The sequence below is a fragment of the Cuculus canorus genome, chromosome 2 (genome assembly GCF_017976375.1).
Source record: "Cuculus canorus isolate bCucCan1 chromosome 2, bCucCan1.pri, whole genome shotgun sequence".
Taxonomy (NCBI): Eukaryota; Metazoa; Chordata; class Aves; order Cuculiformes; family Cuculidae; genus Cuculus; species Cuculus canorus.
The window spans coordinates 61333451-61477629 of record NC_071402.1 but is presented as its reverse complement, the minus strand read 5'-3'; positions in this window follow the sequence as shown (position 1 = coordinate 61477629).

Sequence of the window (144179 nt, the reverse complement as noted above, 5' to 3'; positions counted from 1 at the left end):
TGTTAATGGTTTTCATTTTATGGGAACATTTCCCAGGTTGTTAGCTGAAAAACTCAAGGACTTACACGTTTAATGTTCTAAATAAAGGCTAAAATATATGTTACTCTATGACCTCTTAGGGCACTAATATAATTTCCATTGCTTTTTTCATTGCTAGTGACATCTGTTTTCTTACTGCAACCTACTCCTTGAGCTACCTCCTTGCTGTCCTGAATAGCTGATTGTTATGTTGCATACAGAAGTAAGAAGCTACTAAAAAGGAGTCAAAATGACATTTTGAGAAGTTTGGGACATTGCTGGATGGAAAGTTAGTCTGGTGTTTTACATCTGAGTCACAGATATAGTAGGGTTTGTCAGGTGTTTATCTTTGGGTCTTTCAAGAGTAGTTTTTAAGCGTTATTTTAATTAAAACTGATGCAACAAAATTTCATATGGTATCAGAATTCCATAAGTGAATCTCATCCTCTTTTTTTTTTTTTCTTGAAACTTCTAATTTGTATCACTGTTATGATACAATTTCCCCAAACATTATAAGTTTATAAGTGGATTTAACTGCACTGTTAGAGCTGTGGTTATAAATCCAGTCAATGCCCATACTATGCAGTGATTAACTAGTTCCTGCAACTACATAGATCTCTACTGATAGCTATAACCCGCAAGGTGAGGTGATTGCTCATAACTACTGAGCAGATATTCCATACATCATTGCATGTAAACATCAATCCTTTTCAAGGTCAAGACTATATTTCTCAAAGGCAGGCATTGCTGCAGTTCACAAAGGCAATAATATAAGCATGTTTTAATTCTTGAACAGTTTTGTTTCTGTTAGAATTTCTTAGACTGAGAGAGAAGCATTTTAATCATGCTAGCCAGCAGAAAACAATATGTGGCATAGCTGCAGGATACATAAACTTCTGTGTTCATCTTCTCTTAATATTCTGAGTTTTCCTCGGCAGAAAGCTATATTGATGCTGTTACATGTACAGATGGTCTTGATGATCTCAATGGTCTTTTCCAACCTAGTGATTCTATAATATTTGATGGGACATGCAAACATGGTTGCCCCTTCCATCCACTTTCCTTCTTTGGGGTTAATCTTCTATTTCAAATGTAAGTGAAATATCTGTCTTGCTCTATGTATCACTTATTTTTTTTTTTTTTTCTGGTCAAATTATACTGCAAAATGCATAAATGCAGTCATGTTGTAAATGTTTTTCTGATATCAGATGCAAGGTCAGGGATTTTTTTTTTTAATTCTACTGGCAATATAAGTGTCTCTCTGTGTGTGGATAAGGTCCTTTTGGGGCTATTTCTTTGCTCCTACTGAGACTTCTTCATTATTACATGAGCTACTGTCATATCCATCCTTACCAGGAAGGAAAACTGACTTTGTAAATGAGAATGTATCCGAATGCAAGTTCAGTTTACAGTGTTGCCCAAAGAAATTTTGTGCGGTTTTGGGTGAAGGAAACATTATTTGTGTTCTCTGTAAAGCGGCAGTTTATATTTTTATCTCAGAGGTTTTGAGGGAGAACAAATCCATTAATATATGTAAGAAGCTCAGAAACTGCACAAGAATGATAAAAATCTAGACAAATTAAAAAAACTCTTTGGAATGAAAGAAATCGGATAGTTTCAGGATTTGTCCATTCTTTCCTCTCTGTGCTTTTCTTTTTCTAATTCTCTGTTGTTTAGATACATTCTGTAATATAATATTAAGCAGAAAAACATGTAAACCAAAACCAAATAATTTATTCATAGTCTTGAAATAGTGTAGCCAGACCACCTTTAAGAGAGATTTCTTTAAGAGAGATTTTTTTTCACATTCAAAGAAGGTATTGTTTTCTACCCAAGATCACATAATGCACTCTTAGATGCACAAGGAGTTTTCCTAGAATGTACAAGAAAAGCCATTTATTATTTTGACTTAAAATCAATTTAAACACAGTCCCTTTTGGAACATTAGTATTTGTCAGACCATTTTTATGTCCCTAGTGATCTTAATGGAGAAACTCTTAAAACTCTCTAGGTCTTTGTTCATCTTCATTTGCAGGTGATAATTTTTTATATAGGAAGAATGCTATCCTTTTAAAATTATTCTCCATAACTCATGAATTGACCTTGGCAGAGGAAAAGAGTACTCTTTAACGGAGAATTTCAGAGGTAGATAATGTTGTAGAGGCACATTAACAACACATTTTCACAAATAACGTATCTAGAATCCAGTAAGCTCAGCAGTTGTTTATAGAGATATAATTAATACTAAAAAAAAAATACCTTGTTCTTATTTAATCTTATTTAATGTGTCCAGTTAATATTAACATAATTTTGATTTGGAGGTGTATTTAGATGCACGGTTACAATTGTGCATGTGGATCTATTCTGGCAATTTTTAGTACATCTGTAGATGATGTGTGAAAAATTTAACATAAACCATGTGCTAATTATGTAATGGCTTAATGTAAACCCTGCAAAATTCAAAGGAAGCATTCTTTGGAAGGATGTTGATGAAGTGCTAAATGACCGACTTAAACCAAAAATGTTGAAGACTAACATCTGTCTTCCCTATTCATGTGTGCATGTAGGTGTCAGCCTGCACATACCTTGGCGTGTTGACAGAACACACTCTGAAGAGCTTTTGCATGGTGCTAGTGCATGCAAAGGAAAAATGGGATGCTTAGCGCAGTGTGATATTGATATGTGTTGCAAGCCTCACCACCACAACAGTCAGCTCTCCATAACATTTCAGATGATTCCAATATTATATATTCCAATATATATATTTGGAATCATTCAGATGATTCCAAAATTTAATTTTTAGGTGTTTTGATATACAATATAAATAGCAAATTTTCACCTTTGTGAACATTCACCATTAGTTATTAACATCTTTCTGGCTCTGTACATGCAAAATATTTTGCAACATGCTATATATTGCAGCTGTATGGAAGCAAAAATATCCTTGAGAATACAATCATCATTTTGACAGTACCAAATTATTTTTAATATTTTCTCAGTGTCATATCTTTTCATCTTAATCTATCACCAGACTTGATGCATACAATAAGGCATCTGTTTTGCTGTTTGCAGATGTTTTGTGAATTTTGGACATAAATCTGTAAATAAATGTGTATCTTCTCTTGAACTTTGGGTTTAACGTAAATGTGCAAGAATAAGTCACTCTGGTCTTTCTTGACTTGCAACAACTAACAGATTTTTATAACCATAAAGTAGGAAATTTCTCTTGCTGTATAGGAAATCTCTGGAAGCTAAGATCAGATCATCTGTCTAAGTTCATTTTCCCCTTAACAGCCAATTAGAAATGTCAGAGTAAATAATTTTAGCCTAACATAATCTGTATACAACTGTTAGCTCTAAGAGTGATGTAGTTTGGATGAATTTATTCGTTTTCTTCTAGCAAAATGGCTGTGAGAATTGTATGTAAATAATAAATGGAAGAGCTGGCTGCAGCATGGAAGGTAATTGATCTTAAGAGCAGGAAAAAAGAACCCATGTTTTTAATTTGGAGAGAAGAAGAAATGATCAACGCAAAAATACATTCATCTTTATTTCGAACTATACACTTCTGTGTAAGTGAGAGAACAGAGTAAAAAGAAAGAAATAGCTCATAATGAAAATAAATTTCACTTCATCATAACATGATAGTCCCTGTTCTGTGGTCCTCTGAGAAGAATACTGTGCTTGTACCTTCTGAGACATGCACCACCAGCTAAATGCGTTAAACAGCATCTTTGAGAATCTCTTGGTTGTATTGAAACAAGGGACTAGGAGGAGGCTGATTTTGGCAAAGAGCTGTGTATTGCACATTGGGTATGAAAAAAAAGAGGAGGCAATTGTTGGCATGTCTAAAACCTTTTCGTCTTTTACTGGAGTTACTATTGTTAGAATGATGAGGTAGAGCTGGTAGAATGGTAAATTAGAATAAGCAGGATTCATAAAGCGATTCCTTCAGTTCACAGAAATGCCTTAATCTTGCTATTTTGCATTTTATTACAATATTCTACTCTGTTGCTTTGATCTAGGAAAAACTATTTTAGTACTCAAAGTTTTACAGTTTTTTTGATGAAAATGTCTTAATGTCAGCATGTAGAATAGGGTGATTTTATTAATGTTATGTTATGGTGACTTATGTAGTTGTGCAAATTGATATATTTAGTTGGATTAAATTAATGAAAATGTTTTGAATTAAAATCTGCATGTCATTTAAATTATCATTGGTTAAATTTTCGTGTCCATCTAGAGCAAGTCTTTTATAATCCAGTAATCAAGTTTTTATAATCCAGTAACAAAATGGAGAGCCTCAGTGGTAACTGCTGTCACTCACTAAGCTGACTTAGAATTGCCCAAAGAGGCACCATCTTACTTGTTATCCTCCCTAGTTTCATTGTTTCTTCGAACAGAAACACTCTTTTCCCAGTACGACTGTTGACGTTCAGTAACATCTAAAATTACTAGGCCTGAGGATGTTCGAACTGCTCTCCATTTTCTTTTCAACTTAATAGTTTAATTTTCTCCTCTTTCTTTTCCTGCAGTTTTCAAATTGTATTAAAAACAGTCTAGAACTACTGTCAACAGTAAAAATGTTTTGGTAAGTCATATTTACAGCTTCAGTTGACCTTACTGCATTTACTTTCATCTTCCTCCTTTCCTCCAGAGTCAACTGTAGAGTTCTGCTTTGACCGGGTTTTAGAAACGTGGTGTTGAGGCTCTGATGGCTTTAGGCAGAAACACACCGAGGATCCTGTGTGGGATAGTAGATTAATTAACACCCAGTGAATTATATAAGAGTAGTTTATAAATTAAATAACTAAATTAACATAGCCTACAGGTTAGCTGCAGTGTTTGTCATTCGTAATATTTTAACTAGTTTTAGAACTTGCCCAGTGAGCACGAGTGGAATGGGATTGATGCAATGCATACTGTAGATGCTTAATTTTACAAAAAATACTTAAGAAATATTTGGAAAGCACTTTCTTGAAATATTGGTCTTTGAAAACAAAGAAATACTGCTTTCATGAATATTTATATTAGCAGAATCAGTGCTAAATTATTGATGGAAATAAAATATAAAAGTTACAAACAGTATAACTGAAATATGCGACTAAATAGTCACAAAATATTTTCCTACTCTATGAAAAGTCTTTAATTTGAATACTACTGCAGAGACCATAAACCAAGTATACCCCAAAGTGCATGGCATGCGATCACATTAAAACTTAAGGAGAAACTGGAAATTCTGACCAAGGTAATAGAATCATAGAATAGTTTGGTTTGGAAGGGACTGTAAAGATCGTCTAGTTTCAACCGCCCTGCGATGGGCAGACACACATTCCAACAGATCAGGCTGCCCAAAGCCCCATCCAACCTGGCCTTGAACACCTCCAGGGATGGGGCAGCCACAACTTCCCGGGTTGTGAATGTTGCTCTGGTTTTGCTCAGCCTCCTTTTAAGAGACGGAGATAGACGGGAGTTCAGGAGGAAAAAGTTCCTGTACTAATTTCCATCTAGTAATGTACGAAGCGAAGTATATAGCTTTGATGATACCAGAATTCTAACTGATTATAAACTGGCATGGAATCCTACACTACAGACATATGGCAGAATAGCTATAGATGAAAGCACGTTTCAATATTCTGAAAGTAAAAATGATTTTTAGGGCTTATGATTACTTTAAGGAAATCTATCACAAGCGTCTAAAATGTAGCGTTAACTCTGACGTGGCAAAAGAATAACTGAAGTGGTAAAGATCTTGAATTTTTAACAAATATTGACGTGTTTAATTTAACTGTCTAATAACAACCTGGGTTTAATTAAGGCATTTTGATGTGAGAAATCTGAGATTACTTTGAAATCAATTCTTAAATGAATTGGCTTCCTTTTTTAATGACATTTGACATGAGAGAGGTGGAGAAGTGTTTTCCTTGCCTGCTAACTCTACCTGACATGCACAACTCCACCTACACTCCTCTGGTGAGAAAGTGACTGAGACTGAGAATATAGTTCAAGAAATTCCCAGAAGCCATCAAGCCTAAGCCATATGGTCTCTCACAGTTTGATTTTCTAAAAGTGTGTTATTTTCTTACCAGTGGCTGGATGTGGAATGTGAACTGGTTCTCTGACCTATCCTGATACTTCAGAATATCTTTTCTGTTGATGATGCAGACTCCCATTCGGACTTTTGGAGGCCACAGCTCTGCACTCCGTGTTATTGCCCATCACTGTTATCTTCACCAAAATGATTCAGCAACTTTTTCCAAGAGTATTGCCAAGATGCAGGTGGCTTTTTTTTTTTTAATATAAACTCTATAATAACTTGTATAACTAGGCATATGCAATAATTGTCGCTGATATAATAACTGTATTATTCCTCACTAGTACAATAACTGTAGAAACCCACATCAGAGAATTAGTAAATTATACATGAGAAACATATCAAATTATCTGCATGTGACCAGAATATTTTCCACAATAACACATCTCTTGACTCAGCCAAGCACCTTATAAAATATTGTTGTAGTTTCTTTTCTAAAACATTGAATTCTGGCTTGTAATTTGGCATTTGCCTCTTCATTTGCTTTTGCCTCACCTTTGTTCCTAGTAGGAAGTCATTAAGCATGCATGTTGCAATGCGGTGTGAGGGGGTGTTTCAAATTCTGATCTACACATATGGTTGTAGGCTCATTCAATACTCTTTTGTTTATTAGGTGTGTTGGATGCTAATAGGTTAAAACATAAATCACTATTGACCTGATTTTGCATTGTGAGGATAAGAGATGTTTGCGAATCAGTTGGCCAGTACAGAGATTATTTTAAAGTCTGGTGCTTGCTTATTTTTAATCTCTTCTGTAGATTGGTAGCTGAAATCCAAAAGGTTGAACCAGGTTATGAAGAGATGTAGCAAAATATAGAATTTATTTTCAATGAAACTTAAAACAAAATGTTGATTAAAAACCCCCAAACCTCATCACAAAGAAAGTTCATTAGGAGGATTTTGTGGGAGCGGTATGGCAGGGGGCTTAAAACACTGGATTTTGTCATTATCTCTTCCTCCTTGTAAGCTCTCTAATACTTCCCAATCCCTGCCACTGAGTGACCTTTGCTTAGAGAGTTGGATGGCATCCTTTGACAGAACCTTACTGTTAGAACACAGGAATGACAGCTGAAAAATCACCCATATATCAGTAAAAAGAAAAAGGGGGAGCATGAGGGAGAAGAAACTGGATGCTTCTTTTTTTCTTCTCCTCTTTTGCTTTCTTTCAGATGTCAACTTGAAAATAAGTATTTAGTTGTGTAAAATATAAAGACAGAAAACATAGACCTAATTTTTAAAATTAAAGAATTTTTAAGACCAAATCTGATCTTGGCATATTTTCAGATAGACTTTCCCCACTATTCTGTAAATCTTTGCCAAATACATGTGGACAGCGCAGAGACAGTGACATGTGGTTTAGTCTTAAAACTAGGAAGAATTCTTATTTAAGACTTGAATTTTCTTTTTTTTTCAACTTAAGAACCTTGATTTCAAAAGAAGGCAGCAGTGGTTTTCCCTTCCATGAAGTCTGTTGCTGAGTTTTTCTGAAAACTGAGTGGCTATAGGGGGGACTACATACTTGTTTTTTTCAAAGGGTTGGAAGAAGGTGCATAGCTTCAATGAATTTCAGTGACAAGTAGACATTTAATTTCTTTCATTATTTTTAAAATTCTCCTTTAGGACTTCAAGTATTTTAACTTTATTTCTTGGTCTTAACTTTTATGAGGCTTTAGAAATATTTTTTCCAGACAATTTTATGTGGTTATTTAAACAAAACTTTTCACAGCCAATTGAATAATCTCAGTGTAGGTTTCTAATAAGGAATAGATTTTGCTATGTAGAACCAGCAAAACAGAAGGAAGAGTAAGTATATCTTGGCTGTTGCTGATCATACATCATGTTTTGTATAGCGTTTGCTTAGCATTTTAATTTTTATCACCACAAAACTGAAAAGCAAAGGAAAAATATATCTGATGGTGCTCATAGTGTCAGTTCTACCTACTTCTCAGTATAATATCTTGTGGATGTGAAGTTCACTAACCCTTAGATAAGCTTTTGGGAAAATTGGATTAAGGAACATATACAGAATATATCTATCATATGCATAGACATATTTATGCATATGAATGCTAACAAGTTGGATATATTAATTAAATTGTTATACAGCTCCTAAATTTACAAATCTGCGTTGTTAAGTGGGCGGACATAGCTGAATGTTGGAACATACTGTAGTTAAGACTTTGATCTATAAGTGAAAGCACTGTTTCTTAAAAAAATAATAGTTAATGATTTCAACTGGTTTCTTTTCAATAACAGTGGCTTAGAGAAAGAGTAGAATGCAACTATCATCACTTTGAAAATTAGTATGAAGTGACTGAGATAAATATCAGATGTTTGAAGTGAGATTTAACTCCTTAAAATATAAGGGAAAACTAATCTACATAAAAAACTGCATGGAGCATTCTCAATAATGCGTTCTGCCAATATTGTGGTACATTATAGGAGTACTTTTTGTTGATGAGAGAGATTGTATCCAATTTCTGCCCCAACACCAATTCAGGCAAATAGTACCTTGCATGTTCTCACTCCAAGTAAACACAGAGAGTACGTGGTCATTTAGTGTTATCCATCTGAGAAGATCTATTCATCTAACCTTCCTCTATAACAACACCTGGCAACTCTTATATGTCCATTTAAGAGAACAACTCATCCTCTTGGATGATAATCTTGCCCCATTGATTAGCAAAAAGATAGTAAATGACTGACTGACACCCTTGATTAGGTTGCTTAAAAACAAGGGAAAATGATTTTACCCTTAGAACTAGTGGGAGTTGCATAAATTAAAATAACCCCTGAAGCTACTCCATCTTAAACCAGAGTTCAGGGTATTACAATTCCAAAACACAGCAGAGAAGTCAGGGTTAGTTGTTTCCTAATGCTGTCTGATGGAAACAAGGTTATTAGAGTTTGAAATCTATTTTCTATGAGTAAACATTGTCCTACTGGGAAAATACACACTTTATATTCTTGTAATGAAGGCTTTTGCCATTTTAGCAAAATAGCCAACTAGTCAGAATTTACAGAAGATACCAATCTAGGAATAAGAGGATGTTTAGAAACGAGAACTGAGACTGAAGCAGTAAGATAATTCTGTAGTTGTCCCTCCTGGAAACTGTTACAGGTGATGGGGACACTCATAACCATCTCTGGAATTAAAAATGGACTGGGTATAGGTGCAGAAATATCAGCTTCTTTCCCTCTTGGGAACTCGATTTAACTTTAAGTCCTTATTAAACACAGCATTTTTTTCTCTCTAACTTTTTCATTTAAAGGAAACATCTTGTAGGAGTCTGGCAGAAGATAGAACGAAATTGAAATGTAGACTCTGGAAAATATCTCTAAAAGTGCTAAGCAACTGCAAAAGTACTCTGACCATGAATCTAGGTGTGTTTCAGACAAATTAGGTAACTAGATTTTTATTTTATTTTCATTAACAAATGATTACTAATTTTAACCAAAGATTTCTACCTGTATTCTTATGCTAGATTTTAATTCATATGTATAAGTCTACAAGGAGCAATGTGATTGCACAGACTTCATTAGTATTCATAAGATAATTTATGTTGAATGAGACAAAATGGGGTCAAGTTACATCAGGTTGCTTGGTGCTCTGTTCAGTTGAATGCTAAATATCTCCAAGGATGGAAATAACACCACTGCTCTGGGCTCCTGTTCAGTGTTTTAGCACCCTCACAGTTAAAAACATTTACCTGAAACCTGACTGGAATTTTCCATGTTTCAGCTTATATGTGTTGCCTCTCATTCTGTTACTACCTGCCTCTGAGAAGAGTCTGGCTCCATCTGTCTTTGCGTATGTTTTCCATTAGGATACATTCGAAGAGGGAAGTAAGATACACACACACCTCACCCCAGACCCAAAGCAGTCTCTTTTTCAGACTGAACAACCCCAGCTCTGTCAGTCCCACGTTCCAATATGTCAACTACTCTCCTCCATTCAGTATCATATCTGAATGAGGGTACTTTTCTTGATCGTGGAAGACATGGTTTTGTTAAGGACTACAATTTAGCTTAGTATCATTCTAAGAAAGTAAAAGCCTCCAGATATCTTGTCTTTTCTCTAGGTGTGGCAGACTTTGATTTTGCTTCAAGGCTTCAGTCTGGAAAGAATGACACTGACTCTCAGTAAAGTCATTTGATTAAAGTGGAAGCTACATGATGCGATTAGACTAAGATTCAGGTGAAAGATTTATAGAAATATGCAATAAAAATGTTATTATTTCGATAAAGAAAGTATGAATGGAAGTGTTTGGGTGTGAAAGCACCAAGGGAAGCGGTGAAAGAAGAGGTAAAAGAATTATATGTATTGATGGTATCTAGGTTAGTATTTAATAAAATCATATCTACATTTAGTTTGGGGAAATAAAAGACTAAACCAAAGGGTAGGCTATAGGTAGCAGGGAAGGTACAAAGGGTGAATATGTGTTATTTAATGAATCATAAAGGTGGCATAAGATTAAAAGTTTGCAGTCACTTCAAAGTCATAAACTGTATAAAAGCCAGCATGTTGCCAGTCCATGAGGGACCCAGAAGACACACTAAGAATTCAGTGGCTGTTGATGTTCCTTGATCTCCGTGTTTACCACAAGTCATCTTGCACGGACTACTAGCATATGTCCATCTTCATTCTTCTGAGCATTTGGCTATGAAAGAAGAGTGTGTGGGTGAAATATTTCTTAAAATTAAAACATCTTCTCATCCCATATGGTCTTGCATTGAACTATGGTATGCTAGTTTCACTTTACACATTTCAATATTATTCACTGCACACTTAAAAGATAAAGCAAAAGCTAACAGTAGTAGCACCTGGAAAAGTTTACCTGTATTTTTCTCTTTGAGATTGAAAGAGGAGGAAGAAAGGTATCTATTGGACAGACAGATGTCATCTCTACTGTGCAAGGCTGGAAGAGGCTCAGATACGTAATGATACGTAAAAAGAATACAGTAGCAACTGTATGTAGGGACTTAAAAGCTTTCATAGTAAGCCTTTTCTTTATTTAAACTCTCCAAGTTTGGCACAATGTCCAAAGACAATATAAAAATACACTAAACCAACCTATTGGTTTCAAAAATTTTGGCAATATCAAAGAGCCAGAACCTGTTGTTACAGCTGAACGAGGGAAAATACACACCCCCAACTACTTAATTTTGATGTTGTTGTCATTTCTGTTAAACATGGCCACATGCATTTATGAAAAGAAATCTACATGGTGAGAGAATTGGATATATTATTCGTTGCAAGTATTTCATTTGGCTTTCCCATTTGATGAAGATTTTTTGTCCTTTGAAATAATTTTTAGCTCATATCTTGAGAAACAAGAAACAGGAGAAACAGGAGAGAGTGTATATATATGGATATAAGGAAGAATTACTTCACCTTGAGAGTGGTGAGGCACTGGAACTGGTTGCCCAGGGAAGTTGTTGATGCCCCATCCCTGGAGGTGTTCAAGGCCAGGTTGGATGGGGCCTTGAGCAGCAAGATCTAGTGGGATGTCCCTGCATATCGCAGGGGGGTTGGAACTAGATAATCTTTAAGGTCCCTTCCAAACCAAACTATTCTATCATTCTGTGATTCTGTGATAGAGACTCTGAAATAAAGATGTGGATGATGTTTTTTTTCCCGGTTCCTTACCATCCCACAGTAGAATTTAAAGTATAGTTAGAATTTATTGTTGCCCTTAGTCTAGACAATACATCTTCAACAACTGTGAAGAGCCTACTCTCCTTCAGCTCTTAGATCTAGTATGTCACATTGGTTTTAATACATATTACTTTTGGAGTTCATGTAGTTCTGTGTTAAATAGGGAAAGAAGTGATGCACCAAATTTTTTCCTTCTACATTTAGCTCTTTGGTGGTTGCTGCTCTGTTTACCTTCCTGCTGTTCTATAATACTTAGCACTCAATTAATATCCCATCTGCTCTGCTTCTGCAGTCCTTAAGATATACAACAGGGAAAAAAGGGAGTAACCCTAGGAATCCAGAAAATGAGCTTTCTGCTATGGAAAGGAACTGAATGTTGTTGAAACTAGAAGTGAAGGCCTTGTGGAAACAATCAGCAAATCTGTAAAACCTAGCAATCTCTTCAGAAATGGGCAAGGTATTCTTGCACTTAGGACTGCGCTTGTTCATTTTGGTCAGCAATAAATATATTTTGCTGTTCTTACCATGTGTTTTGTCTTACTCCATAAATACCTTTACTGATATTCATTCACTGAAGAATTACAAAATAAAATAAGACATGAACAATTGTCTGTATGTAGTTATGAGTAGAATCATAGAATCATACAATGACTAGGTTGGAAGGGACCCACTGGGTCATCGAGTCCAACCATTCCTAACACTCCCTAAACCATGCCCCTCAGCGGCTCATCCACCAGTCCCTTAAACACCTCCAGGGAAGTTGACTCAACCACCTCCCTGGGCCTAATAGAATCATAGAATGACTAGTTTCATAGAATGACTAGTATTCCTAGTGGTTCCTGAGTATTCCTGGTGGTTCCTGAGCTAACCAAAATAAAGTGTTGAGGAACTTAAAAGAGAGTTTGGTTTATTTTATTGGTTGTGGTTTTGTTTGTTTGGGTTTTTTTTGTGTTTGTCTGTAATAACCCTATTTAGAAACTAACAAAATCCTAAGCTTGCAACTGGTTCCCCAAGGACTGCATATTCTAGCTTATTTAGCAGCTATGTTACTTGCCTGTCTTAAAGTAAGCAATACAACAGACCAATCATCTGTAATCTTTGTTTTGAAAGGCTATCACCTTAACAAAAACTCCTGCTGTGCTTCTAGGACATGCAGATGCAATAATTTTCAAGTAGGTTTTTGCACCTGGCTAGTTGTCACTGTTGGCAAAAGAATGTGAGTGAAGACTACTCCTATGCATTTCTTTTGCTGCTTTTTTTTTTTTTTTTTCTATTCTTACCACATACAAACTAACAGCAAACAAGCCCTGATAAATATCATTATTCAATATAGTCAATGACTGTTGATGAATGTGTGGAAAACTTGCCCCCACAACTTCTTTAGAGAGTTTCTTCTCTTTTTCTAACATGCAACGCTTACTTCTACTCTGTATCAAGGGGTAATATCTTTTATCTTTGAATGCTTCTGAATCCCTTGGTGTTCACAATGATGATCTATTAAAAACATCTGATGAACATTTAATTTCATTACACTTGATTTTTAGGTACGGGTAAAACAGGTTATCTTGCCAACAGTTTTAAGTCAGAGCATTTAATTTCAAACCCCCTTGAGCAGTTTCCTTCAATGTTTCCAAAAGCACAGTTTTATTGTTGAAAGAATAAATCTGACATTTTTGGATGAAGTTGTAAATGTGTTCCAACGAAACGTTCTCTAAAAAAACCCAACCAGTTGTAAAGTACATCAAAACATCTGCTTCTACACTTTAAAATTATAGTAAAACAACTGTGGATCCTTGCCCACTCTTCTGGTCAGTTTGGTAAGAATCATGACCAAATAGAGAGTTCACAGATGGAAGCAGGAAACTTTGAGTTAAATTACATGTGACTGACACAACTGGCAATAGGTGATAAAAATTTTCTGGTATAGTGCAATAAAAGGAGGAAAACAAGCCTATCCTGAGAATAAGGAAACATTACCTGTACTATTGCTTTTAAAAGAAAATTGACTTTGTTGCATTAAGCCCAGGATCTAATAGTTGTGATATTTCTTTAATAAGAGTTTTCCTTCAAACTCTCTGGTAAACAAAGTTGGAGAGTTCAAGTTAGTGCATCTGAATGAAGCATCAAGTTAGAGTAACTGAATCCTATGCTCATATTGCTTAAAATATGTTTTGTTTTGTTTTGTTTTGTTTTGTTTTTTGTTTCTGACTGACAATCTCCTCTTAGCTGTTGACCTGAGGTGGGTCTATTTTTTGTTGCAATGACGATTCTCAAAAAATACCTGTGGCCCTTCCAAGCTGAGTTGTATGATTCTGAAAATATCTTTAAAAAAAGTTTTATCATGAGGAAAAAAGTAGAGTTAACTTTAAAATAAAAGAATAAGTAGGAAAACCGAAAAGGTTTATAAATAACTTCGCCTGTCTCCTGTGTCTCGAAATATCTGTGAGGTTCAATATCTTTTGTGTTGCAGCAAAAGCCTGTGTGTTCTTATGGTGTGTAGCCCACCAGGAAGGACCTGGTTGTGTGTTTCTTGTTCTCAGAAATGTCTTAAGTCTCTTTACTGTGCTGAGGGTTTTGCCCATCCTTAGTGTCATTCTCTGCCTCTTCCCATCTTGAACTCTGTGCGTCTCATGTCAATCTAAAAAGCTTTTATCCCTCAGCATACTCTCTAGAGCAGAAGTAATCTGCTCCTCTTTCCAGAGGATTCTCTGTGACCCTATCATCCCTGTTTTGAGTGGATATTTCAAGCTTAGAAACAAAACAGATGCTGTCTGTCCATTGTATTGATTCTTCACTGATGTTTCTATACTTTAAAGACAGATGTCTTAATTAAATTTTACTCTTCTTCCATATGTAGGAAGCCTTAATTTGCCTTTGTAGCATTTGCTAGAATGCATAGGATGCAGCTCACTATATATCATGAGTGTATTAAAAGATCTTCAAATGTCACAAGAGTTGCAGAGGAAAGCCTTGACATTAAGTGAAGTATCACAATACAGCTGGCCTTACTCCTAGAACTATATAGCATTGCTTGAACTGTTCCACCCTGTTTCTTCTCTTTTACCCTATGTATGTCTAAGGTTTCTTTTTCAACAGGCCACAGAAGGTTCTCCCTCTCTCAGCGGGTAGGTGAATATGTGTTTTGTTACAAGGAATGGGGCAGTAGGAAAAGCATATATTTGAAAAATGCCCATTCATTTTAACAACCTGTTGTGGCTGTTACTGACTGGGCAGAGGAATTCAGATGATCCCAGTAGACAGTTTTGGACTCAGATCAAATTTCTGCACCTGATGTTTGCTATAAAACCACAACTTCATTTTAACTATAGATGCACGAATGAGTGTCTGTAATAGTGATGCATATGTAATAACAATTAAGTGGTTTGAATTGAGATTTAATGCAGTTGAGGGTTTTAACCTTGCATCACAGATGGTTTTTAAAGGGTCTAGGGTAATGGTGCTTGTAAAAGCTTCTGGACAATAATGGACACACTGGGCAAGAATATAACTAGCTGTAGGAAAGTAATGTAATTCCATCTCCAGCCTTGCTGCTGTATTTGCTTAAATGAATATTTTTTGCCAAATACTTTAACTGTTGGCAACTGAAATCAAGTAGATTCTGGGGAATCCTGTACTGCATCAAAAAATGAATATTTAAAGTCAGTAGGAAGTAGTCTTGCAAGGTTAAAAAAAAGTAGATTGCTATAGGGTTAGCCTCTGTTTAATATTATTTGCTCGATTTAATATTTTGATTGCTTCTGTATAATCAGTTCTTGAATAACCATAGCACAGTGTTCTGTTAGGATTCCTTTTAGTTGGCACTAGTTTTCATGCCATAATATAATTGATAGGCTTCTGTGTCAGAAATTGCCAGGCAGCCAAATAAACAATATGTCCTTCTGTCTGTTTAGGACTAGTATAATGTTCATAAATATTGATCCCCTGTGCCAGCTAAAGCAGTAGTGAGGATAATACCAAATGAACCAAAAGCTGCTTTGACATGTCTCATCTATTACCCAAAGAATTGTAAAGTTAGTAACATGTTGACCTTGTTGTGACACACTAAATATTACTGCTGCTCGTGCTGCTTAATATATTCTAATGGCTGTTCTTCATGGGAAAAAGAAAAAAGATAATATTTAGCTTGTCCACCAATGGTTTATTTTTTATTTATTTCCTCCCTCAAGGCAATTTAAATGTGACTACTCAGAAATAAGGCATCAAAGTCCTCTTAACAGAGGATGGCAAAATCTTGTTTTTTGTCCAAAATTTTCTATTATGAAGAATCTGGCACCTTTTGGTTTGTCACTTCACATTTTACCCCCTTTCCTCCCTCCACTTATTTCCAGAATTAGGTGAACCCTTCACCTATGATAGTGTTCTAGGCTTAGTGTGGAAGACCGTCAGAAATAATGCAATGCAAATCATCATCTGAGTTTACTGTTCTCTCTCAAAATATCTCCTACTAAGGAAACCCTCATTTTCATTGAAATTCTATTCAGTTGAGGAGAGTTTATTCTATGCTAATTATGAATTATAAATATTCAAGCTGGAGATAATAATATAGACTAACTGATTACAAGTGAAGAAGATTAAAAGATTCTCCATGAAATAAACACATTTAAAAATTAAAATATATCACCATCTGTTTTTTTTTGCTGTGCCAAAAGAACATCTAATAAAACCAGTAAAATGTAATTTTGTATATTTTTTTTAAAACATAAAGTACCTTCAAGAATATAAGTAGATTAATAAGCTGGTAATGGACATTATTCTCAACTCATTGCATTGATGGTATTTGATTTTGGTTCTTGCTTTAATGCTGAGTGGTGCAAAGAATCTTTAATTATGCCTTCGCTGGTAAAGAAAAGAACGGTCTTGCTGACTAGCATTCTTCCAGCTGTTGCCTGGGCACGGTTCTTGTGAAGGCTATTTCCAGTGAAAACTGGGCTGCGGCTATTGTTTGATACTTTGAATGGAAGACAATGCAGCCATGTTGGTATAAACTGAGCTGTGCTGCTTGATTCCTAAGACAAGAAGACTCCCTGACCCGTTACATTTAGTAGTGTAGCAATAACCTTTGTGCGGTACAAGATTTTCTCTACAAGCCTTTTTAAAAAGTTCTTGGAAGCAACTGGTAAAGTAAATATCTTTCTTTGAATCTTTTTTACTTAAACACTTAAAAGATTCAAGCAAAAAGATGATGTAGCACTGCTAAGACATTATTCAGATTTTAAAAGCTTTGTTACTTTGAACTATATTTTTTTGCTTTTAAACTTGACTTTTTTTGCTTTTAAACTTCAGGTTAATTTTACAAAAATATCCAAAGCCAATTTTATAAAAATTTCCTAATTTGATTCTTTAAGACTCTTAATTCTCTGCAGTTACTAATATTATTTTCCATAACCTCATGCATACTCATCGGTATCAAAAAACACCTCCAGTGCCAATATACAATAATGCGTATGTGTCAGGCTGTACAAACTGAGTTCTGATAAGACCAAAACCAGTGAGATGGATAACATAAATCAAAGTCTGGGCTCAGACTACAAAACTATTCATGAAATTTTTTTCCTTTTTAACTTAGTATTTGCACTGCGACATGAACTGTTACTATTTTTAGTGGTGGCTGACTTCTCACACAAACAGCATCTTTTGAACTGGCCAAGGTCATAAACCATCACTAAAATGAAAGATCAATGAAAGTTCAGAAAACTGTTTCTGGAGCTGCACAACTTGTAACGGTGTTTCTTGTCAATACTATTAATAAAAAAATGCAGAGCCAAGCTGGCACACAGCATTACCTTCAAATTGGAAATAACTAAAGTCTGAGAATATATATCATCTCCTCTGCAGTTTGCTTGACTTGCAAGTAAAGATTGTTCTCCTACAATTACTGAACTAGCATCTAATAAATGGAACATGTTAAAATCTTCCTATCTTGTCGGCGTGCTATTAGGTGTTTTAATTCTGCTTTTTGCTTTCTCTTCCAATCTCTGATATATTTTCAACAGTGTGTTTTCAGCTGAATGTGTTTGCATAGATTTGAGTTACTAGAACTAGGTTTGAATTATAAGAATATAGTGTCTGGAGTCTAGCCTCAAGTAGATCTGAAAGAATAGCAGGGATATGGCCATTATTGAGGTCAGAATTTTATCTGACTTGTTTAATACCTTTATACACAGAAGCACATTTAGTTCTGAGGTTCAGATTTTTTAAAAATTACTTAGACTTGCATAGAGAGAAATGGTGTTGGAACAGGGCTGTTACACAATTGCTTGAGATAAAACATAGATCTCACAGCTACATGGATGTAGGCTTAAATCCTGAATATGTACTGCGTGAATGTTTTGTTACATTTTGTTAATATCTATCAATACGGCTTTCTGTTGTGAAAGTTATTGTGATAGTTGCTGGGATCAAACACGTTTTGCACAATCTTTGTATGAATGTACTGTCAGGTAAAGTGTTATCTAGTCAATGAAGTAAAGTCTATTACTTTTAAACAGGAGTTTTATTTGTGACTTTGGGTTAAAATTAATGAGATGTTCTGGCTAGTTATTTTTCTCAACTAATGCACCTCTAAAAATCAGTAATACTTCAGTTGAACCAATAAGACACTTCTAGAAAACTTTCTAGGAAGGTGATTTCCTTTATAACTCTTCTGCCTTTATCTCAGCAGTTCCATATTGATTATTCTGTTATAACTTAGCAAAGAAACATGTAATAGCAGAAGCAAGTGACTGTCTTCTGCAGCACTGATGAACAAACATGTCTTCACATGCTCAAGGCAATTCTATCCCCTGACTGCTCTCATAGTAATGCTAAGATTGTAATAGAACAGAGCAGAACTACCTAAAAGGGATTACATTAAATGAAATTATTTAGAATACCCTTAAGGCTTTACCAGCATTTTGAGAAAGACAAATCTCAAAGGTGTTCTGAACAGTAGTGGTCAGGTTATTTTTCTTCTGTAATAAAATTTCATTTATCTATCATGTAATTCATATGTAATGCAAGTTTGTGTAGAAAATTCTGGCAAATTCTGGCAAATTCTGGCACGCTCTTCTGGCAAATCTTCAGGAATATAGCAAATGGTAAATGATTTCTTTTTGAGTTGATGTTACCCAATGATATCTGTGTACTAATGGTATCAGTAGCACAGGAGTTGGAAGTCATCTTTTCAGAGAATAAAACCATATTCTCTGCTTAGATCAAAATATGCTTTCAAAAGATATTCTGTTTCTCCCCTGCTTTTCCAAACATACTTTGTTTTAAAGATGAATGATGTATTTATTTCACTCTAGAGTCAGAGGAAGCCAAGTTCAATAACTTAGTACAATGGCACACATGCTCTCTACACTGTGACCCCCTCTTAACTAGGTTTTTACTTCAGTGAGACATATATTTTTAATAATTCTGAGAAAGGGTTTCCACATTTAGAGCTCTAAATTGAAAGACATTTTTGTTCCAGTTGCTAGATTACTAGATTAAAAAGCAAATAGAACACTTTTTATGGGATTTAGCCATTTGATTTTCACAGTTCTAAATACAGACACAGGCATCTATGCTTCAGCTGAAACATCTGAAACAACTGGTTCCTTTCATAGTGACAAGAGGTGAGATAGTAAGAAGTTCAGAAAGTTTCATTTTCAAACAAGAAAACTGTATTTGACATACCTCAAAGAATTTCATAGTCTGTTGAAAGCCTGCTGAAAATAAGGTACCAGTCCTTGTATCTTATTTAATTTTCAGTGTGAGGAGTTATATTGCTGTTTAGCTAAATTGTACTTTACTGAATTATTCTTTCCCTCAAGCATAGCAATGAATTTCCAAGTATTGTTAAATGCTTGATCCTTTTTTTATAGAGCATTGTCCGACAGTGATGGATGTTATAGTCTTGGCATTATATTTCAGTTTCTATTAATAGTATTAAAGAGTTGGCATTTCTCAGGATAAAAGGTGCTGAATAGGTAGTATTTCTTTAGCCATAGTCCTAGTAGGATGGTTTCACTTGATTTTAATTCTAATGATATCACAATAACTAACTTTCTGTTGGCATAAAGTCAACACTTCTTTTGCTAATTGCAGGGCTGTTGATTTCTATAAGTTGTTAAATATAAAAACGTTTTTATCGTTCAGGTGAGTTGATAGATACCTTCTTGCACCACCTACAGAAGCCCAAGTAAAAATCTCTTGTTTCAGCCTATGAAAAAACGTAAAAGTGTGTGTGTGTGCATGAAGGGAAAGTAAACTTTACTCAATATCAGCATGCATTTGTCACTCCTTAAATATTGGGCTTTGACATTGACAGTGTCACTAAAACTAGGAAAAATATCCCTATTAGACACTGACCTCACTCATTTCAAAACCTGTATTCAAACTCATTTTTTTCCCTATCAATATGTGAGTTAACAGTGTAAGGGAATCTGCAGAGGAACACTCCCATCAGCCAGGCATGAGATAAGGGAAGGAGTGTGATAGAGGGAATGGAGATAAGAATATCCCACTGTTGCCTCCTCACATCCCCAGAAGTCACCTGTAAAATTGGGGTCTCGGAGCCTGGGAGTAGAGGTGATAAAGAAGGAGAAAGGAGGTAGTAACACCTAAGTAGGAACAGAAGCGAGTAAGAACTGAGGCAATGCATGAGAACATGAGAAACATGGGAGAGCAGATGTAGTTGGGAGTATGAGAGCGTCAGAAGGCGGCTGCAGTCCCTTATCTCAGCCTCACTGATTAACTTCTGGGGCAGAAGTTGGCCACACGCACCCATTTCACTTGGCCTAGGAAAGGGTATGGGCTGCCTGGGAAAAACAATAATCATCTTCCCAGCTTTGAGATGAAAGGATTTAAAACTTCTGGATGGGAGTAGGAACAGAAAGGTTTGGCTTTGCTTGCTAGGAGGTTTGATAGATCAGGCTACATCTTATCAGCAATAGCAGCTTTTTGACTTGTGTACTGAGGAAAGAGCCTCTCCAAAGAAACTGGCTTGAGCCACTTGAAACTGCCACTTGAGCATTTTCTTTGTAGATTCCCAGCAGTTCTGAAAATCCACAGATTATGAAAACTGGCAATACAAAACATAAATTTAAAATATTTTAAAGGCTGTAATAATTTATTTTCTTCTACTTTCTCTTACAGTGCAATGACACTGCATTAAATCTCATTTTAATGTCCTGGAATTCAAGATGTATTTGTCAGCACTATTTGTTTCTTTTTATTGTGTGTACACCATATGTTTTAGAAATACCTTGTTTGGAAATATGGGGGATTTGCAGGTATAAAAACTTACTTTATTACTTCTACTTCTTAAAAAAAAGAATGATAACAAATCAGAGCAACTTATGAGTGTATATGTAGCAGAGCAGGAGAGGGAATGCACTTGCTATAGTAAACTAATAGAAGGTGAAAGACCTCTTTGCTAGTTCAAGGGTATTAAGTCAAGCTAGAGCAATATTGTTTCTTTACCAAGCTCATGTGATGTGACTTCTAGCTATACAAATGGGTATCTGAATGTAAAATACAAGTATTTAAGGAACAATATTTCCACATACATACTCATTTGTGTGCAAAGGCACAATAATTTTATAGGAAGTTTTGTATGTAGTTGGCAGAACCCAGATGTATATACATCTCCATTCCCGTGTCCTACGACTGACTGATATTTCTCTCCTACAAAATGCTTTTCATCTGCTGGTTTTATACAGGCTTTCTTATTCAAGCCATCTGTGTATAAATTTATTTTTGTCAGATCCTATTTTGGTGAAAGTAGTACCTACAACTTCAGAAATATGGGTGGTTTTTTTTTTCATTTTTTGAAAGAACAAAGCCAAAATAAGTAGGTATTAACTACGTGGGTGAAATTGTGTGTAAGCTTTGGCTGTGCAACATATTCAGTCCCTTCTCTAACCAGCAAAAGGCAGTTTCATGTAACTATTGTGGCAAGAGTACTTTGAAAACTATCTATGCTCTCACAAGATGGAGCGGTGGTAACTGCTAACAGGAAGAAGGCATAACATATTGGGTATTTCTCTCCTATGAAACTATACACAGAAAGAAAATGCATTTCTTTGTCTTTAGAGAAGATTAAGTATGATGATAATTGACAGGTTAATATATACTGAAGATATTTAAGATGAAATGCACCCAGCTGCAAGGATTCAGTTCTCGATGTTAGTAAAAGTGTGTACAGCATTTGGTACAAATATTAATATCTGTATGCTTGTTCTTTTACACGTGTTTAGTATGTAAATAAGTATATTTTTCCTATTAGCAGGACACCTAAGAAACAACAGGAATCAGCGATACTTGGGGTCGTATATGAGGACATGAGAAGCATGGGGAATCAAGGAGGATGGGTGTGTTTGGGAGCAGGAGAGCTTCAATTTCTGTAGTGGGGTAGTTGGAGGAATTTTACAAGCAAGTAAGAGTTGCAGAACTGTGTCCATATCTTAGTCCTGTTTGTACAGCGTAATGTCGTAGAGCTGTCTGAAAGATAACCAGAAAGATGCACGAAAAAGCATTAAAAAGAAATATTTTGACATAGTTTGGAAAAATGTCTGTCACTCCAATTTGGGAGCTGTAGAAATATGACCACCATGTTGCAGAATCTAAAAAGATATACAGCTGAAAGGATACAAGAGCACGGTTTTCATTGCCGCAACTGTTCTGCAAAACCAGATTATGTTACTTTGTCATGTACTTGGTAATGACAAAACCAGCCCCATGTTAGTAAGTTAGACTGATGTCAGAAATCCTGTTTACAAAGCAGATACTCTGTAATGTGGAAGTTCAAGTCCTACGTATAATCAAGGATTTGCTAATTATTCTGGTGAGCGGTGCTTTCCTGCATGCCCTTATCTATCTTCTGTTTTGAAGATGGGAAACTGGTGTGCCATTACTTCTTGTAGCTACTTTCAGCAGATCTCACCTTTACACCCTGCAGCTTGGCCAAGTGGTCTATGCCACTTTACTTAATAAGAGGAGAGAAACAGGTTTGCAAAAGTCACTGTGGCTCTGTGCTGGGTTACAGAGTAAGTGATAGAGTATAATTTTGTCCCAAATTCAGAATTTGTAGTTATTAGATTATAGACAATAGTGTGCCTTTTCCTGAGGAAAAGGTTAGTGAGACAGATACGACTTACATGCCTGATTTGAAGTCCTTTTTTTCTTTATACCAGAGGAATGATTCATTACCGTGTAAAAATTTCTCCCTTACTGCTGCTGAAGTGGAAAAGCTTCATACAGTGGCAAACGTGTAGACATAGTGCTCAGTAATATGTAGCAGGCAGAGACCAACAATGCTTTGTGTGTGTTGGCTCCAAGTGGCTATGACAAGGATATATCCCAAGATTTGCTTAATTGTGCTCCTGCTACCACTTGGCAGTAGAATTGCAGAAGAGGGAGTGTAACAGCTACCATGATGAACGGCTGCCATGATATTGGTGCTTGGTTCACTTTTAGTTTCTCAGAGATGTTTTCTTGCATTTGTGGCACCTAGGCTGTTTCTTCAGCTGTATGCTTGTCAGTGAATAATATAGGGCAAAAGATATATGAAGAAAAGATGGCCAAATGACACTGCTGTGAAGCTGCTGAACAAATTGTGTTGTCATTTACTTGGATGTATGTGAATGCATACACACATAGCCTTCCTATATGCTTTCAGATATAATCCTCTTATCATAGAGCTTAAGTACTTCTGCATATACATCAGACTATTATGGTTGCAGTGTCCCTACAGAAGCATTACTATTCTGCCTTTGCACATGGAGGTAGTCTCACTTTCCAGAATGACTGTTTTGGTGGTCTAGGGTGTATATATATATATATATGTATATATATATAGTCCAACTGAGCAGGGGGATGAAAACATAACTGTCTGCATCCCACCTGAGTGATGCACCTTTGTATCTCAATCATTCTAGTATATAAGCCGAAGAGCTGAAATATTCCTACTGACTATATTTTATTGCTTTCTATGGATTTTCAAGATAAGAAGAATAGGTCAATGTTAAAAATAGTAACAAAAATGGATAACATGTGCATGACTTGATTTTGCCAACTGCCTCAGGTGTCGCAGCCTTTACAACATCCTTATGAGGCCTTTCAGCACTTGTTACACTTCTGAGTTTTGCACTGTAGGCATGTTGTGACCTACCCACCACTGTTTATTGTGCTGCAGGATGTCTATTATTTTATACCAGCACCATTTAGCAGAAATCTGTTCAAGAGACAGCCCAAAGGTGTCAGCTGGCAGCCTTCAGCATGCTTCCCAAGAGCCTATATTTGCTGTCAAACTCGACACCTCAAATAGATCATGCTGGTCAGCATCTGTTCCTAGCTCCTTGGTTCAGCTGAATGGTTGCACAGAGCAGGATGTCTCTTTTCCAACACTGAGGACTAAAATTACTACTGTTGCTATCTGTTCATCTCCATTTACATGCTTCTTTAAGATGACATCCCGTATTCCTGCTTTAAGAAAAGAGCTTCAAGACTTCTTGACAAAGATCCCTAGTTTCTCGTTACATGGCATGAGGTGCTTAGGAGTGTGTATATGCCTGTCTGGGAGCCGGTGTGTATGTTTGAAGGCGTGTGTAGTTCGACTCCTCCTCAGAATAGAGGGAGGAATATGGGTCAGAAGGTGCAGTGTGTCATTCAGTGGGGCTTACTTGTACCCCCAACAGGCTGTTTCTGTCTGAACTGAGAGATTTAGGCAGGAAAATTAGTTTACCTTGGTTCAAATCCTCAACAAAGACTTCAGGCAAACTTCTCCATCCTGAGTGTTTGTCAGATAAGGAGTGATCTCTAACAGCTGACTTGAAGGGAACTACGTGGAGCACCAATAGGGAAGCCACATAGGAAAAGCACTGTATCCAGACTCTCCCCGTTGCACAACCTTCTGTGGAGGAAGATGTTTAGAAGGTGGTCCCAGGTAGCTATGTGCATACGTTGTCCCTGAGGTATGTATGTGCTAAGTACAATAAACAGTCATTTCGGTCACCTCCAAACCTACTGAACTTGATTGCATTCCAGGATATTTTGTCCAGTATCAAATTAAGATACCGAGTGGCAAATATGTGAGACACTGGTAGAGTGCTTCAATAAGTCAGTTGCTGTCTTTGAGTGGGAGGCCCACATAAAATGGATTTGGGTCAACTGCTAACGCTGGTCTCTATCGCTTGCAATATCAGATATTGAGAGTAGTATTTTTATGTGAAAACCAGAGGATGCATTGATGCAGGAATAAACTACATCTGTCCTTTCCAAATTCTGTTTTCTTTGTTCAGTGCGGAGCGGTGCAAACAGGACTCTGTCAAGGTACCTCAGAGACCCACTAAAGACCAGGTATTGGATGAGTAGCTGGTGACTGGACAGACACCTTAATTTGAAAGAAGCTGCTGGGAAAAATGTATGAAGGTATGATAGACACAGGCAGGAGGACTAATGATCCACTTAATTCCAGAATCAAGTTTTTTTAGGGATCTCTCACTTCTACTACAATGATATAGATATATTTTTGTCCAAATGCTGTCTTTTTCTTTCCTCAAGTGCTGCAAATATGGTAATTTTATTTGTGCCTTGAAGCTGCTCTGAATCTTTCTACCAAGGCTTCTCCAGTATAAGAATGTAAACCTGAGGATTTCAACTTGAAGTCTGGTTGTAGAAGCCATTTGTTGCTTCCCATATCTTGTTCTGACAATTATTGTTCTAGTCTTGTAGTAAGCTCTTCCCCTCTCAAATTAAGTATGTGCAATATTAAATTGAAACAAAGTCAAATTTATTTCCTTAGTGGTTTGAGACTACATGCTTTTTTCACCCCTGGTGTTCTTCATTGGTGTTTTTTTTTTTCAGAAATTAGAACAGCATGAAAGATAAACAGGGCGAAAATGCTATTCTAATTTCTGAAAAAAAAAACCAGAGCAGAATGAGAGGAGCTGCCACAGGGGAATATGAGTCTCGGTTATCCCCTGACAGTGGCATTTGTTCACTTGGCTGGTTGGTCCCCCCTTGGATAGGGTTCTGCCAATAAGTAGTGCACCATTTATACTCACACGTACATTGTAGTTTGATAACTGAACCCTCAATAACTATCACTAGTAATTGTGCACATACATTGCATAGGAGAAATAGAAACATTTCCATGTTAATGTAACCAGTTATTATTTTTAGAAAAAATCACTAGAGCTGTAGAAATTTGATGCTAAATTGACAGTTGAGATCTATAATAGCATGCACCTGTGAACAACAGCTTGACCAAAGAGACAAGCAAAGATGCATTGCAACAATTCAGATAGCTCAATGTCATATGTTTTAAAACAGGAGGACAAGACAAGCTCACATCTGGAAGTGATACATTAGGAATTTTTGAAAAAAAGATTATGTTCAGTCATAGCACAGCAAATGAAATGTCTAGTAGAAAGAAGCAGGCGTACAAAAATGCATTGAAGGGATATGTAGACTAAGCTAGCTGATCGTTTTTAAGGAAAACTCAGAAATATATAATGCATCACTGGCCAGGCACTGTGTGGCAAATCTATTTTCTGACTAGGATTGTTACCTGGTATTCTTAAGCTGAAACAGCTGAGCCCAAAGTCATGATTTTTTTCTTATGTGGTCTTATAGACAGAAATATGTCACTCACTCTTACTCTTGTCCGTCATTACCTTTTCTAGTTGGAGTTTTGATAATCTTAAAAGCATGCAAAGTAAGGGCTTTGAGGAATTGCTTCAGATTTTCCCAGTGACTTGGGTTTATAAAGCCTTGTTCCTGAGTGCACTAAGAAGTCACTGTCTTAAACTGCCTGTTTCATTCCTATGCTTCACCAGAAACAAGAAACTAGGTTCCAACCAATTTGTCTGATTTAATGAAAATTTATAATGTGCAAAGATGTGTCTGAACTCGGAGATACCTCATCTCTTATTTGATTTTAATGTAACAATGTGAATAAAGTGATTGGAGTTTAGCTCTGTATTAGGTAATGAACTCTAGTATCGATCTGAAGGTAACAGATACAGGTTGTAACACTGGAAGTTGCTTATAACACACAGCTGTAAATACACACAGTTTGGATATGTGCTGAGACTTGTGAACAGCACATTTGTGAACTTGCCTTCTGAGTACTCTGAAAACCACGGTGCACATATGGAATCTGTAAGTTTTCGTTCCTTGATCTATGCTCCAACCTACCTTCAGCATATCGCAGTGTACCTAAAACATAGATTTTAAAATTAAGAAATGGTAGCATACACTTACGTCAATTAACTATGATCTTGCTCTGGCTGAAAGTCACATAGAATAGGTACTGCAGAACCAAGTGATAGATGAAGGCAACAAATTGATATGTTTAATACTTCAGCAGAGAGTGTTTTGATTGTTAGTTTCTTAGGAGATTGGTTAATGGCTTGTTTATCTTCTATGTAATTTGTTACTAAATAAGCTTTTTAAACCATAATTCTGGAATGGAGCCAGTCTGAATCTGATCCATGTTGACAGCATAAAGCCTACTTCAGTTATGCATTAACGCCTAGCCTTGTTTGCTGTGCTTTAATGGAACTGTGTAGAATGGCTTGGATCAAATCCAGATAGGAACAAATTTTACCAAGAGTTGTTGAGGCTTTTTCTGGAATTTCTAACAGCTTGTAATGGGGAAAGGGCTGGGAAACTGGAACTTGGCTACAGTTTTACCCATACTGACTAATTAGCACAATTAAGATAATTACTCTGCGTGCATGTAATGATACTAATAGGAGTTTTGTGGATCTGCTAGGAGAGCAGGCTTTCTAAGTTAGGCATAGGAAAACCTTATCTCCCTTTCAGTTTCAAGACTATTGATTAAGGCTCCTTCCAGCCAGGCAGTCTGGCCTGGATCCAAGGAGCTCAAACAGTTATGGTAAGGCTGTGGTTTGACTATAAAGTGCATTAATTGGGCTTTAAGTCTCATCTCATCAGCTTAAAAAGAAAACCATGACTGTATGATGCAAAGTGCTGAAAAACTGCTAAGCTTGCTGTGATGCTTTATATTTGCTAAAAATACTTAGATAAGCTAACTATGCACTGAAGGCTGTACAATGGATCTGCTATAATTTTTCTTTGCTGCTCTGTTTTTATAATAAATCATAATGGTTGGACTCGATGACCCAGTGGGTCCCTTCCAACCTAGTGATTCTATGATTCTATAATTTTTTTTGTAGATGACAGGGGAAAGCATGAAAGTTTCATGAACTATAGGATGGGGTAGAGCAGCCATATCAGACAGGCAGTTTTATGCCTGTGCTAAACCCAGATGGGATTGATACTCCTGGTTGGTCTGGTGTCAGTGAGGATAGGACTGTCATCTGTGCGTCGCTGTACCTGACTTGCACATCACATGCAAGAAGGGCTAGCAGCCACCAATAGAATTTCAGCTCTAATACATCTTCATGCTTAGGAGGGTCCAGAATTTCTAGGATATATCTTCAGTTAGTTGACCGTTATACAAAATGGATGTAGAAATAGGTTTTGTAAAAACCTCTGCCTTTTGCACGGAGGAACGCTTAAGGCAGCCAAACAGCAGCTGAAGTGCTCAACACCCAGCTTCAATGTCTTGTTCCTTTTAGCTTGCTCTTTCTCGCTGCCACACAGTTTTGAGTTAACTGCAAAGACACAAGAAAAGTGAAATTGGAGAGATTCTCACAGCATGTTAGTGCTTACTGGCACTTACTGGCATATAAGATATAGTAAAAAAAATGTTTGACCTCTAACAAATTTGGTGTTTAAAAGGTTGATGGTAATACCATCAAAACTGATTTAAGAACTTATGATATTTTATTAACTCTGTAGCGTCCTTGGTGTGATGGCAGTTTGGCAGCAGTAATCAGCGTTTTGAAGCAGCCTTTCTGACTAATCCAAGCCATGCTGTGGAGCATGAGGATGGAGATAACTAGGCTTGTTTGCACAGACTTGTATCCCTACTGGTGTAGCCGCATTTATCTCAAACTTCATAGCCCCGCTGAAGCAATGCTGCTTACAAGAACTGCAGCTGCTGAGGCTGAGACTATGCCGCTTTCAAGATGCAAATCAGTGTTGGGATACTCTGGAACAGGAATATACCATCTTGTGCAGTGCTTTTCTGGGTTTGTTAATGTTCTTTGCATGGGGCAAATGTGATCACAAACATCCTTGGCCTAAGCAAAATTTTTTAGATTGGCCATCTGGATACATACTCTTGCACATCAGCATTAATAATTTCTGACTAACCAATTTACTTAAAATTTTCTGTTATTTGCTGTACAGAGACCTCGTTGTCCTGTGGATTTTATACTCACGTCCTTACCTCCTCAGCTACTGTGAGACTTCAGTTTGCAAACCAAGGTAAATACACATAATTCTAGAGGGTACCAGATGTTGTCTTATGGCAGCACACCCCCATCCGAACAAAGCAGGATACAGCAACACTGTACTTAATTTTTCACTATGTTGTTTGAAGTCTTGTATTATAGTATATTCTTATTTGAGTACACAGAGTAGAGGCTGCTATGTAATCGAAGACAACTAGGCATCAGTCATTTCAAACCCCAAAAGCTCAATAATCCTTGCAATTTGTTTTTCTATTCTGTAGCTAATGGCTATATAAAAGTGCTTTTTCCAGCTATCACTGGCACAATTCCCCAAAAAACCAGGTAATTTGGATGATGCTTTCAAAGAACAATGACTTAAAAGCACAGTTAAATATTTTTTATTTTTACTTCCAAGTATACAATTTTCTACATTTTTTTCCATAGATTTTTTTTTCTGTCTCTATAATCACTTTAAAAGCTGTGTGTCAGAGGGACAAAATTATAATGATTTTTTATGAGGGTTTTATACACTTTAGATCAGAAACCCAAAAGCAAATAAAATAGTTGCCTTGTAATTTCTCTGACTGCATGCTGTCTCACAAAATTTGATAGCCATGGGAATGGAGAAAACAACAATAACAATCTTAAAACATTGTAAGCAACTTTTTTTTTTATTTTAAGGACATCTCAGTCAGCTGGCAACACTTAGAGTGCGCAGCTAGGCGTGAGAAGTGAAACTAGATAGTTTAACTTAGATAGTGAAACTAAATAGTGAAACTTTTTTTTCTGTGGAAGATTGGCTACTGTACTCAGTTTCCCCCCTCTTCTTTTATTCGTCTGTCTTCATGTTGTGGACAGGGCAAGGGAGTGGGGCACACGCAGCGGGAAAGGCTGTTGATGTCTGGGGTTGTCGTGTTCTTCCCAGAGCTAGTAGTGACTAGATGAAACTCTTGGAGGTCTGCATCTAGCTCCTGCTCTGTTTTATGCTTTCTCATGTTTCCTCTAAAGCTAATGAGTGTAAAGACACCTGGAAAAGGGTTATAAGCAGCTTCGTTTTTCAAAGTATACTACTTTCTTCCACTCTTATGCCATGACAAGATCCTCTTTGTTTGTATCATCTAAATGTTGTCAAATATTTTCTATGAAAGTGTACTATTAGTGGGACAAAGAAGGAAACATGGATATATTGAACAGAGCATTCATAATCAAAGTTTACAGTGACGTATGTGAAATCCCACGTTGGTCTCATTTGGCATGTTTCTAGTTTCTTTTTTATCATGGTCAGTACAGTGACCACAGGAGAAGCAGTACCGAGAACTGAGCGATCTGTTCATTGCAAGGGGTGAATATTTACAGAACAGGGCTGTGACATACTGGTACAGTCATACAGAAAGTATCTTATACTGCGCCTTATTAATGCTATTTATTAGTCTATGGAGATAGTGACTTGATTCCTTAGTTGGCTCTTAGAAAGCATGCAAATGTTACAGACAATTTTTATCTCATTCATTTGTCTCTGTCCAGTTTAGATCTGTAAATTTTTCACTGTAATAAGATTATTAAAATAACATTTTTTTTTATTTGCCAGGATCCATAATGCATGGCTGGGATGAAGAAACTGGGAGATAGGCAAAAACATGATTAGATTGTTACGCTGTTTGCAGATATTTCAAAATTATCTATTTAGGTGGAGATACAAGTTGCCAAGCTTATTACAATTGGTCTGTGAAATCGTGTGGTATTTGGTGCTAGTCATAGTTGGACAGACTGTCAAGCACTTTGCTGGGAAGTCATTATAATTTTCCTCTTTCTTTACTTCATTTTCCAGTGCTCTGTTCTAGCCTGTAGTGTCAATTTTGGAATCATTTTTTTTGAGAGTTTTTTGAATTGCAGACACAGGGTATCAGTCTAATCTCTAGAATTTCATAAATATGCCTTACTAACAAATGCCAGTCTTTACTGAAAAGAATTGGTTGGCTCTTTACGTAATATCCTTTGCATAAAACCCCTCCCTATGAGTAGCTGTTTCACAAGAAGAATTTGAAGTCTTTAATAATGTAACAAGCAGGGAAATATTTTCTGGGAGTTACAGCATAGCCAGAAACACACTCCTTCAAGCAGTGAACACTTTATGCTGAGAAGCTTTCCAAAGTTGTCCATGTCTTTTCCTTGTACCGAGATCAGAAACCCCCTTGCTTCTGTTTCTAAAGTATAAGTAAATATGGAGCTGTTTACTACTCTCAGGTAACTCTTAACTACAATCAGAGCTGTATGATACTTAAGGCTTTAAATTGGATGTAAAAATGTGGTTTCCTGCCCCAGGTTTGTTCAACATTATGAGGTTTCCTGTTAAAAAGGCAACACAACATGGAGCCTAAGAGCTATTTGGGGAGAGAAGCTCAAATGCATAAATGAGCTTATGCAAATAGCATTTTTCAAGAGAACCAAGTTGTTTGGCACTGTTTGATAGGACTTCTGTATTCCTTGACTTGCTCAAATGTGAAGGAAAAAACAAACAAACAATTAAAACATGTGGAATTTGGAAAAAATCTAACCTCCTAAACACCTCCATTTTGGTAATCTTTGCAAAATCATTTTGATATAAGGCCTCCTCCCACATGGACTTCACTATTTATGTTACAAGAAATATTGCAATCTCAAGTTCTCTCTAGAATTCTTTTTATTCTAAACAAAGTAGATACATTCTGGGCCATCCATTTGTCTAACTTCTAAATCTGATTATAGCAAAGCTAATTAAAGCTTCTCTCTTTTGGGGTTTTCTGCTTGCTTCATTAAAAAGATGTTGAGCAAGAGTCTGGGCTTCAAAGCTTTACCCTATTACTGCATCTAAATGTCATTAAATTATGTAAAGCCATTTAAAAAACTGGCGAGGAATGAGCTGAATCATTTTGTGCGTGCACATTTTTCTGCAGACTCGTAGCAGTGTAAGGACTGCTTATATACAATCATTTATTTTGTTGTCTTTATGATCAGGGTATATCATAATAATATGAAATCTGCACAAATATATTTTCTTTTGGGGGACACCCTCTCCGCCCCCATATTTCAGTTTGGTAAGCAGTGAAAAGCTCAAAACCAGAAAATGAATGAAGTCATATGTTGGGGTCTAGGACAACTCTCTGCAGTCAATTTTCCATGACCAGCTTTCCACAGTCAGCTCTCCACGGGACAACTCTACATATCCTGCTTTCTGCAGGGACAACTACACAGGGAGCTCCAGGCACCTGGTAGCAAGTGGTATGGCAAATGTCACTGGTCTTTCTTCCCCAGCTCATCCTGAGCTTCACAAAGCCCTTGAACAGCAGGGACTCTTGGCAGGCACTCAGACCTCCCCTTGTAGAGTCGTCCCTGCACAAAGTAGGCCATGCAGAGATGTCCCATGAAGAGCTGGCCTTCATGGAGAGTTGGCCACAGACTTCTCCCTTTCCTGACATGCTGACCAAGGGCATCTTCCTGTAGAATTACTACTTCTTTTCTGTTCTTTTTCTTGGATTTCTTTTAGGCCTAATACTTCCCACGTCTCCTCTCATGTTGGAGGATTATAATGAAATAGTTCCAATCCATATTGCAAACATATTTTTCCTCGCTGTGAAATTTACTGGTCAGTGCAAGAAAGAATAGTACAAAGAGATTGCTATTAGGTGGAAATTAAAGATATTATGCAGTACACCAGATAAACACAAAGCCTGGGCAAGATTTGTTCATTTTAGAAATGGACTTAACACCACGAAATTTTATCAAGTTCAACTTCTGTGGCATCTGACATAAGGCTACTCACCAAGGTTTTAATCAGAGCAAGGTAGAAATCTCTTTGAAAGGAAGGTGAGTGGAGCACTGAGTTTGGAAAGTTTTCTATCTTTTCCTCTCTTTTCTACCTTTTCCTTTCTATCTATTCTCCCCTTCCTTTCTATAATTAATGCTTGACAATTTCCCTCTACTCTTTTCTTTTGTGCAGGTGTTCATGCACTTTAAATTCCTTCTTTTTTCTCATTTGTTTCTGGAGTAGGGGAAAGAAAGAGTCTGTTTTTCCTGCTGGAAGACACAGTGACATTCCCTATTGATTTGTAAATAATTCTGGCTAGTTTTAGTGTTAATAAGTACCAAAGAATGTATGCCATGCAACACAAAATGCTCTAGCTGTGGACCTAAAATGAGATAAAATCTAGCTCTTGCCTCTTCAGTAACAAGTGTTGAGCTGGTTTTGATTATCTGGGCAACACCTTTGTTCTTAAAAGAATATTTAGAACAGATCCTTAATTAAAAAAGTATTTTTCATGAATGCTGAAGCTTTTTTCATGTGAACAAAGCAGAAAATTGGGATTTTTTGAATTATATTTTACAACTTTAAAGAGAAGTGATGAACATTCCAGCTCTTAGACCAACACTGGATCTTCCGAAGATACTTTGAATCTGTTACTGAATCTAATATTTGCTAGTCCCAGAATTATGGTTGTTTCCATTATTTTAAAAAAAATGTCAGGATATCTGAACAACAATTTTGCACCAGAGTGCAAAACCCTCACATGTAATCAGAAAAGAACAAGGACAGTTACTAGAGGGAGAATATTGCACACAACAGATCTGTGGTCTCTTGCTCTTGATCCTTGAAGGTTGAACACTATCCAAAAACAAGCCTGGGATCTGAATTTCGTGATTCTCCTCAACCTACTGTCTCCATGTGTCCCATGGAGCATGCCTTTTAGGAGTTAACTGAACATGGCATGGCCTATGTGCTAATATTCCTCTTATCCGCTCTGTCCATCTTGCTTTTCTCTAAGGGACTTTAACTGTGACTCAGGTGAATTTAAGAGGAATTGCACTGGAATTGTATTTAGTTTTGTACTTTGCTCTTCGCTCTTCTGTTTCAGACTTAGGGAGTTAATGTGCCCCAAAATTTGTCTGTCCTTTCCAAATACGTTACCTAAATTAAAAACCCAAACAAACACATAATACTACTTCTACTTGCAAATCTTTCTTGCAGAAACAACTTATATTTAGCTGGATTAATTTGTAATACTTATTTTGCTTTGAGTCTTTATAGGTTTAGAAGGAAGTGAGTGGATACTTTTGTTCCATTTGTTGTAATAGCTATGTTAGGACACTGGACCAGTGATTGAACAGTGTAAACTCAGCGTTCATTCCGGGAACAACCCCTCCCCATCAGCTACCCACATGAGAGCTGCTACTTCCAGCAATCCAGCAGAATAGCCTGCCCCAGACTCCTTCCTGGGCTTCCCTTGCTCTGGGGACGACCTCTCTGCCTTGATCTAGCACTCGGCTGCAGAATGTACTGTCTCTGCTGCTCATTCTTGCCAACTGAATATCCTTAAGATGAAAAACACATCTGGTATTTACTATTGTTTAGAACAAATATACCTGAAGTGCTATTAATATGTTGTCATATGTGCCAGATTTAAAAAATTCTGTCCTATCCCTAAGGGATATTTTGAATATCAGACATTCGAAAAAAACTATGGAGTTTAATTGCTGAATGGCTTTGTCAAAGGTAGTGATAGAGGTCTTTTAAAATATAATCCTGGAACAGGCTTCCCAGGGAAGCGGTCATGGTTCCAAACCTGACAATATTCAAGAAGCATTTGGACAAGACCCTTAGACACATGGTGTGAATGTTGAGGTTGTCCTGTGCTGGGACAGGAGATGGACTCTATCACCCTTGTGGGTCCCTTCCAGCTCAGGTCATTCTATGATTCTATCTTCAAATAAAGAACTTGAGAAAGAAACTGCATTGATCCCCTTCCTCTGTAACATACCTGATAGTAGTTTCTCGTTTATAACATGGAAATTATTTGACTCTGAGTAAGCTCCTCTTTGCATTGCTTGTAAGTTCTAATGTCCTGATCCCAGCTCACTATTCATCAGATCAAACCAACAACTAGCAGTGTGTATCTTTACATGACTTATTTTGTTCAACTAAACATGTGTATACTGATGTTCAAAGTTTGTACATGGGACAGATTTGCATATCGGTATGCATTATTATGTAGATCCATAACCGTCGAGGAATTTTAGAAAGAAACTCAAATGTTACAGGTAAGACATTACAACACAGTTTTATTGTCATTAAAATCAATATTTTATCATAAAGATTAAGTGATATCTGGTTTGATTTACTTGCATTTACATTGTTTTTACCTCTTTTATTTTAGAAACATTCTCTTCTATTGACATTCATAATAAACTAATAAATTTAGAGCCTACATATAATAAAACTGTAGTTTTTACAGGGCAGTAATTTGAAACTGCTGATGGTAACAGGTGATGGCACTTAACACATGAAAGAGAATGCACCGTAGGATAAGTGTGACAGAACTTGAATGCGCAATGATGTGTGGAGGAAAATGGTTCCTTTGGAGAACAGCTCACAAAACAGAATGACCTAAATGATGGCAATAAACAAAAGGCAAATGGGATAAATATAACTCCCTAAAATCTCTGCTTTGTTATCACAGTTTTTGTTGCTGACCTTGCTTTCAGTCTAAACTGTTCTCATGGGTCTTATACTTTGCTTGAAGGTGAATTGCTGTGAACAGAAGAAATATGTGAAGTATAAGTAGTTCTGAGGCAGAGAAAAAAAGGAAAGCACACAAAACACGTAAGATCTGTGGCAGTCAAGTGTCTATTTTCTTCAGTAGTGTGTATGGAAAAAAAAGACCCACGTGAACCTGTTTGTATTTTGTGCAGAGGCTGACTTTGTCGTTCATAAAAACCATGATCTGTAGTTCTCATGAGCTGCTTTCGACCCAAAGACTGTGACACCCTGTCTTTGAATATCCAAATTCAATGTATAGTACCTCTAGTGAAGATACTCTGAGAACCGCTCTCTGGAAAGAAAAAATGTTTGAGCAGTTCCATATGAATGAAAACAAAGGATAAGTGTCTGACTAGGAGAAAATGTTGGTAACAGTATTAGAATAATAGCGGTATTGATTATAATAAATGAAGAAGTTGAACAGCTTTCATGACCTTGATGCTCTGTCACTAGAGGGTGTGTTGGCATTGCTTCTTGACTACTACACCTGCCCAGGTCTGCTTACAAACAGGTAAGCATCCCTGGCATCTACACTGGAGTATTTGCAGAAAAACGATATGGCTTCTTGCCTCTATAGTTTTCTTCCAGAGAAAACCCCCAAGGCATATGGAATGTTTGTCTTTATGCTGGTTGAAGTATCTAACCAGAGACAGAGACTGAATGGGAAGCTACCGTACGTCATCCCATAATGTATGTCCTGTAAAAGATCTCTCTGTAATGTGGGCACAGATGTGGGTGTTGGGGTGGATTCTGCTTTTGGGATCTGAGTCTAGGAAGCCTTTTTCCATTCACCAGGGACTTCACCTGACTGCCATGACTTTTCAAATATCATAGAGAGTGGCTTGGTGACTCTCAGATCAGAACTCTCAGATGCAGCTCATCTGGGATAATATCCCTGAAAATCTGCCTGAGTTGTTGGGTTGTAACAAATATAGATCTTTTCCAGAGTAAATGCTGTCATTGCAGAGTTGTATTTTTACCATATCAATTTAGTTTGAAATATTTGCTGCCTGATTTCTTAACCTTGTCCTCAGAACCGTGATTTGGCTTCTTGATTAGAAAGCAGCATTAGAATGAAAGTAAATACAGGCTTGACAGCTACTGGCCTATAAAAAATTAGCCTTGACATTGTAACAGCATCAACGATTACAGAAAGCCATGCAATATATATACAGTAACCTAATACTATACAAAAATTTTTGCTTTAATCTCTTAAGGAGTAGAGGCAGGATTTTAGTATAGTTCCAAATAAATTTATGGTTTGTGGTGAAAACAAAAGGATACTTTATGTTACTGTAAAGGAGTCTATATTACTTGTCATGTTTTCTAAATTAATCATTTATTGGAAATCAGAAAAGAACCATGCAGGTAAAGTTGAAATTTTCCTAACTGACCTCAGATTTCACGTGATATATTCTACTTATGTGTTGGTGAAAACATCTGTGTAATGCTTATTGAAAAAGTGACAGAGAATTAGTACTAGAACCTTAGGAAGTAAAAACTGTAATAAGTTTCCTTTAGATCGGTCATTACAGATACTGTTTTCACTTGAGAGTGAATACTTTGTGCATCCAGTCAGTTGATATAAAGAGTCAGGGATCCATTCAACTCACTTGTATATCATAATGAGATACTTCAGTATTGTTTGTGAGACATAAAGAAACCTGGGATAACTTAGAGAGAGATAACAAATAGATGAGAGATGTAAGGTTTAGAGATGAAAACAATAGAAACTTGTATGGCATGAAGGTTGAAAGTGTAGGAAAGCAGAGTGGGCAGATAAGTTTTTATGCTTCTATTAACATAAAACTCACATTTAAAATATAAATTTCTGTGCATTTGGTGTGTTGTTAAAAAAGCATTTTTCACAATATCATAGAATCATAGAATAGTTTAGGTTGGAAGGGACCTTAAAGATCATTTACTTCCAACACCCTGCGATGGGCCAGGACACATCCCACCAGACCAGGCTGCCCAAAGCCCCATCCAGCCTGGTCTTGAACATCTCCAGGGATGGGGCATCAACAGCTTCCCTGGGGAACGTGTTCCAGTTCCTCTCCACTCTCATTCTGAAGAAATTCTTCCCTATGTCTAGACTGAATCTGCCCCTCTCCAGTTTACAGCCATTGCCCCTAGTCCTTTCACTACAAGCCTTTGTAAGCAGTCCCTCCCATCTTTGTTGTAGGCCCCCTTCCGGTACTGGAAGGTTGCTATAAGGTCTCCCCAAATCCTTCTCTTCTCCAGGCTGAACAACCCCAACTTTCTCGGCCTTTCCACCCACTGAAGCTTTTGACTGACAATTTAGTCAGTATTGGCATCACTGAGAGGACATACTGAATCGCTGTGTCTGCAGATCAGAGAGTAATTTTTTATTACTGAGGAAAGAGTATGGGAGACGGAGAGAGGGTTAGGCCCAAGATTCAGACAAAGGGGAAAGTAAATTATTGTGCTAAGAATGGATCAGGTACCAAAATACATGCTAGCCAGTAGTCCTGAGCCTTTCTCAACATACTGAGCCTAAACAAAACTTCTCTTAAAGGGGGAGAAAAAAATCAAACATTTTTTTGCCAGTCTAGCACCTGGAAGCTCAAATGTAGGAAGAAACTGTGTTTGGAATATTTATGATCCAAACAAAGTAAAAAATATGGAAGAAAACTCAGATGAGATCCTGTTTTTCTTCAATGTCTATTTCAGTCGTTTCTCTTCAGGAGGAATTTTAGGTTACAGTTTTCCTAAGCTCAATTTGTCTTGGCCACGCAGTCTCACTATGGCAAATCATAACTTTTAATATTAATGTTTTCTGTACTACTTCTGTCTGGGAAATCTGTTTAACAAGCTTGAATAAATAAAATGGTTGAGCAATCAGGTATTTATGTACGTGATGTAGGTTAACGCACAGTGACTGAGTCACAGGCGGTTTGACCAACTTGAACAAGATTAACAGCCACTGGGTTACACAGAAAGAGAACTCAAGATTTCCAGTTTTATGAGTGCATTGTTTAAATCGGTCATGGGATTACTAAGAATTTATGACAGATGGTTTTATTTTCTTATTGCTGTGGTTGTTTACTGAAAAAAAGAGTTTTCTATGCAGAACTATAAATCTCTGCTTGAAATACTGTGTTTTTCAGGTAGGAAAAGCACAAATCTGTAAAAACCTTTATACTAATAAGCCTCAACCCTTAAAATAAGGCATCACTGTAATTTAAAACATTGCTCAAGCCTTCATATCCCAAATGATGCTATGTGTTTGGTTCCCATGGTTACAGTGAAAGAAGTGCTTGTGTAGCATCCAGCTTAGAGCAAGGTGAACTCCGGGAAGAGGCAAAAAGGGAATCATAGTGTCAGAAAGATCCAGGCTGTAACATCCCTGATTACTCTCAGGTTTTTAATACCTGGAGACCTTCTAACAGTACTGTTTCTTCATGGTAATGAACTAATTAATAGGTAGTGTGATAATGATAAATATTAAGATGCCTCTTGTGACAGAGGACAGTTGACTTAACAAAAGGGTTCTTAAGTCAACTGTCCTATTGGGAATACCTTGCCATTTTCTATGATTCCAGATACATGGAATAGTTTTCACAGATTAGTCACTGTATAACTTCACTGTTTCGCTTAACATACCAGACTGATGCCACTGTAAGTAAAATGAAAATTTAACTGCAAAGCACGAACAGAGCTTTCTAACTGCATCTCTGTTTCTTTTCTAGGACAAAATTTATAGAACAAAGTGAAAGCAGACAATGAGTTACACTGCTAAAAATACAAAATAGATGGATGAATATTAAGTCAAATGACCAGTGGCTTCTTTTTATTGACAGCTGAACACTGGTATGAAAGGGCATCAGAGGAAGAGGTTGAGTTCACCAAGATAGTGATGACTGGGATGTTCTGAGAGCACAGCTGATGTAGCTGAGCTTGACCTTACCAAACACGAAAACAAACTTACCTTAAACGAACTCAGACACCTTCCCCTACCATTTCAATATGTGTAGAAAAGATTCCCCTGGCTCAGAAGTAGTAGTACACCTAAGAGGACAGGTGCTTGATAGCCCCACCCTCTTTAAAATATAAGGTTTTGCTTTGCCTTAACCCACATTCTAAAAATTATGCTAAGAAGTCTGCAGAGCCCTGGGAACATGGCCCTGATGCAAACTTTCCCCCAGGACAGGTCGCTTTGCATCTTGCCCTTGTCCTGAACAACTGCTTCCCAGCCCCACTGCACCTGTAGATCTAGCCTTTTCTCTACCTTAAGAGTAACCACAAGCTTTGTATGGGAAAAAATGTATTTGGAGCTCACGCTAGTCTTTAGCAGCCTCTTGCCAGGACTGCTGCAGCTGGAGATCCCAGCTTTATCTTGTTGTCTGTTGTAATTCTATCAGTAATATTTCTATTAAACCCCTCAAAGCCCCTGAAAAGACCAAATTATTTACTTGTTTTGTTGGGTCTTAAACATTTCCTGAGTGCAGAACTGTCTGTACCTGCGGGGCTTTTCTGTGGCTCTTGGTTAACAACGAGAGGGAGATGTGTAGGAGGAGGCACTGGTCCCCCCGAGTCCCAATTTCAGAACCTTCTTGAAGGAGATTCTGAACATGTCCCAATTCAAGAACTTTCACGGCAAGATCCCTGCCTCCCACACATGCTAAGGGGGGCATGGCCTTGCCCTTTAAATAAAGCCTGACAAGAAGGCACAGTGTGCACACCCACCACCTCATGACACCAGCCTGAAGAAGTGCTGCTGGACAACTATTGGACTATATGTTCCTGAAGAATTTTTGCTGGAGGAGTTGCTGCTGGATAGACAACGCTTTTCTGAGGAACCACTATGCCCTGCTGGAGTGGTGACTATTGTTCTTTTTCCCCCACAACTTTTTTCTCTCTTTCTTACTTATCTTATTGTACCTTCTTTTTTTTTCTTGGCACTAAGATTTGTATTGGATTAAACCTAAGTTGCGTTGTAGTTTGTTTAGTGACCTTGGCTGTGTCCAAGGCATCAGATTGTGATCTGAACAGATGAGTGTCTTTTTTTGTAACTTTGAGAAGTTACAATGTGGAGTGCACCTGAGTATCAGTTTTGGGAGTTTGGCTGTGTCCAGAATAAATACTGCATTTGAATTTGCTCTGGAAGATTTGTTGGTCTCCAATTTACTGCACAGATATCAAAAGACTCTTCTTCGACTGTTCAGGTTGTAGTGGGCCTGAACACTACTGGTGTCAGGAGTGGGCCCCAGCAGCCCCCAAACACTTCCTTGCTGCAAAATTTCTCCCAGCCCATATTTACCAATGTTTGTCTTAAAAATCTAAGTATTTTTCACTTTCTTTAAAGTTTTATTTTTACAGCATGATCTTCTTATTTTGATAGTAATCTTTTAAAAAATCACATAGGCGGAGTTACTTTTATGGTGAAATCACTAGGGTAGTCCTTCTAAACATGCAGATAACCATTATCTTGCAAATTCAATTTTTCTGTGTAAAAATATTGTATATTTAAAGTTAAGTCATCTGTAACATTGAATATCAGTATTGTGGGTTATGAAACTGAAGTTTTCATCTTTTCAGTTGCAGCAGTATTATCTTCATGGCTTTTCAATCTGGCACTACATTTAGCTAGTATCAAAGTACTTTACTTCCCCCTCCCCTCCTGCCTTTGACAAATATCACAGAATTTTCATATCTGCTTTCAAGATGAAAAGACTCCAATTTTTACAGTTTGGCATTTCCATTACAATTTCTTCATCTGCACTGGCCTGTTATTTTAACTTTACTTCTGATTTTTTCCTAGTATACGATCCAGGGATTTGACATAATGAAGATTACTTAGACTATATATGCTGTAACCTTAAATACTTTCTAAACTGTTGAGAGGAGAGAAGAGGGGATTAAGTTTGGATTTTTTTAAGGGAAGTAGCCCAAATATCAGTAGTACAGTATTGTCTTTAACTCATTTTGGTAAATATTTTTATGTACAATTCATTCATTAACAGATATTCCCACACATATTAACAGATATTCACACATGAGAGAGCTTTCATTATCCATATGTGATGTGTCAAACTGTTTCTTTTATGAATCCACCTCTAGTACCATCATAAGAGAGGAAGAAGCTGGTGCTAAAATTAGAATAAACCAAATAGTGAACTTTTGAGAATGATACAGACTTCATCCAAATGCAGCTTTAATACATAATAGTTGCAAATTTTATGTTGAATTCGGTCGTGTTCCCAGTAGCTCAGTGTAAGGGACTGTTTCTGAGTGCTCACCACACGACTACATTTTTCATAGTAAACACATCTGGACCAGATCCCTTTTAGAAGGCAGAAAAAAATTAATTCCACTCCAAGTGGAAGACTTCAGTGAATGCAGTCATGAGATGGATGTGCAGCACCTGTCTTCCTAGCAGGCATGTGGTTAGGGCATGTTTAGTAAGAAAAGTGGAAAAAGTTCCTCTAAAATTGGGGTTTTCCTTCATGTCAGTGCTCACCAGTTCCCAGGAGTTTATGTCTGGGACCACAAAGGCATTTGGTAGCTGTGTGTTATTTCAGTTACTGATATTTGTAGGCTGACAACAAAATACGTACACAACCAAATATGCAACTGCACCAGCGAGTCCCCTTAAATCCCCAATGATTTTTGAGTTAGTAAATTATGCAAGCCTATTTCTGAAACAAAAATTATATATGAAAGAAAAAAAAAACCTCAGGTTTTCATTCCTACTGACAGTTAATCCTACAGTGCTTTCAAGTTGCAGCTGTTTTCATTGTTTTCCTATTATGATTAAAATCTCATATTTCTAGACCCAAATGCATAACAAAAAATCTAGGCCCAGAAAAGCAAGTGAAAACGCAATTTCCGAGAGGTGTGATTATGTATTTCATCTCACATAGTTTTCTGAGACTTGGCTTTTGTTGTTATCTTTGTATGTTGGCATTTTAATATATTTCAAACAAGCGAGCATTCATGCATAAACTCATGCTATAAGATTTAAAAATAAAACATTATCAAAGGACTACAGTATTAGTGAATTGAGGATTGTGTGGAACTGTCCCATTCCCAAAAACTAGGTGAAGTAAGATTGATAGCTTCTTCCCCAGTTATGATTAATGTGTAGTACTTTAGTTCTGTATTCATGAGCAAAATAGCATGTTGAAAGGGGCAGTCTTTGTTTCTTCTATCTATTTTTATAATTTGAGGTTTCTTTCTTTTCCCTAAACAGTCAGGTGACAGAAGGTATAATTTAAGAGATCTCCAGTAGCAGGGTGAATGGTATGACAGAAGATCAGCTGAAGCTTGTTCTGACAAACTGACCACACCAGGACAAGAAAAACCCTGCTCTTTACAGTTAGTTTTTTACCTCTGGCCCAAATTTGTGGAACATGAACAGAACATGTGGAACATGAACAGAAGCCAGGTGCCTCTCAGTTGATAATAGTGGTTATGGAAAATGGGCATGAAATGCCACAAAACTTGCTTCAAGCTCTGAAAGTCAAAAGGGATTGCTACCTAGCTGATAGGTAGATACAAGCAGGATATCTATACTACTCATTGTTGCAGGAAAAACTACTTCGGCTTGGAATTCAACATGATTTTGCTGATTATTGCTAGTTGATATAACTTTTCATCGCTGATTCAGGTTATAAGAGAAAGACAATGACAATCAAACACCTTTGGGAAGAAACTCGGTCTTTCCCCACTCCAGCTCAATTTCATTCCAACACCTCTCCTTCCCTGTCACAGTCTCACTGCCCTTTTTGGTGGTCATTACACTTGGTGCCTCCCAATCCCTTTAGTGAGGCAGCATGGGAGGTTGAGGAATGTGTGTAACATTTTCTCTCTATTGCTTTTCTGCCCTTCTCACTGTTTTTTCCCTGCCCTGAGCCCTTCACTCCGTGCCCCACGAGACAACGATTTGAGTTGAGATTGCTGCATCGTTTGGTCTGATTTTCATAGCCAGTACCTTTGCAAAAACTTGTTCTGCCAGATGCTTGCCTTTCTGTCTAGTTGCACTGAGGTCATAGATGTAATATTCCCCAGCGAGTCAACATTTGCACCGAAGGTGTTCAAGTGAATTACTAATTCTTCTTTTCTCTCTCCAACAGAAGTTCAGCTGTTTGAAAAGCTGGTTATTCAGGTACAGGCAGCAATGGATGAAATTATTACCTATTGCTGCGAGACTGGGTAGAAACAATATGTGGTGAAAGCAGCACCATTTTCCAGAGGGACAAATGGCACACAGTACTGTACAGAAACCTTAGTAATTCTAAATATATTTTAATTACATGCCTTTGATTAAACAAATGGAGGGGGTGAAAGGAACAAGAATCAGTGAGAGATAAGAAAACCAAGCTAATTAAATCATCAAATAATATTTCTAGTCGTTCCTAAAGGCAATGTTGATAATAAGCTAATTATACTTGTAGTACAAATGTGTGAATGTAGCTCTCTAAATATAAGGTGATAACAGGTGATAATGACAGAAACCTTTATTGGTTTTGATACAGAACTCATTGGCATTACTAAAAGACTTCCACTGACTGATGGGAGCTTGTTTAATGTGTAGTGGGTGCTAAAGTATTTTGAAGTCTGGAGAAGACCTGGCGTTCTATTTTAGTTTATTGCAAAAAGAGAAATCTTTCCTGTTCATGTTTTTTACAATATATCTCTAAGGCAAATGAGAGGAAACAACACAAAATCCTAAGCCCAGTGTCAGGGCATAGTCTTATGGTGAGCTGCTTTAATCTGTAAAATTTTCCCTTGCTATGTTCCACTCTCTTTTCAGCTGTGCAGGTGCAGCTATGTGTGGACTCTACTGTAAACAGGATCACTGATACCATCCTGGGTTGAAGAAAACCTCACAGCTCTCTCTGGAGCAAACCTGTGTGGTATATCCTGAGTTTGTTCCATACTCTGGAGGCATCTAGTTTATGCTGTGTAATGAAGAGTTCTATTTACTTTCTTGCAGCTTAAGTGAAAACCTGGGCCTGTTGTTATGGTGAGAAATTTGTCAGTGATGTTTTCATCTAAGATGTGTATCCTTACAACAGTGTGATTGTAAAGATCTACGATATGCTTGTAAAGATCTAAACTATAGAATAATTTAATATTTAGCTGAATAGCACTGTGTGGAAATTTTTAAAAAGTAAATACTTTAACCTCATCCCCTTAGTGCTGGCATCTCAAAAACTTGTCTTTGTTGTGATGGAGGCACTAATGGGAAAGATAGTTTAAAAATATTCATTGTATCATTACACTTCAATATGAGTGTTGGAAAGAATGCCTTTCTAAGCCTTCTCTTTGGTAAACGTCCCTGGGTGGAGTGAGCTAAAGCAGGATGAGAGTTTCTGTTCTATGGGTCGTAAATAGATACATAAAAAAAACTATTTACACTGAAATATTCCAAGACCTTTTCCTCCAAAATGAAGTTAACTTGCTAGGCTTGGTCTTCGGAGCAAGGAGACTAGCATTAATATCACAAAACTTCTGAACATCTTTTTGGTAGCAAAAAGAAGCAAGAGTACCAATGATTTCTTTTCCCTCATTGAGAATAAAAAAGGTAAAAACATATGAATAGAAGCCCACACAATAGAGATTGCTTTCTATCTAATATAGGATACTTTGCTGTACTTAACGTACAGAAAGCACATGAAAAAATTAAATGCAGAAACAATAAAATACATTGTATGTTGTTAAATATCCTGCTTAACATACAGAGTATGTTGTCATAGTGAGTCAAACACTGCAATTCATTGTGCTACAGAGGAGCTACAAAAAACCTTGATGAAGCAAGATTTCTGTGTCTTCTTTAGAAAAGTACAGTTATGATAGAATATACTAATTCTTATTCAGGTGAAAAGTATCAAAGCTTTACTCTAATTTATATGAACCTGAAGACTGTATAACTAATCTATATAACTTGAAGACTGTCAGCAATCTATCTTTAGCAGCTAGGAGCTCAGCATTGTTGGCGAGTCTTGTTTGGGAACTAGAAATGAACAGCACACGTGCTGGAGTAACTCCGTGCTGCCACGCCCGAGCTCCTCTAAACCTGGAGTTTTCTTGCCTTGTGTGCTCTGGAGACCAGGTAAAGCATTTTTCAATAGTACTGCTTCCCTGTCAGGATTCTGACTTGTGTATTTATTTTCAGTTTCCAGAAATTGCATTGGAGCATCTGGTTCAGCTGCCTGACGGCCAAAGCTGGCTGTCACTTTAAAAAAAATGCTGGCATAAATACGGGTGGCATTTGATAAGCTGTTCACAGGCTGAAGAGTGGAAAAAGTATAGACACAGTGCAACAACCTCAGACATTCATTCTAGCTGAGGATCAAAATGTAATTTGTAAAAAAAGATCTCAAAAACTTGATGGTTAGAAAACTTATGAACTTGTCTCTCTGGAAATTTCCAACATGTCTTGGTTTTGAGTAGCAACTGTTTGTAGCATTTTCAGCCTTTCTTTGATTAGATTCCAGGAAGAGTTCTGTGACACCAGGTGGCTATGTTTTGCTATAGCTCCACTGAGGGGAAAATAGTATTAGTCCTTTGACCTTTTATTCTCATTTATCTGACTCATTTATTTTATATGATGCTACTTGATTCAAGAACCCTTAAAAGTATAGATAAACTTGAGCTAGGGAAAAAAACTTTATGTAGTGAAAGTTGGACATTTTGAAGTGTCAGTCTTAAGCGTCAACAAACTAAGATTTGCCATTTTAGGACGCTGAATGAAAATTTGATAATATCTCATGGCTTTGATGTTTGGTCTTACAAGTTTACAAATGAAAGGGACCAAAAAGATATGATCTTACATTCAAAGATCCTCTCTGAGAAGATAGGATACCATGATACATTATTACATAAGGAACTGGCAGAAATCTCTTACACTTTGAGACCTTAAAATGGTGCGTGCCTTTCACTCCATCAGTTATGCTTCAAGGCCCAAAAGGCAGAAACACAAGGATGATGGTCACAAGCAGAGGTGTGTAAGATTACAGTTGTCGGTGGCCTTGGTAGGAGCACTACAAGGTTATACAAGTCCTTCTTTACCACATATGTCTCCAAGCATGGCTACAGAAGCATTTCTACATCTCCATAGCAGTAAGTACTTGGTACTAGCAGATTTCAGTTGCTGTGGAACAGCTACAGCGATTTAAGGGACTGAAAATGTAGAGGGTTGTAAAAGGATGTCAAATCTGATGGCTTTAATTGGTAGAAAGGAGAGGTTAACTGTACTGAGATTCTGATTGTTCTTCTATTCCTGCTAAAGTGGAGCCCAGCTGTTTCTGCTGGGGCTGTTGTGCACCACACACTGTCACAAATTATGAGAACATGCGGTAGAAGACCCGAATCTTCAGACAATATTCAGGGCTGTGTGGCTGTTGACTGCTGTAGAGTCTTGGGTGCTTTTTGGTTTGCTCTATAAGTGTATCAGCTTAAACTCTCTGTAGCCCACTAATTTGTCACAGACACAGAACTTAAGACTCTTGGTGTTATAAAACAGCCTTTTTTTTTTCCCCTCAAAACTGATGACTGTGCATGTCTGTACACAACAGCCTACGTTTAGTGTGGGGGCTGTTGCTGGGATTGTATGTAAACAGGAATATTTCCTAATGTACTTCTGAAAGCCAGGAAGGACATGATGCTTTCTGCCTGCTCAAATGCCTGCTTATATACAGGCAATGAAGGAATATCTTAATTCAGCAAAACATTGCTTTTTTCTAAGCTGTTAAATTAATAGCACTGCCTAATTAATAAGCTCATCTTGACTTCCCACAGCCACTGTACATTCCCATGAATGATTGCATTTTCACTGATTGTCTTCACTTTGGATTTCACATTTTAACCTTCTTTTACATCTAGTGCTCTTTATTGTTTAGTTTACAGATTAGATTGGAAAATTAAAGTGTTGTATCAAGTCAAAACAATTTCGGTAAGGTTGAAGATTATTGCCTTTTTCACTAAATTGCTAGTAATCCTCCCTAGTTTTATTTAGTTCATGGCATGAGAAATGCAAGGAAGAGGAAGACAGTGCTACTTGCTATGAAGTATTTAGAGTATCAATAGCTTTTAGCAAAACGCACCTTGCAAAACATCTGTCATCACTGAGGTCATTACAAAGCTGTTAATTAACATCAGATGATGATGAAATGTTTCATTGGTTTTGACTCTGAGCAAAAACTTTCCAGATTTTGAAATAAAACCAGAACATTTGTCTTTATTTTAAATAGAATTAGCATCATAGTCTCAAATTTTTATTTCTATATGCATTGCTCTCATTGTTGAATAGAAATCTGATTAAATTATGTTTTTTCTAACATTCAACTTATCTTTTCTGTTATAGTTTGTGGATAAATACTTCTAGTCAACCTTAAAAATAGTTTTTTTTCTCCTCCTGTTCATAAAGTATAAAAGACCATAGGGTTGTAGCTCTGTTTTGCATTTAGCAAGTGTTGGATTTTTCTAATGCATACAATCAAACCTAATTTCCTTGCAGAAATGTGACCTTATGTCATGGTTTTAACCCCAGCCAGCAACTAGGACCATGTAGCTTCTCTCTCACTGCCTTCCTTAGCACACCTCTCAGTGGAATGGGGAGGAAATAGAGGAAGAAAAGGAAAATTGTGGTCTGACATAAAGTCAGTTTAATATGTCAATGAAGGAAGAGAGACTATAAGGATAATAATAGTAATAACAACAACAATAGTAATAATACAATATACAGAGCAGGTGATGTGCAAGGAATTGTTCCCTGTCTGATGACAGCAATGAACTGTCCCTGAGCAATGAACCCTAGTCAACTTCTGTTTACATATTGAGCATGACATTATATGGTATCAAATAACTATTTGGCCAGCTTGCATCAACTGCCAGGCTGTGCTCCCTCCCAGCTTTTCGTATAACTGCTCACTAGCAGAACGTGGAAAACTGAAAAAGTCACTGATTTCTTAGCAACAACTAAAAACCCCAGTGTACTATCAACATTCTTCCTGTACTAAGTCTACACATAGCAGCTGCTAGGAAGAAAATGAACTCTATTCCGGCTAAAACCAGGACACATTACTACAACTGAAGAACATATCATTGTAGAGTGGATGGGAAGCATCTCAGTGTAGATCAACTTATTGGTTTTCAGGAGATACTTTATTTAAAGTTTGGAAAGAAATAAGATTTTATATATTTGTGAAAATGTCTTAGAATATGCAGACATATGTCTTTTCTGTCGTAGACAATGTTCTCCCTTGAATGAGTCTCAGCCTGGATATGAAGGTACGTAATTACTTTTAAGGCAGATGATTGTTAGTGGGTAAAGATGTCAGCAAGTTTGCACCACAATTAAGACCTAAATTATTTTCTTGCTACAGAATAAAGTACTGTGATAATGAAGAGTATTTGATACTTGTTTGCCTGTTTTAGCTATGACACATTCATAGGGGAAAAGTCAGTATGGTCCTAGACTCCATTTGAAATATTGATTCATTCAGGGACATAAATTTTCGCCTTCAAATTTTATAAACCAAAATTGTAGTGCTGGAAAAGTTTGGAGAAGATTTTTCCCAAAGCCATGTTTTTTTGAACTTCAGTGGCTGAACCCTGTCTTTGCCTGTACTGACTAGAGTGGGTGTCCTGCTCCAGCAATTTATCACGGTAGGATGCATAGAGGAAATAAGTAATGTAGCTTTTTCTTAGAATAGGTTCTACAGAATGCTGTTACACTTCCGGGGAGGGGGCATCCACAGCTTCCCTGGGCAACCTGTTCCAGTGTTTTACCACCCTTGTTGTGAAGGAATTCTTCATAATGTCTGGTCTGAATCTTCACCTTTCCAATTTGTAGCCAGGTGAGGCTGACAGGTCGGTAGTCCCCAGGGTGCTCATAGCCTTCTCACCTTCTGGTTTCTGTGAGTTGGAGTTGTCAGAAGGCAGAAAATAGCTGAACTTCATCATGGCATTACATATCTGTAAGAAAAAAAACTTTATTTCCTCCAATCACAGGGCACTTGAAACAAGTGCCCTTCAGGGAAAGGATCTGGAAGTAACAGGCTCAGTGTAAATTATTATAGAATGAACTCTGGGACAAATAGCTGGGACTTTTCAGTGGCTTCATATATGTAGTCTGTGTGGACATAAATATATAAAGACCGAATTCTTTACTTGTATTTTTTGTATCTTAGTGTCTAAGTGCAGAGCTGCATGTGTCTGAGGGTTCACACAGAAGTTATTCTGGCAAGGGTCTGTTGAAATGCCAGTGACCCTGCAGCTCCCAGCCCCAGTTCAAGAACGTTCCCAAAGGAGCTTCTGTGCATGCCCAATTTGAGAACTTTCACAGCAAGATCATGCTTCACAGACTAATATAGAGCATGGACTTGCCTTATAAATAGTGCCTGCCAAGAAGGGATGGAGCATGCTCCCGTTAAGCCATGGAACTGGCCTGAAGAAGTGCTGCTGCTCAGCTGGTGTGAATAACTACTCTTGGACCATGTGTTCCTGAAGAATTGCTGCTGGACAAGTTGCTGCCAGATGGACCGGGTTTCCTGAGGAACCACTACGTCCCATTGGAGTAGTGGTAGTTTTTTGTTTTCCCTGCTACTTCTCTCTCTCTCTTTCTATAACTTATCTTTCCACACCTTCTTTTTTTCTTGGCACTATGATGTATTGGATTGAATTCCTCTCTTGTGAGACCTCATCTGGTGTATTGTGTCCAGTTCTGGAATCCTCAGCATAAGAAGGAAATGGAGCTGTTGGAATGGGTCCAGAGGACGCTACAAAGACGATCAGAGGGCTGGAACACATCCAATGTGAGGACAGGCTAAGAGAGTTGGGGTTGTTCAGCCTGGAGAAGGGTCAGAGGAGATCTTATAGGGACCTTCCAGTACCTGAAGGGGACTTACAAGAAAGCTGGGGAGGGATAGTTCAAAAAGGCTTATAGTGATAGGCCTAGGGGCAATGGCTATAAAATGGAGAGGGGCAGATTTAGACTAGACATAAGGAGGAATTTCTTCCCTATGAGAGTGGTGAGGGAGTGGTGAGGCACTGGCACAGGTTACCCAGGGAAGATGTGGATGCCCCATCCCTGGAGGTGTTCAAGGCCAGGTTAGATTGGGCCTCGAGCAGCCTGTTCTAGTGGGAGGTGTCCCTGCCCATGGGAAGAGGGTTGGAACTAGATGATCTTCAAGGTCTCTTCCAACCCAAACTATTCCACGATTCTATGAATCTGAGTTGTGTTGTACTTCGTTTAGTGACCTTGGCTGTATCCAAGGTATCAGACTGTGATCTGAACAGGCTAGGATCCGTAGAGATGTTGCGACTCTGAGGGCACCCTCCTATATGTTTTGTGATTTTGGCTGTGTCCAAAAGAAATACTGCATTTGAATTTAGCCTGGGAGTTTGTCAGTTTCCAATTTGATATGCAGATATCAAAAGAACACTTTTTACCCTCTCATTTTGAGTGTGATGTCTGGGATGAGCCCTAACACTTCTCCTGTCAGGAGTGGGCAGTAACAGTGGCTTTACATGCATTAGGAAACTTGAGAGGAATCATTGATATGTTTTTCCTGCCTTTTGAGTATTACCTTATGTAACATATTTTCTGTCATCCCACTTCAAAATCCTTCCTACGAAGGCTTTTAATTTTAGGTTATTGCTGTATTTCGTCTTCCAGCTTTTAGATCAGACTATGGTGATGTTTTTACAGGTCTTTCCTCTTTTGTTATTTCCTTTCACTGTGTTTTTCTGATTTTTGTTGTTTCTCTGTCTGCTGAAGAGAGTGGCTCATTTAGTGTTACATTTAATGACACTTTTTACTAGCTCTATCGTAGTTCCTGGAAATCGGGTAGCATATATATAATCAAGTCATGCTCTAGCCACTGCTTTCTGGTACTTTCAAGGTAAAATGAAAATTCTATTTGTGATTCATCGGAGTAATTATAGCATTTGCCAGAGTACATGTGGGCAGGTAAGTATATGTGCACTTTAGATAATTTGGTCAATAGTGAGCAACTTAGGCTCACTAAAAGCAAGTCTGGCACGTTGGATAAATGGTACACACTGATGAGGCAGGCTAGCTATGGCTCTCTTGCTGCCTTCTGCAGTGTCCTGCCTTAGGCAGCTACAGAATTCTGTGCCTAGGGCTTTGACAGCATTCTAATACTCATAACAAGACTCCATAAAAGATAGCTATTCATTTCTGAAACAACTTGTAGGGTTTCTCTAAGCTTTGCTCCACAGTGCTTGGTTTTTTTGTATTCCAATCTTTTAGGCTTTTCCCCTGAAACAGAGCTTCCTGATGTGAAAGAGAGAAAAAGGGAGCCTTGATAGATAGAGCTACTGTGAGCAGTGGGAAACCTCCATTCAGATCTTCTCTCTGTGTGAGTCAGAGCAAAATTTCCTTGAGCTGCTCTGGTGCAAAGCTGGATATCCAACATTACGAGGTGGTTCTCTAACACAAAAAGTAAAAGACTACTTCACTGCTTCTCAACTCAAGATAATGATCACTTTCTCACAATTAAAATATTTTAGCTTCTGTAAACAGGATTTTCTGTTATTTGCTGATCATCTGAAATTTTTGTATGATGGTTCAAGGCAAGTTGTTATCACATACTGAACTGGAAATAAAAATCAGAATTCTTTGCTATATGACTTAAACAATTGGTGTCAATCACAGCTTCTTTCTGCATTCCCAGCCTTTGAAATGGAAATTACATTTGCAGAAAGAGCTCAGACATCAGTCACTGTACATTTTTTCCTCCAAATTTGGATGTCACTATTTACAAATCTGCTGCACTTTCTGGAAATGTCATAAAGAGATAATTTTTCTGAATGGATCCCTTAACATATTGGCTATTTTGTATATGTTAGATACAGTGCTTCACCTCACTCTGCATGTCAGTGTATAAATTTGTACATTTTGTATGTTACAAAGTGGATGGAACTGACCACATGTGAAATTACACTCTGGGCCCATTTGAAAATTGGACATTAATTAATTACATTAATTCATTAGATATTCTCCAACTCCTTAGATAGGCTGAGCATGTTTGCAAGTTACAGACATCAGCAAGATCTCATCAGGAAATGCTGGACCGGCTCTCAGGGCATTGCAGTTTTGTTCTTTCCTTCACAGACTTATTCAAATATTAAGGCCTTTGGCCTGGTATAAAACATGCCACTTTTCCACAAAAAACCCCAAACAAACAGAAACCAAACTAAAAAAACCCTAACATTTGTGACAAGTTAATTCTTTAAGCAAAGGATTTAAAATTTATTAGCACTGATTTACATTACCCTAACTGATTTACATTTACCTAAGAAATAAAAAAGCGATATCAAATAATAATATTCCATGAAAATGACTAATTACATGATTAAAGATTTGAAAATGAGGAGTGATCTTTCTTCAAAAAATGATTCCAAAATAATTCCATTTCATTCCAGACTTTTTGCACTGATTTTAACTTTTGACAGCTGGGTTAAATAGCATTGAAATGTTTTTTTTTCTTAAAAGTAATATAATTTAAAAGAAATGTAGAACTGCTGTAACACTTATGATTACAATTTCCTTTCTCCCCTCCCACCTTAATAAGAAGAGGAGATATCTGGTGTTTATTGTTTTTTATTTTTATTATTTTCAGATTTTTAGATTAAGCGACTGGCAATATAGAGGATATATATGTTTTGAATATACATGGCAAAGTGGTAGTTCTGTTTTGAGTCTCTAATCGTGTAACATGATTTTTTTTAAACGTGTCTTGAGTTGTTGCTCTCTCTATGTATATTAACATCTATTCAGGCAGTCTCACTGAACTATATTCTCTTTGGGTGTGTAACCATATCTTATCTCCACATCACCCACTTGGTTTTGGTGGCACAAATGGGAAAAAGATAGAGAGAGGAAAAGGCAGCTACACAGCTATACCAATATATCTTCATTACATGCCTGATTTGGGGTGCAGAACTAGCAATACAACAGAACTATGAAGTAATTTGTTCATACATTTTGTAAGTCACATGTGTGTTAAACTGATTTGCAGTTTCAATTTTGATGGGCACATCCATTTGTAAATGCAGGGAAGAGGCATACAATTCAAAACAGGTTCTCCCTTTAGTCTATTCTGTTTTACTTTGTTGCTGTGCGTCAGCAGAGCAATTTGATTTTGATCTTCTGATTACACCTACCTTGATAGCCCAAAATGTCAAATGACATATGAATAGCTACATAATATTTTTATTTTGTACTTCTAACTACCATTAACATAACACAAAACTGAAAAGTAATATAAGGTAAACCTATTTTTATATATACAGGCTTTCGCATATCTCATAATACTACATTTAAATATTCTGTGATGAACCAATTTAATTTTCAAAATATGCAAATTATAGCAGGAGGCTTTTTTTAACATTTTAAATGGTCTTTGTCTAATAAAATGAGTCATTTTGCACTTATCAAATTCAGAAATAAAATCGCATGCAGCTATTCCCGTTTTTCTAAATGGGAAGAGGAATAATATTTCTTTTATTGCCTGTCAGTTCAGAATTACTTTAGGTGCACTGTGGGTGGACTGTGCTCCTATACTTCCTTTTCAGTATAGCATCCAGAAATCAATCAGGGTCTAAAACTCATCCTTTTCATTAGTGTGGGTCTGACTGATGATTCAAAAGAGTAATACAAGTATAACCTATGATTTTTCTTCAAGCAAAGTGATATTTCATTCCAATTAGTGTCTCAGTTCTACTTGAAGTGGAGCGTGTCACCTTGTTTTGGACCTGGTCCTTGCAAACTTATTGGTAACTAGGCATCGATATATTGAGTATTAATGCACCGAGTGTGAGGCCTCTCAAAAGGATTTTCTTTCTTCTCTGTGACCTTGTGTTTTTAAAAAATTATAAAGTGTAGAGATGAACTTTGGTCTTCTAAAATATAAGATGTTCCTTAAGTGAAAAAAATAAACCTAAATTTCTAATATACTGTATGCCCATGATATTCAGATAACTGTTTTCACTGGCACCAAATTCAGCTCCAAGCTGTTATTTATTATTAGAGCTTCTTAGGACCTATGCTCTAGAACAAAATAATGTATAGAATATGATCCTGAAAAACATATGTCTGTGTAGGCTGCCTTGAAGTCTACTACCATTGATGCTGGAAGGTGAGTAAAGCTTTAATACTTGGTGTGAAGTCCATTCTTCTGAGATTATATGATGAAATACCGAGACTGCTGACTTATATTTCACATAGCAGAACAGGATATAATTCTGTGAATACCTAACATCTCTTTACAGTCAAGAATTGAGATGGATTTAGGAGTATTTCAGAAGTGGCTGTAATTCTGATGAATAAACTCTTGTTGAACCTCAGACACAATACAGGGAACAGACGAAGGGTAACAGTTCTTAGCTGAAAGAGGAGAGATTTAGATCAGATATTAGGAAGAATTTTCTTACTGCGAGTGTGGCGAGGCACTGGAATGGGTTGCCCAGAACAGTAGTGAATGCCCCATCTCTGGAGGTGTTCAAGGTCATGTTGGACGGAGCTTTGAGCTACCTGGTCTACTGGAAGATGTCCCCACCCATGACAGAGGGGTTGGAACTAGATGATCTTTAATCCCTTCTAATCCAAACCATTCTATGACTCTACGAAATATTCAAATGTTATTTTATGTTTTTATTTTAAAACACACCCTAGCTTAAAATACGGTGTATAGAAGTTAACATAATAGGACAAAAAATAGAAATGTTCCTGAGAGTTATTTTGAGGATAAACAGATTCCAAGATGTGGCCGAAACTCGCATAGGTGTACCTTGGCAGTCTTCAAATGAGATAATTTGTTACTGCTAGTGCTATGAAGCATTGCAGTCTATGGAAGCCATTCTGAACAAAGCCTCTTGGCAAATTTTGCTGGCTTTGTGAAACACAAACTGACTTTCCGAATAGATATGCAGTTAATATACCTCCACATTAACTAAAATTATAGCTTTGCAATAAAATATGGATGTAACACGAGGATAATCAAACACAGCTCCAGTACATATATTAGTCAGGCCTTACAGACTTGTGTAATTAAATAACATTTTTCATTAGGAAAAAAGATACAATACTGAGAAATTCAGTGAGATTTAAATAATTCCTGCTGTAGGCATACATTTCAGTTTATCAATAAAGGGCTCTTTAAAATAGGTCTTCAGTAAAAGAGGATAACTAAAATCACAGGTTGTAAACTCCTTTTTCTCAGGACTAACTGGTTCAGTAAATGGAAAGATGATTTTGAAGGTCTGTAGTGATACAGTAATAAGGAATACTTGTCACCATATCTTGGGTACTGACTGTGAATATGGAAGTATGGCTAATACTCAACAATTTTGCTGAGTACTACAGTTTAGATTTTCCAACAATAGATTCTTCTATAAGTGCTTGTTGCATTATCTCTTCCTCCAATAAAAGAACTGCTCTAGTTATCACGTAAAAGCCCTGTCTTTTAGAGTTAGAATGGTAATTACTGAAGAATTGTGGAAAGGTAAATGTAAAAATTCTTAGAGAGATTTCATCTCTGTTTATGCTTTCTGAGAAGAAATCATGCAATTTTCAACAAGAGCTGAAGAACCTGAATGTTTTTCAATAAGTTTTGAGAATGAACCTGTCCTGTACCCTCTGTTTGCACCCTCCCTGGTTAAGAGTTATGTTGCCACAGATTTTCTTTATATTTGGTCTGATCTATTTCATTCATTCCTCAGTGAGATATGTGGTGAAGAATTAAGAAATTTTATTTATTTGCTTATGACAGAAAATGAAGGAAAGAAAGAAAAACATTGAAATAATTTTGCTGGTCTGCCTGTTCTTTGAAAAAACATGTTTCAGTTCCCTCGTTGCAGATACCTAACTAACTATCCTGGCCCTGTCTGAAACATCTAAATGCAATTAATTAATCTTTTGTCTCTCCATCTGCAAGTGAATGTATGCCCTCTAACTTATGCAGGATGCTTTTATATAGTGGCAGATGAAATATCAGTAGCGGATACTAAGGATTTTGATTTTTGAATAAAAGAAACAGCCTTCTGTTCAGCTAAATACTGAGCTACACAGAAACACAAAAGGAGCCTTGTTATGTGACTTTTCACACTGAAAACACAAAATGTTTTGATTTATTTTTTATATACCATCAACACTTTATATTGTTAGCTTTCAGGGTGTCTGCATTTGCACCTTCATTCTCTATTGAGTGGCTGCTGATGCAGTTTGCAGTTTAATGGTCAGTGATCTTGAAGTGGCCAGAGGCATACTTAATCTTTCTACAGGGCTCCTTACCAAGAATATGAGTGTTGTTACGGCTTAATGATCTAAGGATTTAGATGAGGCTAAGTCTTGTTTTACACACTTGAAAATGTTGTTAGTTTGGTGGGGGTTGCGTAATTTTATTTTTTTTTCTGAACCAGTTGACTTTATAAAGGTTATTACCTCATATCTTGGTTATAGTGGAAACCGGAATATATTTCTAAGTGTAGAAATGCTTGATCTCATGGTAGAACTGTTATCAGTGGTAATGTGGTAAACAATTTTGTCTAATTTGTCCTACAGAATGTATTCCTGAATATTGGGGCAGGTGTTATAAGCTTATAGTCTGCTACTTGTCTGCTTTGAGGTTATGTGCAATGATACGATTTTTGTAGAGAGGGAGCTCCTGGTGATTGAGCTGATTTAAAGATGTGTGTAATATTGCACTGAGTATTTTGTGTAGATATATTTAAGAATATATTTGATGTAAGTGTACTTTGCGGAATCAATCCTCCAAGCCCCCAGCACCTTGCAGAGTTAAGTCACTGGCAAAGTGAGGCACCGCAGCAATCCTATGAAGATAATCCACTTCAGACCACTATCACATCTAGTATCATTCCTCTTTCCTGATCCACCCCCTGCCAAATAGCTCCTCTCAACCATACCATGAGCACATGTCATCATGTCTATTTAGCTGCCACTCAAGAACAGCAACAGCAAAAAATCATTGTGTTTCTAAAACTGAAAAAGTACTGATTTTTAACAGTTCTTATGTAATGCAAGGATCTTTCTTAAAAACAAGAGTAAATAAAGGCCTTTAACACCACCCCCCCGGCCCTCCTTTTTGCATATACTATCTGATATTGCTCTGAAATGTATGTTATTTTCTACACTTATTAAGAATACTTAGAATGCAACAAAAAAGTAGTGATTTTAAAAATGTCTAAAGAGACATATAAGGACAACTAACTGATACTGTACCCTCTCCAGGTTATGAAACCGAGGCAAAACAATAAACAACCTCAGCCCCAAAGGAGGTTGTTTCAGAAAATACCCATAAATTGCTAAAACTGGTGCTTTAAACAGAACAGGTCTTGCAAACTTTATTCTCAAGACACTCAAATTAGATTAATTTAGAACATATTCGCTATAAACCTAACAAACTACTATCTCTGAAATTGGTTTAGCAGACAGTTCAGTTTTAGAGTAAGGAGAATTAAGCTGTTTTTAGTGGGTTTTGTAGGTACAATAAGTATGAAAAAATGGAATAGCATCTAATGAAAAACCAACTTTCGTCATGGCAAAACAGTAAGTATATGACTAAATTCTCGCTGATTAAATACTGAGAATTTTATTATAAGATAATCTGCAAAACAATCTGTCCAACTGTTCAAGGCAGAGTTCAACAAGAGAATATGTGTAGAACCTCATTGCTCAGAAGGAATTCAACCTCAGTGGAAGTTAGACAGAACTTAAAATGAGAAGATTGCTGCTGATGGATGTTTTCCATTTATCGTGTTTTATCTCAGCTTTCAGAACCTATTCTCTTTTATTGACTTTGGGATGCTGCAGCAATGGAAGAGTAATTATTCTTCTTATTTTACTTAGGAAAGAAGATATTATGTGTTTGGTTTATGTTCCACATGTAGTGTTAGCTGACTCATTACACCCTCCAAAGATGATAATGGTTGACGTTAAAACATTCGACAATGGAAATTTTTTCTTCTAAGCCTAGTAATCACACAGTACTAGAAGTTAGCTTTTGGCACATACAATTCTTAATGTTGATCTCTTCTGATTTGCAAGTCTTTTTCAACAAAAACACAACTGATGTCAAGGGGTATTATCATCTGCTTTTCTGCTAAAGTAATGAAGTGATGGTGATAACCCAAAAAGAAAACAAACATAGTCTTTCAAAACAGTATTTCTAGCATTAATGCTTAGGTACTGAACTGTTGAACTGCTGATACCTAGATCTCATTTTCATAAGCATTAATTTCTTTGGTCTTTGTAGCTGATACCTAGCAACTATGCCTTACACTGACTTTTTGATATGCTTCCTGTGCTTCTCATAACCACGGGCAAAATGTGACAATCTTTCTTTTATTAAAAAAAAAAAAAAGTTTTTTCTGTTTATAAGATGCAAAAATGAAAATGCAAGTAATGTAGTAATCTTAATTTTTATGTAAGAATGAATTACGCAGTCTAATGACAATCACTGAAGTCTTCTCCTTTGCTACCTGTGTACCTAAGGTGGTCATTCTATTTGCCTATCAAATAATTTCTTGGTCATAGATTCTTATGACTTTTCTGGGTTTATTTTGAAAATAGTCAAGTAAAGAAATGCAAGGCAACACCAGTTTTCTCATCAGGTCCCATGAACTTATGCACTTTCAGGCTCCTTAGATGGTCTTGCACCTGATCTTTTCCTACAGTGGGCATTCTTACATCTCCCACTCCCTGACTTTGCCTTTGTGCTTGGGCAGTGTGGCTAGAAGACTTCCTGGTGAAGAGAGGCAAAAAAGTTGCTGAATACCTCAACCTTCTCCGTGTAAGCAGGCCTCCTGCTTCCTTCTGGAGAGGGCCCACGTTTTCCCTAGTCTTCCTTTTATCACCAGCACTTTTTTCACGTGCATGTCTTTGTTGCGCTTGTTTGTTATTACTTCACTCAGAGACATTTTGGTGCCTGTCTTCAATATCAATAGGTAATTAATTGCATATCTGGAGAGTCATTGGCTTGGAGATCTTTTCTTCTCCAGACTTTGTGACTTACCAGGGCTAGTGCCATACTTAAGATTGAGTCCTTTGGTCACATTTCCTGGTGTAACTTTTGCTGCCATTTTAAGTAGACATGCAATCCTCAGAGAAAAAAAAAGTCTTCAGGCAATAGTCTGCAAGGACCAGAACAAAGCATCCTCAAATTATATGTTTAAATGTTATTACAGGGGTTAATTCTGACACGTTCTGTTGTGCTTAAGTCATCAAAAAGTTACCAGGAAGACCAGTTTCTGCATCTGACACCTTCTTAAGTGGACATTGAGATGTTCATTCTTTATCTTTGAAAGAACTGTAACTTTAACATTTAAAAAATGGCTGTAAAAAAGTGGAGAGAGAAATTCAGTTTGTTTCTAGGAAGCAAAAGAAAGTCTTTATGTTTTAACATAACTTTTAAGCATTTGAAAATGCTGAATCTTCAAGTCGCAAGATCATTCTAAAAATCTCAAGTTATTCGTTACAGTAATATGCATTCTGACTTTAACCTCTTAAGCTATACTCCCTTACTAATTTGAAGTGGTTTTTTAGTTATGAAGGCAGAGACTGTAGAAATTAATGAAGCTTGATGTTCTTATAGAGTTACTTAACTCCTGGTAGACTGGGTCTCAGAAGAAGTAATGCAGTGGAATGATTACATTTTCATTGCCTTCATTTCATGATTTTATACAAGTATCTTGTATGTATAGCAACTTTAACTGCAGTGGATTAATTCCTTTCTTTCTTTTCTGTTTCTATTGGAGTGAGCTCGTTCTGTGTCACAGGTGACTACATATAGATATTGTGGGGCAAATGCAATGAAGTCTTGCTGAAGGTCAGCTGAAACACATAGGTCAAAGTCTGACCTAATCTAGTTGTGTTAAATGTACATTATTCACATTCTTGCCACTCTTTGCATACTGCACAAGTTTTAATTGTAGCTTCTACTCCTGTGAGTGTTTTTGGCATGGCAAATAAGTGATGAAATTAAAAAATGGACGCTGTAGTATCTGAAATAATACAGCAATTAGCCAGCTGCAATCAGGAATTATGGCATATGTCCAAATAATGCTATGCATACCAAGTCTCAATGTTTAATTTATACATCAGAAATGGTATCCTTGTTACAAAGTTTGACACTTAATCACTTGTACAACCACAGTACAAAATTCAAGCTGAGTTTCTAAGATGCGTACAGTTTTTTTATCAGGGAAGGATATGGCTGTCTGGGAAGCCTGCAGTTTTAAGGCTGCACCCAATAATTAGATACCTAATCTATACCTAATTGTAGAATGTTTTTGTGAGTTAATGGTGGATTCTGCTGGGAAAATAAGGAGAACATATGTTTTGATGCATTGTTTTGTTTATCCTAGGTCGGGTGCACCAAAAAGCACATTTTTCTCCACTGAATCAAATAAATGATAAAGAAAGTAACCATTTATTGAAGTGAGCATGCACTTCTCTTGGGTTCCTGTTTTTATATGAACATGAGTTGTTGACATCTAGGAGGTACAATCATGATGGTAAAAAATGTGGATGGAGATCGTACAATACAGATGGTATATTGACCCATATATTTTGTTAACCCAACAACACAGTTACTAATTCTGAGGACCAACAACTATTACAATTCAGTTTCTTTTGTACCCTTATTCAGAAGGAAATAGAATACATTACCTCACAGAGCATAATCAGAATTTCCTCATAAACTCCTGAAGATGAGGATATTAATGAAAAGTATTGCTATATATCTGCTCAGTTTTTATACTTAATGGCTTATTGTTTATAATCATGAGAGACTGGAAAAAATGGACAAGATGGAGCCTATCTTGACCAAGCATAACTTGTCAATATCGTGGTATTCTGTGCAAGTTCAAGTGTTGAACAGTGTGGAGCTCACTGGTGCAAGAGCAGAGGATATTACCTGTTTTTTTTCCAGAGCGCAAGGACCTTTTCTGTTTACAATTGATTCACAGTCTTTGAAACATGACAAAGAAGTAGGTTTAGCTGAGAGAGTAAAGGGAAACTTACCTCAGTCTCCCACTCCTCTGCCAGACCAGTGCTACTTGTCTCCATCTCCTGAGTCAAATTGCATTGGAAACAATACAAGACAGGGAAAGACAAATCTGGCAGACTCAACGTGGCAGCATGTTTGGGAGAAATCACTGAGAAGAAAAGATGGTGTTCAGCTTTTCCTATTTTAATGAGTGACAGACTGCATTGTTCTTTGCTTCATAACAATGGGTCTAAGTCCTAACCCTTTAACCAGTAAAAAAACACATATTGAATGTAGGTTAGATTTAGAGTGTGAAAGAATAGAATAGTTCTAGTTGGAAGGGACAGACAACAATCACCTATTCCAACTGATAACTTCAGGGCTGACCAAAAGTTAAGCTATATTATTAAGAGTGTTGTCCAAATGCCTCTTCAATGCTGACAGGCTTGGGGCGCTGACTGCCTCTCTAGGAAGCCAGTTCCAGTGTTTGACCACACTCTCGCTAAAGAAATGCTTCTTAGTGGCCGGTCCAAACCTCCCCTGGCTCAGCTTCAAACCATTCCTACGTGTCTGTTGCCGGTTTCCAAGGAGAAGAGATCAGCACCTCCCTCTACTTCCTTCCTCAGGAAGCTGTAGAGAGCAATGAGGTTGTCCCTAAGTATTAAGGGAAATATGTTCTAGAAAATAGAAGTAAATAACCAAAGATAAATCCTTCTTAAGGACTGGAGACCCAGAGCTATTATCAATTTATTAAATCCACATAGAGTTTCTTTGTTACAACCTTTTCACTTTGGCTACTTAAAAGGAAATTGTGTCTTGGAAAGTTCAGAAGCTATTCTACATTTTAGATTAGACTAATATTATAGATAATCCTGACTTAGAATCATAGAATCATAGAATCACCAGGTTGGAAGGACCCACTGGGTCATTGAGTCCAACCATTCCTAACACTCCATAAACCAAGACCCCCAGCACCTCGTCCACCTGTCCCTTAAACACCTCCAGGAAAGGTGACTCAACTACATCCCTGGGCAGCCTTTTCCAGTGCCCGACAACCCTTTCCATGGAAATTTTTTTCCTGATGTCCAGCCTGAACCTCCCCTGGTGGAGCTTCAGGCCATTCCCTCTTGTCCTGTCCCCTGTCACTTGGGAGAAAAGGCCAGCTCCCTCCTCTCCACAACCTCTTTTCAGGTAGTTGTAGAGAGCAATAAGGTCTCCCCTCAGCCTTCTCTTCTCCAGGCTAAACAACCCCAGCTCTCTCAGCCGCTCCTCGTAAGACTTGGTCTCCAATCCCCTCACCAGCTTCGTTGCTCTTCTCTGGACACGCTCCAGAGCCTCAACATCCTTCTTGTGGTGAGGGGCCCAGAACTGAACACAGTACTCAAGGTGCGGTCTCACCAGTGCCGAATACAGAGGAAGAATAACCTCCCTGGACCTGCTGGTCACACCATTTCTGATACAAGTCAAGATGGCATTGGTCTTCTTGGCCACCTGGGCACACTGCTGGCTCATGTTCAGTCGACTGTCAACCAACACTCCCAGGTCCTTCTCCTCCAGGCAGCTCACCAGCCACTTTTCCCCCACTCTGTAGCACTGCATAGGGTTGTTGTGCCCCAGGTGCAGGACCCAGCATTTGGCCTTGTTAAACCTCATGCCATTGGCCTCAGCCCAGCAGTCCAGCCTGTTCAGATCCCTTTGAAGAGCTTCTCTTCCCTCCACCAGATCCACACTTCCACCCAGCTTAGTGTCATCTGCAAACTTGCTAAGGGTGCACTGAATGCCTTCATCCAGGTCATTGATAAAGACATTGAACAGGGCTGGACCCAGTACCGAGCCCTGAGGAACCCCACTTGTGACTGCCTCCAGCTGGAGTTAACTCCATTGACCACCACTCTCTGGGCCCGGCCATCCAACCAGTTTTCAACCCAGGAGAGTGTGCGCCTGTCCAGGCCAGAGGCTGACAGTTTCTGAAGCAGAATGCTGTGAGAAACTGTGTCAAAGGCTTTACTGAAGTCCAAGAAGACTACATCCACAGCCTTTCCCCCATCCAGTAGTCGAGTCACTTTGTCATAGAAGGCGATCAGGTTAGTGTGGCAAGATCTGCCTTTCGTGAACCCGTGTTGACCGGGGTTAATCACCCAGTTCTCTTGCATGTGCTTCATGATAGCACTCAAGATCACCTGTTCCATGACTTTCCCTGGCACTGAGGTGAGACTGACAGGCCTGTAGTTCCCTGGATCCTCCCTGCAACCCTTCTTGTAGATGGGCACAACATCAGCCAGCCTCCAGTCCAGTGGAACTTCCCCAGTCAGCCAGGACCACTGGAAGATGATGGAAAGGGGTTTGAAAAGGACATCCGCCATCTCCTTCAATACTCTTGGGTGGATCCCATCCGGCCCCATAGACTTGTGGGTGTCTAGCTGGGCAAGACTTAAAACATCACACAGCACTATGTGAAAAAGTTTCAGGAGAAGTTTTTGTAACAACAGGTCATTCTTTGGATTATTTTCAACAAAAACTGAGGAGTCCAATTTAAAGTACTGTGATCTGAATTCACCCTTGATGAAAATGAGTTGGCTTCAAAGGAATTGCAGCAGGGAACAACCTGTTCCAGAATGCATTTTTATTTTAAATATGTAATAGGCTGACGTAGTTCCATGGCTGCAGAGGACCGCTACTGCATGGAGAATAGGAATTAAATTGGTTATTAACAAAGCTAACCCTGTGGGTGGAGAACTAGCAAAGGTGCAAGTATTTCAGTAGTGACTAGTCTTATCACTTAACTTGAAAATCACACAGGCTAACACTTTGCAAAGACAATTATTATTCAAGAAGAATACACATAAAAAAGATTGTTCTAAAAAACTTACATGCGTATTTGAACAGAGATGACAGCAGCTTCTCTTATTTTCAAAACCTCATCTGTGAGTGAATTTCAAGGCTGCATACAGCAAATTTACTGACACTTCTGCCTATCTTGTATTAAGTCATACTGAGACTAAAGCAAAGCTTAGGTTTCAGGCTTTTGAAAAACAAATAGTCTTTGTAGACAAGGATTATGTTATCCAAGGATAATAAATCAGATTTAGCACAATTCAGTGGCCCAAACAAGAAAATTTCAAGTAAAACAATACTGAAGAAGAGCTCACATTTTGCTAAAGCTATGGTATTGTTATGATAGAATGTCAGACTGGATCTTCAGTCTTGATTCAAATGTTTGGGAAACAAATTCACATCAAAAATTTGGACCACATATAACCAACCAGCTATCTAAAATCTTTTGAATTTTCTGTTTGAAACTTGAGGTACCTTTAAATTATGTATATTTAATTTAATTCTGTCTTGTTTTCCTTCCATAATGTATTATGTCTGATTTTGCTTAGGAAATCATAAAAAATATTGAAAAAAGAGAAGCTATTCTAACATTTCAATCCTTGTTAAAAACAAGATACTGAAAATGTCAACAGAGGCCAGATTCCTATAAGCTATTCAGCTCATTAAGTTTGAAGGGGTAGAAGTCCCTTCAGATGTTTCTCTGAATTAACTCTTGAAGCCTTTTGAGATTCACTGATAATTACTTATCCTTGGCTTGGATACAGAAAACTGTTAAGTAAAAGCCCTAAGTTACATGGAACTGGTAGGGAAAGGAGAGCTTGTCAGCCTCAGGTGATGACTCAGGACTGAGATTCACATTCCTAAGTAGGCGCAGTGCCTCAGACTTCTGCAAGGTGAGAGATGATCTAGAGTTCATTCCACTCTTAGTCTTATTTCCCCTTTCAGTTGAACACTTTAAATATTTTTTTTTCTAGTAGTTATGCTCTGTCCCTTTTCTGTGTTAGTTGTTGGGATTCTAGGTAGTTGGAGATGGATGAATAAAGGTCATTTGAATCTAGAAATGTAAGTACATCCAATAATCTCTTTCACCGATTCTTGAAAAAAAATTATCTTTTCCTCTCTTTTTCTGCAGAAATATAAAACCCCTCAGGAATGAGGAATGATGAACTAGTTTTGCAGGAAAGACCAGTCTCCACGTATGTTTTATGTTGATACTTTTCTTGGATCCGAGGGAAGATACAGACTTCATTCATGCAGCGTGCTTGATCTTACTACTGCCCCATGTTGCAATCTTGTTTGCTACTAGAGTGTTAGAGTCACTTCACCATTGTTCCCCTTTCCTTTCCCTTTTCTTCTTGATGATCTTGAAGGTCTTTTCCAACTGATATAGTTCTGTGATTTAGGTGCTCTTGCTGCTGACAGTGATTGTCATTTCTTGCTCTGCCTGGCTCAGCGAGGTGAGCTGCTATTGTCAAGGCGGATGCAACAGAGAAGCTGATGCTGGCAGCCACTGCTGCCAAATGCCTTCTGTGCCATTGGCCGGGGGTCTAGACAGCAGTGGCAGCCCCTTTCTCCTGGCTTGGCTTCTCAGGCAGTGTCCTCTAGGGAACTGGCAGCCAGGAGCATCCTGTGGGCTTTGGTCCAGCTCTTGTGTCGCCAGCTGGCCTGTGCTGTGCCAGTCTAGCAAATTATTTGGTGCCAACAGTAGTGGAATTTACTCCCCAGAGGAACAGTTGTGGCATTTCACAGGAATCAGTTGCATTAAGATGTCAAACTGCAATATTCTACCTGTAGGTTGTATTTTCCTAATGTAATGGAGATCGAATCATCATTTTGAATAGCATTGGGGGCCATTCTGAATTAGATTGAGTTGCTTTATTAAAAAGCTTTTCTTGCCTGTTGTAAGAAACTCCAGCTATGAAGAAAAACTGCTATTTAGTATTCACATGTTGATGGTAATCAGCATCATGGGATTGCTTTAAGCAATAGTTTTCTCATTAGCCAGGTGTAAATGCACTTTGTCAAAAGTATCTATGCTAAACTTTCTAAATCATTCACTCTCAAGTTAATTGTTTATTTGTGAAGCCCTTGAATATATTTCACAATTCTTTTTTATTGTATACCTCTTCACAGAGCTAAAATGTGATGTTGCAGTTCCTTAATTTTTATTCAGTAACATTCCATGACACATTTCTAGTGCATTTGTGTTATGTATTATTATTAATAAATGAAAAAAATAAAATAATAAAATAATAAAATTAACTGTTTAGTAATGAAATTATTGTAAAATAATAAAAAATTAATTGTTCTTAATAGAGAAAGATAAAACTTCTAGTCCTGTCAAGACAAACTGTGTAATTAATATATGTTCTTTATAAGTTCACTGTGTTCAAAATAGGTTTTCAGGCATGTGATTTTGATTTTATGGTTGCTAATAACATCAGTAAACAGTTTGAGTGGGGGTAGTGTTTCCACTCTGAATGATGGGATTTATGCATAGAAACTGCAGAGAAAAAAGACTCACTCAATTATTCATGTCATGCATTAGGTGATACAAAACAAATCTGTCCTTGTTTTTTTCTTCCTTTGAATGTGTAGTTACATTTTCCCTTTTGCTGAAGTTTATGCTGGATTGACAGGAAAAAAAGGCCTGTTCCAGGGCAAAAAAAAACAGCAATATAACTTTCACCTTTCTACTACAGCAGGGAAAGGGGAAAATATATTTCCTAGTTTGCCACAATGCACTTGACCCAAATATTTTCAGACAACCTGACAGAAATGGCCATTCTACAATCTAATACATATATTAGGGGCAGAGGTAGGCTATATTTATTATCTGAGTATTTTTGTCAGATTCTGGCCTTAAAGATAAAATGTTTCTCTGTCCAGTAGTGCTAATAATAAGTCAGTGCATTTTGTCTTACCATGAGAAGGACAACAACATTCAGGAAGCAGAACAAAAAAGTGATTCCAAATGCATTCCAAAAATAGTTGAATCCCTTGTTTTCCAGTTCAAGTGTGCATTTAAAATAACCCATTAGATCTTGTTTAAGATCTCAAATGGCTATAGCATTTTTATTATCCTGATTCAGTGCAGCTGCCAACAGACCTTCAAATGAATTTTGCTGACTTAAAAACCACGCTTTTAACAGAATGTTGTCTTTTAATCTGTCATGAAAAGTAGATATGTTTAATACGTTTTGGTTCTTATACTTTATTCTAGTTGAGAATTTAATAGAAGCTTTAATTCCAAACAATTTAGCTACTCAATAAGTTGAGATACTCAAATTTCAAGCAAACTGGCCGGAATTTTCATTTTTCCCTCTAGGCCTCTGAGGGCTCATGCCTAAGTAAAAGACACATGGTAAAATAGCAATGGAATTTCTAATGCACAGGAATCAGTGTGAAATTCCTTATTTGATTATCAGTTGAAAAGAAAAAAAAAAGGACATTGGTTCTGGAATCAATTTTTAGAGGTGGAGACTTAGAAGAGTAGAAGTTCGCAATCTAGTTTTAAACTAGAAATTTAGGCCTGTGTTTTAAAGATTTCTGCTTTGATTTTTTTGGGTTTTTTTTTTTTTGCATATTTAAACCAGTTGTCTGTGCAGAAAGGGTCAAACCAGTGGATGCTCCAAAAGGAACTGGATGTTTTGATTCAGGAACAAAGAAGCTCGTTAAAGGTATTGTTAGAGCTAGATTTCTCCATTTTTTTATAGTGTTAGCAATGTGATACTCTGCTACTACAACATTGATTCTAAAGCAGAACTGGAGCCTGCTTCACGTAGAGGAGAGCGTGTGGGAAACAGATGTGTGCCTCATGCTCACATCCTCCTGAACATACCCTAAAGCTTAGCTGTAGTGATTAAAAACGGGTTTTGATCTTTCTCTGTGTGAGAGGAACTTATCTCAGCTGTTGTCCAAGGTTCAGACAGGAGCAGTCACAGGGGAGAGAAAAGAAAGGGTAACTGTGTATTAAAACAAAATACTACACTTATTACAATAATCATCTTGGTTAATAATGATTTGACTGTTTGGGGTTAATAATATTGATGTAAGAATTACGCATTTCTTAAGGAGGGGATCTGCAAATAGATTTTAAGATTTTGCAAAATTTGGAGGAAAATTTTAAAATCAATAGTTTTGATACATTTTTCCTCCATTAGGTTTTCATTGTTTTCTCATAAAGATTTGAGCATCTAGAATTGATAAGAAAGCACATAGGACTATAAACAATGTTATTTGCACTTTGCAATAGATCAAAATTTATTCTCTTGTAATGTTTTAAGAGTTTGAAGGAAGGACAAGAGTGGTATGTGCAGGGGACAGTTTTAGGGGAAATTGTTAAAGATACCTAAAAGCAAATTTGCAATTAATAATAACACACAGCTTTGTGTTGTACTTGGAAATGCATTTTGTTGAAAATGAGATTACTGGTAGGTATGCTGACATCCCTGTGGAATAATTTCTCAGTAGGAAAAAATAAAGATGGAACAAAAAAGTCGCATAAGGAGAGAGACTACAGGACAGGTTTTCTCAATCAGTGATGAAAACTTCCTTTTTTTTTTAGTGTTCTCTTGAATTTTAAGCAGGCAAAAAGAACGATAAATATCACATATGGTAGAGTTCATGTAGAGGTAGTTCTGATGTCACTCTTAGTAAAAGATTGTATTTTGGGCTTTGGTTTTATAGCAAGAGCAAGGAGGAAAACATGTGATGAGGCTACAGTAAGTCTTTCCATTTTAAAGATCAAAATATAGTGCCAACGGTCAAACTGAATAGCAAAAGAAAACTGTTTTCTGAATTAGTGACAGCTATTAAAATATAAGCCAAAATGTTCATCAAAATATTTAATATTTAGTTTATTTTGTTTATTACTATTATTAAAGATTTGGGAAGCCATTTTTTTTTTTTTAATTTTTGCTTTTACATAACTTGAAGGAATATGAAGAAGCTACTTATGGGAGGCTTTATTTTAACTTTACTGGGTATTGGCATGTGGATACTGTTTTTCTCTTTTTCTATTTGACTGGCAGCAAGGAAATTATCTGGATGGAATTCATATTAAGTGTCCCCTAGGAGATATATAAAAGGACCTTTCATATACTGTCACTGTTTAGACATTTCAGGAGATAAGCAAGGGAGTGAAAGCAGATATTTTCTGTAAAGACTACACACAGTATTTTAAGCAGTTGTAAGATTTGGGATTAGCCCTAGAGCAAGACTATAGATACACTAAACTTCCTTCTAACCTCAGTTTATTCATTTACTAAGACATTAGTTTAGAGTACCAACACATATTCGCAAGATTTATCAGCTTACTGAAAGAAATTTGTTACTGTAATATAATGAATGATTTTTTTAACTTTTTCAAATAGTTAATATGCAATACATATTCCTCACCTTTGTTTTGAGATAGATAATTTTCAATTTAAGGATGAGGTTACATTTTAAAACAATCGTATCTTGATTTTACTTCAGTACAAGTGCATTTGAATAGGAAATGCGTATATAATGGTTTGATCCAGGAGAAGCAGATCTCGATGACATTTCTCAGTGATATTTTCTGCACTTAGTGCAACACAAAACACACTGAAATTTTGCATATGTTTGGTAATTTACCAGCCTTCTTATCATTCCACAATTTGTTCAAACTTTAGCTCAGATACTTAAAAAAAATTTTGTAGAATAAGGCAATGATCCATCTAATCATATTTCTTGCATTGTCTATGTTACACTTCCCTACTTCTTTGTTTGGATTTTAAATTATAACTTAGAATATAAATTAAATTTATTACATCATATACAATGATATAACATGAACATGCTAGAAAGAGAGTGGTAATACTGACTTAAGTAAAATTGTTGTCATAGTTCTACTTTGTTAGAGGTAATTGATTAAGTACAAAACAGGGTTGCAAAATACACTTCATATGCACAAATATTCCTCTAACTGATATAGTACTACTCCTTTACATATCTGTTGTTAGCTGTGAATCTCAAAATTTTCCTTACTTTTACTGCTTTATTTCCTTTTCTGTCTTATGCTGTCTTTCTGTGGTAATATTCATAATATTGCATCGATGGTGCTGGTGAAAATTAATTTTAAAATTATGATGCCTGAATGACAGACATTAAGAGCACAGATTTTGTCAACTAGAATTGCTTGGATGACTGACATAATATTGCTTTCTACTGACAGATGAAGTGAAAGACACTGAAATTCAATATCGGTATTTGCAAGAAAGAAGTTTTACTGGTGACATTTAGACCTTTGAAAGTACATTCATAACACAGTGAAATGATTATTCAAGCTGTGAGTGGGATATAAATGTGAAATGGCAGCAATTTCTTGCTGTTAGAATTATTGTAGCTGCATTTGGGGACATAATATGCACACAGAGTACATGAACTAAGGCCACAGTGCAATTTTGGAATTGAGAAGTCTATATCCTAAACCAGCGGTGGTGGATTGACCTTGGCTTGTTGCCAGATACTAACCCAGCCTCTCTCTCACTCCCACTCCTCAACAGAACAGAAGGAGAAAATAAGATGGAAAATCTTGTGGGTTGAGATAAAGACAAGATATTCAATGACAGTTACAGTAACAGGCAAAATAGGCTCGACTTGGGGAAAACTAATTTGTTGTCAATTAAAACAGAATGGTACCAAATAAAAATTATTATGAAAAAACACCTCCACTCTTCTATCCTTTTCCCAGGCTCAAATTCACTCCTGCATTGCCACCCTCCTGAAGTGGCGCAGGGGGAAGGGGGATAGGTGTTGTGTTCAGCCTCTTAACAGCTCTTCTTTACCACTACTCACAGTTTTCCCTGCTTCATGATGAGATCCCTTCCAGTCTTTTATGAACCGCTCCAGTGTGGGTCCTTCTCACAGGCTTCAGGATAAATGTGCGTGGTGTCACCATAGGCTGCAGGGTAGCCTGGGGGTCACCTCACAGAGGCCACCCTGCAGCTCCCCACCGGCAGCTGGGCACATGCACCTGCTACATTTCACTCCACCCTTCTTTGAAACACATATTATGAGTTGCTATTAAAATATAAATTCATCACACACTTTTCACAAAATGCACTTGCATCATCAACAAAAATTCCCCATATCAAAGCCAAAATAACATAATCACAACACTGACAAAAATGGACAGTTAGTTATCATTCTTGTACCACCAAATGGATAAACTTGTGGATTCACAGTGTACTTTGCTTGTTGATCTCTGATTTAAGCTAACGACTAAATAAGACTAAGAAATATAGTAGGAGATGTTATGGAAAGAGTAACAAATGGGGCCATGTAAATGCACCGACAGGAACAGCCATTCTATCTGTACTCTTTGATGTACTTTATGAAGCCGATAACTAAGTCAAATTTCATTTCCCTAGAGTATCCTTGCCGCCTTGTTAGTGTGTTAATGATTTCCTATGTCTTAGCATAACGGCAGGCTCTTTGGAAGTAGTGAATTTAAAGTATGGGCATGCTGTAATATTTTAATAGCTTCATATCAACGAATACCAAGCATTTGTCTACCAAGAGCAAAGTGCTGATAGATATGAAATAGTCTTCAGATGATGTTCAGAGAGTCTTATTTACTTCTTAGCTCAAGTAAAAGAGACAGTTGATATGAGTTATGTTTAGGTTTGAATCAGTGTTTGTACCTTACTCTTATCTTTCCACTTTGGGATCATGTACCAGACAGGATACAACAAAGCTCCTGCAGGCAACCAGAGAGCTTTGGGATGTTTCAAAGTGTATTAGGGCTTGTTCTTACTGAGAACTATTCAACATGTATGAAAATTTATCAATATTTTTGAGGTATTCTTCAGAAAAATAAAAATACCATAGGTGATCTTTAAGTGATCTCTAGACCAATATTTCTAGTACAAACAAACCTAGAATAATGTTTTATTTTGAAACAGGTTTAACTAGGCTGTCTCATGCAGCATTCACCATCATTTCATTGGAGAACTGCAAACCACATCTCTTTCTTGGCCAGCCTGGTATTTTAATTTCACAATGCAATTTCCGTGAGTTCTGTATTCTCTTGAAATCTCTGGAATCTCAAGGTTAAAGGGGACTAAAAAGATCACAGGTAGAATTAGCTACCTGATAGAAGTACTTTTTTTAGCTCAAGTAATTTAAGGAATCACTGAAATCAAGTAGGTGGCCAAACAGAAAGGATTGTAATCGCATATAGATAAGATAGGTCATGCTGAGATTAAAGCTGACAGAGGCTACTAGACATTTCCAATATTTTTACTACTAGTATTCCACTTGCTCGGTAGCTTACTGTGAAGCAGTCATGTAAAATATAACACACATCTCTTATTTGAATAGAGAATCATTAATAATAGGGGTTATATGCAGAAAGGTAGTAAAAAATGGCTTTTGTATGCTGTAAGAAACTGATAGAACTATAAGACAATCTTAAGTATGTATTGCATAACAATTTAGCATAGCAAAGGAACAGTCAGGAGACTTTATGGCAGCAACAGTTTCACAGACTGTGGGTCACCTTCATTAACAGAAATTCATGGAGCTGCTGTGTGCGTTCCCTTCCTGACAACTTTCCACTTCAGCAGGCATGAGACCTTGCACTGATTACACCTTTTATTCATGAACACGTCAGCTTTCTCCAGAGGTACAGGCATTTTCCTGCACAATTTAGGGGGATGGTGATTGTTGGCTGGTTCAAGCCTTACATCCTTCATTATATTCCGTTAATACTTTTAATTGATCCAAGACTCATGTTCCTTAAATAAAGGAAAAGTAAATCTTGTTTTCTTATCTTACAAACCAGATGAAAAAAACAAATACAAAATCACACTTACTGAAACCAGGTATAAGAACACATGTATAAAACATAATTTCAACATGATTGATGACCATGAGAGTATATTTTCCTTGCAGGGACTGAAACAAACCATAGGACTGGGATTCAAAGTGTTTTCTTTTACTATTTTATTTTTCGTTTTTAATATTAACAGTATTTGTAGTTCTTTCTATTAGCTGAACAACAAAAGCTGTAAGCCAGGTAAACCCACTGCTGTAAATGTATCATTTTTAAGATACTCATGAAATGTGATATGAAGATGGAACATTCAAAACCTCACGTGAGGAAAATCTTATTAATCCAATAATTTTGCTGATAGTTTTTACTGAGAAAGCAGAATACTATATTTAGAAACAGACCTATAGGAAAACAATGTTAAGGTGCTGAGATTAGGTATAGTTTCCAGTTTGTATCATCAAGGACCATGCAGGACAGTGGGTAATATTCTAAATTATCTGATTTTGGTAGCAGGAGACATAAAGAGCTTTTAAGAAATATAAATGTTGCAAGAGGAATGAAATTTACCAGCAGACAGGTGCCAAACTGTCCTCTTGCAATTATCTTTTCCTTTTGGGATTGCACTGAAAACTTATTTGTAGACTCATTTCATGTGCAACCACAATAGACTGGTGCATTAATAGACAAGAGGATTTAAGGGCTTAAGGGACATGAAGAACATTCCCACTAATACTGATATCCAGTGAGCATACCAGGAAGTTGGCACAAGAGTGGTAGGGCAGTTAAGGATGGGGAGCTAGAAATGGAGATAGTAATCTTGAGGGAAATTAGTTATGGGAAAAATTATTTTCTTGGTGTCAAAGTGATTTATAAAGCATTATTATTTGGAGCCTCATTGCTACAGAAAATGAATGAGTTGATGATTTCAGCTTTAAGTACATTTCTAAGAGTAAACTCCCACATTTTAAGCAAAACCAAACAAAAAACAAAATTATGCAATTTGTTTAGTGGTATAATAAGAAATAAAATGCATGCATTTGAAACTTTTTCCTAAAGGTTTTGTCTTTTGGTATTATTTCCATTCCTTTGAGAAATCTTAAAAATCTTGGCCTAACATTAATAGTTGTTGGAAGCTATATGAGAGACATAAGGGAAGTCCAGTTTGTTTTAGAATTGCTGAGATTGTAGAGCTCAAAAGAAGATATTTTAAACTCAGCAATTTTTATTTCTCTAGATGCACACAGCTAAGCATTTTTACTTTTGAGGCATTAGCAGAATGGGCAAAACCTTCCATTTTATATTCTAAAGACACTGACTTAAGTTGACTATAACATGGATCAGCGATTATTGCAATTGGACTTACACTGATCAGTAAATGTGGTTTTCTTAAACATAATTTGTTATCTATCACATTTGTCTAACAGCCTACAGTTACTAATGATAAGAATTCTTTGTCTGAAAGTGTATCACCTCTTGAAATTTTAAATTACAGGCAGAAACTTTCTCAGCAGATATAGTAAAACTGTGTAAAAATAGCTAGGATGGGTTTCCGACAAATTAGAAAATAAGAGAAATGCTCAGTTTGAAATCTTTAAATGAAAAATAAATAGTAGGAAAATATTTGTTAGCCTGATTAGTGTTAAGATAAAGAGGGATAAGACATAAATGTATGTGGTTTGTCCAAACTAGGATGATTTGGAATTCCATTTGTGCATCTGTTGGTTCATCTCTCACTTGAAAATAAAATTGCTATTTTAGACATCCTTTTTCCATATGATTTTAAAATGTAGCTTTGCAGTAATCTTTTAAAACTCTGGGATCTCCTTTTCTCATGATGGATTCTCCATGTGTGTGTACATTTCATAAACACCCTCTTTGATTTGACAGGACACGACTTAGTTATGTCTCTTCTCTGCTGTCTTTATCTTTGTGGAACACTTTGTTTAATGGGTGATGACAGCAAAATGTATTAGACCTGTTTTTTTTGCCAAGTTGATGGCAGAACATCACAAGAGGAGAAAAAACAGGGATATGGGTCATCAGCAGCTGGTTCCTATCACCACACTGTTTGGGCAGTCAGACATGCATGATCCTATATCCTCGTCAGTTACCTGAGCTGTTCAAGATGTTTGTGCACAGCGCAGGAGAGAAATCATCAGTCCTTCTGCAAATGAGCTTGGCCATTTCTGTAAGCAATCCATGGGTTTAACATGGTTTACCCCAGTTCTGTTTGAATTACAAACTGCTATTGTAGTGGTGTTGACTGCTAGCTGTGGGAAATATGTTTCGCTTAAAGGATGTAAATGCCTCTTCAATTAGCTTCTTTAGGTACTGTTTTTCTTTCTAGGATGTTCTCTAATCAAGACAGTTCCTTGTCTAATTAAGAGAAGTCCTGTTTTCTTCCATGGTAACATGTTCAGCCCAAATCTGTACTCCTGCTAGTGTTCCAGCTCATTCTCTGCTCTCACAGTATCATTTTACATTGGAGCAGAGTAGCAAAGAAAACAAAGATTTAATATAAAGCTCACACATACTACTGTTTTAAAGGAGAATCTGACAGCACTTGATGCAGCTGAGGGAAAAAAAGCAGTCATAGATCTAATTTGGGTGAGATAGAAGTGGCTTACAATTTTTGCTAAGATACAGCCTGGAGTTGAAGCATTATTCCTACATTTAGTTTAGAAACATATTGAAGAACAGTTAAAAACCTATTAGTAATGACACTGACAATAGTTTTGCCTTAATCATGAGGGAAGTAATTCAATAATTTCAGATTATGAAGGTAATTCTCATGATTAAACTGCTTATTTCTTTACTTCCCCTGTGCCCTAAAAAATCCAAAATAAGCAATTAAATGACATGGAATGGGCCTTCATTCTTTTTATTCTCCTTCTGCTTATTGCCAAACCTGAAAGGACCTAGTTCTATGGAAAGCTGCCACAGGAGGAAGAAATTCTTGGATTCAGAATAAACATACACAAAAAACTAGGAAAAAAATGTGATATCTTATGCCAATGTTAGCCATAACAATTTCCATCAGAAGCCTCTGTAGTTACAGGAAAAAGAGCAAAACATGAGAGAACGTAGTTATCTTGGGGTTTTTTTTTTCCCCCCAAACTTTTCTAGATACTGCTGTTCCTTGAGAAAAAGTCTAGAGATCAGGTTTCAGGCAGTGGGGGGATTGAATAGAATGGGTTAAACAAATATGCATCTCCTTCACATCTCATAACTTAGTACCTTGAAGTGGCATACTTGTCCTCTCGGGATGGGAATGATGGGAGGAGAGAGATCCCTTCCCCTTTCTTTTTTATAGCTCTGCAATATAGAAATTTCCTTTATTTCCCCTCTTCTCCTTCCTGTCAGGGGGAACTAGGATTACAACAGCCCCACATTTAGCTACGGACCAGGCTGGGGAGGGGCTAAACTGTGACAGGAGTAGAAGAAAAATGCCATCTACTTTGACAAATACCTTGAAGAGATAGGAGAAGAACAACAGTAAAAAGTAAATTATTGATTTGTGAAGTGGTGATAGAGACAGGGTGAAAATCACTTCCGTGTCAGTTGATACACTGCATCACATCAGGCTTCCTTCTTAGTTTTACAAGCACATGGATATTGGGAGGGAGCTCACCACTGCCTGTTTGCACAGCAGTGGGGTGAGACCTTACTACCTTGAGCTCAGCTACTGACGAGCATCACAGGTGGTCAGCTCTACACAATCAATAAGACATGGAAACATGTAACTAAGGTGGACTGGATCGTTCTGTGACGATCTGCAGAAAGATCCGTGTTCTTCCATTGACTTCGCTAGAAATTCCCAAAGTTGTAAAGGGTCTGTTTGGTAGAATATCTGTTCAATATTAATTTGATGATTCCATCTATATAAATGATCTAATATCGTATCTTTAACTAGTGGTTTAGTTCTATGATTTGGGAAAAGGCAAGGTATCATGCGTGTTATGATATCATGCGTGTTATGGCAATGTGACTGAAAAAAATCAAAGCTTAAATATTTTACCATCTGACTTTTTTTTTTCCCCTGCCAGCTCATTAATCATATAGAAAGGTCCTTAAAGAAATAATTAAACAAAAATTTAAAAAAATATATAGTGTTCATGTAGGTGATTTTTGGTCAGGACAAAAAATATGCAGATTTCTTGGTAAAATACATGACTTAATGCTCCAGGTTTCATTCATATTTTGCACATAGGACGTGAATAAGCATAGGAAGAGAAATAACAGCTGAAAAATTCCAATTCGAAATCTCACCGTTCTTATGTGGGTGGTGATTTAGTGTCTACTTCCAAAGCTTTCTTTGGTATTGTAAGAATATTAAAAACAAACATTTCTTTCAATTTTAGTACAAATCTCTATGTTAAAAGGCACTTTGTAAAGCTCTAAATTTGTCTTCTTTTTGCACAGTTTTTTCCCTTTCTCTCAATGATGTTTCCTGTTATGCTGTTACAGCTATTTGTCTTGCTCATGAAATTAATTTCTAATATTTAATGCTCTGTGAGCAAAAGGATGGAGCTAGTTTTCAGAATGATATTTGAACTGAAGTTAAAAGATGAGTTTCTAATAGTTTCTTTAGGCTTTGAATTCTACTGGAAGTATTATTTAACAAAATATATGTAATAATAGCATTTTTAAATATTTAAATTATGAAAAGTTAATTTCACAAAGGGAAAACAGGTAATTAATTTGCATATTCTAATTCATTTGTCTGTAAACAAAAGTATGATAATCAGAATTCTTCAATAAGGGGAAAGTATCTGGATTTGCACTGATTAATTTTTTCATTAGAATAATTCAGTTATGGAGTGTTTGTTGCAAACCCATTCTGATGGAATGATTAGGAATGGAGAGCTTTTCCATTGCAATGCTATCTTGATTCTCTTGAACAGAGTCTAAAGAAAGGGATATCTCCCTTTGCTGAATACGTTCTACATACAACTGCAAAAACATAAGTGAAGCTGACTGACTAGTCTGTAGTTTTCTAGATCCTCCTTCTTGCCCTTCTTAAAGACAGGAGTGCCACTGACTTTTCTTTAGTCTTTGGATGCTTTTCCCAGACACTATGATCATTCAGATTATTGAGAAGGGCCTTGCAATGACATTTGTCAGCTCCCTCAGCGTGTATGGGTACATTTTGTAAGGGCCCATGGATTTGTATTTGTCCAGTTTGTTTAAGTATTCCCTGATCTGATCCTCTTCCAATATGAGAGCAATTAGTTTTGTGCTATAAGAAATGAAGTTAACACCTACTATTTATTAAGCGTATATCCTTATCAGTAAGCTTTGAAAAGAGCTATATAGATTATATTGTTTGCTTAATCTCCTCTGGACCACTTCCAGAGTCCTGCAGATGTAGCTTGGAAAGCAACTTTGGAAAGAACTGCTGAGCCTCTGTTCTCACTCTCCCTCTCTCTGCAGCCTCTGTACCCAGTCAGGGACGCAATGCTGTTATTTACTACTCCTGCATTTGTCATAGGTGTAATGTGTGCGTTTATGCTTCTTTGCTTCGAGGCATAGATAGACATGAACTCTTCTAAACATACTAGAGACACTTGGTAGTCTGTGTTGGATATGAAATATAGGTGTATGCATGTCTTCAAGTGAGGTGATATGCACTGTTTCACTGGGGTAGGAACATAGAAAGAAAAAGAAGCTGACCATCGTACCTGTATAAAAATTTTATTTAAAAAGTTCAACAATGGAAATACTTGCAGTTAAGAAATAATCTGGATTGTCTTTTATAATTTAAATCTTAGGCAATCCACATCTTTAATTAAAGGTACAAGCTGCAAGAATCAAAGCAAAACCAACCAACCAAACAAACCAGGGAAGGGAATATAGATATTACACTGAAACTTGACTCCAGTAGTTACATATAAAATCTCTTCTGGCTAATTCAGAAGTTTCTTATCTGAAACAGAAATTCAGGAAGCACCACAGCAGCAACCAGAGACTTTATCTCTTCAGCTTAGAGATGTTTGTTGTAAGAAAACTCACTATTGGCAGGAACGCCACAGTGTGGGATCAATTTAGCATGAAGCAGAACTAAAGGAAGTGAGGCAAGAATTTTAACATATCCCCTAGATCTGTGAGAATTCATTCAGGAGAACTGAATGACACTGTTATGGAAATGCTATTATCAGCTAAACAGTAGCTCTGTGTTCACACTGACCTTACAAAGCCAGAAACACTTGAAAAAAATACCTACTTTTTAATAATTTGTGACTAACCTCTTCAGGTGCTGCTGCTTTTTTCAGTCATATTCCCCCATCTTACCCCAAATAAAAAATTAATGTGTTGAAAGCTCATTTGAAAAATACTGTAAACAAACTGAAAATTACCTTGATAGTACACACTGTAGTGGACAATAGATAGGCTTTGACATTTTTAGTTTATGTATTTTGGTGGAAAAAGAGGAGTCATGACTTAAAACAACTTATTTTTATTTAACTTTGAAAGAATTAATTAAAATCCTGTCAGTTTAAGATGATAGGCCAAAAAACTGTAGGGTGAAAAATTGTGTTATGCAATCTGACAGGTGATGAGAGCTAAAAATATCTCAGTAAGACACTTCTTTGGAAGCTGGGACACTTGGACACTATTTCTGATGCTGCTGAACTTGTGGTTCTAACAAAATGGACTAGCTTTCATGGCAAAAGACTGAGATCACCCCCCATTAGCGAATGGTTAAGACACAGTGAAAAGTGTGAGCTTTGAATACTACATCCCTCAGGCCTGTCAGTAAACAGGACCTCGGTCTCCCATAACCTGATGCTGAGCTCTAATTTCAGAGCCATTAATTACTATTTCATTTGGCAAAAGAGTGCTAAAAGGTACTTTTTTTTTTTTCTGTGTTGTATCTGGGGTAAAAGAATGAGGCATTTCAAGTTGACCATAGTTTTGACAAATTCACTGTTCTGCCCCATACTAATCTTTTTTTTCGATGGGGGAGTGAGGAGGCGAGTGTTTTTTTTCTTTTTGCCAGCCTCTAGTATCACTGTCTTTCTGTACTAATGCTAGGCAAAAAAATGACATACCACTTTTCTTTTAAGTGACTCACAGAGGTCCAGATCCATGAGTGGTACAGCAGTGAATCATGGGCTGAAAAATTTCTATGATATCTTACCAAACACTTGTATCTCCTATGGATCCATATGTGAGGAAAAGACCACTGACATTAATTATTCTACTCCATTAAAATAAGACAAGGAGATACAGCCATTTGGTATAGTTAGGAATTAGTCTTTGTACAACTTCTGATATAATAAGCCAGCATAGGAGCTCTATTTGTGTCAAAGTAACTACACGTTTCACTGTCATGGTAGTAAGTGTAGGGAGACCTGTAGGCTAAGAAGACCTCAGCCGCTGACCATCTATGTCACTACCCACTCCCCATCATTGGCTGTATCTCAGACCCTCTGTTGTTCTTCACAAATAATTTGCGCATCTTCAGAGAGTTAGTTAAATATTCTGAATGAGTATTTTGAGATTGGTTAGAAAATAATAGTTACAGCATAAGATTTAGCTGAATGTTCATTTGGTTTAAAAATATTTGTAAGGAAAAGTTTTCTATTTTCCTTATTCATGGAAATGAGATGCAGAGCTCCTTGTCACACTGATGAAAAATCAGTTTCAATATTTTTCTTAGCTCACCTCTGAAAATGTATTTCTATGTCTCTTTCTGTTATTGTTCCTTTCTCCTGCCACAAATAAATCCAATTAGACAAACTATCACATTGATATAGTATGGGAAGACATAAAAGTGTAAAAGGGATGCTACTATTTTCAGTGTTCTTAAGAGTGAAAAAACTGAAATCAGTGGATGCTATTTGTAAGATTAAAAATGTAGCCCTCTGACAATAATTGGTATCATTGGGATTCTACAAGAAGATAGGAGGATTATCTGCCACTTCAGTTACTGCAGGTACGCTGCTGAGTACATCACTGAAAAACAGAAAAAAAGCATTATCATTAACGCACAGCTCTCAGCAGTCACCTCTTATCTGGCTTTTGCTTAATGCTCTCCTTATTTATTTGACTGTGTGCTGTGTATGCAGCAATAAAATGACTTTAACAGAATCTTAAGAGAAAATACAGGGCTACAGTAGAAGTTTGACCTTGCACTGCCCCATGATGGGAAATTTTAGTCATGTATACAGAATATTCTTGTAATTGGGCAATATAAGATATGATTTACTAGACTTGACCAAAATTACCTATAGTATCCTTGCTAGAATCCAGTGCTGGCTTTATTGCTTATTACATGGCCGCAGAATAGGATATGAGGAAGAGGATGGTTTGTGGTGCTCTCGGTTGAAGTAGATGTTTTGTGACTACTGGTTTTATTTAACACCTATTTAATGACTTCCTGTGATTTTGGAGGAACTAAAAAAGATGCCTTTTCTCTTTTACAGAAATTTAGTTACTAAATGTGGTATTGCCTTCAGTAAGTTATTATAATTTTTACAGTTATTATTTTATGGAATGTATTTAATATATTGAATTGAGTTGTTAGGAAGAAGAAAATAAATCACAAGGTTGAGGGAGGGAGAAAGAGTAGTGGAAAGAATAGTACAGAGCTCTGAAAGATTTTTATTTGGTATTACATTATCTTTAGAATCAACACTAAAACAAGATGTACAGAAAAAGATTTCTGACTCATTAAACTGCTGTAGAGATTATGAAACTTTTTTTTTTGCAAGCTGAACTGCTTAATAAAATAGTTATATGTCTTCACCGTGAAAGGTATGTTCCCTTTGAGAGAACAAATTGAACATCGTCATCCAAGTATAAAATCTGACTGAGGAAAACAGGTGAATTTTCATGTTAGTCTTGTTTGCTAAGATTGGCATGTGTCTCCTGCCTGTTTTACATTTACTAATTGCACTGAAATAAAAATGTGTCTTTGGACACAATGAATGGGATTAAATAGGATGATTTGTATTATCCAAATGTAAGTACATATTTTAGAGCCAGTGTTGGAAATGATGAATTTGAAATTTTCCAGAAGTTACTTAAGGAGTTGCAAAAGCACGTGGTGATATCTAAATGAAAAAAAACAAAACCAAAAATCAACAAGACCACCTCAAACATGTAATAGTCTTTATGCTAAAAAATTAGGGGAAAATCAGTTGAATTTGCATAGAAGTAGCATACTGAAAAATCTATTGCAACTTAAAGTTGGTTAACATTCAACTACTGACAAAATTTGAACTACATTACAACAATTAATGGTCTCATATCACTTACAAAGTGTTTCATCAAGTTGTCTGTTCAGGAGCTAGGTGTGAGATATTGTCTTTCAGAGTTTCACCTTTGAAGAAGAAAAAATATCTATAAACATCCTGTGCTGGTTTGGGCTGGGATAGAGTCAATTTTCTTCATAGTAGCTACTATGGGGATATATTTCAGTTTTTGCAGGAAACGGTGTTGATAACAAAGGAGTGTTTCCATTACTAGTGAGCAATGCTTACACAGACCCAAGCCTTTTTCCACTTGCACATCGCCCCACCAGTGACCAGGCTGAGGGTGCACAAGAAGCTAGGAGGAAACATGGCTGGGATGGCTGACCCCAGCTGAGCCATATTCCATACCATATGGCATCATACTCAGTGATGAAACTAGGGGGTAGGTAGTTGGATCTACTCAGAGATTGGCGAGGCATCAGTCAATTAGCGGTGAGCAATTGTTTTAATTTCCATCACTCGTCTTTCTTGGAGTTTATTACTCTCTCTTCTTCATTTTCCTTTTCATTACTATTACTATTATATTTTATTTTAATTATTAAACTGCTTTTTCTCAGCCTATGAGTTGTCACACTTTTACCCTTCCAGTTCTCTTCTCCCATCCCACTGAGGGGGAATGAGTAAGCAGTTGCGTGGTGCTTAGTAGCCGACTGGGGTTAAACCATGACACATCCTAAACAAAACCTGTTTAAGAAACAAAATCTATTAAAGCTCATAAAGATGTGACTCCCATGTATAATACTTTTCACACCTTATCTTCATTGTCTACGCATGTTTTTTATTTAAGGCTTGGATCTCTAGAATGTACTCCCCATGAAAGTTCATAGGGAAGGCTACCTGGCAATGTAAATAGTGCTGAATGAAGGTATCCCATTTTATCATTTCTCTGTACAGAGCAAACTATGGCATAGCTCTCTAGTTGGAATAGCTCAATAACAGCAAAAAAGTGGAGAATATGGCATTTTTTATGTGATTACAGTTTGAATATATGGATAAGTATTGCCTCAGTGGAGTTCAAAATGCCCTGAGATGCAGAAATTAATGCTTTCCTTAATGTGGTGTAGTATTGAAATGTTCTTGCTTTAAAATAGTTTCATATTGCTAATGCATTTGAAACTCCCTTTTCTGTATTCTTTGACTTTGTTTCCCTGGATTCATCTAACTTTATGAGCTTAATGACAAGCTCCCTACTGGGTAATTTGAAATATTATTTTCTGAGAAAAAGGGATTGATTTCTGGAAGAAGGGTGATGAGGAGGAGCAAGGTGGAGACTCAAGGTTTTTATGTTCAAGTATTAACATTGTTTAGACTTGTATACACCTATTATGTCTAGTTCAGGTACTGAGTTAACATACAAAATATTTAATCTAAATAAATTAATACAATTTGTTACTGAAGTAAAAATAGCTTATGTCAACCTGCCCTAGGTTGAACTATTATTTTATGTGCACTGCCCTTCCTTTGACCTAGTTGACATTTCTTAGCCACAATAATGTCAGTTCATTTTAGATATTTCGTCTGCTTTTTTTCCCAACTCCTTTTGAGGATTTTGTGTCTCAATTTTCTGGCATTTTTTTTATTTTCTTTAAATATTCAGCCTAGTTTGAGGATTAAGGGGTCTTTTATTATTATTATACCATTCACTTGACTGCTAAAATTATGCATATTGTGCTACTCTGTGGATAACACTAATGAAGAATAAGGGGAAGCAGATGGTGACGTTATCCCTGTTCTTCAAGCCCACATGCTTTTCATTTATGTAGCTATGACCTCCATTGCCCCACATCCTTGGTAGACTATCTAGATATGTTAAATCTCATCTTGAAGTTTTCCTGCATTATTCACAGCATCGTGTGTATGGTTGTTCAGATTATAACTTACTATAATCGATTTTCTGGGTCCTACAGATCAAAGAGATTTTTAATTATGAAATACAAGGTTATACACAGACTCACCTCTCAGAGGAGTGTTAAACCTCACAGACTTATTTAAATTTCTTTAGAAGCTTTTAAACCTATGAGCAGGATTAAACTGTAGCTCTTCAATTGCCAGTATATATTATGAACATTTTTTTATTGCTTTCTTCTGAGTAGTAATCCCTTCTTTAGCTATGCTTTTCCAAAACAGGTGAGAGGTGCTCTCTCTCCCTTGCTTTTCTCTGTTAGGTTTGTGAAATTCTATAGCAGACATTTACCTGTGCTGCTGCTGCCCTCACCATTGCCGGTCCAAAGCCACATGAAAATCCTCATATTTCCTTTACAGCTTTAACTGCACAATGCATTGCTTGTAAACATTTAAGTGTTACTGTTGGACTCTTGAACTCAAGAAAGACACCATTTTTTTTTTCCCTTGTGAAAGAGGTGGCTGCGATACGAATGCAATGCTTAGCCTGAGGGTGTTTACTTTCTTTGCTGTAGCATTGGTCTGGATTTCTAAACTTAACTAGGTGCCAGTATTGGAGAAGGGACCATCTTGCTTGCCGTTCATGACGCATTGCAGTGAAACTACTGGAAATACCAGCATTCACAGTCAAAAAAAATTGTCCTTTGACATCTCGTTGTTCTTCCTTGCTGACTTATGCTTATTCCCATTGATACTTTCTCATTTCTTCCTCAGTCACTTGCCTTTTCCTTCACTGGTTACACCTGACATCCACTGCTCCTTCAGGTCCCCTCCAACTTCTCTCAGGCAATCCCTGCTTCAGTCCTGACAGTTGCATGCAAGACCGCTTATTTCTACTAAACAATAATGCACACAGGAGAGGGACATGTGAAGTTTTTGAGGAACACATGATCCTTTTCGATCCCTGAGCTCCTCTGGTAGAGAAGAGCTCCCCATATTTGATTTCAAAAGGGGAAAGTAGCCTCAAATACAGCATCACTGTCATGCATGTTATCAGTAAAACCTTTTGTGGAATCCACTGATATTCTTAATTGAAAGCATGCATTTGATTGACCTGAGTATCAACAGTAACTGCTGTAAAGTACCACCACCAAAAGCTGCAGTCAATTTTCCTGCAGCTGAAGAAGTCTAGCTGTGGTAGTTTAAGACAAACTGCCCTCATTCAGGAGCTACCACTTCTCTGGTGGGAGAGCTGGATTAATATGTACTCTGTTTTCAGCTGCTCCAATTTAGAGTCTGCAGTGGTTCTGTGGTTGCATTGACCTCATATCAGGTGACAATATGCTCTAGATGCTGCAGGCAACTGTGGCATTGATGTGATTCCTTCTCCAACTTCTGCAAAGGACTGGTGATAATTTCAAAAGAAGGAACCATACATTTTAAACAGCTGCAGCTGAGCCTCCAGAACTTATAGTGCACAGTTTATAATTGGGATCTATCAAAGTAGGAGTTAGAGGTCAGCGCAGTATCCATCCAAGTCATTACTGTCACTCTGATCTTGTGCTTCTGTGATTATTATAGATTAATGTACGTGACATGCTGAATAAAGTATGAATATACTCAACTCAGATTAAAAATTCTTGGATGCCTTGGCTATTTTAATATTCTTTGGATAAGAATATTCTTCTGAAGCTGGCCATAGTTTATTAACTGAGTTGTCTTTTCAGTCCACATGAACATACATACATATATATATGTACACACACACATATGTATGTGTAGATAAAGGCAGCTACAAACACTTGGTTAAAATAGAAATTACATTGTAACTTGATTACAGAAGTAGTGTAACAGGCAGAATACTTGTAATTCCTTTTGCCCAGTTAAGATTATGTAAAAGTGCATTTCAAGGACTGATGGTGGAGTGATTAGCAGCAAAGTACAGTGCAGTGGGAGGTCATAGAGGTTGAGTCCCCTCCCAGAAATCACTCAGTCCTGAAGGAAGACTAAATGAGTTGAGCACTAATTCTGCAAAATCTCCCAGCTGGCCACCTGTCTGGGAAAGGGTAAGAACTGGTACTTGTCTGAGATTGGCTGCAAAAAGGAATTTAGAGCCTAGTGTTATGCTCAGAAAAGAAGGCAAAACCAAATGTTGAATCAGGGGCAAGGCAGAATTAAATTTTTTGTTGCAGAAAAAGGAAGATTCTAGTGGGAATTGATTAAAATAACAGCAACAACAACTCTCCAAAGACCCACACATCTTTAAAGTGAAGGAATCAAAAGGAAATAAACCCTCACATATGACAGTGGAGTCACGCAATATCAAATGTAGCACCTACTTTGACTTGGTTCCCAGTGAAAGCCCTTATGGTTTGGGTACATCAGAAGAACAATGCCAGGAAAACAGCTTGAAGCATTTCTACTGAGGTCACTCAAAGAGCAGAGAGGTTAGATGTAAAAATGTGTACTAGAGGAAAATAACCTCAAGAATCCTACAACAAGTCTTTTGAAAATACCTATGAGATTTAAGGGGACAAATCTCATGGATCTTTAGTCTCTCATTAGCAGTCCTCTGGACAGTCTCAGTAAATGTAGCTGAGATATTTCCCTTGTCAGAAAAAAAAATCCTAAGGCAAAGCAGAATAAAAATGCTCCTGAAAGCTTACTTTCAGAAAGAGACATAATGCATTACCTCTTTGCACATACTCATCTAGTTTACTGGCAACAAAAAATATCGAAATTTAAAAATAATGTAGCAATATTCCATAAGGCATGGAGCAGAAAAGGTAGGATAACTGTATGTGCACTTGAACTCAACTGATATCTTGCTGCCTTCAGAAGGAAGTGTTGCTCCTGTTTCTTCTCTCCCTGTTGTGGGGTCACAACCTTACATGAGAGTTGACCCCAGTAATGTCTCCTTGGACCTGTTCTAACTCACTACAATAGTAACAAACAGTTAGGCATTTTTTTTTTTAGCAGTTCTTAGATATCCCAGTAAGCCAAATTTTCTCAGAGGAAGGAAGAGAGGGACCTTCAGGGGTTGGACCAGACAAACTCCAGAAGTCCCTTCCAAAAAGTCTGTGATACGGTTAGGAGAATTTGATGCAGATATGTATTTGAGTGTAAGGATGGGAGGCAAAAACTATGGGAGAGGGATAGAGAAGGACTTTTTCTTTCAGCAGCAGTGAACTGGTATTTGGGCTCCTCCTGTTTATTGAAATGATACTTAAAGAAAATGTGCTTCCTCCCACTTCTTTTTCTTCTGCTTCCTTTTCCCTGTTTTTATAACTGTCAGTTGAGACTGGAGGCTCTCCACTTATTTAGTCTGTGTATAAAATGCCTACCATGGTGCTGGGGCTACAGAACTATTTACGAACAGTAATAATATATCCGTCACACGCTCCAGTAAGTGCTTGCTTTATCTCCTGGCATGATTTGCTCATCTTCAGGGTTTTTTTTTGGGCAGGATGTTATTAAAACTTACCTTTTTTTTTTTTTTTGGCTAGCAACTGCACTTTGAAAAAGCTGAGATTTTGATACTATATTATTTTAATCCTTATTTATTTTACAGCTATTAAATATTTCCTCATAGCTTCTGCATCTTAGCATATGAAGAGAATGATTTGATCTCTGAGCCTTTTCCAGTTTGCAGTATTTGGCGGAGAGCTGACCTCTATAGATTGACCATGTCCATTTGGGTATTTGCAGTCAATAACATTGAATTTCAAAGGGAATATGTTCAAACTTTTCTCTCTCCCACCTTCAAAATTGTACTGCCAGTGTTTTACCATAAACACCTTCAGGTAGGCAAGGTGACCTGCCTCACTTTCATCATTGAACCAAATGGCCCTTGGTTTACCCTTTGCTAAATCTGACAATTGTAAGGTACTTGAGGAACAAGGCATACTGCATAATACATAGCACACTTTTATGATCTATTATCCCTGGCGTGTCCTAGAAACTTGGCTGAATTTGAGACTCCCTGAGCTGTCTTTATTGCAAAGAGCAGTGAGGCTCTTTTTTTCCTGCCCTTAGTTGTGTAGAAGAGAGAGTTTGGATTGCATTTTCCTGCTCCGTAATGGGAGATTTTGGGTATAGAATTAATAACTACCCTAAAAGACTGCCTAGTCAGTATTTGCCTACCATGGCCTTAAGTAATGAAAACTACTGTGATGCAAATCAAGGCACATTCCTCTTTCCTTCTATCTGCTCAAAAGGTTAGAGAGGAGGGAAGTAAGAACACTTGTCCTTACAGCCTTAAGAAATAAAGGCTGTAAGGTAAAAGGGAACACTACCTGAGGTTGGAATCCTATTTGTGAACGCAGGGGTATGCCTTACACTTTGTGTGCGTCCTTCTTCTACAAACGTGCATTTCCTGTGTTTGTAGTCATAAAAGCAAAGTCACAGTAGTCTCCCAAGTCTTCCTTACAGACAATAATAGCGGTGATGTGTTGCTGTATCCCATCCTGTTGCCTTTCTTTACATCTCTCCTTTGGTGCTAGTATCCTAAAATCAGAGACAAGGTGATTTTAACTGTTGGTTCTTAAAGAAAAAAAGAAGAAGAGAAAATACCCCTGGAGTATGAGAGGGTATGTTAGGTGACTGGTGACCTGAGAAAGCATGCACAGCATGAAATGTTTTTAAGTATACACACAACCATTCTTACCTTATCATTGTATATCAGTAACAGCTATAAAGGCTTATGAAAACATTAAAAGCTGAATAGAAGAAAAACCATACGAAATTCTCCTTTTTCCTCTCTTCTCAGAGGCCTACAGGACTGCATGAATAGTGCCTAGGTTGAAGCCCTTGTGACAACCACGAAAGGGGACCAATGTGTACAACAAAATGCAGTTCACACTGAAAACATACTTTCTTTAACAAACAAAGAGACATCTATTTGTACAGTTACTTGCCTATCAGCACTTAGTAGTGTTGTGCATTTCACTAACACGACTATTTGTATAAATATTCCACACAAAGCAATGATCACATTACTAACTTTGGAGTTGAACTGTGAATCAAAGTAGAAAAGGCTGCTATGGAGCTGATGGAGTCTCTCTCAGGTATTCCATGAGGCAGAAGTCCTCAGCAAGAGCTGTAAATATGTTTCTTGCAGATGCACCTATCTGAGTGCATGTACAAAAGATCTCATTAGAGGTAGGTGCTGGGAGTAAGATGCAGATAGCCAAGGATACATGAGAGAAAAGAGAAAATTCTATGGAGAAGCAGAGAAAGCACTCCCCATAAGGGTCCTCCCAAAACTCCCTGCTTAAATATTTATCCTACCTAAAGATGAATCTATGCTACAGCGGAGAAGTGACTGTTGTACTCATAGTTTTGCAGTCAATAGCTTTTTCTGCTTAAAGGAGCTGACTATTGTAGTGGTAGCAGTGTGGGTGTCCAAGTATAAGCCTATGGAAATGTTTGGATATATGAGGGGAGAGGTGGAAGAAAGCCTATGAGGCTGAATCCTCACTGAAGTTATTGTCTAAACAAACCAGCTCAAAATGACCCTGGGTATAACTCCAGGCTGCAATCAGACCTTCCAGTAGCTGCAGTGTCTGATGATACAAATTCTTAAGCCAGTGAATGTGTCCTCAGGAGTACAGTCCTTAGTTAAGGGGAATATTTAGATTCAAAAGTACTAATCAATTTTAAACAAGAGAAGATTGGTAGAGGAAGATTCTTAAACAGGAAAAAAATCCATCTACAAAATGTAACAAAAATCCAGTGACATGTACAAGAGCAGCAATAGCTCTTATACATCCTCATTTGTTAAAATGAAAAGGGCTATGCATCAGAAGATGCTAGTAACAGGTACGTAATTGTTTTCTGCAATAAGCTAGTGCATATACAATAAGTAAAACTTGAAGATTTTGTAGCTATTTGTTTTTAAATTACTCTGTTCTGTTCCAGTCAGTCAATGAATAATGTGCGCTGTATGAGTGAAGATATATTATTATGGTGGAATAATAGTAAGCCCCAAATGACTTTTATAAAAGCAACAGCTCAAATTCCCAGTGTAAATTCCACCTCTGCTCAGAGGCCTGGGAATTTTGGTGACTAGGCATGTTAAAAGACCTCCTACCTAACCATAGGAACCCCAAGGAGAGAGCCGCAAGGGGAATAGACTATACTGCTCTCAAGCAGTTCTGGCAGATACCATACTTCCAGTCTATTATGTAGTTTGCATTATATTATGTTCCCTTAACACTGTGCATCATTGGTGAATATTTAGAGGAGAAGTAACTTACACTGCTAACAGGTATATTTCTATAATGAAAAATAAAAACTGGAAGTATTTTTTAATCTGCTGTAAATGCTACCATGATTTTACACGTAATTTTTAGGTGTAAACACTAAGTTGATTTAGAAAAACCTGGCTGATAACAAGATAAAGATGTTTTGAGCAGCTCAGATCACTTCCAAGAAGTGCTTGTAAACATGTCTTCAGAAGGTATGCAGCCTTCTTAGAAATGACATCAGAGCTCTGATGAATTAACATCGTCTTTTGCTCTGACAGAAGGACTCCTGTAAACGTTATTCAGAAGAATGATAAGTGTAATAGAAGTAGGTCATCTTGGCAAATAAATAGCCTGACTTACCCACAGGCCTTGATTTGCTGGCATTTTGAGATTCTGGGCCAGCTTTTTACCAAACCTGCTCATCTCATATCATATTAAATCCACACTCTTTTTTTTGTAGCTTGTCAAAGATTTATTTGATATATTGTGTGTATAAAAACTAATATTCCAGTGCTGAATTTTTTTAGTAGCTAGTTTAACTTGATTCACTGTGACATTCCTGTGTGTAATGACATCTTAGCTACCAGTTTCACATCATTAATTACGATATTGCTCTGTACGCTGACAACAGGCCTAAATTAAAATTTGCTTTAAAATGTACAAACTGACATTTCTCAGGGTCATTTATTTCATGAAGTAATAGATATTACAGGCATGAATGAAATATCTCTCCAACTTCTGTGTTTTGCTAACAGTCTTTTCGGAGCAACAGCTGTTGGATAGACAGAAATGAAATTGATGTGAGGACCCCTTTTTCTTTTTTCTGTCCACCCTAAATCAACATTTCAAAAGCATCAAGAGCTGTGAAAAGAATATTTATCTTTCATTGAAGAATTCTACTGAATGTGACCTTCCATCATCCACTTAAGCAGATGGCTATAAAGTGTGTTCCAAAAGTCTTTCCACAGGAATTTAAGCAGATACAGGCTTAGGAATTTAATCTAAATTGTTCAGGATTAACTACAAAAAATAATCATGATCATTTCATCCTGTGAATAATGGATTTCCTTAATCTGATTTGAAAAGTGGATGCAACAGCAGCACTTGCTGTGTTTTTACACGCAGCAAAAATGAACTGAAAGAAGAAAAGGTGTTCTGATTGTGTGATTTCACCTTTGCTGTGTTGGTTTTACACTTTACCATAATATTTTGGTCTTGTATTTGTGTGAGAGGAACAACAATTTCTGCTTCCTTTATATTTCAGAGGTGCAGGTATCTAGCAGCTCTTTGCTCCTTTTTTTGCAAGGGGACATGCATTTGGTTTGTTAGCAGATGGTCTTTTTTCTCTACAGTGCTAATCAAACTTTGATACATTTGGATTTGCACAAGGGAAAAGCTGACAAGGCTGACTGAGCGCATCTGCTTAGCTGTTTCTTGCAGTTCCTGAGAAATGACTCAATATTCACTTATGGCTGAAATACTGCAACTGGAGAGTCAATATGGTGGCAAAAATGTCATCTTCTAAAATTAACTAGAGCAGAGCGGCTGCTCATGCATCTCAAAATGACACTCAGGTTGATGGCACCAACTCCTTTTAATTGATGAATTGCAACATTACTGTTTAGCAGCATCTGAGCAACATCCTGTTTGTGAAAAAGAACCCATGTGACTAAGGAATTCCACTTGGCTTTTCTGAAGTGGGTTATCTTACAGTTATCTTACAAACAAGGCAGTCTCAAGTTTTGTTTTTCAAACCTTGTTTATCTCTTCAAGCTCTGTTTTGATATGCGTGGAAGTTCTGCATACAGAGGACTCCGCAACATACTTGATTTAGCAAGAATGGTCAGGAAGGCTGCTCCATAAGTCTTTCCATGTGATTAAATGCTGGGCTTTTTTGAAGTTTGGGGTTTTTTTGTTGTTGTTGGTTTTGGTTTGTTTGTTTTTTTAAACTTCTGCCTGAAGGGACACAAAAGAGTATATCTTTCCTATCTGCAAGGCCCTCCTTGGTGCCTATGTAACAGATATGATACTTGAACTTCTACCAACAGCTGTTTCTTGCTAGCTAGACTCCCCATCTTGTCCTGATATTGTGTATTCTATTCTCATTATTCATGCTGAGGAAAACCAACCTTTTATCTTTTCACTTTTTTTTCTTTTCTACATCATGTATCAACATGTGAGAGACAATGAGTTCCAAGTATGTACTAACTGTACACAGAAGTGTTATGCAACTCTAGCTTTTCATTTATGGAAACAGAAATTTAGACTCATCTGTGGTAACCTGGCATGAATGATCTCTTCAGTGGCCATGTTCTTACCTAGCATTACTTGGTATAAATGCACATTCTTTCACAGGGGAAGTTCAGTTCAGCTGAACACTGAAAAATAGTTTGAGAACACAACGCTGAAAACAGTTCCCGTAGCCCCTGCAGGGCATCTGTCATTTGAGGCTTTGATGGCATCTTTTCTGACTGTTCCATAAAAGAGGCTGGTAGAAGGACATGTGTTAACAAATAATACCTATTCTTTAGTTAACTGAAGACTCTCATATGATTTCCAAGAGTGTTTCTCATTTCAGTCTCTAGATTCTGCTCTACAAGTGAATAGCTCTGCTTAGAAAGTTGTTTTTGTCTAGGGAATGTATTAATATTCTAATGATTAGAGAGAACCTATGAAGAATTTGAACGGAAGAGGCAAAACATTAAAAGTGTGAAGAAGATTATAAGAAAGGACAGCATCTGAGTGTATGATGGATATAAAGAGTCTCTTTTTTTCCAGTGAAAGGAGCTCAAAGTGATTCACGTGCTTTGGAATGGACTTATCCAGTATAAATATCTCGGTATATTCAAACTGATCTCTCTAAATTTAAAAATAAACTCATATGGGTAACACCAGTTAATAAAAATTGTATTTTGAGATCAGAGAAGTTAACTGGATAATCACAGAATCACAGAATGGATGAGATTGAAAGGGAACTCTCCAGATCACCTAACCCAATCCCTCTGCAAAAACAGGTTCACTTACAGCAGGTTGTACAGGAACATGTCCAGGCAGGTTTTAAATACCTTCACAGTCTCTCTGGGCAGACTGTTCCAGTGCTTTGTCATCCTCAAGTAAAGAATATTTTCTTCATGTTCAGGTAGAACTTCCTGTGTTCCAGTCTGTGAATGAGCCTCTTATTCTGTTGCCGGGCACCACTGAAAAGAGTCTGGCTCCATCCTCTTGATACCTAGAGTATACTGTTTTTGTTGGATTTAGGAAAGTGGAATCTAGCTGGTGTATTCAGTGCTTTTTTATTCTTTCCCTAAGAATGGGTAACTCTAATGCAGGGCAGGAAAAAATCAGCTTGTGTCAACAATATATTGCAAAGAACTCTTGAAATAACAGTACTAAAGAAAGATGGTAAAAGGACTGGCTTAGTGTATGAGCATACTTAGACAATAGCCTCAAACCCACAGTTTTACCTGAAGTTTCTAGAACATAAGAGAAGGCAAAGCTGACTGACTCGTGAGACAATTTCTGTTTTCCTTACTTTAACTAGTCTTTTAGAACAAATGTGAGGAACATTTAGTTACTTCGGGCTGCGGTTAAAAAAAAGTCAACATTGGCAGGACTTGCCCACTGCCATTGGCTTGGGAAGCTAGCTGCTTTCTGGGGTTAGTATTTCAAGCGAGCTGTGCCACAATGTTTCTCCTTTATCCTAGAAAATAAGACGTATATTCTAGGCACACACAATATGATTAGCTGTTTGGGTTTGTTTTGTTTATTAATTTCAGCACAGCATTCATAACTGTAGTCATGATTTGGATTATTTTTGTCCACTTTCATTCATTATAGTTCTGATTTCAGTGCATTATTATTACAGGTAAGTATTACTGGAATATTTTATATCTATCACTTTAGCGAGATGACTATATTCATACTTACAAGTGAAAATAAAACATGATAAATTTTTAGTAAGGCATTTTCTTTCCCTTTCAATATCAGGTCCTTCTAACTTCCTAAATTAATTTAATTTACTGTATTCTTTGTTTGGTAGAGACTAATTCTACAACAACTTAAATAAATTAGATGTTCTTCACTTCTTAGTATATACACATTTGAATATTATTTTTTTATCAGTCCAATACAGTTTACCTAATGCTCCAATATTTTTTTTTTCACTTGAAATGCTATAGAGAGAACCAACTAAGTGGAGAAACTCTACTTTTTCAGACAATATATTTTCTTCATTGCACAGAGGTACCATTACCTAAGCTGGTATTTTTTGGAAGATAGAGTACTTTAATCCCTCACCACTAAGCAGAGATTCAGGAGCTATATATAATCCTTTCTGTATATCGTATTTTTGATGTTTCTCTTTTATCACTTACACCACTTTGTGTCTCATATAATGCTGCATTAAAATCCAGATATCCTCATAATGAGTGTACAAGTTGCTGGATCTAAAGCTACATGACTAGGATTATTGAATAGCCCAATGATAACAGCTGAAAAATAAAACTAAATCAATTTGATTTTCTTATTAGCATGAAATATGAAAAATGAAGTTAAGGGACAGAGCTGGAGCAGCTGTGCTATCTAGAACCTATGGCAAGCCAACATTCCTTTGCTGCTTCAATTCAAGCATTTTATAATTTGGCTGTTAGACATCAATGGTGGCACATAGTTTTCCATGATATACAGTTTTTTTAATACAAGTCATAATGTCTGTTTTGGGCTGTCAGATATGAGCTAATTTTATGATGCATGTTATCTCTCCTTCCTTATAAATGTTCAGACTGATCTGTATTTCTACAGCAATCAAAAAGTTCACAGATCAAAAAACAATTCAAGTTTGAGCAAAGCGGCCTTTTCTAGTTGAAGCAGAGCAGACAATGGCAATCACAGTAGAATTGTGCTGTACAGTGAGAGTCCCTTAGATGATGTAATACTAATGTTGCTGCCTTTTCAGAGCATTATTTATGGATGATGATGTCATGCATAACTGGTTTTCTTTTCAATAGCAGTTTGTTCTAGAGATTTTCTTTAGCTCAGACTAAATTCATGTGCCGAGACGTACTGTGGGTTGTCTAAACAGCTATTGTTTGACCTCAGAGCCTGGGAAGTGATCTAACTTTTTTTTTTAGCCTTTTGCAAACAGAAGTGTGGGAAGAACAATGAAAATGCAAAACCTGCAGGTGGATTTCTTACGAGTAGTAGTATAGTAAGCAGTAAGATTAACTAAACACTGAAAGAAAGACACCCAACATCTAAGGCATACGGTCTTTAAATAGAAAAGGATAAATAGGATGGGAAGGAAGAGCAACCAGCCTCCTCCTTTACAGCAACTTGACATGGATGCTCTGTAATGTAAAAGCTTATGCAGTAAATACTAGATGTGAGTGATGCCCAGCTTTCTTAGGCAAAGTAAATCCTATTGCAATACGTGATTACTCTTACTATCAGTTAGTAAAGTCTTGCTTAATTAAGTTCAGATTTGGACCATCGTTTTACCTGTTCTACTGGAGAGGTAGAAGAGACAACCACGTCTGTGATTTTTTCCTGGCATATCACTGTAGCAAATGTCTGTTTGTGCTCTATTATGAATATTATGTTTGGGTTTGGGTGATGGAAATGTTATGGATATGAAATAGGTTGTCAACAACCTTTCAGTACTAGAAATCAGCTCCATGCATGTGATTTTGGAGAGCTACACCTCATGGCTTTAGTCCTTCTTCCCTGATGTTCCTTTGCTCTGGATTAATAGACAATAGAAGGGGTACATTTGGATAACTCATATGTGAATCTGCTATAGAAATGTGTTTGTTTATAATGTCCCTCTATAAAGAGAAGAAAGATTTGTGAAACACATTTTTGAATGTTTGTCTTTAAATAATATTGCTGGTATTTTTGAAATGTAAGATTGAACCTGTGATGTGATACTTGGTCATATTTCAGTAGCTGCAGATCTCCTTAGCTCACAATTAGTATGCAAGGTGAAAAGGAATGTACTTAGGATCACCTGCATTGCCACAGCTTTTCCTCACAATTCCAGCAAATATCAAAATCTGAATGAAGCTACCTTCTTGCTTCTCACCCACTAGGACAATTTGGAACAATAACATAATTTTTGTATGTGTATTATGCATACACACACCTTTGACATATCTATAAACTCTATAAATTCTTATGAAAACTTGTATTTGTAGATATGGCAAAGGTGTTAGTCCAAATGCAGTCCAGATTCATACCTGTTGTAAGAACATGTCACATCCAAGTATTTCTGTGCTAAAATTCTCCTGCAGAGTCTAACAGTATACTAGGATTTTAAGAACTCCGAGACAGGATGAGATTAAAAAAGGCACCTACTCACAGCTTTTCAAAAGGCTAATAGGCTGCAAATTCATGTTCCTTTTGGAAAATGAAGAGTGTGTTTTATTTATGAAGAAATTATGAGAAAAAAATTGTTAGAATCCAGTTATCTATACAACGATAATCTTCCGAATGCAAGTGTGGCACAGTAGTCTTAAAGGGCATGGAAATAATCCATATGCTTTCAGCTTTGTTAAAGAAACATAAAATAACTATACAGAAAGAACTAGCCCTAAAAAGAAGTCCCCTTTAAAACTCTCTGTTATGAAAATATGTCACCTCCATTTAACAGATCAAGGGAACTGATATGATGCTTCATACAGGAAAATGCTAAAGCAAGTACCTATCTTTAAGGAGCTCTCTGAGCTTGACTTTCAAGAACTTAGACTGTAATTGACTGAAAATCTATAGCCTTATTGCCTGCTGAAGCACATTTCCTGATCACGTTCATGCGCTATAAACACAAGACTTTCCTATCTTAGTAGAAAGTCGGTTGTCTCCATATCTGCAATTACTTAACATAGCATGACTAATCCTGAGGCACGTGGAGCCGTAAGTGAAGTGGATATTAACAAATGAAACAATTATGAAGTGTAATTCAGCAGCATATGCCATTATATCTGTAACTTCTTTGGTATTTGAATGGAACTTAGATCAGAATTTTGGAGATTGTGTAAGAAAAGTCCAGGAGAATAAAGGCAAGATGTGTTGTCTGTTCAAACTCTATATCAAATATATTTTCAGGCTAGCACAAAGAAAAAAATCTTTTTGATTGAAACATAAACCTATCAAGCAGACTGACTGTGAGGGTCAGGAAAACATCACCTTATCCAGAGTATGGAAGCTTCAGATATATTTCATTATTTCGGATACTAAATTAGAAGCTATGTGGAAGAATAAAAGTGGTCTTATGTAAAAGGTTCAGGGACAGTGGTCTGCTCAATGAGCTTGTTTTTCTCAGTAGCATCCTTCAAATCTGTAAAACGGTAAATGATGTAAATTATCTCTAGTATAGCGTAAGCAGATTTATAACAAAACATTTTAAAGCTTTGAGGAACATGCTGAAAGTAAAATGTCAATTAACATATTTATGATAATAAATACGAATCAACAGCTGAAATGGAACTTCAGGAGTACTGTAACGAATGTTTACAAGCATTGGTGTCACATAAAAAGATATGTATCATTCTACACTACTCTTTCATTCCAATATGCAGCTTTGAAGTGCCGGGAGGCTCGGAGGAGGGCAGCAATTGTGTGTGACTGGTAACAGAGTTCACTATTACCGTAAGGCATAGTGTGAAGAAAGAGTGGACGTGAAAGCAACAACTAAGAATGCACTTGCAATAAGGATCAACTCCTTAAAACCAATTTTTCTTATCACACTTCATACAAGTAATTGAGGCACGTAGATAGCTTTCCTTTCTTAACTTGAGGTTTTCAAGGCCCTGTGTCTCAGGGACTTCATAGCTCTTAAATCAGCGAGTCTGGAATGCAAACAAAGGCTTTCATGTAGGGTTATGCACACAAACCCATGATGACAACATTTCTACTTAACAATGAACACCTGCAGCTCATCCCACTTTTAATTTCTTATTCTAGTTTTATCCAGTTCATACTTTGAAGGTATTAAGCAGTTAGTCACATCTTAATGCCATAAGCTGGACATCCATAAAATTATGTGGGAAAACCCCAGAATAAATGACCTTCCTATCTGGTCCATCATAAATGCAATGATGGAATTCATTTCTTCCCTGCTCTGTCTCATCTTGGGATTGCCACCTTTACCTGCAACACCTTTCTTTACTGTCTCCTTACCTCTATGCAACAGTAGGATAAAAATCCTGTAGATGAAAACCTCCAACAACTTATGATATCAATTCATACCCAAAACTGAGCAGGAAAAGCACTCCTGTCATCAAATAGTTAAAGACTGATAAGTTGGTACAGGATGGATTTTTCAGCCATAGGAGAAATATAGGAGAAAGCATAGCTGGGGGATGTGTTAACTTAGTGTGGGAGAGGAGTCCAGGAACCATTCTAAACTCCAGATTTGGAGGGTGGTTAAACTACAGTAAACTTCACGAGGTCTGAAGTGCTCCAGCATGTGTTTTTCTTGATCCACTGGCAAAACTTTCATCTTCTCCTTCACATGCATGTCTTTTGTCCACGGACTAGATCTGACTGTGGCGCCAATAGTTCTGCATGAGGAGGAATAATGGGGAGCTATATTTAAATAGTGCAGGATCTGAAGTCATTTCCATCTGGGTGATTTCCCTCATGTTAATGTGTAGCTCTATTTACACTTTCCAAGGCCATTCTGCATTTTATATTCCCTTCCCAAATACACCTTTCTTATACAAAGAGATTGTTACTGTTGCTACAGGAGCAACTCATTATTATATTGAATAATTTGGTTACCTCCCTACAGTTGTCACAAGCCATTTAGAGCATGACTTTCAAGAGATAGATAAATTTTAGGCAGTTTTCTTAGGTGATTCCACTCCCATGTCTGTTGGTTTGAGTTTGTGCATTCTCCTATTGGCTGCATGCTTGCATGGCTTTTAGTATTCATAGGTGTTGCTTCAATGAGATGTGTCTAGTTTTAAAATACATGAAATGTTTATGTATGTATAGTTTTTTGCTGAAATCCTTGTTAATTCTCTTTAACAGTTTTAACAGAATGACTGGAAATTGCTTCCAACTTGAAGTTCAAGAGAACATTTTAGCATTTGATAAGTTCTGTGTATATGCTTAAGTGCTGGAATGAATAGGAATGATAGCAAGCAGTTTCATGAAATAGAAACATGTAAGAAAATGGCAACAGTGAGACTGGTGCTACATTCAGCTGTTATGTGCTTTGCTACTGATAGAGAATGAAATGCTGCCCCACTGATGTACGTGAAAACATAGACATGTTGGAGGCTGGGCTTTAACTCACTCAGGTGAATGACTTTGAATAGTGTTTTTTTTATCTTCAAACTCTACAATTATGTGTTTCTTTATCTTTTTGCTCAGCATGTGTTCAGATTGTGTTCATGTGTACTGCTTGATAATATTTGCTTGTGAATTTCTCTCTGAACTATGAATTAATTTGGATGATAATATTTCTATTCCAACTGCTCAGATTCCTTGCACAGGAATGATACCAAATATCTGTATTTTAAACATTTAAATTAATGTGATCTTAGCTAAGAGATTTTAGGATTTCCATGTCTTGCTTCTAAAAAAAAAAAAAAAAAAAATGAATATTGTAAAAAGAGTATTGAAAAAGGATCTTTAAATTGAACTAAAGCAAATATCTTAAAGAGCCTCTTTAAGTATTATTTGTACCACTATTTGTACCACTACAAGTTAATGTTTTAAATTTTTTTTTTGCTTGTTTTTTTTCAATCACAATATTACATTCCACATTACATAAATCACTGTGTCTTTGACATTTGGTTAATTTTATTTTATTCCTAAAATTAGTTTTATTTTAAAATCTCATGTCTTTTGTCTTTTTGGTTGTTGTTATCTTTTCCAGTGAGGGAAGAACTTGCAGTATTAGGCCGTGGACTAGCCCCCTGGAATTGGCTCCATAAACAACAATTGATCCATATCTTCATCTTTTGGGTGTGTTTATCTCAAATGAGAGTTTTGAAGAACAATTAGAATTTTGGTTTATATTTTTTCCTGTTTTGAAGCCTAACTATTTTGAGGATTTTTTCTTAAAAGTATCTAGAGCTTAATACATAGGAAACAATATCTTGGTCTGGATATTGCAGAGCTTACTAAATGTAGAGGGTGAGACAGAGCTGGTGTCCCAATTCATTATAAAGAGGAAACTTAATGGTATAAGCGTGTAGCTGTGCTCCACCAAGTGCCTAGTGTGTTATTCTGAGCTATATGCCAAACAGTAGCTACTGTACTTTCCTGCTTCACAAACTAAGAACAAAAGCTTGAGCTGCAATCATTCATCTATCTGGAGGCAGCAGCAATGATTGCCTTTGTAACTGTGCTTTGATTAGAACTTCCAGAAGCTCTTTGAGTAAAGGTTCTTCAAGATAAATGAAAAAGCCCTTAGAATATACATTCTCTGTAAGTGGTATTGCTCGTGAGTTCAATTCTAGCTAAAGATGTGTATAGCTGAGCTAAGCTAATGCAGCTAATGCATGTTTGCTGCCAAAAGGGGCAATCACGCTCCCTCCCCAGTGACAATTCACTCATTGACAGCTCTTCATTTTGCTGTAGCAGCAGGACAGTTTCGTCTTCCTTTGGGCAAATGAGTTTTCTCCTGCTTTAGTTAATTGAATCGACTTGGCAATGGGCAGTGTGTTCAATGACTGTCTGAAATGTCACAAGGAAAGTGGCATCAGCACATGATACAGGGAAGGGCAAGTGTCGGGGAGTGGGGAAGATCATGGCACGAAAAGCTGTCTGGGAAGCCACTGGTTTGTAGTAGCATATTGAGTCCTGAGCAGGTCTACTGAATGTAGCACAGAGCTGACTAGACCTTTTCCAACCTAAATGATTCTGTAATTCTTTGACTTCAAGCTGTTCTATCCTTTCCTTACTCATGCTCCTCTGTAGCAGCAGAGCATGACAGAATCAATTGTATGAAGTGATTTTGTGATCTTGCTCAGGGCTGATTCAGAAAAAATCATCTGCTTCTTTACCCTCCTCTTTCCACAGGAACGTCCAACCTTGCTTTTTACATCTTTCTCCTCATAACAACAACAACAACAAAAAAAGCAGCTCTTTTAACGTTTTCCATAGATTAGAGCTTTGGCCACAGGGGTCTGATAGGGGTTGTGGGTTGTATATCCTTTGGGTCATAGAAGCAGCAGTAAGCATTTCAGTTTTCTTCAAGCTGGAGTTCACAGGGTCCAATTTGTTTCATTCTCATTCAGGTTTATGGTATGTTTTTCTTTCCTATACTCTAATGCACATTATTGGGCTTTACCGGCATGGCTTCCATTCACATCAATGAGAATTAACCTGAATCACTGAGAGTGCCTATAAAAATTAGTTTTCTTCTTGCATCCTATATGGTATATAGTTATACTGCCTTTTAAAGAAGAATTTTCTGATGCAGAACTAGCTCTGGAAAAAGAAAGACTGATTTTCCTTTTCTGCTACCCCTATTTCTTTCAGATATTTGAGAGAAATCAGTACTTTGAAAGAACCAGATAAATTTGAATTCTCCAGGTCAGTCATTTTGTGTCATCTTGGCTTCAGTGCACTTGACTGAACAAGTAAATGTAAAATCAAAACAAGGGTTATCCAGTATCTTATCTAGTGTTATCTATATATACTATTACATTTTTCATCATAGCAAAAGCTGTCATGACTAGCAGGAGTTGATGGGAACATACGCTGCTGCCTGTGTTTCTTCTCTTTGTTGTTAGTATCTGCTTTCTCAGTTGCAATGAACATCCCCATAGAAATTGGACAAAACATAAATTGCTAAAATAAAAGCTTTAAAAGTAGAATCCTCTATTTTCCTCAGAATGAGAAAGTTACAGAACCATTCTTAACATCATCCACACATTAAACAGAGAAGGATCTAATTAAAAAAGTTCTCTATTGCCCATTTTATTGTGCACAGTACTTGTATCCCCTCTAAAAAAAAACAGAGATGTCTGTCTTTATACTGCAAAACATCAGAGAAAGAATATCATTAAAACAGGGTTTATATAATTGTGAACCATATGATTTAGAAACAGAAAAGCTGTCTGAACTACACCTAGATCTTGTCATGACTGAATTTTCCAATTAGACTGTTTTCTTAGGGAACATACTACGAAATTTATACTGTGCTTCTATAAAGCACATATTGTATTCATATTCTTCTCTAATTAAACTTTCAGTTATCTGTTATCTAGGAAATTTGTTTGATTGTCTAACTTTTGTTCCTGTAGTGTAAGCAAGTGATTATCGTATTGACCATTACACCTTAAAACCAAGCACTTATCTTAATATCCTCTGTTTATTTGGATTTTGTTGTTATTTCTTTTGTTTGCTGCTAGTTCAGAGTCTTTACATTATGCATAGTAATGAATATCTGAGGACTTTGCTCACTGCTAGAATATTAATTGGCCAATGCGAGTCTCCCTGGCTGGTGCATTCCTGATGAGATATGAAAACTGGAACTTTTCCCAACGAGGTTAGAACACGGTTTCAAGAAGTAATGTTGTATACAAGTTCAACAGGCAGGTTCAACCTGTCAGCAGGCTTGTTAAGTGATAACGGTAGGAAATAGGCAGTTAAGATGGGAGTTCTACACCTGTCAGATAATTCAATTAGATCTGCTTAGGAATAAGGCATCTACTTAGATGTCCATTGGATTCTGATTTAATAAACTAATACGGTTTGATTGCAGTTTGTCAGTTTCCAAGACTGATATGTAAACCAGGGTAGAATGCTTTTTCTTTCTTTAAACAAAACAATCATTAATGTTTTTTTTTTTTTCCTCTGCATTCTTTTATCTCTTGTCCATTACTTTTCCAGGAAAAGAAAGTGATTTGTAGCCCTACTGATGTAATTTCTTTTTATATACCTAGGAATTGTCTGTACTGAAAAAATAGTAATATAAGGTTTGTGACAAACTCTGGGTATTAAGGGATATTGTGAATGGGTCAGAACTATTTGACATGCCAGTTTGCTTTTCACATGCAGTTTGAAAAGAACCATTCCCTTGGTATGTAAAAGCTGCCAGCAATGTCTCAGCAGATGGATAACAGGATTGTCTTTTCTTTGCAAGCATCCTGGGGGCTGCTTAGCACATGAGAGAAGCTATAGCTCATGATACTGGTGACAGAAGAAAGCAGCAGTAGTGCCATAAACTAGAAACTCGGGTTTTTTGCAGTGTTCATGTGTCTCAATGCTGGCAAAGCTTCTCTTACTGGTAGTGTGATGGCACTATGGGTGCTGTGAACTATGATAGTTTTAGTAGTTGCAAATCCAGCTAATTTTACAAGCTCTCCTTTCCTCTCTTCTCCTCTGTTCTCCTCTCCTTTTCTTTCAAACATACGTCACCACAGGAGTTCAACTGCTCAACTCAAGATAGCAGGCCAGAAAGAAGCAATTGTGGGCAACGCAGAGTGCTATATTGGCTGAAAGACTGCAATGGAAGGCTATTTCCTAGGTTCTTCATTGCTCAGGAAAACTGCTTTCTTTGTATTCTTTGCAAATAAGACATTTTTGGTGCAATCCTGTTCTTAGGAGAGGTTCAGTCTGGACATCAGAAAAAAAAAAAATCACAGAAAGGCTCATCGGGCACCGGCAGAGGCTGCCCAGGGACATGGTTGAGTCACTATCACTGGAGGTATTTAAAAGACAGGTAGACGAGGTGCTCAGGGACATGGTTTAGTGGTTGATAGGAATGGTTGGACTCGATGATCCAAGAGGTCTTTTCCAACCTAGTGATGCTATGATTCACCACTCCTATCTTACTGGCTTCAGGAGAGTCCCAAGAATAGATCAGGCCAAGAGACAAAAAAGTCTCAGAGGGTCCTATTCTTGTAATGTACAAGGCAAGATTTAATTTTATAATTGACAGCTAATTTTTTCACATATAGGTATTTTGTATACATCAGATAATGCACATGAGAGTCCCAGAATAGATCAGGCCAAGAGACAAAAAAGTCTCAGAGGGTCCTATTCTTGTAATGTACAAGGCAAGATTTAATTTTATAATTGACAGCTAATTGTTTCACATATAGGTATTTTATATACATCAGATAATGCACATAAGTATATAGCAATGACAGCAGAACTTCCATGCAAATTATGAAAATGACAGTGAAATGGTGTCCTTTTGGTCATCCTATTTCCAGACAGATAAGTAGTTTGTGTATTTGAAAATGGTTTGCTGGGGTATGTACCATTCTGCATGCAACATGTTTTTCTATATGCTGTCACTTTGTAAGACATAGGGTTTCTATTTGTTTTGATTTGTCCCGTCACTTGCTCTACTCACATCACTTAACTCAATTTGATTTCTTCAGAGCTTATGAAGACCTTTTGTGGTGTAATCACACTTAGGACTACCTTGCAAGATATATTTAAGTACTTTGCTGAATTTAGGCCTGACGCTTATCAATACAGACATGAGATTAACTATCTCTCCTTAGTCTTTTTACATAATAATGCTTCTTGTAACCATGCTACTCTGATTATCCGCATACTGCAAGTGCTACAATGAGCCATAAATTTGGTTTATTTTTAAAAAAGTTTTGCTTTTGCCATGAAAGAAAAAAACAATAGCGAGAAAGATGCTTTAAGCTGATACAGCTGTTACCATTAAAACTTTTCTCAGGGCTTTATACTTCAAAGAAAAGCACCTGTAAAAAGTGAAAAATAACACATAGGTCAGTATACAAACAGCAAACACACATCTCAAAATAAGGTTTTGTCAGTTCAATCAGGCTCAGATTGATTCAAAGACTGAAAATGTCCGACTCAAATGCTTCTTCTGCTTCTGCAACATGCCAATTCTAAATGGCAAAATGTGTCTGTTTCTCATTCTTATGACAGATCATCTTTCCATAGCTGCAGCGTTTCTGACTGGGAAGTTCAGTCCAAATCAACATTCTTACCTGCTAATGGCTGGTCTTCTTCACATAAAAAATAAAAGTTGCTTGCCTGCAAAATGATTTCTAGCATAGTGTAGATGTTAGGGTTCAAAGGGTTGAATTCATTTTATCTTTTTTTGTCAACTAAGTAGCTTAGATCATTAAAGAGTTGCTCTACTTTGTGAACCTTTACTTTACTGGGGCAATCTAAAATATCTTAGCATATGACATGAGGCTAAATTTTTGTAATTGGTTCAACCACTTTTTTTCTGTAGTTCTCTATCCTTTTTTTTCAATGAATTATCCATCTTACATTCCTCTAGGGTGAAATTCATCCTTGATTTTATTTTGTTAATACGTTCGGAACTAAAATACCTAGTGTGCTTCTAGTGGCACACGGTAGAGATTTCTATAAACTGGGAAATACTTTTATCTTTTTTTATGTTGGTTCTTTTTTTTTTAATTTTATGCCCAAAATAGGTGAAAGAATTCTTTCTTATTCCTGTGCAAGTCAGCATAGACTTGAACAAAGAAATGATTTCTTAGTTTTGGTAAATGAGAAAAATAAGAAAACATCAATAATATAGCCCAGGGAAAAAAGGAGAATGCCCAAACAGTGTATTATCAGAAATACACACCCAGAAACATAGAAATTTCCAGACCCAGTAAATGAAAAACTTGAGGGTATGTAAGACGCTCTTCAGCCACCTCTTTGCCTGCATACGTTCCTATTATCTGTCATTGCTGATTGACTTTTTCTAGAGCCTGTCATCTTCTAACATCCCTGTTGCAGTGGTACACATGGCGAATATTTGCATCTGAAGATCAAAATACTTTTATCAGCACTTTCCAAATGTTTTTTGAGTTTCACAAATGACTTTCTCTGTTTATACACATTGAATTTTGTTGCTGTCATCCTGTAAATCACACTCAACTCTATTAATGTAGCAAGCAAAACACCAAAAGTAACTGAACAGGCTGAGTTGGTCTTTTGTTCTGATTGCTCTCACAAATGATAAGCAAGAACTTTGTATCTGGGAGCACCAGCTTCTTTCACAAAGGTGAGTGGGCTAAGCTGCAAAAGCTTGTTGGAGTGGACCCATGAAATTTACTCTTTATTGCTGAATTTCAGAGACAAAGGAGTACTAGGTCAGTAATAAATTAATGTTATGCAATGTCATCTCCTTGCTTTATGTAATATTTCCCTAATTTATACACCAGAACCTCATGTTTAGCCTCTTAGCTACAGTCTTACACTGTGGGTTTGTTTTCCACATTTTTTATAGTATTACACTCAATCTGATTTCAGTACCTACCACTTCTTTGTATTACACCTGCAGTGTAGCTGTCTACAATTGTATTATATAACTATAACTTATCGTTCATTTAACTGACATTGTATTTTGGGACTTTTGATGTGTATGTTGTTCAGGTGAACCCATCTTAACAGCATATCCAGGCCAGTCAGTTCAGCATCACCAGCAACAGTGTTCTCAGCATTATTAGTTTTACAGTGAGCTTTGACATCATTTGCAGAATGTATCTACTGTTATTTTTTCATTTTTTTCTTCAGGAAAACAGTAAGTACAATTGGGTTTTAATTAAATATTCTTATCTGAATTTTCTTTTTTTTTTTTTGTTTTGTTTTGTTTGTTTAATAGAACCAGTGTGTTGCTTAGCGTACAGGATGAATGGTGTTCACCATTCATGACCTGCTATTAAATTTTTCACTTTTATCTTCTTCATTCGGTATTTGGCCTTATATTTTATTTATTTCAAATTATAAGAAGATATACTGATGCTGGATTTCCTCATGGACTTTACTTCATTGCTTAAGATAGTGTGTCATGGTTTTCTCAGTGCTTCTAAGGCATTTATTTGAATACATTTCTGACAAATTCCTCTGAGATTCGATATTATATATATTCTTGTTCTACTGAGAAGGAAGTAAGATAACATGGAAACTGAGAATATAGTTTCACAAGAAGCTAAGCTGGTGCATGGTTTTTTTTTTTTTTTTTTCCTCTCTTTACTTATTAGGCCCTTTCATGACTTAATTACATTTCTTACGTAGAAAATTTTTTTTTTTCTTGCCCCTCCAGGTACACTTCCGGATATACGAGAATGTCATGCAGGTTCATGGAGTGGTTTCAGGAGGAGAAATGATGGTGACAGTGAAGTTCTCTACCTGTCAATAAAAGTGGGCAGTTGGATTTGTTTACATGTATCTCTTCCAACTGCATCACAAGATTAAATCCAACATGGAAGGAGCTGTGTTTGTAGCCACCACTGAGCTTAAAGGACAATTGTTTCCTTAAGCTATTGCTACATGTTTCAACAATTAAGAATGCCTATAGACCTATGACATTGTTTAAACATCTTGGTACATTATGTAACATCATGCCATCTGCATGTTGTTATGTACCTATCCGCATTGCTGCATTTTTAATTAGTTTTTTTTAATTTTCACCTTTCAAAGTTTTGACTGATGCTTTTGAATCAATGTGGACTGATGGACTTCTGCAGCAATTGAGGATAGTGAGATGAATAGGGAGCAGTACACATACTAAGGAGAACATTTACTCTTCATTAGCATGCAGAGCATATATTGCAGTTAAAGACTTTTTTCCAGCATTTTGAATCTTGCTTAGTTACCTGCTAAAAGACCTGGTTTCGGCTACTTTGTCCAAAAGTCCCAAATACAGAAGTTCTTAGCACAGGACTAGTGCTTACAGATCAAAGAGAGTTGGGCAACGTTTGGACTGGCATACTACCAAGACAGAGAATGTTGCTCAGTGTGTATAGATGAACCACAAATCCTCAGCTCTCCCTGCAATGCATTCTCATTATAACTTGCTCTTGTATCATCTAAAGATAATTGACTAGTTTATGATAAATGAGTATAAAGTCAATTATTTTCTATCAGTAACTTAATGCCTTTGTTTGCTGATGACTTATTAGTTAACCATAGAATCGCTTACCGTCCTTTTGATTCCCAGTCTCCATCAGAACTGAAGGTTCATGCCTGACCTGCTACTAATATTGCCTTACCTGATAGTGAGTTATGTACATGCAGTCTTTGGGTCCCTCAGCCACTGTGACAAACACAGAAGAGTCCTGAGTATTCCTAGATTCTATATCTTTTTTTCTACTGGCTGATGTTGGTGATAAAAGGGCTGAAGCTGTGTCTCCTGTGACACCATGATTGCTTTGAGGACCACAGTTTACTTCTGTTCCAATCAAGTGGGAACTACTTCAGAGCGTCTCTTGTGTGAGACTGAACATAGTAACATGGTTAATGATGTTTCTGAAGTTCTCTAAGGAGCTGTGCTGTCCAAAATGTCCAAATAGAACAGCCCACCCTTCTGTCTTCAAAACACAGCACCTCTTAACAGTGAGTTCACAAAATCAATCAACAGTGTACTCTAACTGTGAATGACTTGAGAAAGGTCAGGTGTGAATATCACCGTTGTCTGAAGAGACTACGGTTAATTACCACCAGTGAAAGGTGAAATTGGCTTAAGCGATTTGCGCAGCTCCACTCTGTATCTTCTTGGATGATGCTAGGATGGGATCTATTTCTTCAGAGGGCACAAAGTTAAAGAATTGTATGTTAATTCTTCTGCTCCATGTTTACTTTTATGCTTTTCAACTCTTGCAAAGGAATAGGCACTCTAAAGACGGAAGCTTTTTCTGTGATCCTTACTTATTCTTACAATGTACTTGTGCTCTGAGTGAAAGAGGGTGCTCTGGAGAAAAATACCTGCAATTATAATGAAAGCAGTGCTGGTTATTGTCCCTATCCTGCTGAGGTAGGTAGATGTTATCTTGAGTGCTTCGTTTATTGCATCTCGTTTTACACAGTGAAAAAGGACAGTTTCTAAGGGAGATGCCAGCCAACCAGAAAATCTCTTTATAAAGGATGCCCAATGGATTTCTAGAGACTGAAAGTCTGGTGATTTATTTACTACATGAATAAAACTTAATGAAAGTGAAAATGGTTTAGATAATATCTGCCATTTTTGAATGGTTGTAAGGTCTAACTTTATATAAAAAATGCTTGCAGTGCTTCAAAACAGCTGGTGATAGCTGTTCTCAGATGGAAAAAGGAACCCTTTAACTTTTACAGCTTCTGTTTCTTTAGCATTCAGGAACCAAAAGGAAGAATTCCAGAGCATGTCGCAGGCAAATCTGATTAATATATGATGCAAAAATTGCATAGACATGGCTGCTCTCCCTAAGTCCTTCCTCTACCTGCTGTATAATTTTTTTGAGTGAATTTCTCAGCGCAGTGTTTGGGAATACAAATAGAGTTGCCTCTGTGCTCATAACAAGCAGACATGACTAAGAAATTACTTTTCCTCTCTTAAGTGCAATTTGACTAACTAAAGATGGGAAATGAAGCAGAGATTTTTTTTTTTCAAGTCCCCATAGTCCTATATCCTCCTAAATAAGTCACAAAGAAGCCTTTTAACCAGTGGTGTCTGCTACAATTTTTAGCTGGTGGGGATCTGAGCAGAAAAATTTGTAGTAATCATGTGCAACAGAGATTTAAGAAGACAACATCATACAGGATAAGAAAAGTACAGGTAAATTGTTGTCAAAATGGTACGAACAATACAGAAATATTTATTTGGCACCCATTGGAAGCAGAAAAGTTTGTTGTTAGCCTGTGAATAACCTTTTAATTTTTTCTCAAGCTTCCCTACTTGTGCTCAAGCTGAGTTGTCACTTTGCTTTGAACTTGTGGACAGCCAGGGAACTCCCTTTTAAGAGTGACTGTGCAGGCACAGCATGCTTCTCACATTTGTGTCTTGGGCTGCCAGGCTTGCTAACACATGTATCATCCTTGCCTTGCAAGAGGGGAAAAAACAGAAGAGGGGGAAAAAATCTTCAACATTTTCCTAGTGGTTATTAAGTTTTGGTGGAAATTGGTCTCCTGTATAGCCAAGGCAAGAGCTGCATCCTGGTTTTACAGTTAGACTTAGCTGCAGAGAGAGTAGAAATGAATTATGTGCTTAAATAAGGAAAAACAAAGATAATCCTCTTTGAAAGCCTTTTAGGGTTTTTATTTCATTGTTGTTTTGTTTTGTATTGCCTTTCCTTGAGGAATATAATCAGTTCTGGTAAAATAATTTTACATCCGCTCTAATATCCTCTAACATTCTTTGGAGTGCATTTTTAGTAATAGTCTTTTTAATGTCTACTTTTTATTTCTGAAGTTAGTAATGCACCTGCTTTCATAGAGGAAACCTTAATTCTGTAAATGGTTGTCTCCACTAAAGGAGAACCTGGGAAATAATGTCTTTGTCAGTACTACGCCAATTTGACATAAGGTCTTTCTCTTAACTTAGGTTTTATTAATTTTTTTCCCCTTCCCCACATTTATAATAACATCCTGTATAGATAAAGATGAGCTGCCTCTTTTCTACACAAGTTATGTTAGCACTAGGTATGGCTTAGATTCTTTCCACATGAGGTAGAAAAGATCACTCCAGCCGCAGTTTACACAAAGTGCTCATGCTCTGTTATTTTTAACATGCAATTGTTCACATGCATGGTATGTATACAACGTGTGACATTGGAGAAAAGAAAAAGACTGTCTACAACATTTTATTTAACAAATTAAGAAAATAAACTGATTACCCTCCAAATAGTTCCCTTCTGGGTTGACACACAGCTACATTCAATGCTGCCAACATTCAAAGAAATTCCACAGATATTTTCAAAACTTTGTTGAAGATATCCATAATTTTTGCTTTCACATCTTCTACCAACAATAAATGGGTTCCTTTGAGCACTGATTTGATCTTTGCGATCTCTTCATGATTTTTTTTTTGTCAGAACTCATACACATGCATTTGTTACAGTAAGGCTTTCTGAGATTATCGCCAGATAAAAGAGATCAGAGCCAACATTAACTAAAAGGATACCGATGACTAAAGAGTATATTTAGGCATTATTTCTTTAATTGTGCACATATACACCAAACGTACCCACACACAGAGTTGTTACCTGCTCCCTACCCCCATTACATACCTTTATGTGTTCCTCTAGAGTATGCAAAAGATTTCCAGTAGTATAGTACTAATGCAACTTCTATCTGTTATATGTTGTTTACTCTTTTATCTTCTTCATGAAAGGAGAGTTTTATTTCTATTAGGTTTCATTTTAATACAAGTCCTTTAGAAAACATATACCCTGCTGTGTCTGTCAGGGAGGATACATCAAAGATTACGTTTTGCATTTAAAAGAGAGTGAAGTCAGCAAAAGTTCCTACCTCTTTTCAGATCTAATTCTAGAGGTTTGGATCTGCCCTGATGAAAACTCAAAAATTGAAAAATTATTTAGCTTTGTGGTAGAAAATTCCCTTTGACCTAGACAGTGTAAAATTAAAATGATGCTAATAATAAAAAATCATACTTTAAATGATCAACTTTCTATTCTAGCAATTGATAGAACCCCATATTTCTATCTATTTGTTACTAAGCATGCCAGAGAGTACACTTTTCAGAACGTTTAGAAGACATAATTGGTAGGCTTTCAGACTTTTTTTTTGACTTTTTCAAAACTGCAGGTCAAACATACAGGACCCTTGATAGGAAACTTTACATGTGCTTTCAGGATGCTTAGATCAATCCTTAAAATAGCAATTTTTGTAAAGATTCATGTTAGGTAAATAACTAAACTCAAATCAGTTAATTTCATTTGGGCAAAATGTTTGTGGAGTTGGGGCCTGTAAATCAACAGACTGGAGGGGGAAAAAGGTGGAATGGAGGAGTGATATAGAAGCCACATGGTTTAGATTAAGACCTTGATGATTTTTTCCCTAATCTTGTATCTCATAAATAAATTTAGACCCATCTATTAAATTGGTTTGATGATTGGAATGTTATTATCTGCAATAGGTGTGAGGAATCCACAAATGACAAAATTAGACATACATTGCAACCATATGCATGCACAGAAAGAGATGCTACATTTTTATTTATTAAAATCTAAGAAGTAGCTTGCATGCATTAACATCATTGGGTGAAGAGGCTGAAAGCAAATTGCAAATTATCTTTTTGGCTATCTGGCTGTTAAAATGGTGCACTACTTTTTTTTTTCTTCTGCCGTCTAGTGTAGTGGGACTGTAACAAAGAGGTAGTGTATATTGCTGCACACCTATCACACTGCTAGGATTTTTATTTTTTTTTATTGGTAAGGACTCTGTACTACCCTTAAATTTTATTCCAAGAAATAATGACAAGGCTTTCTTGCTATGATGAATAGATTTGCTCTCTGTTAGAATACTTTAATGATAAAGTATTCTAAGTTGCTAATCTTCAGCCACTCCAGTTTTCTCAAAGCTGTAAACAACTTTTGGTGTTGGTGGTCATATTTGTAGTTGAACTTTATTGCCCTACTTACCATTTCAATTTCTTTTCTGCTTTTTTTTTTCTTTCTATATCTTTCCAATTCTGTCTCCTCTTACACCCTTCCCACCCCTAAATTCAAGTGCCAGACCTTGGTAACAACTCTTTGATTGTTGTAGTGTATAAAGACTTATCTATGAACTATGAGTCAGATTTTTGTGTGACTTATTAAATGGCCACATGTTCAAACTGCTCCTGTTCATTCACCTAGTCACCATATCCCATGCATCATGGTATGCAATATCTGCCAAATGGACTGGAGTAAATCCCTAGATTACCATTTAATTTCCCACTATCATTGGGTATACTCTGTAGCCATTGGGCATATTTTAGGTTCTGGGCTTCAATTAAAGAGTGCATGTCTTCTGTTCTTTCTGCTTAGTTTGTAAGCCAGCAAATTATTAATGGATAAGAAACTTTCCTGAAAATTAATTTTTGCAATTATTCCAAAAGAAAGCACCACTATCATCATGTGTCAAACAGTAAGATAACTTGTGGTAGCAATACAGGGTGGATCTGAAAAGTAGTAATCATACTCTTGTTTTCATAAGCAATTCAACAGCTATGCATGCTAGAAGATAATACTCCAGAAAGCATTTAGCTCCACTTAACTTCCTTCACTGCAAAGGAAATGGGCTTTAGTTCTACTCCCTTTAGCAAAGGATATGCTCAGAATTAAACTTACCTTTGCCTTTCTCGTTCAGTTAAAATTGATTACAGTATGTATTTAAGTATAACGAGAGGTTTAATGAGAGGCAAAATACGGTCAGTCCAGTTGTAATTGGTCTGGCTGACTGAAAGTCAGGCTGAAGTACTGCCTTCAGTACTGCAAGTTCAGACAGGTCTCGTTCATAGAGCTATGAATTACCAGCTTTTGCTTTCTTTCTCTTTTCTACTTCTTTTCAAAGTAATGACCTGTGTTGGAGCATTAATGTTATTGCTAGTAAAATAGCAGTATAACTATTTGAAGACTCTGGTTTCACATGATAACAGAACTGGTTAGGTTGGAAAGACCTTTAAGATCACAGAGTCCAGCTGTAAATCTAATACTGCCAGGTCCTCCACTAAAGTGTGTCCCTAAGTGCCACATCTCCACATCTTTTAAATACTTCCAGAGATGGTGACTCAACCACTTCCCTGGGCAGTCTAGTCTGTTCCAATGCTTAACAACTCTTTCAGTGAAGTAATATTTCCTAATATCTAGTTTAAACCTCCTCTAGGCTCTTTACTAAACAAAATAATACATTAATTGACTTGATGCAGTTTTACAGTGAAAAAGACGTGCATGAATTCTCGAGGATAATGCTGGAGTGTTGTTGGGGTTTTATTTCTTCTGTCATCCTGAGGAATGGATGATGGTCTCTTCAGTGGAAATTTCTAGAGGAATGTTCATTAGGGTACTGGTGGAGTTATACAACCTAGATATTAATTAAGGCCTAATATATAAACGTGAGGTAAGTATTCTTAGTAATACTTCTTTCCAGAATTTGCTTATTTGAATTTCTTTGCACATTCCAAGTCTATTTTTACCAACTGAACATTTCATATTTTAGTTCTGTGTTTTCCCCTCTATTTGTATGACTTCCACTTAGGCTTAATTTTCCCTGTTCTTCCTTGTTTTCAAACTTGTGTTGTATATTTTGGGTTTTTTAATGAAAGCAAAGGGTACTGGAGCATAATCAAAAGAACATTTTTTTACCACCACCTCCTCTGAATAAGTCTTTGACAAATAGGAAGGAAAACCTACCAAATGTCCATGGCATGCAAGAAGATGTGGCATTAAATGAATCATTTTCTGCAGCCTTGATGAAGTGGGAGATGCTGATTCAAACACACACTTCTGTTCATAACATTGACACTACTCTGTTCTCTGCTCTTAACTCTGAGAGTTACTTAACAGCTCATGTGGTTAATCTATGGAAACCATTCTGAAATGTTTGTTCCTTATCCTATAATCTTTGATACATTCTACATATTTTATGTAGATAGATAATTCAGAATATTTTTTTGAAATTGAAGTAATTTATGCTAAATCATATCAAGATATGATTTGGCTTGAAGACGTAAAATTCTAAAAAATCAGATTAAAGCAAATCCTCACTTTAAAATGTGGGTTTTATACAATTTCATGTCAGAGAGAGCATTTTATATTTCAATTACTTGACAGATTGCCTTCTTACTACATTTTTAGTATGAAAATAGTTTATTCATTTTAGAAAGAAATAGTTAATAGTCTTTAATCTTATTTTCTCTAGGGTCTTTCTTCCCATTTTGTAAAGGCAATGAAATGAAGTGTTAACACCTTCAGAACAGAAGAATATGAAGCATGTTTTTGAGAAACAAGTGTGAAATCTCCTGTATGCTACCTTTTTTACGCTGACTTTTTGGTGAGTATACACAGATCTCTTTCATAACGTTTTCCCTGCATTCTCTCCATTTCTAAAACAACTTTCTGCTTAGTAAGGATTGCAGCCTATAACAGATTCATACACTCTTGCTTGCAAAAAATCTGACAGTCTTAGTCTTCACAGCTGACAGTTGCTGGAATTACATTTGTTACCCATCTCTGCTGTACACTGAAGCTGTGTCTGTTCTTCTGTCCGTGCTGTCCGTCCAGGTAATGCATCCTTACCCTGGGACCAGTTTATTCTATCTGGCACTGTTTCATTACAGCAGGCAGTCCAATGTACTGTAAACCCAATCCTCCACTCCCAAAAAACTAAGTAGAGCAACCTTGCCCTAGTAGTAAGAAAGGTAGCTTATCCTAAACAACATGCTGTGATGGCTATACTGCTCACCATTCCTTATTTAGCAAACAGGATGCTTCTGCATGAACACATTCAGAGCACTTACTGAAGTGCAGACAGTCCTCAATGTAGGAGGTAATGGAGGTTAAAATCCTCTGGCATAATGTAGCAATTGATCTATGCATGTTTCTTGCAAAGGATCCCTTGGACATCAGCTTCCCTATGTGCCTAGGCTGAAAGACTTATTTTACTCAGATGGACACGGATCTTTTAGGGCACTTTATATGTAAAAGGATGAGAGCATGGATGACTACATACTCCCTGCTTTCTAATTCACTGGATTTTCAAGGACAAAATGTACCTAGGTGAATTCCCTCAGGCATCTAAATAAGCAGTTTGACAACAAAAGTTGTGGACTTCTGAGCACATCTGGAAGATTAGTGGATGAATTGAAACCCAATCCTACAACTGCATTTAATCTGTCCTAACTAAGTGCCAAAGCCTTCCCTCTTCCCATGGTAATGCTTTCATAATTCAGGGCTGTAATTCACCTGGGGGTCACTGGTGCTCTGTCAACAGTTAATTGTTCTAATTACTTAATTATCTGCTCTGGTGAAGTGGTAAAGCCTTGACATTTCACATATTCCCTAGGAATATGTGTCTGTGGTATATATCAGTCTCTCTTATTTGGTAAATACATGAAAAAATAATGCAGTTAATCCAGTATTTCACTGGCAATGTCTAGATTATTACCAATTCCTTATACTGGGTCACCTCTTCAAAATGAATCTACTTAGTTTTGAATTTGCTGGTGAAACAGGAAAGCTTAAAGTGATGTGTTGAGTGATATTTTTGCAGGTTAATCCAATTAAACTGGGAAGTTCCTTTACAGTGGGTTCCTTTTGAATGACAAGTGAGAAACACGGCCTCAACAAGCAAGAGAGCTATCTTGTATACAGACTACTAATTTGATGTTTGGAGATCATAGCACTCACTGGTGAGTGACACTCTAGGAAGTACTGCAATAGATTATTTGGTTAAATGCTTGTACTTCAAAAATTGGTAAAAAAATATATTTTTATGCATTAAGTAAGCTTTTGTTTGCATGTTATGGATTCTCATTGCAGAAGCAAGGAAAGTAAGTTTTGGTCAGGTTAAGCTTTTGTGTAATGAATGTTTTCATGGTAAAGAAAAATAGAAGCCATGAGCATCCCGAATAGTATTTACTTTTAAGAATTGTTTCTTAACTGTATCTTTTGTTATTCTTTGAAATGGGGAAAGAAAATGTTGGATGTCTGCTTAAATGTTTTTCATAGCTGTGAAATGTTTTTTTATGGCTGTTAAATGTAAGGTGCTAGAGAGAAATGCTTTATGAGGTAATTATTCAGTTTTTGAAGCTACCGTTACTCTTGAAAACCTACAGAAGACCTTGTGTTAGATTTAACTGTAGAAACAAAGACAGGTGGAAGATAGAATAGTTCCACTAACAGTAGTAAAATAACACCCGTGCACTTAATGCAATGGGCATAAGTACTGTTTATTTTCTGGTTTCTTTCACTAGAGGCAGAGGATAATTTTATTTCAGCAAGAACATTTACTTGAATTATAGCATTAAAGGGAGAGGGTGTAAAAAACATAACTTCATCAGAAGAAAAATAATGTACAAGTTCTGTTTGTTTCCTTGGAGAATTTCAGTAGTGGCAGTTGTAATTACCAGCATGCATGAAACCAAGTCAATAAGCTCCTGAATATCTACATCCCTCTCTTTCTCTCTTCCATCTCCCCTCTCTCTGTATATAAATAGTGTGACTGTTGTAATGGTAATCACATACTTCTGCCTCATGTTAGCACCCTGTGTCATTAGAGAGAAGTAATTCTGTTATTGATGACCAGTGTAAAGTAATAAAGCTACGAGAGCAGTAAGAAAGCTTCTTATTGAGAGGGCTTAGTGTAAAAAATCTGCTGATTATTTGGACAAGAGAAATCAAACACAAAGAGAGTAGGTAATGATAGAAAAGAAGCTGGAAAACACAAAATCCTTCAGTCTTCACCAATACTGTTGCAATTCAGACCTAAAGAGAATGTTCCTTGATGTCAATATTAATTTTCTAACAACTCTCACTAAACAAGTGTACTTTCTTGATAAACTCTGGATTGGGACTGGTAAATGTACACCTGAACCTTATCTAAACACTGAAGTGACAGGGCCTGATCAACAGGCTTGAAATTATATGGATGACCCATCCATGATTCGTATTGCATTGCTACACATACCGTTCAATCTGTAACTTTCCACATTGCTACCATCAGTGGAATTATGCTGTGGTATTCCTAATACTTAAGAGTGTGAGAAGCCATTTTATTATCAGTGTGACTGATAATAAAGCATGAGAAAGGCAGGCAGTAAGCAGGTGGGGCCAGAGATTCCACATTTTTGGGTGATTTAATTTGTTTGTGCGATGGTATAAAGGCTTCCCTGGAGGCGTTTAAGGAACGGGTGGACAAGGTGCTGAGGGGCATGGTTTAGGGAGTGTTAGGAATGGTTGGACTCAATGACCCAGTGGGTCCCTTCCAACCTAGTAATTCTATGATTCTAAGCCCCTCAGAGAAAGGGCTGGCAGACCTCACCCACAGGTGGATGCACTATGTGGCTTCCCAATTGCCTCTCCAAATGCTTACTGTGAAAAAGAAAGCCCTCTCACCCTGGGTGACTGCGGATCTGGATGATGATAAAGGAATTGGTGATCTATCTTTCTTAATTGCTGTAGTTATTCGCTTATGGTAATGATTAGACATGTTGCCTTTACAAGCTGTTACTGTTAACTTGTGGTTGATCACTACTTATCATTTGTTTTCTTTCTGGGATTTGTTGAGAGACACAGGACTTTTACCGTTATTACTTCCAGGCTGGTAAAGCTAGAAATACTTTTGAGCTTTCACATCTGATTACAACTTGGTAGGGACAAGTCTTACCAGACATCAGACCAAACCTCCCCTGCACTTTTATTTGTGTGGGGAAATGAGTCATTTGCTTCCTTCACTGCTTCCTACTTATTTATGGTAGGTGTGGCTGGGAGTTGTAGTTTTGTGACACAGTCAAACCAGAGAAACTCCTAGTGACTTCTGAAGGAGGTAGTCTTACTTTACTGCCCTCTACTATAACCATTGTGCAAACACAGATTCTTGTCTGACCCCTAAATTGTCTGCTCAGGGAGCTACACCAGCATAAAACTTAATGTTTTCATGCGTGTTTTTTTCTCCTGGTTTATCTTCTCAGACTGACTTATCCTTGAAATACTTTACAAACTGTATCCTGCCAAGAAAAAAATGCTAAGAAAGTCAGTGAGCTATATTTCTGTGTTCATTTTGGAGCAAGATCTGTAAAGGAAAGTAATACTAAAAAAATGAACTGAAGTTAATTTTTCATTGAGTACTGTTCTATTAAAAAAAAAAAAAAAGGAAAAGCTTGCATTGTTGGTTTTCTTTTTGTGTGTGTGCATGCTTGGCCTTTAAATTTTCCCCACAAAGTTATTTACTGAGGTACATTTTCCTTTGAGCTGTCTTAATTTAGTCTCATTTTACTGCCTGGAAATGGTGTACAAGGATTCAAAGTTATTGGTTCTTTCTGGGATTCAAAGCTATTGGTTCTTTCTGACGTTATGTTGCAGTAGGTAAGCTGAGTAATGTGAACACTTGTGTCTGCATTTGACGAAGTTGTGGCATTAATGACATTAACAGTAGCACTGTGTTCTTCGCATCCTTCCCGTCTACCAGGTGTGGGAGAGGAGGAGGAGATGGCCTGTCACAGAGAAAAGACTGAGGAAAAAAAAAAACTGTAGGCTTCCTACACAACCTGAGTGCTTTTATCAGGGTTCCTACTCCCACACCTCCTGGTGTGTTCTTATTAGGAGTTGTCTGCTTATTTCCATTATCTGTCTAATACCTTAGGGCCCCTATTAAGATGCACGGATCATGCAAGGGCAAAATTTAGTAATACTCTAAAAATAGGGTGAGTGCTACAGGGAAAGATTCTTCTCGTATATTGGGTAAGCTCCAACTACTGCATAGAAAAATACTTCTAAATAATTGGAAATACTTTTCTCTGAGCCTACTAACGTTATATTCCCTAAAAGGATATAAAAAATAATTCCCTGAGTTTTCATGCAATAGTTTGCACTAATAAACTAGCCAAACAAATAATATTGCTTGTTAACAGGATTAACTTGAGAAAAAAGATGAATATATAAAAATGCTATGACTTATGGAGTTGTGTCGATGAGTATAATTTTTTTTTCTTTTGTGCTGAGTGTACTAATAATTCATTTCACTGTTGGTTAAAAGTCCATTTTATGCATCTCTATGACATTTACATATCAAATGCTAAGAATTCAATGTAACATCTTCGATGTGGTTGTGATTTAGGAGTTAGTTTTACAGATTATGAAGTGTGTCAACCTTCAGTTGCATGTACTCAGCAAGGTCACTCTAGCAAATGGGTAAAAGGAAAATACCAACTTAGGCTACTCCTTATATCTGCCTTCTCTCTCTGCTGTACAAATTCTGGGTGTAGGTACTACAAATGGAGTCCAGTTTTAAAAAGAGGAAAAAACCAAACTGAAGCCCCAAATCAGCAGCATTTTCTTATACCACTGTTTTTAACTTTCATGTTTTAAAATCTTTAAATTGATGTTAAAAGACTAGCTTGTTGATAAGTTTTATTATATTTAGAAGAATCTGTTGTATTTAGAATCATCTTAAGCCTAGCCTACACTGGCCTTTACAGCTAACAGTGCTGTGACTTGTCACTTTTGTAAGAGTACTGATTTTTATTAGGTATGTAATTGAAGCTTAGTAGACTAAAAGGAAATTATTTCAATAAACAGGCTGGTTTTGTTATGAGTTTTCCTGTTTTCCCTTGAAATGACTATCTACTGGGTTTTTTTTTTTGGAAAGCACAGTCAATTTTGTTAGTTTTCATCCAAATTAGTTATCGTCCCAATTCCTTTAACTATGCCATAAAAAAACACTCAAGTGTTGGATTTTCATTATAGATGCAAACAAATCTGTGAGAAAGCAAATGCTTTGGAATAAAGCCTGATTGTTATGGCTTCATCTTGCAAATGAAAGATGACTTAAACTCTTCTTTAAAAGCTCAGATTAGTGCAGAAGCTGCACTCTGAGTTATTTTTGGGCTTTGGGGAAAATGGCTCCACTTCCTTTTGGTCTTGTGGATAAAAGTGATTGATTGCTGCTGAACATAGAGCAGCTGAGACCACCCTTGTGTGTGCAGATAGAGAATTTTGCAGTGCTGTCACATAGTTTATGAATTCCTCATAATAATGACAGTGGCTGGGGAGCAGACTGAGATGTGTGTGTCTCAGCAAGGTGCCAGCCCTTTCAGGAAGAGATATTAGTGGCTTTGAGTGACCCTTCATCAGGAAAGAAAGCAGCTTCGGAAGATCTCTTGGGCACGTGGGGCAAGATGGAACATAATTTTCCTAGATCTATGTAGGCAAACTCTGGTTAGATGTCATTTTAGATACTTTGTGTGCTGCTCTTGGGCCCTGATGTGGTACTTTATGATTTGTAGCTAGGGATCAGTTCCTGATTAGAAAGTTTGAAAGAGCTGTCATAAGGCACCTTGATATTGTTAAAAGAAATATTTCTTAATATTGTTAAAAGAAATCTAACACCTTCCCCTGCTTCTCATACTCTATCAGACTAATAAAATCAATTGAATTTTTTCTACCTTCTGATAATACGTAGGATTTCGTTGGTTTATTTCCTGTTTGCATTGAAATTATATTGTCATTGGATAATTTTTGCATTAGTTTCAGTTATAGAACTTAATATATGAAGATCATGAACGTGTGGTGAAGAACATAATGAATAATTACACTTTTCTATCCTGCATTTTTAGAGGTTTAAGAATTATTCATTTTCTTTACAAAGAAAAGCAAAGCGGATTCTTGTTTTTCCTTTAGCTAAATGTCGTTCCTCTATGTTCCATTTTAATAGATTGCCTCTGCTGAATTTCTTTAACTGACCCAAATGAAAGATCTTGATATGGTATTGAAAGCAAGGAGGTGTGAGGGGGAATTAAAGGATTGTTAGCATACGACAAGTCTCTGGAACTGAAGATAATCTGCAATCATTTCCTTGATTGTCCCTTTGGGAAAGAATTGTATCTGTTTGTTTACCTAGCATACTTTTAGCTCAGACCTGTCAGGATTTAGTGGATATTGAAAACGGCAATGTGTGCAGGCCAGATATATGCTAGAAGGGTAAGAGTGTCTGCATTTTGCTGTGGGAATTGGAATTATATCTCAATCCTGTGCACAACAAGCTATTTATCATGCTCAGAAAACAGCAGTAGGTAACAAAGTTGAAACCTTTGCAGATAGGAGACTGTTTACATCTCTCCAAGTATTATTTTTGTTAAGAAATGATTCTCTCCATCATGTCATGTTGTGTGCAGTCTTCTGCGGAGTGATTCAGTGATTCTCGTATTATATCTTGTTGCATTCAGTCCAGCGTAACTGGGGTATAATAATTCTGTGTGCTAAATTAAGTGATACAGGTTTGAATTCTTAAGTTTGTTTCCTTTAGTCTATTTAAGTTGTGCTGGTGTTTTTTTAAGGAATTGCTGGCCCTTCTAGGAGAAAGAGATATTTTCTTATTTTATTTTTCCCTAAAGGCTTAGAAATAGACTGGCTGTATGGCCTGTGGCTGGGGCAGGGGAAAGGGCTGGGGACTTCTTGCCAGACAGGTATGAAGAGGTTTTTGGAAGCTGATCTGACTCAAAGTGAAGGGATTCTTATTTAAAATGCCTGTTAGAAACTCTGAAAATAGCTGTGTCTTTCAGGCAAAAGGTCTTTAAAGTGGAATCGTACTGTGGGGATATTTGTGCTCATGAAGTAGATCCCAGATTAGACATGCTCTGTTTCAGTCTAGTATGATAGAATGAAATGCCAAGTTCTATGGAAACATCTTGAATCTAACTCTGTGTAGGATGCCTCTAAGTTCTGGACTGCTGAAAAAGGACAGGTACTACAAGATCCCTTAAAATAAAAATACTAGTATCTTTTCCTTTTGCTTAGAGTCTTTATGGGATTTTAAAGTTGTGTTTAGGCTAACCAGAGTTAGAGTTTATTACTATGTGGTATGATCTACAGAAGTGAGTCAGTTATTTAAAACAACCTGATAGTAGCCTGGACAAAACTGTCAGCAGTAGGCCATATAGAACTATCTTTTCTTTAAAGAATTAGGGATTGCACGTCATAGAATAACTTGGGTTGGAAGGGGTGTCTGAAGGCCTAGTTCAACTTCCACTTTGAATTAGAGCAACTTACAAGTTGATCAGTCCTTTAAGAAACGTATGACTTTGCTCCCAACCACTTCTTCAGAAAATCTCCAAGGATAACTTTTTTATAACCTTTCTGGGGAAGTTGTTCTATTACTTAAAATCACACTGTGAAAATGCCCTTAATAACATGCCTTAACTTTTGGTCAGGCCTGAAGTGGTCAGGCAGTTGGACTAGGTGGTTGTTTTTAGGTCCCTTCCAAATGAAATAGTCTAGTCTATTCTAAATTTTATTTGCCTTGCACCTACTTGAAACTTTCCGTCTTGTAATAATTGTTCATCACATCTTGTAGTTCTATTGTGTGTATCTGATTGTGAATTATATGAAGCTAACTCTCTAATAATCAATTAGGTAGCTGAAGACCACAGCTGTTTCCCCACTCAATCTTCTCTCCTTGAGGGCAGTAAACTCTGGTCCCTAATCTCACCATACAGTCACATGCACCAACCCCTTAAGCATCTACAGGCTACGCCGCATGTGGCCTCAGAAAAGCTATAAGGAGGAGAACAATGATCTCCTTTGACCAACTGGCTATGTATTTGCTAATGTAGCCCAGTATGCAGTTTCCCTTCAAGGCTGAAGAAGATGTGTTGCTGTCTACTGTGATCCTCCCTACTCCCCAACCCTCTCAGAGCTGCTGCTTAGTCACCACCCAAATTATACTCTTGCTTGGAGTTATATCAGCCCAAATGCAGGGTGTTGTTGAATTTTATGCAGTTTTTAAGAGCCAGTACTTCCAGCTTATGAGTGTCCCTCTGAATAACCAAACTGCCTCCCAAGTTTGGTATCATCCACAGACTTGATAAAGCATATTTGTGTTTCCACAACTGAGGTATCATAGTTTTTAAACATGGCTGTTGGAGCTTACCTTCCAGCCACTCACACAGATTTCATACTAAGATAGCGTCCAGTTGATGATGAATGGCAAAAACTTATTCATATGTCATCCTTTATTTGGACTCTACTAATTAGTGCTGCTGGAGAATAGAATAGAATAGAATAGAACAGAACAGTACAGTTGAACTGGAAAGGACTTATAATGATCATCTATTCCAGCTGCCTGACCACTTCAGGGCTGACCAAAACTTAAAGCATGTTATTAGGGGCATTGCCCAAATACCCCTGAAACACTGACAGTCATGGGGTATCGACTACCTCTCTGGGAAGCCTGTTCCAGTGTTTCACAGCTATCGGTAAAGAAATGCTTTCTAATGTCCAGTCTAAACCTGCCCTGGCTCAGCTTTGAACTATTCCCACATGTCCTATCGCTGAATCCAAGGGAGAATAGATCAGCGCCTCCCTCTCCACTTCCCATCCTCAGGAAGCTGTAGAGAGCAATGACATCGTCTTCAGTCTCTTTTTCTCCAAATTAGTCAAACCCAAAGTCCTTAGCAGCTCTTTATAGGACATTCCTTCTAGCGCTGTCACTAATAGTGTTGCCCTCCTCTGGATGCTTTCAAATACCTTAACATTTTTTGATTACAGGGTCCAGAACTGCTCAAAATACTTAAGATGAGGCAACACCAACAGTAAATACGGTGAGATGATCACCTCTTCTAACCAGCTGATTATATTATGTTTGATGCACTCAAGGATGTTGTTGTCCCTCTTTGCTACCAGAACACCCTGCTGATTCGCAGTGAACCTACTGTCAACCAGATACCAGAATATATCCCCCCAAACATTCAGCAACTTCAAAAGAAGTTCTTTTTTTGCTGCTTACTTTGTAATTCTGTAAATAGACTATTGCTATATGTTGAAAATATAGGATTCCATCTCCACTATTTCCTGCACAAAGCAAAAGAATATATCTTGCTGTGTAATATTGTCATCTTATAGAAACTGTCCACAACTGTCCTCAATGTAGAGACTTCTTTCTTTCCTTTTAGTATTGCATTTTTGGAGTAAGATTGTGGTTCAGTGATCAGTTATATCAGATAATAATGCTGTGACCAAAGTATACGAGCAATTAACTGAAGTATTTTATATTAATGTGAGTCATAAAAACTATTTATAATTTGTGTACTTTGTGCCAACACTGTTTTTGGGAATTGCTCTCTAAAGAATTGTCTTCATATTCTTATTGCTTTTTTGTGTCCTAACTTTTTGGATTTTTCTATGTCTACTTCTACAAGAGTAGAAAGAGGAGCATATCATTGATATATTTCAAAGTGACGCTGTCAGTAGGCAGCACAATTTTAAAGAAGTCCAAAGTGATTTGGTGGTCAGAAGCACAAGGCTTACGGTTTGTGGAATGAGTATATTTTTAATGAAGATGATATCTCCTTATTTTTAACTGTTCTTGAAAGCAATCTAGTAAATAGTGAGGAAGAAATATAGTTCTATTTTCTTATGTGTCTTTACACCATCTAACACATTCTGAACAACTGTTTGTGGAAACTGCTAAAGTGGCTTCAAGTACAAGCTGAAAATAGCTTCTGTTATCCCGTGTCCTTTGTGCTACTGAAGAACTAGCCTTGTGTATGCCAAGTGTATTTTTAGTAGTACGGCATATTAGTAATAACACATTTAGTGCACATTTTTAGTAATAATTTGCCTGCAGGAGGCTCCAGTTATATGTATGTTGTTAGGATTAAATCTTACTGTGTCTCCATTCACAGAATTTGCTATAGCAGTGCTTACAGAGTATTATCTTCTAGCAACTTTTTAATGGTAGCATTGATAGTCTATTTGAAGTAAGTAAAAGAACAAATAGGTCCAATTTTTTCCTGACACAGTTCTCTTGGCCAGCTCAAGACACAGGAAGATTTATGAGGTAATACAAAATCCAGTTCTGGCAAGACAAGAAAATTTCCATTGGTTTTGAATCATCTTTAGTTTAAGTTAATCATTCTTTTAATCATTGATTTATTTTAATAGAAATTTCAGTCAATAATCCTGTTTTCCTTCAATACAATTACTTTTTACAGTGTTATATAACTTTTTGTGGACATCTGAAAGTTTAAATTTCTCTGTGTGTGTATGTTCTTTTTCTCTTTTGAAGATGTGCTTTGTACTCCAGTAACCTCATTCTTTCCATCTGGCTCTATCTTTGCTTGACAACTGCAGGAATGATGTTTCAAAAATGAAAAAAAAAATGGAAAGTTAGTTGGATTCTGACAAGACTGGACCAACCAATAGCAAAAATAATTTACTCCCTTTTGACATAAATGTGTCAAATATTGGAAGTATTTGACTGCTGCCAAAGCTAGGCTGGTATTAAAACTTTATATTATCTTGCACTTCCAGAAAGAAGTTCAAGTGAACTTTTATTCTCAGTTTGTCTAGGTGCTGTCTTTTGGGGTCTTATGTTAATTAATTATTTTACACTGTTTCTACAGTGGGCTGTAGTTTCTCATTGGAAGACAGTTTTCTGTTAAAACCCAGATATTTTCCTACTTGAGGTTATTTGTAAGGAGTTTTTTTTAATCTTTCATTTCAATTTCTTTCCTATGGAATTTTTCACAAGCAGGGAAAAAAGATTTAAATACTGTTTTTCATGTCAAAGTTTGATTAATTTGCTTCAATGTGAATAATCTTTTAGCTCTGCTGCTGGTATCTAAGGCTGAAAAAAACCCAAAAGACTCATTAGCTCTGTTGGATTCAGTTCACAAATGCATTGCGAGATTATGATCTGGGGTGTTTCTGCTATTTTTTCCAGTTCCACTTGAAGTGTTTGGAGACAGCACTGCTCTGGATTTCGTTCAGCTACATATTTTTCTATACTCTTTCTGGCTGTTTTTAGCTATAGTTTCACATATGATTGTAAAGAATGTGAATTAGACTCATCATGGACCAAACAATATCTTATTTACCCCAACTAGTGTAAATAGGTAGATTTAAAAATATGTAGATGGTCACAGTCTTTCAAAATATGTCTATGATGTATGTTTTACCATAGTTTCAGTAAATGTATGCAAACAAACTTGAAACTAATTTAGATGGAAAATTTGCATTGTAAGGCTGAAGCCTTCTGATTGTTTAAAGTAGATTTCCATTTCATCAGGATCCAAAAAAGGTTGCTTTGCCATTACTATCACTTTTCTTCTTTATGAAGCTGCATGGAGAATTAGATTGAGGAACACAAGAAACAGTTTGACCAGAAAGAGAAAAAGATGATGGGTTTTGCTCAGCTGAATTTGTTTGTTTGCTTGACTCATTGCTGCCTTAAATAGACATGTAACAATGCACAATATGCTTAATGAAACTTATCAAGAGTTTGACTGTACAGAATAGTAACTTTTTGCCTGAGGTGCCTTACAGTTTGCAGGAAGACAACCAGGAATCCATGCAATCACAATAGACCATTGCCAATAGAAGTGAAGTGTTGGAAATATCAGGAAGTGGAGTGTGGGAATTTATTGATACAGATACCTTGTATACTTGATATGTCAGTAAATTTGATTGCCTCTTTTTTTTTTGGACTCTTTTTCCACTCCACATTCAACTTCAGATTTTTATTTGGGTTATTTTAGCATCAGTAGTAATTTGTGTTAAAATTTCTGCTTTACTAGATAAGCATGAAACTTTCAGGTCCTCCTGAAGTCGGATCATATCCCTAACATGCTGTAAGGCCAAGACTACAGAGGAACTGTTGAAAGGTATGCAGTGATGGTGTACCAACTGGCAAGTTTCAGTTCTAACTTCCAAGTTTAAACTGTGTGCTGGAATGTATCCCTGCAGTCCCTTTTTCAGCACTTCATGTGGGCAGGCTCACTAACTTTCCTAAAATGGCAGGTTTAGTGGAATTTGACAGCTATTCCTTTAACGACTACTATAAATCTGACCACTGGCCTTATGGTTTCCTATATGTCTATTGTTGGCAAAAAAAGGTCAAGCTAAGCTTGCAGAGAGCCTTTTTTAATGTACTTTTAGTAACTGGTGTTAATTAACTTCTTCTAGTACTGCTGATCAAATACAGACACATGCACGCACACTGAGTTATTCCTAATTTTAATTAACATTTTTGGGAGTGATAGTTCATTGAATTTCCATTATTAATTAGTTGAAGAGCATCTGTTGTGAATGCTGTTATGTGTTTGGCAAAAAGGAGGAAAATATACGAAGAGGGAGGGCCATTCCTAAGAGGAAACTAGGTAAAAAATGCATCAAGATACAAACCCATCTTTTTTTTTACGAGTTTAATCTTCGATTCATGGAAATATATCCTGCTGATTCTGGACTTATTGACTGTATACAATAGTACAAGGTATTATTGGTTGAATATATAGGTTAAAGACAGCTGTTTGCATAAAAACGAATGGATTTATGTGTCTTGATTCTTCTTGTGTAAGCAGAATACCTTTTATATTTTTTTTTTGAGTAAGCAGAACACCTTTTATTTTTTTTTAATGTTGTTCAGGCCATCCAAAATCAGAGTGGCTGAGCTGAAGGCACAGTGGATGAGAAGTTTCTGGCAGATAAGACCCTTCCCCAAACTGGTCCTCTGATCTTGGTTTTCTGCTGCTGCCATCCTACTCCTTTTGGCATTTAAAAATTTTTGAGAAATTGATACATCAAGATATCGTGCTATATTTTGTATCGAGGAGAACCGTAAAATGTGACAAGAAGCAAATACTCTTCTGTAGAATTCCTGGATTTGCCTCAATGGTTTGTACTGTTTTCTGTGACTTGCAATTGCAGTGTGCAGTGGTGGAGCACAGGGCTTCAGTCAGGCACATGGTGCCTTTAACAGTTTGCTTGTGTCCCAGTGCTCTGATATCTGTATTCAGGTAATTATCTTTTTCCTATGGGAAAAAGGTAGAGGGTGAGAAGCCTTGCCCTGTAAGTGACAGTTTGCTAGAGGTTTTCTATTTGGTTCATTTGCGTTATTTTTTTTTTTTCCTGATGCACTGATCTGCCCGTGATCCTAAGAAGAATATAAGAACAAATTTTACAAAACATAATTTGGGTACATAACCTGTGTTCTATTTAAATCTCTTATTTAATCTTTTATCTAGTTCATTTTTCAGAAGTTTTTCTATGGAGATGTAAGGATTTGAGCCTTAATGAAATTATGCTTATATGTTTAGTTTGTTTGTTTCTTTTTTTTTAAATTTCTTTTAATAGTCTTGAAAACATTTTCCCTTGTGTTCTGATTGATGGTCGTAAGAAAGATTAAATATTCAGAGGAAGATGTAGAAAATTTGGCCATTTTTTTTTTTTGTCGGGTTGATTTTTATTGAAAAATAATCCTTCTGTTTCTCCTCAATATATACCAGGGCTTACTTTTAATCTCTGAATCCAAAGCCTCTAAAATTGCTTTAGATTTATTTTTTAATTTTCTCTTGCAGTTTGGCATGGCTTTCTAACTTCTGATTCAATATTACTTTAACTATAGTTTTAACATCAAACATCTGAGAAAGATGAGAGATTCAGAGTAATATTTATTCCTAAAAAATGTTAGTAACCTTATTTTCATTCTCTGAATTGACTCCTCTGTCCTTATAGGCAGGCTTTGCTGCTATCACCGAGAAAGGAAGAGAGGAAAAAGAAGAGGTTTTAGGTGAAAAGGTGGATAATTGCTTTTTTTGTGATTTATTTTTTTTGTGTGTGTGTACTGTATTAAAATGGGAATAAACTGTGTTTTCAGCTGAAAACACAGAATTGTGATGGATACAAATTAAGAAGAGATCTCCAAATGAAATCCAAGTTTGTGAACCTTAAAACCACAAGAGCAGACTTGACCATAGGCTTTCTGCTGTCTTAAACTCAGCAAGCTCCTCTCACCCCTTTGCATTTCCTTCCCTCCTTCCCTATTCTGTGGAAGTCAGCTGAAACAGTAACACTTTTCTACTTCTCACCTAGGATATGTGCTAATTTACATATCAAGACTAAAGAGTTTTGTTCTCTTACTTTTCCTTTTTTCCCCTTCTGTGAAATACATGGGCATCTTCGAACATTGAGAGATACAGTCCAAAGAAAAGCAATCCAAAGTTGAAGTTTCCAACAGAGAATTAATTAACAGCTTCTGAATAGGGCTGCAACAACACGATACGTAACACTGTCTAGTGTGTAGTGTCTGAGTGTGCTTCAGGTTGAGTAGAACCTTTCTTACTGGGCGACATGATATTTTATATATTGACTTTTCTAACAAAGTGTGAATACTTGCAATGAATATACTGCATCATGGTTTTAGCATCTATTCCCTTAACGTAACCATTTCCAATTATAAGTAAACTCATGTCTGCTTGGTAGTCACAGATTTTAACAGTGATGTTTAGAGAGAAGGTCCCAGTGATGTAAAGTGCTTGACAACAGGAGAACTGGCTCACTTCTGAACGACCTTGACTTCAAACACAAGGAAGCCTGTTTAGAATAACACTAAAGAAAAGAAAGACTTCTGAATCTTTAATTCATCTTGACCTTAGACAGTAGATTTTGCAAAATAATCTCATAATTTCCTTAATCTCTTCAGCAAACTGCTAAATAATCTCAAATTTTTCTTGGTTACCGGAATTACTCGCAAAAAATATTTTCCTTCCCCTCCAAGTCCAAGCTCATGCATCTCCTTTTGCTACCATCATGGAAGAACAGGCTGGAGCAGACAAGCAGACAAACAGAAATATTAGTTATTCAGTGTTCCATTTGTGTTTCATTTCCTCAGTAAATTCATAAGATAGCTACCCTTTTCTCATGACCATAAAGCTAGGAAAGAATTAAAGATTAAGTGATGCACTTGTAGCATATTACACTGAATGATCTTTGAGTTACAAAGCTTTATAAAGAAGTTAAGTTTTTCAAGATTTGTCTCTTCCATTATGTCTATATAATTGCTGTGTTCACATTAACATTTAAAAATTTTCTGTAACTATGTAGACTTTAAGTTTACAAAAGGTTATAAACATAATTTAAGCAACATTAAGAAGGAGATGTTTTTCTTCCATTGAAAAGAACAGAAAACCAACTTGGCTAAAATTGGACATTGGGTTTCATTACACAATACCTCTTCTCTGACTTTTTTATTAAGGATTTCTGGGGAGGGGATAGAGGGAGGGATTAATATGTTTGAAAAATCATCTGAACTTTTGCAGGGGTCTTGGCTCAGTTAGATCAAATGCATTATTTTATTCCTTTTAAAAAAATCTCTGCTAATATTTGATTTTCTTGCCAGATATTTTCTAGTAGGCAAGTGATTCTATAATTTCTTAAGATTTCCTTGGCTGTATTCAGTCATATGCAAATAAATGGTAGAAGTTGTCTACATATTTTTCATGCTTGCTTTTGTGAATAACTTCTATTTTCTCTGACTCTTCTTGCCAGCCCTATTGCTGGCTGACCTAGTCAAAACTTGCAGCTCAGGCAAGGGCTAGTCTCTCTCACCTATAATCATCCTGCTTTGAAACTCTGTGCTGGTGGATTATTGTTATGCTTGGTTTTGTACCCCAAGGAAAATAAGTGTGAAGCTGTAAATTTGCTATTTTTGAGTATCCTGGACTTCTGTAAAGCCTTTGACACGATCCCCCACAACATCCTTCTCTTTAAATTGGAGAGAGGTGGATTTGATGGGTGAGCTGTTTGGTGAATAAGGAATTGATTGGAGGGTCATATTCAGTGGTTAATGGCTCAATATCCAGATAGAGATCCATGACAAGTAGTATTCCTCAGGGGTCCTTACTGGAACCGGTGTTGTTTAATACTTTCATCAATGATATAGACAGTGAGATCGAGTGCACCCTCAGCAAGTTTGCAGATGATGCCAAGCTGAGTGGTGCAGTCATCACATCAGAAGGATGGGATGTCATCCAGAGGGACCTGGACAAGCTGAAGAAGTGGGCCTGTGTGAACATCATGAGGTTCAACAAGGCCAAGTGCTAGGACCTACACCTGGATCAGGGCAATCCACGGTTTCAATACAGGATAGGAGTCAATGTGATTGGGAGCAGCCCAATCACAAGCTTGATGAGAAGCTCAACATGAGCCAGCAATGCGTGCTTGCGGTCCAGAAGGCAAATCATATCCTGGGCTGCATCAAAAGAAGCGTGGCCAACTGGTTGAGGGAGGTGATTCTACCCCTCTATTATGCTATTGTCAGACCCCACCTGGATTATTGTTTCCAGTTCTGGAATCCCCAACATAAGAAGGATATGGAGCTATTGGAATGGGTCCAGAGGAGGGCTACAAAGATGATCAGAGGGCTGGAGCACCTCTGCTATGAGGAAAGGCTGAGAGAGTTGGAGCTGCTCCACCTGGAGAAGAGAAGGCTTTGGGGAAACCGTGTAGCAACCTTCCAGTACCTGAAGGGGGCCTAAAATAAAGCTGGAGAGGAACTTTTTACAAGGGTGTGTAGTGATGAGACAAGGGAGAATGGATTTAAATTGGAGATGGAAAGATTTAAACTAGACATTAGGAAGGAATTCCTCACAATGAGTGTGGTGAGGCACTGGCATAGGTTGCCCAGGGAAGTTGTGGATGCCCCATCCATGGAAGTGTTCAAGGCCAGGTTGGATGGGACCTTGAATAGCCTGGTCTAGTGGGAGGTGTCCCTGCCCATGACAGGAGACTTGGACAATATTTAAGGTCCCTTCCAACCCAAATCATTCTACAATTTTATAAGCATTGTCTGATAAATGCCTCAAAATAGGTCTAACCCTTAGAGAATGCATTTTTTCTCACCTTTTAACTCATGATTGTGCTGTTGTGTTACTTAGAATAAACAGATGTTATGTCTACATGGCTACAGCATGCAGCTTTCAAACTTGCTCATTGTCTTTCAGATCACTAAATTAATATCCATCCTATTCAGCTTTTGAATGTTCGTCACTCTACAGAAGGCTTTCTCTAGCTAGCGATAATTAGATACCTGGTTAATGTGCTCTGCATATTTGCACATCATTAGAATTTAATCCCAAAGCAACAATACTGTCTCTGCTGATAAACAGGATGAAATCCCTATACATATTCCACTCCATTAGCTTTCCTAATCATTTTAAGCCAATTTCTCTGAAGACTTCCAAGTAAAATTCCCATTAAATACCCCATTCCTTTCCCTCTTCCTCCCCATTTAAAAGCTGTGGTCATTATCTTTGTTTTGCAATCTTGGGCATTGCTGATTCATCCACTCTGTATCTAGCTTACACTATGGGAGGCTGGCTGGAAGGTTCCCAGTTTCCTAGGTCAACCGCAGGGAATATGCGGGCCAGGGCAATGACAATGAACCTGCTGCTCATCCCTAGACAAATTGTAGCACCGTCTGTGAAGAAATGTGGAAGAGGCTACTGTTTGCATTTTTATGTTCTGCTTTGGTTGGATAGATAAGGAGAAAATAATGTTAATACATGTAAAACTAGAGAAGTTCAAAGACAGTCAGCAGGCCTCTGGAAATATTTTAGAAGAAAAGGTAAGAGTTTGAGTCACTTCGAGGTCAGAGAAAGTACGCAAAGAATTCTGGAAATACTTCTGTTAATTTAAGAGTGACTTTACCATTGACTTGCAAGTGAATACAAAGTAATCAGGAGATACTTTGATTCTCGTCTTTACTTATAACTTTAGAATATCTATATTGATCAACTAAATCTCTCTCTCTCTCTCTCTCTTTCCCTCTCTTTCTCTCTCTCTCTCTCTCTCTTTTTCTGTCTATGTGGTAGTGAAGGTGTGCCAAGGCACTGATCGTGTGTATTGGCAGATTATTTTCAAAGAGAGTTCAAAAAGATTTAGATGTTTCAGTGTGAAGCCAGAGTATTTTTCAGTAGGCTTCAGAGTGGAAAACACATCAGTCTTATGTTGTCCAAATTGGTTTGATATCTTTCTAAAGTTTACAATTTAAATACATGCATACTACATATTGTTGGGGTGCTAATATGCTTCTCCCTGTTAAAATTTGATTCCACTTTATTTCTAGCCAAATGCAGTTGTTGGTTTCACTTCTAAAGGGATTTTAGCTAAAAAGCTAATTTAAATTTAATTTACTCTAAATTTATCTTAAGTACAATATTGTAAAAATTAAGCAAGAGTAAAAGCTTCAAGCCTGCCAACTGGCAAATTTATTTTAAATTTGCTACACAGGTGTTCACAGACCTTTAAGAATAAGTACTTATTCATCGGTCTCTTGTATGTGAAAACGTTTACACCATTCATTAATTTGCTCTCTAAATCATGCCTGTTAGCCTTCTGTAAACACAGCCTTGTGCTGAGAAGCTTGGCCTCTCTCTATTGTTGCATATCCTGAACTTTGTTCAGTTTTGTGGTAAAAAGTAATAATATGATGTGATGATTTTGGGGTCAAAGACACTCTGTAAATAAGTGCTTGGTTTACAGATATCTCTAACTCTGTAAAATGCTGTGAGATGCATTTCTTATGCTCAAGAGTCTTTTATAAAAGTATTTATAAGAAAATTGTTGCTCCACACAGGGAATACTCTGTGAATGTTTTCTTACTATGAAGTTTACAGAAGTCCCATCAAGTGCTGTAAATGTAGCATTTCTCTTTTTTATGATTTTATGTTTCATACCAAATACACCAAGCATTTCAGTATGTAATTTCAGGGGTATTTATAGTGAAAATGAGGCATTTTGTTACCCAAAGCACCTCAATATTAATTGACTTATGTCATTAACTGAGTGTCGGTTGTGTGTAAGGCCTTTTTTTTTCCCCTCTTTCTTGCTTTAACTAAATACTGTGAGGGAGACAATCAGAATTGTCTCATTTAAATATGTATTTTTGCAGCAGTTATGAAGACTGTAATAGTGTTTAATCATTGTATCACAAATGTTAAAGTAGCGCAGAGGCTTGTACTCATGGGCAGAACACTATGCGTCTGAAATGAATTTTTGATGTGAAGAGATTTACAGTTATGAAGTATAAAGATTTAAGAAACTTTAATAGCTATTTTCTCTAGGTGTTTTTTAAACAAAGTTCAGCACAGGAAAGACTTGATAGAAGTGTTGAATTATAGAGATGATTTTTTTTTTTTTGGTTAATGTATTGAATTAAGTAGCAAGGTATAGTAGCTCAAAGAGACCTTTCCAAGAATCAAATCTGAATCAGTTCTTAGTACTGCAAGAAAGAAAAATTTTGAAATGGATGTTTTGCTGTAGCAACACTTTCTCTTCCCTTCACAGAATAATGTTGGTTTGGTTTTTGTTTTTTTTTTACACTTCATTTTCAGCCAGCACAGAAACCTCAGCACTTCTTCTAGGAGGTAATTGCACAGAGAACGTAAGTGATAAAACCAGGCTAAGATAGTAAAGCTCACCCCACGCTCCCTCAGGGTTTTTAAAATAGGTATCTCTAGGCAGAATGGTTGTTTTTCAAGTTGGCCCATTGAGCATAGAGCCTTTAGATTTGAGGTTGTAGTATATAAGCTAGGAAATTTACTGCTTTAGTTTACTTGAAATCAATTTTTCCTTTGGCTAATATAGATATACAGTTTTTGAATGAAAGAATGGACCAATAAGAGCTTATATCACAGGCCATGAACTTTACTGGAATATATTTTTTCCCAACGGAATGTTGTTTATGGCAGGTTTGTTCTACCAAAGAAGGAGTTCCTCTGTTTGACATATTTTCCTAAAAGATTTTTCAATTCTAAGTGTAGCAAAGCTAATTGCCGAGTCTATTTCAAACATTCTTTTCTTATTGGCAGTAAACTACTGTTACACCAATGCTTGCAGGCTGGAATGCTCTTCTAGTTTAGTTTTTTGTTTGCTTATTTGTTTGTTTAATTGTTTGGGTTTTTTTACTAGTACAATAAATATTTTGGTTTTGTATACCAGGATAAAAGAAGAGGTAGAAAATATGTGAAATTCAGTCCCTTATTCACACTAAGGTTACTCAAATGACTATAAACAACCACCTACCTACATCTCTTGCAATGCAGTTAGAGTTCATGGTCAAGATGTGCTGATATTACAGTTTCTAGGGAACTGTGAAAACTGGAAAGTCATGAGCAATTAATGACTTTGAGAAGATGGAAGAACTGCAGATATTGCTGGAAATTCTTCCAAGAGAAGCTCTTACTAAGATATTTAGTGTGACATGTAATACATCATTTTCAGTAAAAGAACATTCTGGTCTGGCTGTCTGAGGAAACTATGAGAAAGATTAGTTGTTGACTTCTGTCTCATCAGCGTGTTTCTCTTCAGAACTTCTATGGTCTGGAGATCTGCATAATTTTCATCCCCCAAACATTTAAATATGTTATATGGAGCTCAAACTATCCCTAATTTCATTTCTAGTCTTCTAAGGTTACACAGCTTGATGTGTTTATTCCAAATGAAAACTTCAAAGTAAAATTGTCACCATAGATTAACTCTTTTGGGGACACTGTTCTACGGGAGTTGACTATTGCTGTAATTTGTAAATATCTGTGTTAAATTACAAGAATAACAGATAAAACATCTTGCTGTATAGGAACCTTGTGCTATTGATAAAAACCAACATTTTATGAAGGCAGTTGACCTTCCTATGGCATAGTTTTGAGAAATTGTTAGGGTTTGTCTGTTGATATGGATGTTGTCACAATGTCTACTTGAACTCTCGTCATGATCTGTTGGCTTTGCAGTTGGTAAAGTGTTTACTCTGCAAAATTCCAGAAGATAATATCTTCCAACTGTGTAGCAAAAATACATAACACATGATCTTGCAAAATATTGAGTAAAGTAAAATCATTTTCAGGTGACTATTTTGATATATATTTCTTGTTAAAAATCAGTTTGGTATCTTGTGCAAAAGGCTTGCTTGTGTTCTTGGAGAGTCCCTGGTAGATTAACAGCATTTTATTTGCTTCTTTCATGATTTTTTTCCAATTGATAATTAGTAAAGGAAAAATGAGGGAGAGAGGAAAAGTTAAAAAGAGTCAGCCAGGAGAAAGAAAAAACGTCTTCCCTCGGACATTCACTTAATTGTTTGCTAAGCAACAACATCCACAGATTAATACTGTCAGCGTTTGTCTGAAATATTGAACATTTTGAAAAAGGGTTGTGCTGTCCACCAAAACTATGAACTTTTGGACTGGTGGACGGATAAAAACTTTATACTTACTGCTTCTTGTGCTTTGGATTAATTTGTGTGTTTTATGCTGAGCAAAGCAGCATGTGCTTATGCTGAGTTTCCAGAAATAGCGTCGTGCCTGAGAGATCTTGCTGAACTGGGGCTGGATTTGAGGTGACAGTGCAAGTTGTAAGATGACTATGCAGCTATTGAAATACACTGTGGAGCCTAACAGACTTTCACAGAATCACAGAATCAATAGGTTGGAAAAGACCTCTTGGATCATAGAGTCCAACCATTTCTATCAACCACTAAACCATGTCCCTGAGCATCTCATCCACCCGTCTTTTAAACACCTCCAGGGACGGTGACTCAACCACCTCCCCAGGCAGCCTCTGCCAGTGCTCAATGACCCTGTCTGAAAATTTTTTTTCTGTGAAAAATTTTCCTATGTGTATTGGTGAACGGAAGATACTACTTTTTTCTATAACCTGTATTTAAATATAGTACATATCAGATACTTAAGACAAACTCTGAAAGGGAAGAGGATGTTAAAAGTTTCTTCTGTATTAATACAGGAGCAGGTAGTTTTATATTGATAATGCCCATTGGTAGGCCAGTGAATTTGAAGGACAAAGAACTTTGAATTTCAGCAATAATACTTACCCTGGTTCATATCACATGTGAATACCCAAAACTTGTGAGAAAAATATTCTGTGGGGAACTATGATAAAAACTTTACAACACTTTTTCTTAATATTGAAACTAAAATAACTTTGATTCTTATCAAATGGTTTTGCTTATTCAGTTATTTCCAGATATTAAATTTTATTTTTGTTCTTTTTTAAATGCATTATAAAAAGAAAAAGACCTGACAATGTTGTTTTTTAACTTATCTAGCAGGTTTTGTGATGTATTTTTAGTTTTATCTTCCTCTTTGTTCTCTAAGACCCAAAATGCTTTTACAGTCTCATGAAACTGAAAGTAACTATTCTGTGGAGGACTGCAGCTGAAGAAAGAAACAAAGCAAGATTGCTAACTGTTATCTAAATTGCACTTGGTTGCTGATCTGATATCTGTCTGGGGATTTTCTGTTTGGACTTCAGATACTTTAAGAATTCAGCTGTTTCCAGTGTAGCACCCAGTGTTTCTTCAAAGCATCTAGCAGTTTTGTTTTTCTGATGTGTTGTGTTGTAAAGAACATGAGTCTTGTAACATCACGTCATTTCAAGTAAGGTCAGGTCATCAAGACACTTCAAGTTTGAAAAGAGACAACTAAGGTTGTGAAATGTAATTCTTGTTTGAAAGTTTGGGCATATGTACCTGACAAATGGAAGGAAATCTTAAGTTTTGCCCCCTTCCTGGTACTGTTGGAGAGTTAAAGAAGTGCATATACCTCACTTGAGTTGAAGAGGCTCTTCTCATTCAAATCAGTTTTTGACTGCATGTAAGATTATAGCAAGGAGAAAATTAAATTTTTACTTCACTCTACCCAAATAAATTTTATCATGAGGAGTGTGGTGGGTTGTGGTTTTTTTTGTTTTGTTTTTTTTTCCCCAAAGGTACAAGGAGTGGAAGAATTTCTTCAATCTTTAGTCAATCAGTCTGCTGGTTTCTTAGGAAGCAACTTTTGTGACCAACTGGAGGTGGCAAGATATTTTGCCATGAATCTTTCTAAGAAAATGGTGACCTGTCAAGTGTTGTAACTTATTACAGAAAGAGCTGGTTTTGAGAAATGCATTTTTTTAGAACAAGTTTTGTAATTTTCGTGTTTTTTGCTTCAAAGTGAGAAAATATTTCTAGCAATTTGTTTTTAGAATAAAAACTTCTTGGAAGTAAACATGAAATTAATGAAAAAAATATAGAGTTGTATGAAAATCATTTGGGGTTTAGGTTTAAAAACAAATTTTGACCTGTTGCAGAATGATGTTTTCACAACCTTCAGGCTTTTTTCCTGGAACAGATTTCTTTCTATTTTCTCACCTCTCCATGCAGTCCTTTGTGCCTTTAAATCTTTTCATTATTTTCAAATTATGAAGTTCAGTGTTTTCCAAATTTAGGAGTGCCTTGCTGTTCTGATACAATTTTGTACGGACAATGGTCTAAGACGAAATAATGAGTGAGAAACCTACCAAGAACAGAATAGTCCCCTTTCTGAGTCTGACATATCCACGCACTGTTAAATACATGGAGTTTTTTCCTCCTTTTTTGCCTTTTGGTTTATCAGATCAAAGTTTAATAGACCAGGAGAAGTAGGAGGTTCAGATAAATGGTGAACTTTAATTCAGATGTTGTTTCTGCTGGAGAGCTGAAAGTCAGAAATTCATAGAAGTAGGAAAAAGTATCAAGAACCCTATCTGTAATAGCTATAGCCAATGCCCTAATTCCAAACTGTTAATGAACCATTTTTTTTATGATACACCCCGTTGTGGGTTTTTTTTGTTTATTTTATTTTAATTCACTTTTTGCATAGATATTTCTTCAAGAAAATGTTCTTCCTTTCTAAAGTTTCTGAGAAAAATCCTGAGTGCAAAGAAATCAATGACATGACTTTCACTGATGAACATGACTTTATGTCCAGCCTTCCTTGCCATTTCCTACTACTTTTTTTGGTTTAGCCTATTTGTGTCTGTTTCTCATGCTGTCTATATGAAGAGGATCATCTTGTGTCTGGGCTTGGATTCCAGTCTCAGGGTTACTTATCGTATAATGAAAAACTATTCCATATCATGTAACAGATCTTTGAAGTAAATACACATACTTATTTATCAACCACAGAAACACATTTTGTGGTTTTATGAAAAATCAAAGTATTTCTTTAAAGTGATTCTGAGATTTTGCTGGTAGCTTCTGCACAAAGCTGACGCTGAGAACTTCAGAAGATTCAAATAGGGTGGTGTTGTTTTTCTCTCAACATTGCGATGTTGCAATACTTCCTCTGCACCAAAGGTATGGTATTGGGGATTTGCTGAGTGGAGAGAGAGACAGGAGAGACTGGTGTTTTCAAAAGACAAGTTACCTGACTTTAGCTGAAAATTATACTCATAATTGAGAAATATATTTTGTGATGTTTCAATGATCTGGCTATTTTCTAACTGTACCCATGATGTTACACCTCTAGAAAGAGGTCTCTTTGCCCTGGAAAAAGTCTTTATGCTGAAAGTCCTTCTGCTAATGCTCTCAAATAATCATTAGAAATTAGACTTTTCTAGTCATTTTAAATGTACTTTGTACATTATAGTTCTGATGGCATAGGTAGGGGATTATTTTTAGTAGCTGCAGATAATGTAGTGTTGGTAAGTGATCTGATAAACGCTATGTGTAACCAGTGTACAAACGAATGGTGAGAATATACAGCAGTCAAAGGCAGGGCTAAGTAGTTTTTAAACTAGATAACCCAAGTGGTGTGCTGTGGTTGTGGTAGCACTGGGGTGAGCATGGCTGTGCAGCTATTAAACATAAGTGCTGAAACACTTTAGCTCTGGCCTATGTACCTAAAACTTTGTCAGGCAATCAAGCTTTATATATGAATGTATCACATGCATATGTAACACACGTGGACTATTTATTAGACCCTTCTAATCCAGCTGCAGCATATGTCATGTTAAGCATGAAGTAGTGTGTGTAGGTTGATATACATCCTTAAGAGAAAGGTAAAAAACTGATGATAGCAATAGCAGTGACTGTCCTTCACGTTTCTGTCACTCTGCAGAAGTGGACTGCTGACCACAGCAGCTGAATCATGAGGACTCGCTGTATACGGAACACTGCATTATGCTGGAGCTTCTAACATCCCAATGCATGGTCTCAGTAATTATCAGAACCAACATTGGAATTGTTCATCAGACTACAGAGACTACCTTCCTTTAGTGTTCACTTAGAAGAGCATCTCTATACACACTTTCCTCTGTTTAAAGCAGCCACCAAAGGTTTAACTTGAGCTTGGGACCCTGGTAGGGAGAGAAAGGGGAACTGATGCAGGAGAAGGTTATTTGTATAAAATCTGTGGATTCTAATCAAATTTCACTTTTATATGTAGAACATTGCTCATGGCTCCTGACTGTATTCAGGATCACAAAATGGAAAGCAAAGTTGATTTATTTAGCCTTCAGGGCTTTCATGCCCCCATGCTGCTTACGAGGTAGTCACGATTTGACCCATAAATTGCTCGGTGCTTTGCACTTTCAGAGAAATGATTGAGGACACTCTGTCTATGAATAAGCTATTTGTACTCCACAGTCATCAGCAAAACATTGTTAATAGATGCTGTAGTGTTTGGCTTTGACTTGCCCTTTGTAAAGTTCATAGAGTTTGCCATCTGAATCATAGACAGCAGATGCACTGAGGTCTGATCTCCCTGCTATTTGCTGAAACTGAAAAGAAATCAAACACAGGGCAATAGCATAGACATATCTGACACTGCTGATGGTAGGCCATGTCATTTAGATTTTCCTCCTGAAGTTTATCTTTTTGTACGTGACACTGTGAGGATGAGGCATTATCTGACCATTTTTTTTTAAGAACAAAACATATCAAGCCATGAGTGTTCATGAGCATCTTCTACACACTCTATCAAATGTTCTTTGTCAAACTGATAACTATCAAATATTGATTTGTTGGGTTTTCTTGACACTCCTCTTGAATTTGTCAAGTTTAATGGATCTTCCCCATGATGTTTCATTTGCCATGGAATCCATAGTCATTTTCAAGTGAAATGACAGCTCTTATGATTGAATAGCATCTTCAGCATTAGTCTAGATAAAATTTGCCTGCTATTGATTAAAGTCAAGTGCCTCTATAATTACTGAAACATGATCTATCACCTTTTCTTTTTAAATGATGTGTCAATAGTGATCTCAAAGAATAGTTTATTCATCCTGTACATAAGAAAAGGTTTTGTAACTAAGCAATGGAGTCTGATACACAGCTTGGTATCAGTGTATGTAACCACTTAGCTTTTGGATACTGGTACCTCTTGGCACAAGGTTAATAAATACTTTTAAGGAAATTATATGAAAGGATTTTGTAGTTTCATTCAGCGGAAGTCCTTCACAAGGAAAAGAGTGCATTTGGCACTACTTAGCACCCAGATCACAGTCTTCACGGTTAGACTTAATACGCAGGAAGAGCTCCTTCACACCTTAAGAAGCAACCCCCTGTCGCTCTCAGCTGACCACTTTCAACATCGGGGTAAAATATTTCTCTGAAGGTTCACATTTTTAAAACAAGGGTCTGTTTTTCTGACAGCCGTGAGTGCAGTATGCTTATTTGCCTTGAAATTGAAGTTCATTACCTTAAGCATACTTAACTATATTCATTCTAAAATGAGAATATAAAACAGAATGTCAGAATAGTAGTATTAATAGTTTTGAGCAGACTTGCAAGGAGTGATCTCTCTCTTCTAAGGAAATTTTACGTAATTAAGGAGCATATGTTGGAATATACTCCTCCTTCCCCCCTCCCAGCTTTTTTTAAATGTTAGCAATATTCAGCATAAATCAGTAGGGTTGAATTTTAAGGGTATAAATATGTAGAGGCTTTCTTTTTAGAGGAAGTGCTATCACTATTCCTTACTCTGTAATAGATAACCTGAAGTAAACTATGGGGTCATATAACTTCTCCATAAATTTTTACTTTTAATTTCTTTTTTATACTGCATTTAGTCTAAAAGATTCAACATTAATGCAGATATATTAATGTAATGGAGTAAAGTAATGTAATAGTAAATGTGTAAATGGTTATGAGAAGATTATCTTTCAGAGTTCTTTACTTTCTTTAAAGTACTCTGTATTCTAGCTAGTCATCATTACAATGCACTTAAATTTCTTGTTTGGTCTTAAGCTGGTAACTGGGTCATTCTATTTTCTTCGTTAGTTGATTGGTTCAGATTTAGATTTGGTTTAGATTCTCTTTTTCAGGAGTTTAAAAATTTTGTATTGAGACCTGCCCAAGGATACTCTGGCAAATTTTATCTTTGCTAAAATGTGGCTCCTTTCCTTTAGACTTACTTAAGCCTTATCATTGAGATGTGACAGTCATTTAATTCTAAGACAGAATATTATGGCAGAATGGGTGAAACTAAGAGAGAACTGAATTCATATAAAGTAAATGTTTGCTGTTCAATCTTTTCAGATTTTTACAAAGTTAACTACTTTTCTCATAGGTGTTTTTCCACCATGCTACTTCTTGTTTGCCTTCCTGACTGCCCTCTGGCTGCCCTCCTATAACACCTTTTCTATACAAAATGGCACAGGATTAACCTTTCAGTTAACTAGTGTGTATCCTGGCAGGTTCATTTCAGGCTCCAGTAGTGGTCAAACTGAGCAATACGACAGTCAAACTGAGTACTACAACTCAGCCCTTTAAAAACTATTTGTTCAAGAGCAAACACCATAAAATGGCAACCAACTACTTGATGCAAGAGAGCCAAAAGCAAGCAGTGGCAGTCACATTAAGCCCAACAGTTTAACTTTGTGATTCTTGTCTCCATATATGGCTGGTTTTAGTGGTACAGAAAACAAATATCCTGAAAGATATGAGAATGCTTAGATTCACCTCCGTTGCTTTTGTAAGTTTTAATTAAAAATAAAGGAAGTTAATTCTGCTCTGTATTTAAGTTATATGCTATTATCATAAAAGTAACCAGGTTAGAATTTGACATGTATGTTCCCTTCATATAAAATCTTCTGCAAAATAACCATGATTGTAATGGAAAAAAAAAGAACAAAGTGAATTATGTAACAATATGTATTCTTAGTATTTTATTTTGTCACCAAAAGAACTGTTTGATGGCTTAAAATGGAAACTTTCACTTACTGCCAGAAACACAGCAGTCAGTTTAATAGAAAAAGAAATGAGCGTCCTTGTGAGAAAGGCTGAAAAGTAAGTGCAGTCAGGCACTAATGATATCCTTGCAGATGCTACAGATCTTCACAAGATCCCCTCAGAAAAGCTTGCTCAGGTATGCATTACCCTAAAATGACACACTGTTTTTATTGCTCCATGGTTGAAAATGTTGTAGTTGTTTTGTAAGCACTCAGAACCATCATCTCATTCTTTGCGACAGCTAGTGGAAAAGTAAATATCCAGTAAAGCATTTTCTGTTAAAAGGTCCATTTCAGGGACTTGCCCTGACTTCACAATAGCAATGACAATTGAGC